This window comes from Aotus nancymaae, unplaced genomic scaffold (genome assembly GCF_030222135.1).
Source record: "Aotus nancymaae isolate 86718 unplaced genomic scaffold, 86718_ANA_hifiasm-v0.15.2.pri h1tg000008l, whole genome shotgun sequence".
NCBI lineage: Eukaryota > Metazoa > Chordata > Mammalia > Primates > Aotidae > Aotus > Aotus nancymaae.
The window spans coordinates 34,887,883-35,032,061 of record NW_026988419.1 but is presented as its reverse complement, the minus strand read 5'-3'; the positions used below and the strand labels follow the sequence as shown (position 1 = coordinate 35,032,061).

Below are 144,179 nucleotides of genomic sequence, written 5' to 3'. Positions count from 1 at the left end.
ATTGAAGCCCCACTTCACCCCTACCTGGTGTTATTTCATTTCTCTGGACTAAAATAATACAACATAAATCTTGGAAGAATGAGAGGAAGAGATGGGAAGTAGTACCAGAGCCTAGAACACAGATGTCCAGACTCCCAGGCCAGTAATCTCAGATATAGAGAGACCATTTCTTGTCACTGTATCATCTTTCACTTTAGTTTTCTCATTTGTAAAATGAAGCTCAGGACAAAATTACACCCAGGATCACTTTATGCTTCTAAGAACTAAGATGAAAGATAAAATTTTTTGATATGTTTGTAGAAATATAAGGTTTTCCATTTGACATTGACTGAAGTGATTAAACAGTAATTCCTGGAAAAACTGTTATATAATTGTTGTTTAATGAAAATACACAGGCATTGCTTATATAGAGGACTCTCACTTATTGTTTTAATTTCATTCACAAAAAGACTATTTCAGTTAAAGGCAGGTGAACCCCACGTGATTATTTGTTTCAGTTTATTTCCTTCCAGGTATGCTAGTTGCCCACATAGGGAGAATAGACTCTCCCTATCTTTTTAAAAAATTTATTTGGCTGGGTATATGATTGACCTACTGTAGACTATATTTCCTGGCCTTTGCTCCGGCATTGGCTCATCAGTTCTTGTCAATGGAACTAAAGTGATGTGTACAGCTATGATGTCACTTGCTTAAAATGAATTTATTGTACTCTCTTCATTTTTTACTTTCATCCCATCTTTATTCATAAATAAATCCCTATGAATACAGCTTACAAGGGATGTGAAGGATCTCTTGAAGGAGAACTACAAACCACTGCTCAAGGAAATAATACACAAACAAATGGAAAAACATTCCATGCTCATGGATAGGAAGAATCAATATCATGAAAATGGCTATACTTCCTGTAAGGTTTAAACGAAGCACGTGAGGTTTGAATGAGGCAACTGAGGCCAGTTATTGAAATAAAGAAATTTAATCGGCTCCTGAGCAAGGTTCTGTGGTCCGACAGGAGGGGCCAGAGAAGTCGCGCTTGACTCCTCTTGGGCATGGGGTTTTATAGGGAGTGGAGGCGTTTTGATTGGTTGTGGGGAAGCAGGACGTGGGCAGGGGAAAGCTGCCATTGGCAGGTAGGCGGGATTTCCAGTGAGCGGGCCGCCCAGGGGGAGTGGGACCTGGACGGGGTGAAATGCTATTGGGCAGGTTCTGGCGGGGCTTCTTTTAAATTTTGGTGGGGGTTCTTCAATGGTCAGCTAGGTGCTGAGTGCAGAGGCCAGTGCTGAGTGCAGATTTGCGTGCTGAGTGCAGAAGTGGGTGTGGGGGAGTTTAACGGCGGGCTAGGTGCTGAGTGCAGAGCTACAGATTTGTGTGCTGAGTGCAGAAGTGGGCGTGGAATGGTGACGTGGTTTCTAGGTGGGGAGGGGCGTGGGCATGTCCGAGCTCCTGGAGAGGTGACCGGCCTTACACTTCCCAAAGTAATTTGTAGATTCAATGCTATTTCCATCAAACTACCATGACTTTCTTCACAGAATTAGAAAAACCCACTTTAAATTTCATATGGAACCACAAAAGAGCCTGTATAGCCAGGAAAATCCTGAGCAAAAAGAACAAAGCTGGAGGCATCATGCTACCTGACTTCAAACTATGCTACAAGGCTATAGTAACCAAAACAGCATGGTACTGATACCAAAAGAGCATGGTACAGATATATAGACCAATCAAACAGAAATAACACCACACAACTACAACCATCTGATCTTCAACAAACCTGACAAAAACAAGCAATGGGGAAAGGATTCCCTATTTAATAAATGATGCTAAGAATACTGGCTAGCCATATGCAGAAAACTGAAGCTGGACCCTTTCCTTTCATCTTATACAAAAATTGACTCAAGATGGATTAAAGTCTTAAGACCCCAAACCGTAAACACCCAGAAGAAAACCTAGGCAATGCCATTCAGGACACAGACATGGGCAAAGTCTTCGTGATTAAAACACCAAAAGCAATTGCGACAAAAGCCAACATTGAAAATGAGATCTAATTAAACTAAAGAGCTTCTGCACAACAAAAGAAACTAGCTTCAGAGTGAACAGGCAACCTACTCAGTGGGAGAAAATTTTGCAATCTACTCATATGACAAATGTCTAATATCCAGAATTTATAAGGGACTTAAAACAAATTTGCAAGAAATAAGAAAACAACCCCATCAAAAAGTGGGCAAAGAATATGAAGAGATATGTCTCAAAAGAAGACATTTATGCAGCCAACAAACATATGAGAAAAAGCTAATCATCACTGATGATTAGATAAATGCAAATCGAAACCATAATGAGATACCATCTCATGGCAGTAAGAATGGCGATTATTAAAAAGTAAAGAGACAATAAATGCTGACAAGACTGTGGAGAAATAGGAACACTTTTACACTGTTGGTGGAGATGTAAATTAGTTCGACCATTGTGGAAGATAGTGTGGCGGTTCCTCAAGTATCTACCACCAGAAATGCCATTTGACTCAGCCATCCCATTACTGGGTATATACCCAAAGGAATATAAGTCATTCTTCTATAAAGATACATGCACTTGTATGTTGACTGAAGCACTATTTACAATAGCAAAGACATGGAACCAATCCAAATGCTCACCACTAATAGACTGGATAAAGAAAATGGGGCACATGCAACCATAAAAAAGAAAATGAGATCATGTCCTTTGCAGGGACACAGATGAAGCTGGAAGCCATCATCCTCAGCATACTAACACAGGCACAGAAAACCAAACACTGCATGTTCTCACTCATAAGTGGTAGTTGAACAGTGAGAACATAAGGAAGGACACAGAAAGGGAAACAACACACACTGGGGCCTGTCAAGGGTTGGGGAACAAGGGAAGGGAGATCATTAGGAGAAATATCTAATGCATGTGGGCTTAAAACCTAGATGACAGGTTGATAGGTGCAGCAAACCACCATAGCACATGTATACCTATGTAACAAACCTGCACACTTTGTACATGTATCCCAGAACTTAAAGTAAAATAAAATAAATAAAATAAGCCCTTATGCATGAGCTCAGGAGTTTGAGTCCAGCTGGGCAACATAGTGAGACCCCATTTGTTAAAAAAAGAAAAAAAAATAAGCCCTAAATTTAGATAAACAGACATAATAGGGCAGTCAGACTGTATGGAATTAATTAGAGCAATAAGAATTATGAAAAAATATAAATGGAGCATTAGAGATGCCTTAGTCATACTGGTTGAGGGTTATCATCTATTTCTTGGTGAGAAGAAACTGAAGAAGCTGAAGACTCTCTGAATATCTTTCATAGTTCATTGGATATATTAACTATATGTATTTTGATTACTGATTGGATTTACTCATTCGTAATACATTTAAAAAAATTATTTTTACATGTGAAGAACATGCAACATTGTTGCATAGGCACATACATAGCAATGTGGTTTGCTGCCTTTCTCCCCATCACCTGTATCTGACATTTCTCCCCATGTTATCCCCCTCAACTCCCCATGTCCCGATGTCCTGCCCCTAGTTCCCCCCACAGATCCCAGTGTGTGATGCTCCCCTCCCTGTGTCCATGTGTTCTCATTGTTCAACATCTGCCTATGAGTGAGAACATGTGGTGTTTGATTTTCTGTTCTTGTGTCAGTTTGCTGAGAATGATGGTTTCCAGGTTCATCCATGTCCCTATAAAGGACATGAACTCATCGTTTTTTATGGCTGCATAGTATTCCATGGTGTATATGATTCATAAATATACATTTACATTCGTAAATACATTGTAAAAATTATCATAATTCTATTCTTTAAAGAACTCATATCATAGTTACAATAAGTAGATACCTTTTCAAATAGACTCCATCCAGTGTGGGGAGTTTATATCCTAACATCCAGAATAGTGAAACTAAGTAATCAACATGGTTTATTTTTTTTTTCCATGAGTACTAAGTTCACATTTTATGAGATATACTAACCCCACACTCACTTTGATGGCAGAATAAAATCAGTGTTCATTATTTTTTTTTCATACAAAGAATCTTTCTACTGAATGCCTCACATTTATCCTCCAGACAGTGTTATAGATACTGAGAATTCCGGGCAAAGTTACAATCCTTACAGTTATGGAAGGTGCTGGTAGCATTCTCTGATTTCACTCTAATAACTGCCCTAATATATCTATGCTTATTCCTCCTAGTTATTATTATTATTTTACCTTTTATTCTATTCACTTCAGCAGTATGCTTTCTAAGTACTTAAGTATTAGGTCAAACACAATAATTATTCTTGACTGTCCAAATTTTCCTATTTTTTGTATTTACAATATATTTATATAGCAGTATTGAACTGATATACATCAGTATACATGTTATAATTTTATCAATTATATATTGAAATTACAAACATTTGTTGTATTTATGTTGATATTAAGGATTTAAGTAGGATCCTCAATTGTATTTCCATACATTAGCAGCTGATTGTAAAGCAGTGGGCATTTGGGAAAATATTTTCATTTTCTGAAAATTTATTCCAAATTTTGAAGTTGAAATGTATATACATGTCATATTTTAATTATTAAATAAGTAATTCAAGGGTAACTACATACACTTAGATTGTCTTTTTGATGTCCCAAGTTCATACGCACATTCCCGTTTCTCTATTGCATAGTGAAAGCAAATTAGGGGTATAAGTATACTTGTTATTTGACCGTGTGCTATGACTAGTTGGTAATTTGGGGAAAACAGGTTGTTTCTCAAGCTAGGTTTTCCTTATATGCATGCTCTGGGCATCCCAATAGTTAATATCTAAAAACTTATATTGGCTGAATTCTTTCTTCGCTTTGATAGCTCAACTGAAGCTTGATGTTTATGGTGGAAATTGTCTTGATTCCTTTAGATGAGATGAGCATCCAAGGAGTTTGAAAATGTGTTTTAATTAAGATTCTGCTAAATTTTACCAGACACCTACTTGGAAAACAAAGCAACTGAATAATTAACTCTGATGAGAGCAGATGCTGGTCTAATGACAACCTGTTACTGCTCAAGTGCATCATTAGTTGTTTTACTGTGCTCCTTTAATATGTCCAGAGCTCTTCTCTGTTAATGAATATATTGGTAGCCGTGTACTTAAAATAGTTCCTCATTCTGGACTGTTGTAAAAGATATTTCTAGCATCTGCAAAATTCTTCATTTAAATAATTTGATTCCCATTCATCAAACCCCTCCCTCCCTCTATTTGGCATGTGCTTGGAACCAAGCACTTTTTTAGTTTTCCTTGTGGGATTATTTTAGCCATACATCAAGTGAAGCTTACAAATTGATGAGAATCTAATGATGCATTTATTTACAGATGTGCATTTCATTTCCCTGTTATGTTGTTGAGGGGTAGGAAGAGTCGGAAGACTCCCCCTCCCTACTTCATCCCTGCCGGTGTTCTGGGAATAGCCATGCATTTGACAAAATAAGAAATAGAAATAGCTGCATATTTGATTTTATGTATAGTTGTCAAACATGAATTGGTACACATTCTCTTTAAGTGTGTGGTTGATCTCTCAGAATAGCAATGTACAAAATTATTTCTCTTTAATAATGCAATAACCCTATGCTGTAGTTTTTTTTTACTATAGTATGCATTCTTTTTATATTAAAATCATAGGTTTACAGTTTAAACCTTAGGCACAGCACAAAACAACCTGACCAACAACATAGATCTTAAAACTGATGCAAAATAAGGGAATGTAGAATCCAATTTAGATTCCATGTTCAGAGTCTCAACACACATATTGCATCTTGAAAAGTTTAAATATTTTAAGGAAATTCATTAACAAATGAAAGAAAAATATGAAAAGTATATTTTAGATTACTTTAAATAATATTCTAATCAAACCAAAGGCAATGGGTACAGAAATATCCATGAAAAGGAAAGACAATGATTTTTATGTGCTATGCTTCATAACATTCTGTGTACTATACATACTTTAAGTCTGTAAGGCAATTCCTCTGGACTTGGTCACATACTTTGCAGGTCAATCAAGAGTACAGAACAGGACCTTTGGACTTTCTGCTCCTCCTCATTTCCACTTCCACCACCCAACTACCTTCATACAATAGAATTTCATTTTAGTGTTCTTAAAATATTTTCTAACAAGAAAAAAGCTACACCCAAGTGGTTAAAATACTGTACTTTATTAAGTCATACATAAAATATGGTTATCTTACTGTGGTAACTAAGTTTTCAAAATATTTCTTTCCTTTTTTACTGTGGAGGGCAGAGGGAAATGGAACATGTTAGGAATTCATTTTATGAAATGTCTTTCAGAATGGCTTTACCAATTCATGATACACAACTCCCTTTTACTCAGTAAAAATTCTGATTGATAGCCAAAAACATCTTAATGTAGATTGCATAGAGAAAGCCTGTTTCTGTTTCTGCCTTCAATCTACCTCAAAGTTATGTTCAGAGTCTGACATTAAATTCCTAGACATTTTATTCTTTTTGTGGCTATTATGAATGGGATTGTGTTGATTTCAATCTCAGCTTGGATATTGGTATATAAAAATGCTACTAATTTTTGTATGCTGACTTTGTATACTAAAACTTTGCTGAAGTTGTTTATCTGATCTAGAATATTTCAAGTAGACTATGGAGTTTTCTAGGTATAGAATCATATAGTCTGCAGACAGAGATAGTTTGACTTCTCTTCTTATATGGATGCTTTTTTCTTTCTAATGACTGATTTATCTGGCTGGGACTTTCAGTACTATGTAAAATAGGAGTGGTAAGAGTGTACATTCCCGTCTCATTCTGGTTCTCAAGGGAAATGATTCCAGCTTTTGCCTGTTTACTATGATGCTGGCTGTGGGTTTGTCATAGATGGCTCTTATTATTTTGAAGTATGTTCCTTCAATGCCTAGTTTGTTGGAAGTTTTTATCATGAAGGGATATTAAATTTTGTTGAAAGCTTTCTCTACATCTATCGAGATGATCATGTGTTTTTTGTAGGTAAAAAAATCTCTACAATGAGAAGTGCAAAACACATTTCAAAGAAATTAGAGATGACACAAACAAATGGAAAAACATACTATGTTCATGGTTAGGAAGAGTCAATATTAATGACCATGCTACTCAAAGCAATTTACAGACTCAATGCTTTCCTATCAAACCACTAATGATGCTCTTCACAGAATTAGAAAGAAACATTTTAAAATTCATATGGAACCAAAAAACAGCATGAATAGCCAAGTCAATCCTTAGTAAAAAATAAAGCTGAAGGCATCATGTTACCCACCTTCAAACTATGGTACAGGGCTACAGCAACCAAAACAGCATTGTACTAGTACAAAAACAGACATATAGACCAATGGAACACAATAGAGAACCCAGAAACAAAGCCACAGACCTATAACCATCCGATCTTCAACGAAGATAACAAAACAAGCAATGGGAAAATAATTTTCTATTTAATAAGTGGTGCTAAGATAACTGACTAGCCCACATGCAGAAGTTTAAAACTGGACCCCTTCCTTGTACCAGATACAAAAATCAATTCAAGATGTATTAAAACTTACGTGTAAAATCTAAAACAATAAAAACTCTACATGATAACTTAGGAAATAGCATTCTGAATCTAGTCCCTGGCAAAGATTCCATGATCAAGACACCAAAAGCAATTGAAATTAAAAACAAAAATTGACAAACGGGGCCTAATTAAACTTAAGAGCTTCTTCACAGCAAAAGAAACTACCAAAAAGTAAACAGACGACCTACAGAATAAGAGAAAATATTTGCAAACTATGCATCTAACAAAGGTCTAATATTCAGTCTGTAAGGAACTTAAACAAATTAACAAGCAAGAAACAAATAACCTCATCAGAAAGTCAGCAAAGAACATCAACAGACAATTTTCAAAAGAAGGCACACATGCGGACAACAAGCATATGAAAAAATCCTCATTATAACTAATTATTAAAAAAATTCAAATCAAAACCACAGTAAGATATCATCTCATACCAGTCAGAATGGCTACTATTAAAAGGTAAAATAATCACAGATACTGGCAAGGTTGCAGAGAAAATGAAACACTTATACACTGCTGTTGGGAAGGTAAATTAGTTTACTGTGTAAAGCATTATGGGAATTTCTCAGAGAACTCAAAATATAACTACTGTTAATATTTGACCCAGCAATTAATTATTGGGTATACACCTAAAGGAATACAAATTGTTTTATCATAAAGGCATATGCATGTGTATGTTCATTGCAGCACTATACACAACAGCAAAGACATGGAATTCATCTTAAATGCTCGATAGACTGAATAAAGAAAATGTGATACATATACAGTATGGAATACTACATTCCTTCAAAAGAGATTGTGTCCTTTGCAGCAACATGGATGGAACTGGAGACTGTTATCCTATGGGAATTCATGCAGAAACAGAAAACCAAATATCATATGCTCTTACTAATAAGTGGGAGCTAAACCTTGGGAACAAATGGACACAAGGAAGGTAACAGCAGACAGTGGGCCTAGTTGAAGTGGAGGGTGGGGGAAGGGAGAGATGGGAGATTATCAGGTATTACGCTTATTACCTGGCTGATGAAATAATCTGCACAGCAAACCCCCTTGGCACACAACTTACCCATATAACAAACCTGCACATCTATTCCTGAACCTAAAATAAAATATCAAAAATCTGATATGAAAGTGGTCTTGAAGCAGCTGTGCTCCCTTCCTGTGAAAAGATACCCACTTCACTTCTAGAGCTAAAAACAGTATGGAAAAGAGGCATGCTATTCCCTTATTCTTCCAGCAGAGAGGAAATATGATATACTGCACATTCCAATTTCATCCTTTCATACCTAGCGTTCTACTGTCAACTTTTTTTCTAATAAGATTTTCTAACAGACACATAGACTATGCATAATATTTATAGCTGTATACAAGTAATAAGGGATTCCTAGAATACTGTGGAACTGGTAATAATTCCTGAGCCTCAAAGAAAGGATGTGACAGAGAGGAAAAACATAAGACATGAAAGGAATTATTTTGTGGATTTAAAAGAAGCATAGCACAGAATGTTGTGACACACAACACACGAGTCGTTGTCCTTCCTGTTCACACGTATTTCTCTGCCTCTTGCCCTTGGTTTAATTAGAACATTATTTAGGGTAATCTAGGATACCCTTCTCATATTCACCTTTCATTCATTCATGAATGAGTCAATGTGAGTTTCTGTATTTGTCTTTGAATTCAGTATTCAACTCCACTGTTCTTTTGGAACTGTATTCCTTTTCCTCCCACCCTCACCCTCTACACACTGGGGAACTGATGTTCTCAGCGACAGACTGCAGTTGTAGCTCATGAAAGCGGCAGCTTACTCACTGTCTGGATTCTAACAGACTGAATAATCTGATGAGGTTTCCCTGCTCTGCTCAGAGCTTTCTTTGCACAATGTCCTCTGCAGAGAGAACTCAAGAAATATACTCCCCTGAACTTAAAGCAGAATGCAGAGGAGTTTGGGATTTGGAGTCACAAAGAATTGTGTTTGAATCTTAAACCTGTAATCTTCCCCACACTATGTAATCTCTCTGAGCTTCATTCTCCCTATCTATACATTAAAGCATTAATCCTACCTGATACTGGGAGCATAATTGACCGTGTACAGATGTTCTGACTTTACTCTGGCAGAGGTCGTCACACGAAGACACTTAGGCATTCTTTTAATTTACCAACTTTTCCAAAAATGAGTATTGTATCCACTGTCACAGATACATGACTTATGTTCTATGGCTTAGTTTATGCTCTATCCTGTTTCAGAAAGTTTTCACTCTTCTCATGGTTGGGACATGGGGAGATCATATACAAAATTGAAGCAAAAACCTTTCAGGATTCAGACAATTCTACATATTTTGGAGGTATTGAAGAGACACATGAAAAGCACCAAGCACAAAGCAGGTGCCAATGATCATACTTTACCCACCAGCTCTGCCGCTTGGTGCTATGGGAACCTCTGATCTTAGGAAATGTACATGGTCAAGAGGAGCAGCTACCCAGCATGGGGAAGCCAGGGGTCTACAGCTAGCTTAGACATTCACTCTCTTGTAATTTGGGGCAAATTATCTGACCCTTGGAATGATTTTTATCATCATTTATAAGATAAAAGCATTATGGTTTATTCCAATCAGCTCACAGAATTATATGTAAATAGCTTTATTTAACACACTTTATACATATGATGTATCATCATCATATGTCACAGAAACAGAAAAAAGAAAATTAGGTTTCCTACAATTGCACAGTAGAAACAGTAAGAAACAGAACAAAATATCTGTTTAAGTTCTGAGAAAGAAAAAAAGTGAGCTAAAATATGATTAACCAATTTATTATGGCTTATGGTGGTGAACATGGTGTTAAAAAACTGCAATTAAAATATGCTTTACATATTATAGAAGTTCTAATATTTGAATGTAATTTTTCAGGAGAAGGTGAACATTCTAAGGCATAAAAATATAATTGTATATATTTGATGACTAAAGGTATTTTTATAAGAATCTGGCATTTCTCATACTGCGTGGTTGTCTTAGGGAAGAGACTCCTTTTGGATAAATTTTATTAGGAAAATAACCAAGTTGGCATTTCTGGGGAGCAACTGTCTCACCCTTGTGAGTTATCTCAGTGGGGAAGCTGCAAGGAAGGTTTAGAGGATGGCTGAAGAGAGAGCAGTGATGGACAGTGTGATGGTTAATACTGAATGTCAACTTGAATGAATTGAAAGATGCAAAGTACTTTTCCTGGGTGTGTCTGTGAGGGTGTTGCCAAATGAAATTAACATTTGAGTCAGTGGACTCAGAGAGGCTGATGCACCCTCAATGTGGGTGAGTATCATCTAGTCAGCTGCCAGTGTGGCTAGGATAAAAGCAGGCAGAGGAAGGTGGAAGGACTTGACTGGCTAGGTCTTCTGGCCTCCGTCTTTCTCCCATGCTGGATGCTTCCTGCCCACCCTCGAACATCAGACTCCAAGATCTTCAGCTTTTGGACTCTTGGACCAACATCAGTGGTTTGCCAGAGGCTCTTGGGCCTTTGAGCACAGACTGAAGGCTGCACTGTTGGCTTCTCTACTTTTGAGGTTTTGGGACTCAGACTAGCTTCCTTGCTCCTCAGCTTGCAGAAGGCCTACTGTGGAACTTCACCTTCTGTGAATCAGTACTCCTTAATAAACTACCCTTCATACACACATCTATCCTATTAGTCCTGTCTGTCTAGAGAATCCTTGCTAATACAGACAGAATAGCACAGTTTAGTCATGCTGCCCCACAGAATTCATGGAATAGTATGTTTAATGCAAATTAAGTCAACTTCCTCCTTTGGTTTAGTACTTGCAACTTCACTTATTCTCATGCAGCCTGATAGATACTATTATTATTATTATTGAAACAAGGTTTTGTTCTGTTGCCCAAGCTAGAGTGTGATCATAACTCGCTGTAGCCTCAAACATCTGGCCTCAAGCAATACTTCCACCTCAGCCTTCTAAGCAGCTGGGACTACAAGTGTGCTCTACCACAGCCAGCTGATTTGTAAGATTTTTTTTTTATATAGAAATGGGGTATCACTATGTTGTCCAGGCTTGTCTCAAAATCCTGGCCTCAGGCAATCCTCCTGCCTCAGCCTCCCAAAGTGCTGAGATTATAGATGTGAACCACCTCACCCAGCCTGTGGATAGTCTTGAACAACCATTTAGCAAGGCTGGCTCACTGGTGTGTGACCAGTGTAGTAGTACAGAACCTTTGCTCATAAGGGTTCACCACTTGGGGTTTAATGTTCTCTAGTGGCCCTCTTGAAATTCTTAATTTTTTTCTTGGAATTTGTATTTTGCAAGTGAAGTTTAATGGGACAATGGAGCCTGTGCTGGGGGGCGGGGGGAGCCCCGGTGCAAATGTGGTCTAGTTCTCACTCCTCCGTACACCTTCCTTCCCTCATTCCCAACAGATTCTCAGCTGCCCATGGGGCAGGAGACCTTGTCAGGTCTCCCTCCATACCTCTGCTATCCTCCAGAAGTGATGGCTACAGGTCCTGAGAGGTGGGACTAGGATGGAGGAACCCACATTCTGCCTTCACTCTCTGCACTGAGGGTTCCTGGGAACTGGAGAGGGTGGGGTGCCTCATGATATCCTAACTGTCCATCTGGCTGTTAGTGGGCTGTACCACAGTGATTTGGCAGGATACCTGTTGGGGGCTGTTGCCCACCCTGAACTAGGTGCCAAATGTGTCCTAGCACAGAAATAGTAATCCCTCAGGGATATTCTCATCCCTTATGGATGAGGACAGTGACCTATGCTAAGGGGAGACTGATTTCCCAGATGACTATTTTACATTTGGTTCAGGTAAATTATGTAGCTGGCCCTGCTTTTTAATAGTTTGTGAGACAAGATCTAAACTCAAAAGCAGGCACTTAATGACATAGTCATGCTCTAAATTAATTGCCAACTAAGTGTATAAGGACTCTAAGTGTATAAGGACAACTAAGTGTATAATGGCTGTTATACATTCAAGAGATGTTGTGATCAGATAGGTCACAGAATAATTTTTTATCTGCCCCTCCTCTTTTCTGGTAAGTGCTACTTGGTCTGCATTTAACAGTTGTTCTAACTTCAAATGCACAAGGAGACTTGATAGTGTGAAAGTGCAGAAGTACTTTTCCTGGTGGAAGAATCAAACCATCAGCCACAACAATAACAACAAGAAGAACATGTGAAATGCCCGAAACAATCCATTTTGTCCCCATGGAGTTGTGAGGGTAAAGAAAGGATCAGAAGGTACTTAGCAGCATGCTCATCACATGCTAAATACATAATACAACAATAATTATTATTGAAATTGTACCACTGCCATCCTCATCATCCATTTCTATTTACAGAAGAGAAAGTCATCAAGAGAAAGAAAACATATCAGCTCAGACTTTGTCTACTTTTTAAATGATATGGATTTTAGATATTCCTCCTCTATGTGCTAAGGAAATAAACGTAATTTTTAGCAATTTACTAGAATATTGATACATACTGTAGATGTATATAGTATGTTCAGGTTATAGAGAAAGAGAAAGATTGGGGGGATGCTCATGCCTATCACACAGCCCCTTACGGCAGACAGGGACTAAAAATACCAGGTTACAAATGTGATTCCTCCTCTACTCAGTGTACAATGTGTATTTAGGACCTGAAGCATAAGTAAGCTGTTTTAAATTCTTATCGTGGACCAGGCTCAGGGGCTCAGGCCTGTAATCCCAACACGTTGGGAGGCTGAGGTGGGTGGATCATCTGAGGTCAGAAGTTCAAGACCAGTCTGACTAACATGGTGAAACCCCGTCTCTACTAAAAGATACAAAAATTAGCTGGGCATGGTGGCAGGCACCTGTAATCCCAGCTACTCGGGAGGCTGAGGCAGAGAATCACTGGAATCCAGGAGACAGAGGTTGCAGTGAGCCAAGATCGCACCATTGCACTCCAGCCTGGGTGACAGAGCAATGCTCCATCTCAAAAAAAAAAAATTCTTATCATGACTTACAGCTGTTGCATTTTTACCTTATCATAGCTTATTTTGCCACAGCTATGATTTAACTGATGCAATCCTTGGTTAAGAATGCAAAACTCTTGTCATTGTACCTTTCCTCTGCAAAAAATAATTTGCTTTATAATACCTGTTTCATGAGTTTCCAGAAATCCCTTATAAGCAAAAGTGAGGACAGTTTGTATCATCAAAATCTCTGATAAAGTTGCTATCATTTCTGCAATTAGTCATTTTTCCTGCACTCATATGAGGGTACTAATATCCCTGCCTTCAGGTCTGATACTGTGCCTTAGGGTGGCCCACACGGAACAATGTGTGGTTAATGCAACATGACTCAAATCATTTTAGCTTTCATTTGGCCAGGCTATCCATCAAGGATCTGAAATCAGTAGCCTGATTCTCATTTTGCTCCTTCCCCTTGCAGATCTCCTCTTGGTCCAGGGCTGCTATTTACTTCAAAGGGAGTGCTCCACATAGAGGAGGGATCAGGGAAGGAAGAAAAATGAGAATCCGGCTCATTATTTTAAAGATGGTTAAAATAAACAAGTCAGCAATGCATGTTTTCCTTTAGACTACTCAATTGGAATCTTTTTTTGTCAAAGCAGAGCAGTTCATAAAACTTCTATTATCTGATCCCCATGTGAAGGGGATCAAATATATTTTTCATTTGATGCAGTTGTGTAGAAGTTGGACCGAAGTGAATTACACTGATTGCTATTCCCCGTAATTTCCAACACACTCTTAAAATACATTAACCTATTACACCCCATCATTTTCTACAGATACTAGCTGCAGAAGAAAAAAGACTTGTACAGATACAGAAACTCAAAAAAGCAAGCCAGTCTCTTGTTTTTATACAGAAACCAGCATACTGACATTTTAATGATGCTGGGCTACTGCCACAGTGTGAAATTTTGTATTCAGAACATTTAAAAATGGAGTGGAGAAAGATAAGTAGGCACTCAATGGAATGTGTCGGATGAAGTTTTGTACAAGACAGGTACCATGTAATGATATGACTCTATGGGTCACCTTTCCTCCTTAATATATAGAGGAGGCCTTTAAATTTATGGGATGCACAGCTGTATGTCGTGCCTTTTATGGAGACCTCTTTGGGTCTGATTAATTAGTAATTGGGGCGAGAGCTATGCACTTCAGTGACTCTTGTTGCCTTGATTGTAAATCGCAATCTGGTGCTAAATCTCAGCAGGTCACATTGCTGTTTTTGCTGTACCCTAGTGACACAACTGATTAAATCTGTGTAAACAGTAGCATTATGAAAATATTTTTGTTATAGGCATGAGAAATTAACACGTTTGTATTTTGGATGGAAATTAAAATTATTTGTGAGAGCTTGGTATGTTTTCATCAATTGTCAGTCATCCCAATAGAGCATGTAGTGAAGTAACGGTTTTAATTTTCACAAAGGAAGAAAAAAAACTCTCAGAGGGCTTTTAAAACTGAGAATTATGATAATTATGTCATTCATAATACAGATAGCAACGTTACAGACAAGTGTTATGTCACTTAATAGTTAGTTAAACATGTAAACAGAAATATGGCAGTTAGCCCACATATTCCCCTTACAATGGAGAACTTTTGAAAGAGTAGATATGTTTTAATAGATGCCAGTGTGTGCGCGCACACACACACGCACAGACACACTCCCAAATATTCCCCTCTGTTTATAGGCTACATATTTCCTAAGTTAACTTTAACAGAACTTAAATTGAGTTCGTTGCCCCTGGATAGGAGTAAGAGGTGGTGCCGAGGTGTAGCTACAGAATGCATTGGCACAGAATGATGACTTAGGGCTCCCTTGGACCAGGTGGGGTTTCAGCTGCGGGATAAAGGCGAGCCATTAGATAGCCTTGAGCAGTTTGTGTAACATTGTTTATGCTTGATTCTGAAGCAAACAAATTCGATTTCTACACTAGAGCCACTTGGCTGTCTGACCATTGACACCTTTGAAAAAATGTCTTTTGCAGGCATGGTAAAGTTAAGCAAATGTGTAATTTGCAGGATTGTAAACTCCGTAAGTTATAACATTTCTTTTCTTTTTTTTTTTCCTGAATGACTACTATCTAATTCTAAGCAAGCATTAAAATTGTATTTGATAATCCCCAATGACTCCTGATTTCACCTCAATGTGCTGAGGCTGGTAGGTCAGCCCAAACAGACGGATGCTCTCCTATTTGCTTCATTTCATAGAGCACCTATTGGAAAAGGCTTAAATGAACTTTAATCAAATATGCCTATTATGTTACTGAGACATGAATTACTGATCATCTATTTGTTAGCAGCTAAAGCTTAGATACAAGAAAAGTGACTTTACTTTTTTTCTGTGAGCTTACCAAAATCGTATCTATCAAGGCAAAAAAGAGAGAGCTAACAAGTCAAACTAATTTGCAATGTGCCAACTTCCAGATTTAAACAAAGAATCGGCTGTATACATTTCAAATGACTGCCTTCATACTATCTAGGCTGAAAACACAAACAAACAAAAAACCCAAAACTGCCTTAGAAGAGAAGAGGAAGCATTTACTCTAGCCTTTAATGCTATACAGATGTTCCACATCCTCTTGACAAGGTGGGAGGAGTTATGTATGGAAAGGACTGGCTTCAGGGTATTGACCATCAGTAGAATAGTCAGAATGATGGAATTTCATGCTATTATTTGGGGCACTAATGCTTGCCTGATAAGTAAGTTTGTTTAGGGTTCCTAAGGACTGTTTGACATAGATCAGTCTAGAGATATATTATATTTGCTTAAGGACTTTTCATTTTTATTATTATATACCACTCATCACTGCAATATTTGGTTTAACTGGGGACCCTGAGAATTAGTTGATTAGATCATTTTACAAATGCTTTTTTGATATATCAGATATTACACTTATCTTTCTAAATACCAAAGGATAAAGATGTTTAAAAAGATCAAAATAAAGGGGAAGGGGTGGCAAAGAAAAAAGTTTATTGTTTACTTTTTTGACTATTCACCAAACTAATGGAAAGCATAAAGCCAAAAGCTAGAAAGAAGAGATTCAGAAAAACTAAAGTGTAAGCAAGTTGTTAAAATAGGAATGAAGGCTAGGAAAATGTAAGGATAATTTATTATTGAATATAAACAAATTCAGAGTGATTACATTTTCTTATCAAGTAATTTGTTGCTAATTCCAACACTCTATGTTGTACATAATATAACTTAAGTGATGTTAATAAACTTTAACTCATTAAAGTCTTTTGGAAATAATGTTTTAAGAAGTGTAAAAGGCAACTTTTGAGCAGCATGATATGCAATGTAATTTTCACTGGCCTATTAATAAACTCAGGTATTATGTTGATTTAGAAAAACAAATAGGATCATCACCCTTTTCTGGTAAACATTTGCAAGGTAGTTTTTAGAATGCAATATACAAAGAGGTCAGAACACACAGAAACACACACAGTTAAATGCAGAGACTCCATACACTTGCATATCTTCTTCTCCAGAAAAACAGCCCTTGGGGCATGGGATGTGAAAAATTAATTCACCATATTTCTATCAAAAAGTAAGATTTTCTGTCATAAAGGTGATATGTGCTTATTAAACAAGTATCAGAAAAGGTAGTAAAGTATAAAATAATAAATCACTCATGGCTCCAACTCCATCAACTCCTTAAAACACATACTAACTTCTGTTTTCTATGCATTCTTATAGTTGGTCACTCTCTATATGAAATCTTGAGACTTCTGTGCAGAATTCTTTAGTAACACAAGTTCCTTTCATTATAGGCAAATGAACTTCTTTTGACATTCCCAGGTAATCCTTTATGTTTCCTTGTTTCACAAAAGACAATGTACACAGGCAGAAGTATGATGTTATTACAATGAAAGTTTATTAATACAAGATCTTGGAATGAAATCTTCTAAAAAGTGTTTCACACTTACAAACTACAAAACTGTTGTTTAAACCAGAAGTCATATGTAGGAATGAGATTGCTGTAGAGGAACAAAAAAGAATCGTCTTATTTATGTCATTATGTTGCTACTTCTCTCATTATTCACACTCGTGCCCACTTTTATCCTGACTAAAGACAATTCAGTAAGGGATTCTGAGGATCTAATAAACACAAAGTAAGTTCAAAATCTCATAAAATCAATTAACCACTTTGTATTTGTGGAGACTTACAGAAATATAGATATTTGCATATAACAAAATTTAGAGGTGAATAACCGATCAGTGATTTGGGGCTAAGGCCAGGAAAGGGTGGAAGTGGCATGGGTATGGCTATAAAAGAATAACATGAGAGATCCTTGTGGTGATGGAAGTTTCTGTATCTTGTCTACATATATTAATAAATATTCCGGTTGTGATATGTACTATAGTTTTGCAAGATGTTGCTCTGGATAAAATTAAGTAAAAGGTGTATGAAATCTCTTTGTTATTTCTTACAACTGCAGGTGAATCTATAATTATCTCAGAATAAATGGCTTAATAAAAACATAGGTTAATTCTGTTTTTGCAGATACCCTGACACTATAGATATAGACATATCTACATGTGTATATACAGATGACTTGCCTAAATTCCTTTGGGACTATACTATTTTGATTTCAGACATGAATTCAGCTTGCTTCTGTAGATGTTGTTTATGTTGAGTATTATTTATTTTGATTTGAAATGTCATTTATTTAATAATTATGCATTATTTTGAAAAATGTAGTGATAAAAATGGTTATTTCTGAAAGCATGATAGAATGCAGTGGTTAATACATGGTCATGGGGGTCAGATTGCCCAATTTGAATCCTTTATGTACAGTGTGAATTTAGATAAGTTATTTATTCACTCTGTGCCTTAATTTGTTCATCTCTTAAAATGAAGATAACAACTATCTCATAGTGTTGTTGCAAAGATTAGAGGAGTTAATATATAAAAAAGAAACTTAGAATAGAGCCTAACATATAGCAAGAACTATGTACCTATTAGCTGTTCTGTGACAATAATGATGAAGATGCCTTATAAGAATCAGCTCATATACAACTCATGCCAATCCTAGCTGTAGCCATGATTATTAACCTTGTTATAGATAGCTAAGAGGGTTAAGTGCCTTGTGACATTACAGGGTTACAAAACTTGTAATGTTTTAAGAGACTCTACGTTAATCACTCTACTACGTGAATGTTAGTGAGAAAGTCTAGAATTTTGTTATAATAAAATAACATTTTTAGTCACGTAAATATCTGATTTTCTATTTAAACAACAGTGATTTAGAAATGACACTAGAATTAAAAACAAAAAAAAACAGCAGCTTTCTACTTAAATTTTCACTATTTCTTGACTCTACTGGGACTCAAAGGGCATCTCTCTGCTATTTTGGTCATTCCATTTTTCATCCTGGATAAACCCAAAGAGTAGAGAGATGTATAAAAACAAAAGTGATGAAGCCAACCCAGAATTCATTCTCAAAGCTTCAGAAGTGTTGAGGTTTTGGGTTCAGTCCAATAAAGGGTGAAGATTCAGGTCAAATCTTATTTTATATAAAATGACTACCTTTGTTTCCAAACAATCTAGTATTTAGAAATGTGGCAAGTTCCACTTTTAGCTAGCCTTTGAGGGAAAATGCTGAAATTAATCTTTTGAATGAAGAAGGGACTCAACGATTTACCACAGCTACTAAAACAGGGGCTTCCTGGAAAAGAATGACTATTTATTAAACAGATTGTAGCATCAAGTAAAGAGTTCTTTGGGGTTGTGTTGTATATGGGTGGGAGTAGGCATGTGTGTTTGTATGTTTGCCAAATATACGTGTAAACAAAAACTCATTGCCAAATTAAAACAATTGACATCATGTATCAAATAAGAGATAGTATATCCTGGTTATTGAGAGCATAGGTTTTGGGGCCAGATTACTTCAGTTCAAACTTGGGTTTTGCCTCTTAACCCATTTCCCATTTGCCCCAAGAAATTAGTGCAAGAAGCGAGCTGCACTTTTTTTTTTTCCTAAACAGGACATGGGTTAGGGATGTATGATCTTGCACCTTAGTTTCCTCATCTGTGAGAATGGGAATATAAAAATAGTAGCTTCCTTATACAGTGGTTTTGGAGAATAAACAATGAATATATGTAAAACACCTAGAAGACTTATAGTACACAGAAAGTACTTAAAACATTTTAGCTGTGCTAATTAATTGCATGATTAAATGGTAATCATGTGCTACATTCTGACTTAAGACATTTCCAGATGCAAAATAAATATAAGAAAATTTCCTGAATATCAGTGATTTCAAGTTTAATATATGCAATACAGTTAAATATATGCAAAGAAATGGAAGCATAATTATAAAGCAACACAGCAGGGGATATAAATCTAATGTATCAGTTAGGAATGCATTTGCCTGCAAATAACAAAACAGCCCAACTTTAATTCTTTCTTTATTTTTAAATAGGAACATATATTATAGAGGCTGTTTGGTGCTGGGATGTTGTTAGTGTTAGAATATTGACTAGTGCCAATGTTTCTGCAGCTCTCTCAACACTTTCCTAATAGTTTCAAATCATCACATTCTTCTTTAAGTCAGAAAGAAATTAGGGAAGGCAGTGAATCTCTTTAGAAAGTTAAAGCTTTCCCCCAAATTATATTGTCTAGCAGACTTTTCCAAAGACCTTTCAAAATCCATGCAAATCCAAATACTACATTTTTTTTTTTTTTTTTTTTGTCTGAGTCACACGGACACACTTACCTGAATTGTAATCTGGAATAGTGGATCCTAGGATTGCCATAATTGGCCTATCCCAATCACAATCCATTGCTTTGAGGCTACACATATATTTGTCATAAACAAAAGCAGAGTTCTGTCAGCAGTTGTGGGAAAACCACTATGGAGTAGGCAATTAATGACATTTGCCATCCGTAGCGTCAGCAAAAGAGAGAGTATGGGTTAGTTAGGTGAGGATGCCAAGAGGTAAAAGGTTAAAAGGAAGATTGTTTTAAATGAAGTGCTGATTGTGGATTACCAGAGACTTCAAAGACAAGAGAGTAAAGAAACAGCAAAAGAAAAACCAGGCAGGGAAAGGTAAAGTGTATTAAGGAAGTCAGGAGAGGTTAGATCTGCCTAAAAAGAAGCAGCCATATGGACTGAGATTGGATAAATTTGGAGAGATATGGAGGAGCCAGTTGATGGAGAGAACAGCTTAGTAGTTTCCTTGCTTCACCCTACCACCAAATAGACCAACCAATAAACTGCCAAGACTTTGGTATTCCCCAAATTTGGGAATATATACTCTTTTCAAGTACCCACAGAATATTTTTAAAAATGAAAAACCTCAATAAATTCCAACATTAGGCCATATGGTCTAATCATAATAAAATAAAACTAGAAATTAATATAATTTCTAAACACATATAAAAATAAAATTTATAAACACATACAAAAATATTCTGACTTCAATATTAAATATATATACATATATGCATATATTTATATATAAGAAATATAAATACATGTATACATATATTAATGTTGTACGTGATAACACTTGAGTTAAAAAACAATCAGACCTATAATTATAGACTATTTAGAAAATAAAAAATAATTTAGAATTCCATGTATCAAAGCACATAAGATGTAGCCAAAAACTATTCTTAGAGAAAGATTATTTACCTCAAGGGCTGTCATTGTTAAACAAGAAACCAAATGGAAAGAATGAGATTAACTGAGCCTACTTGGAAAGTTGGAAAAAAAACAGCAAATAAAAAAGCAGAAAAAAGGAAAATAAAAATATTCCAAATTCAACCTGAAAAGTTTATGTAATTACAGATAAAGAAGAAATAAAATTGATTTTAAGAGCATGTTTGACAAAATTTGTTAATATTAAAGAATTTAACCAGCATAAATATATAGAAGACCAAATATTACAAATTAGAGTAAAACCTGAATAGATTATTGTCTATAGAAAATCCTAAAAAATTATCAAAGAAGCTTCCCTTTTAAAAACTGCTAGGCACATAGAAATTGTTGGAGAATGTCATTCAAAAAAAAACCCATAAGAAACAGAAATTCTTAAGCCCTCTAACATCTTGTATAGAATAAAAGAGGAAAAAAAATTCCAATTATAATAAAAATCTGGAAATTCTGATTTCAGAAACTCTATTTTCAGGAGAAAAGGATGAATAAAAGATATACAAAAAAAGAGAGAGAAAAATAAGGGAACTATGAGTTAAACTCACAAATATAATACAAATAGTTTTAGTAAATGATTGAAGATGGACAGAATTCAGCTATTCACTCAAAGATAGTTCAATATTAGGAAAGTTATTAATATAAACTGCCATACTTCTAGGACAAAAAGAAAAAGAAGAGCACGAGCATCCCCTTCATTGCTTTAAATCTATTTAATAAGTTTGAAGAACATTTATATTTTAGTTTAAAATGGTTTTATTATACTGGGAATATATTTCCAAACAAGATAAACTTTATAGCAACCCAACAATCAGTATCATGTATATTGGTGTAACACTAGAAGAATTGCATTTAAATCAACTTAAAATCAGGAAAAAGACAAACTAGCTTGCTATCTATTACCAATTTTATATTACAATGCTAAGAAAGAGCTAGCCAGTAAAGTCAATTAAAACATTAAAGATCAGTATGAATATTGAAATAAAAAATTTCATTATTTGATCATCCACTAGAAATATCAAGAATAAAAATAAAACAGTTGCAATAGACATATAGTATAGAATATTACTAATTCTTAGTATTAGGAATGTTACTATTATTACTATGAAATGAAGTATATCATCAAATAAATATGCAAATGATCATAGCTATCCTGTATGCCAGCAATTGACTTTAAAATGATATGAAAACAGATAACATTAACGACTATGGCAAAAAGAATTAAATGTCTAATATCAAATTTATTAAGAAGTATCCAAGTTTTATAAAAAAAATTACTTTCCTAAAGGGATTTTTAAAAAATACATAGTTAAAGCAAAATACACCTGTACTTACTGTAAAATTTTAATATTAAGAATATATTAAAACTCCCTGAATTCAACTACAAATTTAATTCAACTCTGATTAAAGTATGGATTGAATTTGTTTAAAAACATAAAAATATACCTGACGTTTATAGAATATATCCAGTCAAAGAAATTCTGGAAGAAAACATTAATCGGAAGGAATGAAGCCTCTCTGATGCCCTAAAGTTAACAATGTATTCCTTCACAGTTACCTGTACCTTCCTTTTCCAGGACTTCTCATACTTTGTAGGAATAGATATACTTGTGAAATTATTTTATTATTATCCATCTTCTACATTAAACTGTAAGCCACATAATGGCAACAGCTGTGCATTTTTTGCTCATTGTGTCAGCTATAATGTCTTACAAAAAACAGATCTGCAATAAATATTTGTTGAACAGGTAATTAGATAAATGTTTTCAGAATTACAATGATAAAAACTGTCTGATGTCACCATCATAATAGATGGTAAATGTATGGACCAGAACAAAAAACACGGAAGCTCACATAAATATATGCTTAAAAAAATGTTTAAGGTTTTACTGACATCATTGTGGATAAGATATTCAGTAAATGATGTTGGGACACATGACTAACCATCAGGAAACTAGTTAGATTTTCACATATTACAGCAAAATAAATTCTAGGGGACTTAATTTCATAAATGTAAAAATAGCTTAAAACTTTTAAGTACTGTAAAAAAATAGGAATAGAAGTCTTTTTAAATCTTCTTTTGCCTTATATTGACATTGCTGAGAAGCATTTATTTGTTTAACTACATATGCCGCTAGTTCAACTTACTTTCTTAAGATAAGTTTCTGGAGGTGGGATTGCCAGTTGAAAGGATCTGCACATGGTTAGAGCCTTGCAAATTTTCCTCTTGAAAGCCTGTAACAATTTGCACACCCGCTGGAGGGCATGAGAGTGCTCACATCACTGGTTTAAAGTAGTTAAACTTAAGATGTTTCTCTCTCTTTAGATTGGTTTCTCTCTGATAGTTCTACAAATCCAATACTTTTAAAAATCTCAATTTTTAGTGAGATAAGACAATTTCTTTTTCAATGACAAACAATTAAGTGGTCAACAGTATAGGACTCATTTGTTTAGTGAAGGTATATCTATACAATTGAGTCCTATACAATCATCAAAAATGGTGTCCCTGTATATTAAGTGATATGAAATACCATTTACAATACATTGAACTATAATGTCAGTGATTTGATTCTCAATTTACGTGAAATATGTATTTATATGAATAAATTTGCATGGGAAAAGTATAAGCAGTTATACAGCAAAATAGTAATAAAGACTGTCTTAATGGCTTTCAAGTGATTTTAATATTTATTTCTTTATTTTTATTTCCATTTTTAAATTTGTTCTTCCAATGATTACATATTACTTATGTAATATAAAATTTCCTTAACAAGGCCAAAGCAGCACAAAATGTATTCCCAACATTTTGATTTATTTATTGAGCTAAATTTTATTTCAATTGTCATTACCAATACCAGATGGTTTTGTTATGTCACATAATAGGCATCCAATAAATATTTATGTATTACTTCAACCAGAACCATAAATATTGAGGGCCATGTCTGTATTGATAAGTCACATGTACCATACTCTTAAAAATTTTATATACCTTCTACTAAAATCTCATTTATAAGAGTTAATAATATCTGAAAGAATGAAAATTTATTAGTAGATTGAAGTATATTTGGGGGGAATCGATATCTGATGACCAACTATTAAGTATCAATTCCTGACTAGCTTCTTCAGCTATATTTCTATAATGACAGGCAAATCATGGTAGAAAAAGGTGGAAAACAGTTTTACCAATTTTATTAACTTTAAGCATAAATCATATTATATTAGGACAGAAAATGTAATTATGAGATCCCTGGATGCCACAATAAAACAATGTAGTTATTGACTAAATATTAAAAAGAAGCACACAAATATGTTGTTTCTTCAGGGGTGAATTTTTATACCATACATATCTAAGAAAAATTCTTACCTGGTATCTTAAATAGAGATAATTTAATGGGTGATGGCTCTCATAGCAGCTTCCTTGGCAATACAACAGGTTTTTCAGACAGGTATGTTTTTTTATTGACTATGAATTAAAACAAAATTAAGCTAAAATATTTTAATAGAAAGCTAATTTTCCTAGGCTTTTTAGCATGAGTCAGAGACTAGCACTTAGAACCCCTTAGAACCCCTTGGGGAATGGGTGAGTACAAATTTTGTTTCTCAAACGTATTTTTACAACCAAATGTGGGCAGGAATTGAATGGTCTCTCAGTTTAAGTGTGAGCTTTCTAATACCCAGGACACTGGAATTCTGTTATTGCTTAAAACGAGACACAAAAACTGAATGCCAGATTTTTCAGGTCCCAAGATTGATATTCTGTTATGACAATTAAATATTTTAATTTATATTCTTTTTTTCAGTTTTTTTTGTAGAGACAGTCTCGCTATGTTACCCTGGCTGGTCTTGAATTCCTGGCCTCAAGTGATCCTCTTGTCACTGCCTCCCAAAGCTCTGGGATTACGGGCACAAGCCACCACATCCAGCCTTAACTTGCATTCATTTCCCACAAAACAAACAGTCCCATCTCCACATGGAGGGGCCATTTTCTCAAGGTTTTCATGTGATCAGGGACCAGTTGAGACTAAATAGTAGAACACATATTTTTTAATTGGGTATAATCACATAGTAATAATCTCTAGGTATTAACAATGACCAACAATTTTTGCACAAGCATGTCAGGAGCCATGCTAAGTGCTTTACATGTATTGTCTCATTTAATCCTCATATCTATCAGTGAAAATAGGATACATTTTTCTTTATTTCACAGATTGGAAAGTAAGACAAGTGCTTGAATCTCATAGTTAGCAAGGGTTGGCGCTGAGATGGAACCCAGGTTGTCTGTCGACAGCACTCAGGGCCTGACAATTCTGCTATCCCGCCTCTTATAACCATTTATCTCCAATCTCCTGCCACCACCTTAGTTCAAGTCCTCATCACCTCTTGCCAGAGTTCTGAGCCAGAGACACCCTTCATAGGTGTACTGCCAAAATTTGAAATGCAAATCAGTTTCGCAAACATTATATTTAGTTAGAAGATATCATTTTTTTATTTTTGGGTCCACAGAATGTTCTTTCAAATTTATCAGAGTTTCACATTTAAAAATGTCATGGTTTTTATGTTTTTGTTTAACTATAAGAAAAAGGCCAGAAAGAAGAAAATTAACATTTATTGAGCCCTTAATATGTGCCAGGCAATAGTGCTTTGATGATGAATCTTCAAAACATCCCTGCAAAAAAAGATCGAGACTTATACCTATTGATTGTCTCTTCTGGGACTCAAGCTGTGCTTGGTGCTTTGTGCATATGCTAATTTATTCAGGAAAGCAGTATGGCATATCAATTAAGACCCGTTAGAGTTTAGGCCATGAGGTCAGTGAAAGATGGTATTGGTTACTATTCCCAGCTTTCTGAGATTGAGGAAATAAAACATTAGAGATCTTCAGGTTTCAGCCCCACTGATTTTTAAATCTATTGGTTGTTTCTGAATATTCACTATAATGAATCCAAGCAATGACTGAAGTAGTGAGAAAATACATTTTAATTGAAGGGTCAAAACTGGATACTTTTTTTCTGGATAAAAACTTATTTACTTTGGCCATATTTTGTCAAAATTGGGTTTGCTTGTCTTTGAAGTTCTGCTGTCCTTCTCCTTTTCTTTCACATTCTCTATAGCACTTATGCACTGGTAAGCATAGCGTGGTGCCTGATGAGGATCTGAGGTTTGCTTCGGGGAGTTCTTAAATAATCTTCGGGTTTCAGAATTCACAGAACAATCCAGAGTAAATAATTCCATCTTCCAACCAGATCTCATTATTACAACAGTGACTTTCTTGTCCATAAATAGCTGCTTATCTATTCTTGCCATGACCTCTTCCTCTGAAACTGCCAAATGGGGCAACAAGGTTAAGGATGGGTGAAGGATATGTAGTAAACACAAATGTCTGATGCAGGCATTTCAGAGAATGTCAGTGATTAATTTAAATATTGTGAATTTAGGATCCATTTTGGTACTAGCTCTGGAAAGCGGCTATCCATTTATCCCAGGATTAAATTTTAAGCATGTTGTTTTATTTTCATTGGTTTCTACTGAGTAAGACATGTGCAATTGGGAAAGAAATGAATCACCTGTGACTTGTTCAAGTGTATTTGTCTCTTGGTGGCACTCATCTCCAATATCGTATTTAGAAATACTAGGAGAAAGTTCTAAGCAAAAAGTCTCCAACTGTGGAAACTTCTACCATTTGCTGAATTACAGGATGACATTCAATGTCATTTCACTGTCCTACGTTTTCAACAGAGCTTCTTGAAAGCGGTCTCTCTGACTCATGTAGAATCTAAAACTGATCTCACAGAAGTTGGGAGTAGAATTGTGGTTAACAGGTGCTGAGAGGAGAGAAGGTTAGGGAGGTGTTGGTCAAAGGATATTTACAGTTAGACAGGAGGAATAAGTTCAAGAGATCTGTTGTATAGCATGTTGACTTTAGTTAATGAAATATATTGTATTCTTGAAAAACGCTAAGAGAGTGGGATGTTAAGTGTTCTTACCAGAAAAATGATAACTATGTGAGGTCATGCATTTGTTAATTAGCTCAATTTAACGATTTCACAAATATATGTCTATTTCAAAACATCATGTGGTTCGTAATAAATACATACAGTTTTATATGTCAATTAAAAAATAACTTTTTAAAAAGTTGTCTCTCTCTCTCCACACTCAAACACAGGGAGTGTATTTTTCTTTTGGTGCTGTGACATTTTTTTCCACTACATAGGATGCTCGTGGTTCCACATAAGGCTACTGCCAGGCAATACAGAATGAGGGCCAGGAATTGGTTGAAAGTGAGGGGCCATGGGGTGATGGATGTCAAACTAATTATTGATCAATTTACTATGTCTATTTAGTAAGTCAGTCAGTCTCCAGATACTTTTGTAGTCTTTAAGGAAGACAAATGTTCACAGTTTAAATATCCCTAAATATATAACAGATGAACAAGCATGCTTTGGTGTGTAAATGCTGCATAGATTCAGAACCATCAAAAAGCCCCTCAAAAAATGCTTTTCCATCTGCTGCTTCTAACTACATATCGCACATCCTGGCAGCGCACTTCACAGTGGTGTGAAAGATAGGTTCAAAGCCAACCTGGCAAAATCTATTTATCTTTTTTTTCTCCCCAAAATGTGTTTCTTTGTGCAGCTAAACTAGCAAACATATATAGGAACAAGGTGCCAGGGCTAAGAGGAGGCACTTGTCAGGCCTTTATCATTCAGGAGAAAACCTGCTTTGTATTTTGCTCTGAAATACTGACATTAAATTGCATCTTCTTAGAAAGTATGAATTGGAGAAGGCTTTGATTCTGTGTTCTCAGTAAAACTTACCTTCGAGTGATGCCTCAGAGTCCAGGAGATCTTTGTAAGTTACCCAAAGAACCCCATAGATGGAGAGTCCAGAAGAGCATCCCGCAGGAAGTATGTGATAGCTTTCCTCCCCAGTTTTCAAAGAGGTAATTATGTGCAACTCAGAAAGTGGATTCATGAGAGTAATGCTTTGTTTTTAATGCAATACCACTCTCAAGTATAATTTTTCTCAGAAGTGGTGACTTTTATAAGTAGTGTGATGGTTCATGCTAATGGAGTAGTGGGAGTTAGTGGCCTACTAATTAAGACTTCTTATTTGAAATGGTACCAGTTAATTTGTTTAAATAGTGAATATTCTTGTTTTATGGGGTAAAAGGTGTCCAGAAAGGTAATATTTACAACTGCCTTTCAAATTATGATATATTGTCAGGTATGTTAACATATCATATAGATGACCTATTTCTCTTTCCTGACACATTTTACTGCTGCTCTACTCTAGTATAGTGTAGGAGTATTACTAGAGGGTATTAGAATCTTACTGTAGTCATAGTTTTCATAAAGGTATAAGTGTGCATACAGATGTTCTAATACTATTATAAGGGTGTTTTTCAAATTTAATTTTAGCCATAGTATCATGTATTTAAATAATAGTTGTTTGCAGATATTAATATATAAACAGATTATGGGGGTTGAGGGGAGTTGTTTACAGATATTAATATATAAACAGAAAGTGAGGGATGGCCGGGCACGGTGGCTCAAGCCTGTAATCCCAGCACTTTGGGAGGCCGAGGCGGATGGATCACGAGGTCAAGAGATGGAGACCATCTTGGTCAACAAGGTGAAACCCCGTCTCTACTAAAAATACAAAAATTAGCCGGGCATGGTGGCACGCGCCTGTAGTCCCAGCTACTCGGGAGGCTGAGGCAGGAGAATTGCTTGAACCCAGGAAGCAGAGGTTGCGGTGAGCCGAGATGGCGCCCTTGCACTCCAGCCTGGGTAACAAGAAAAAAAAAAAAAAAAAAGAAAAGTGAGGGATGGCAGAGTCTTAGCCACAGTGTCCCTAGTCATTACATTGCCAGCTGCAGAAGCTTCTCTCAGAATTTCAGGAAGAATGAGTGAAAAAGGTTTGCAAGCTAAAACACTTATAGGGGCCAGCTAAGTAAGTCAGGGAAGGCCATTAGGTGTTTTACATTGAATATATGGACATGATTTTCATTTTCGTAAAGAAATATCTAAGCTCATGGAAATATATATATATATATTATATATTTATGTATGCACACACATACACATATAATATAGAATATCAGGTCTCATAGAAAACATAGCCCTCCTACTGTATTTTTCTTTCTTTCTTTCTTTCTTTTTGAGAGGGAGTCTTACTCTGTTACTAGGCTGGAGTGTAGTGGCGCAATCTCGGCTCACTGCAACCTCCGCCTCCTGGGTTCAAGCGATTCTTCCGTCTCAGCCTTCCGAGTAGCTGGGACCACAGGCGTGTGCCACCACGCCTGGCTAATTTTTTTGTATTTTTAGTAGAGACGGGGTTTCACCGTGTTGGCCAGGATGGTCTCGATCTCTTGACCTCGTGATCCGCCCACCTCGGCCTCCCAAAGTTCTGGGATTACAGGAGTGAGCCACCGTGCCCGGCCTGTATTTTTCTTTTGATAACTTTTTGTGGTGATATGGCAACAGAGACAACAGTGTAATTGTGACTTTTAAAGGCAACCTACAGCCTCAGTTTAGGGGAGGCATCAGGAAAGTTTGGGAATTGTGGCAAACTGAGCATAGACCCCACCTAATGAGGGCAGCTAATTTTTGACTCCAGCCAAGTGTTGACCTGTGAGAATGTGAGCACAGTGTTGGTTGCTAGAGCCTTCTGAAGGTTTAAAAGGAGTTTTAAATGTAAACTATTTTTCTATGAAATTTTCTGATTTTAAAGAATTGGTTCAATATTTGAAAATATTTTGCTACCTGAATCAAATTATTTGGCAAATTTTGCTCAATATCTAGGCTACTAGTTTGTGAATGTGCTTTGAAAGAATCTAGATTTGCCAGTACATAAGAATGCCACCTACAGCACCCTTTATTTATTTGAGTTGAAGTTTTTACTATAAACTATACATAATTCTGGGTAATAGTTTTGAATTATAAACCATGTAATGTAAACCATATAAAAAAACCAAGGTTGGCTAATTTAGAAATATGAGTTCAATACCTGGGTCTATCACCTAGGCCTGAAGCAGCAGTTCAAACGGGTTAAGCCACTGTCAAACATTCCCTGTGAGAAATACAAAGCATCATTAGAGACCATTATGAAAAACAACATGCCAACAAATGGGAAAACCTAGAGGGAATGGATAAATTCCTGGACAAATACAACCTACTAAGATTGAACTAAAAAGGAATAGACAACCTCAACAGACTAATAATAAGTAAAAAGGTTAAATCAGTAATACAAAGTCTCCCAACAAAGAAAAGCTCGGCACTGGGTGGCTTTACTACTAAATTCTACCGAAGTCTTAAAGAAGAATGAACAATTCTCAAACTATTTTAAAATATTGAAGAAGAGGGAATGCTTCCTAATTTATTCTATGAGGTCAGCATTGTCTTGATATTAAAATCAGAGAAGCACACAATGAAATAAAAATACAGGCCAATATTTCTGTTGAACATATATGCAAAAATCCTCAACAAAATACTAACAAACCAAATCCAACATCACATGAAGAAGATAATACATCATGATCAAATGAATTTATTCCAAAGATTCAAGGCTAGTTCAACATATGCAAATCAATGAATGTAATACATTATACGAACAGAACAAATGACAAAATAGATCATCCCAAGACACAGAGAAAGCATTTGACAAAATTCAACATCCTTTCATGATAAGACTCTCAAGATATTATAGAAGAAACACCTCAGTACAATAAAGGCCATATATAACAGCTAACATCATAGAAATAATTTCCTGTAAGAACTGGAAGAAGACAGAATGCCCACTTTCACCACTTTTACTCAACATAATACTGGAAGTCCTAGTCAGAGCAATTAGGCAAGAGAAATAAATAAAGGACCATCTGGTTGGAAAAAGTAAACTCAAATTGTCTCTCTTTGCAGATGAGATGATCTTGTATACAGAAAAATCTAGATTCTAGTAAAAACTCTTAGAATGTATAAACAAATTCAGTAAAGTTGCAGGATATAAAATCAACATACAAAAACTCAGTAGTGAGTCTATACATTAATAAATGGGCTGAAAAAAGATCAAGAAAGCAATCCCATTTATAATGACTACAAAATACTTAGAAATAAATTTAACCAAAAAATTGTAACATATCTACAGTGAAAACTATTAAACAGTGATGAAATAAATTGAAGAGGACACAACAAAATGGAAAGCTATTCAATGCTCATGAACTGGAAGAATTAGTTATGTTAACAATGACATAGTACTTGAAGCAATCTACAGATTCAACGTAATCCTTATTAAAATGCCAGACATTTTTACATAAATAGAAAAAATCCTAAAATTTGTATGGAAACACAGAAGTACCTGAATAGACAAAGCAATACTTAGCAAAAAGAACAAACTGGAGGCATCATACTACCTGACTTCAAAATATACTGCAAAGCTATAGTAACAAAAACAGCCTGGTATCTGTATAAAAACAGACATATATACCAATGGAATAGAATAGAGAACCCAGAAGTAAATCCATATAAAGGCATATCTCATTTTATTGTTTTATTCTGTTGCATTTTGCAGATATTGAATTAAAACATGGAATATTTCTGATATTGAACAAGTCTATTGATGCCATTTTTTCAAAAGCATGTCCTTGCTTTGTGTTTCTGTGACATATTTTAGGATGTGTCAAGATTTCAAACTTTTTTATTATTATATCTGTTATAGTAATCTGTGATCATTGATGTTACTATTGTAATTGTTTCAGAGTGCCAAAAACTGCACTCATATAAGATGGTGAGCTTAATTGATAAATGTGTGTGTTTTGACTGCTCCACCAACCAGCCATCTCTCTCACTCTTATTGGCCCTCTCTATTCTCTGAGATACAAAAATACTGAAATGCAGCCAATGAATAACCCTGTAATTGCCTCTAAGTTTTCAAGTGAAAGGAAGAATCACACATGTATCACTTTATTTATTTATTATTATTTTTTGACTCTTATTTTAGATTCAATAGTATATGTGAAGGTTTGTTATATAAATTGTGTGTCACAGGGGTTTGGTGTGCAGATTATTTTGAAATCCAGGTGCTAAGCATAGTACTCCATAGGTAGTTTTTTGATCCTCACCCATTTTCCACCCTCCATCCTCAAATAGGCCCCAGTGTCTATTGTTTTCTTCTTTGTATCCCATTTGTAAGTGAGATGTGAAATTTCATTAGCTCCCACTTGTAAGTGAGAACAGGTGGTATTTTATTTTCTATTCCTGCATTCGTTCATTTAGGATAATAACCTCCAGCTCCATCCATGTTGCTGTAAAGAATATAATCTCATTTTTATGGCTGTATAGTATTCCATGGTGTATATGTACTACATTTTCTTTATCCAGTCTACTGTTGATTAACATTTGTTATTCCATGCCTTTGTTATTGTGAATAGTGCTACCATTAATATACATATGGATATGTCTTTATGGTAGAACGATTTATATTCCTTTGGGTATAATCCCAATAATGGGATTACTGGGTTGAATGGTAGTTCTATTTTAAGTTCCCTGAGAAATCACCAAACTTCTTTCCACAGTGGCTGAACTTGTTTATATTTCCACCAGTAGCATATAAGGATTCCTTTTTTTTTTTTTTTTTTTTTTGGTGATTTTTGACTTGCATTTCTCTAATGATTAATAATGTTGAGCAGTTTTTATATGCTTGTATGACATGTATGTCTTCTTCTGAAAAGGAAGTCTTCTTCTGAAAAGGACACTGTTTGTGTCCTTTGCCCACTTTCTAAGGGGTTGTTTTTTGCTTGTTATTTTGTTTAAGTTTCTTATAGATTCTGGATATTAGACCTTTGTTGGATGCAGAGTTTGCAAATATTTTCTCCTATTCTGTAGAGATAAATTCTCTTGATCTCTATTTTGCTGTGCAGAGCCTCTTCAGTTTAATTAGGTCTCATTTGTCAGTTTTTGTTTTGTTGCAATTCCTTTTGGTATCTCCATCATGAAATCTTTGCCAGAGTCTATGTCCAGAATAGTATTTCCTAGGTTTTCTTCTAGGGTTTTATAGTTTTAGGTTTTATGTTTAAGTCTTTAATCTATATTGAGTTAATTTTTATATATGGTGAAAGGAAGAGGTACAGTTTTAATCTTCTGCATGTGGCTAGCTAGTTATCTCGACACCATTTGCTGAATAAGGGATCATTTCTGCATTGCTTGTTTTGGTTGAATTTGACAAAGATCAGATAGCTGTGGGTGTGGGGCCTTATTTTTGGGCTCTCTATTGTGTTCCATTGTCCTAGATGTCTGTTTTTGTATGAGTACCATGCTGTTTTGGTTATTTTAGCCTTGTAGTATAGTTTGAAGTAGGGTAATGTGATGCATCCAGCTTTGTTCTTTTTGCTTAAATTGCTTTGACAATTTGGGTTCTTTTTTGTTTCCAAATGAATTTTGGGATAGTTCTTCTAATTCTGTGCACAGTGTCACTGGTAGTTTGATAGGAATACCATTGAATCTGTAAATTGCTTCGGGTAGTGTGGCCATTTTAACGATACTGATTTTTTATATCCATATGCATGGAATGTTTTTCCATATGTTTGTGTCCTCTTTAAGTTTTTTCAGCAGTGTTCTGTAATTCCCATTGCAGAGATCTTCAACTTCCTGGTTAGCTTTATTCCTGGGTATCTTATTCTTTTCTGTGTCTATTGTGAATGGGATTGTGTTTTTGATTTGGCTCTCAGCTTGGACATTGCTGGTGTATAGAAATGCTACTGATTTTAGGGGAGGGACAGTGGGGGATGGGGAGTTAGGGGGAGATAGCATGGGGAGAAATGCCAGATATAGGTGAAGGGGAGGAAGGCAGCAAATCACATTGCCACGTGTGTACCTATGTAACAATCTTGCATGTTCTTCACATGTACCCCAAAACCTAAAATGCAATAAAAAAAAAAATAGAAATGCTACTGATTTTTGTATGTTGATTTTGTATCCTGAAACTTTGTTAAAGTTGTTAGTCACATATAGGAGCTTTTGGACAGAGCTATGAAGTTTTCTAGATAAAAATTATATTGTATGCAAACAGATAATTTGATTTCTTCTCTTTCTATTTGGCTGCTTTTTATTTCTTTCTACTGACTGATTGCTCTGGCTAGGACTGTCAGTACTATGTTGAATAGGAGTGGTGTGTGTAAACATCCTTGTCTTGTTCTGGTTCTCAAGTAAAATGCTTCCAGCTTTGGCCTGTTCAGTATGATGTTGGCTGTGGGTTTGTCATAGTTGGCTCTTATTATTTTGGGGTATGTTCCTTCAATGGCTAGTTTGTTGAAGGTTTTTAACATGAAGGGATGATGAATTTTGTTGAAAGCTTTCTGTAGCTATTGAGATGATCATGTGATTTTTTTTTATAGTTCTGTTTGTGTGATGAATCACATTTATTGATTTATGTACATTAATCCAACCTCGCATCCCAGGGATAAAGCCTACTCAATCACGGTGGATTAGCTTTTTGATGTGTTGTTGGATTTGGTTTGCTAGTAGTTTGTTGAGGATTTTTGCATCTCTGTTCATGAAGGATATTGGCCTGAAGTTTTCTCTTTTTGTTGTGTCTCTGCCAGATTTTGGTATCAGGATATGATTGATGGTTAAAATTAGGTGTCAACTTGATTGGATTGACAGATAACTAGATGGATGATAAAGTATGTTTCTGGGTGTGTTTGTGAGGGTGCTGCCAGAGGAGATTGACATTTGAATCTGTGGACTGGGAGAGGAAGATTCACTCTCAATGTAGGTGGGCACTATCCAATCACTGCCAGAGCAGTGAGAACAAAGCAGGCTGAAGAAGATGGGGGAAGGTGGGATACATTTGCTTGCTGAGTCTTCTGGCTCTCTTTTTTTTTCTTCTAAAGTGGGATGCTTGCTTCCACTCCTCTTGCCCTTGGACTTTGGTCTCTGGGATTAACACGAGCAGATCCTGGGAGCTCTTGTGCCTTTGGTAGCAGACTGAAGGCTTCCTTGGTTTTGAGGCTTTCAGACTTGGACTGAGCCACTGGCAGCTTGAACCCTGTACCTGGAAAAGCCACAAGTACTCCATAATCTGTGATTGCGGCCTCAGTGGCTGGTCCCTGCAAAGCCACAAGGGCAGAGCTGCCCAAGGCCGTGGCAGCCCATCCCCTGCACTAGTGTGCCTTAGCTGTGGAATGTGGAATCAAAGGAGATTATTTTGGAGCTTTGAGGTGTAACGACTGCCCTGCTGGGTTTCAAACCTGCATAGGGCCTGTAGCCCCTTTCTTTTGGTTGATCCCTTCCTTTTGGAATGAGAATGTTTACCCAATGCTTGAACCCTCATTGTATTGTGGAAGTAAATAACTTGTTTGGATTTTACAGGCTGATAGGTGGAAAGAGATGTGTCTCAGATGCAACTTTGGACTTGAACTTGGGACTTTGGAGTGAATACTGGAATGAGTTGACTTTGGGGGACCATTGGGAAGGCATGATCGTATTTTGAAGTGCAAGAAACACATGAGATTTGGGAGGGATTAGGGGTAGAATCATAGTTTGAATATTTTTCCCCTCCCGAATTGTAATCCTCAGTATTAAAGTTGGGGCCCAGTGGGAGGTGATTGAATCATGGGATGGTTTCTCATGAATGGTTTAGCACCGTCCCCTTGGTGCTATCCTCATCATTGTGAGTTTTCAAGAAATGTGTCTGTTTACTGTTTAAAAGTGTGTGGCATGCCCATCACCTGTTCATGCTCCCATTACTGTCATGTGTCTGCTCTCTCTTTGCCTTCTGTTCTGCCATGATTGAAAGCTTCCGGAGGCCTCCCCAGAAGCAGATGCTGCTATGCTTTCTGTGCAGTTCTCAGAACCATAAGTCAATTCAATCTCTTCTTATAAATTACCTAGTCTCATATTTCTTAATAGCAGTGCAAGATTGGCTTAATACACAGGATAATGTTGGCCTCACAGAATCAGTTAGGGAGGAATCCCTCCTCCTTAATTTTTTCAAATAGTTTCAGTAAGAATGGTACCAGCTCTTCTTTATATGTCTGGTAGAATTAAGCTGTGAATCTTTCTGTTCCAGGGCTTTTCCTGCTTGGTAGACTTTTATTGTTGATTCAATTTCAGAATATTTTATTGGTCTGTTCAAGGTTTCAATTTCTTCCTGGTTCAATCTTGGGAGATTGTATGTTTCCAGGAATTTATCCACTTCTTCTAGATTTTCTAGTTTGTGTGCATAGAGGTGTTTGTAATCTCTCACTTTAAGTAAAAAGCTAGAAACAATTAAGCTTAGTGAGGAAGGCTTGTTGAAAGCTGAGATAGGCCAAAAACTAGGCCGTTAGTGCCAAACAGTTAAGCAAGTTGTGAATGCAAAGGAAAAGTTCTTGAAGGAAATTAAAAATGCTACTCTAGTGAACACATGAATGATAAGAAAGCCAAACAATCTTATTGCTGATATGGAGAAAGTTTTAGCAGTCTGGATAGAAGATCAAACCAGCCACAACATTTCCTAAAGCCAAAGCCTAATCCAGAGCAAGGTCCTAACTGTATTCAATTCTGTGAAGGCTGAGAGAGATAAGGAAGATGCAGAACAAATGATTAAAGCTAGTGGAGGTTGGTACATGAGGTTTAAGGAAAGAAGTCATGTTTGTGACATAAAAGTGCAAGATGAAGTAAAAAGTTCTGATGTAGAAGCCACAGCAAGTTATCCAGATGTAGCTAAGATAACTGATGAAGGGTGCTGCACTAAACAGTAGGTTTTCAAGGTGGATGAAACAGCCTTCTATTGGACAAAGATGCCATCTAGGACTTTCACGGCTAGAGGAGAAGGCAATGTCTGGCTTCAATACTTCAAGAGATAGGCTGACTATCTTGTTAGGGGCTAATGTAGCTGGTGACTTTAAGTGGAAGTCAATGCTCATTAACCATTTCTCAAATCATAATGTCCTTAAGAATTAGGCTAAATTGGATGGGTGTGGTGGCTTACGCCTGTAATCCCAGCACTTTGGGAGGCCGAGGAGGGTGAATCACTTGGGGTCAGGCATTCAAGACTAGCCTGGCCAATATGGTGAAACCCCATCTCTACTAAAAAATACAAAAATTAGCCAGACATGGTGGTACATGCCTGTAGTTTCAGCTACTTGGGAGCCTGAGGCAGGAGAATCGCTTGAATTCAGGCAGCAAAAGTTGCAGTGAGCCAAGATCATGCAACTGCACTGCAGTCTAGGTTACAGAGCGAGACTCCATCTCAAAAAAAAAAAAAAAAAAAAAAAAGCTAAATTACTCTACCTATGCTCTATAAATGAAAGAAAATAGCCTGTATAACAACACATCAGTTCATAGCATGATTTACCGAATATTTTAAGCCCACTTTTGAGAACAACTGCTCAGAAAAAAAGATTCCTTTTAAAATACTACTGCTTATCAACAATGCAGCTTGTCACTCATGAACCCTGATGAAGATGTACAAGGATATTAATGTTGTTTTTGTGCTTACTAAACACAATATCCATTCTGTATCCCATGGGTCCAGGAAAAATTTCACCTTTCAAATCTTATGATTTAAGGAAAACATCTTGTAAGACTACAGCTGCCATAAACAGTGCTTCCTCTGATGGATCTGAACAAAATAAATTGAAAACTTCTGGAAAGGATTCACTATTCTAGATACCCTTAAAAACATTCGTGGTTCAAGGAAGGAGGTCAAAACATCAACATTAATAGGAATCTGGAAGAAGTTGATTCCAATCCTAATGGATGACTTTGAGTGGTTCAAGACTTCAGTAGAGGAAGTAACTAGATGTGATGTGAATCATGAGAGAACCAGAATCAGAAAAATGTATTCAATCTCATGATAAGATTTGAATGGATGAGGAGTTGCTTCTTTTGAATGGGCAAAGAAAGTGGTTTCTTGAGATGAAATCTACTCCTGATGAAGCTGCTGTGAACATTGTTGAAATGACAATAAAAAATTTGGAATAGTTTATAAATTTAGTTGATAAAGCAGTGGCAGAGTTTGAGAGGATAGACTCTAATTTTGAAATATGTTCTACTGTGGGTAAAATGACATCAAACAACATCACATGCTACAGAGAAATCTTTCATGAAAGGAAGAGTCCATCAACATGGCACATGTAATTGTTGTCTCATTTTGAGAAACTGCCGCAGCCACCCCAGCCTTCAGCAGCCACCACCCTGCTCAGTCAGCAGCCATCAAATCAAGGCAAGTGCCTCCACCAGCAAAAATATTATAAAACTTATTGAAGGTTCAAATAACTGTTAACATTTTTTTTTTTACCAATAAAGTATTTTTATTTATTTGTTTTTGTATTGAGACAGAGTCTTGCTCTGGAGTGCAGTGACATAATCCTGGCTCACTGCAACCTCCACCTCCCAGTTCAAGCAATTATCATGCCTCAGCCTACCTGGGATTATAGGCACCTGCACCATGCTTGCCTCATTTTTTTGTATTTTTAGTAGAGTTGGGGTTTCACCATGTTGGCCAGGCTAGTCTTGAACTCATGGCCTCAAGTGATCTGATCACCTGTGCTTTCCAAAGTGCTAGGATTACAGGCATGAGCCACCATGCCTGGTCAATAAGATATTTTTTAATTAAGGCATATACATTATTTTTTTAGACATAATGCTATTGCACACTTAACAGACTACAGTATTACATAAATATAACTTTTATATACATTAGGAAACCAAAATTTTTGACTTTATTGTGATATTTGCTTTATTGCAGTAGTCTGGCACTGAATCCATATCTCTGAGGTTTGCTCTTATTTACAGCCAACTGATTGTTGACAAAGGCACCAATAACATACATTGGGGAATGAGAACCCTCTTCAATAAAGTGTTCTGGGAAAACTGAATATTCACATGCAGAAGAATCAAACTAGACCCCTACCCTTCACCATATACAAAAATCAACTCAACAGTAAATTAAAGACTTAAATGTAAGACCCAAAACTATAAAACTCCTAGAAGAAAATAGGAAAAATGCTTCAGGACTTTGATCTATGCAAAGATTTTTTGGGTAACACTTCAAAAACAGGCAACAAAAACCAAAGTAGAGAAAAGAGACTCTATCAAACTAAAAAGCTTCTGCACAGCAAAGTAAACAATCAACAGAGTGAAGATACTGCCTATAGAATTGGAGAAAATATTTGCAAACTATACATGCAATGAGGGACTAAGACCCAGAATATACAACCAACTCAACTCAGCAGCAAATAATAATAATAATCCCATTAAATATGGGCAAAATATCTCAATAGACATTTCCCAAAAAAGACCTAGAAATGGCCAAGTATATGAACAAATGCTCAGCATCACTCATCATCAGGAAAATGCAAAACAAAGCCACAATGATATATGATCTCATCGAAGAATGGCTATTATCAAAAAGACAAAAAATAACAAATGCTAATGAGAAAGTGGAGAAAAGGAACTCATACACTGCTGTTGGCAATGTAAATTAGTATAGCCATTATGGAAAACAGTATGGAGGTTTTTCACTAAAAATTGAACTATCACGTGATCCAGCAATCTCATTACTGATTATCTAAAGGGAAAGAAGTCAGTATATTAAAGAGGTATCTGCACGCCCATGTTTATTATAGTACTATTCATGTTGGCCAAGATATGAAATCAAACTAAATGTGTATTAACAGATGAATGACTAAAGAAAATAAGGTATATATTCACAATGGAATACTATTCAGCCACAGAAAAGATAAAATCCTGTAATTTGTGGCAACGTGATTGAGCCTAGAGAAGTAGTCCCAACCTTTTTGGCACCAGGGACTGGTTTTGTGGAAGACAATTTTTCCACTGGGGTTTGAGAGTGGGTGGGGGATGGTTTGAGGATGAAACTGTCCCACCTCAGATCATCAGGTATTAGATTCTCATAAGGAGTGCACAACCTAGATCCCTTGCATGCGTAGTTCACAATAGGGTGCACACTCCTATGAGAATCTGAGGCCACTGTTGATCTGACAGGAGTTGGACCTCAGGAGGTAATGCTCCCTTGCCTGCTGCTCACCTCCTGCCAGGGAGGCTCCCAGTCCAAGGCCCAGGGGTTGGAGACCCTGTCCCTTAGAGAACATTATGTTAAATGAAATAAATCAGGCACAGAATGATAAATACTGCATGTCTCATTCGTGTGTCAGAGCTAAAAATGTCAAGGCAAAGAAGTAGAGAGTAGAATTGTGATTATTACAGGCTGGAAAGTGTAGTGGGGAGGGAAGAACATAAAGAGGGTTGTTAATGGATAAAACAATTATAGGGGAGAGCAGGATTAAGTTCTGGTGTTCAATGGGACTGTGGGGTGAATATAATTAATAATAATTATTGTATACTTTCAAAAGGTTGAAGGGAGGATTTTGAATCTTCCTAGCACAAAGAAATTATGTGTTTGAAGTGCTAGATATACTAATTAATTTGATGATTATACATTGTATATATGTAACAAATATCATTCTGTACTCCATAAATATGTATGATTATTGTGTGTCAACTAAAATAAAAGGAAAAAGAAAGATTCTCTGTGAAAACAGGGAGTTTAATATCTTTTTTATTTTGGAAAGAATACTGATTTGGGTAGTTAAACATGAGCCTGAGTCTTAGAACTTCTATGTGAATTTGAGCAAATTATTTATGATTTCTTTGCCTTATTCTCCTAAACTATAACCACAATGATACTAATATCCTTCTAATGACTGAATAAAGATTAAAATAGGTAATAAGTGTTAATGCATGACATTTAATAAATGCCCAATAAAGGGTAGATACATAATTATTACAGATTATATCTTTATATGCATTGCTTTCTCACAACCTAATATGTTGGCACAGTCTTGTAAGGATGGTTAAATTATGTAATCTATATATGTTGAATACAATGCCTACTAAACAATCAATTTTGGGTATTATTATGATGTGTTATGAGAGTTACATGTTACCCAGTGGTGTGGAGTCACAGTTCTGATGAACCTTTACAATGCTCAGTGTCCGTATTCTTAAGGTTTGGAGAGCCAGTCATCATGAATTTTTTCTAAAATCACAGCTGATTTTATTATTTGCTTGTTTCATTTTTTGTTCAGTATAGTTTTCAGGGTATCTTGCACAGCAAAGATGGATTTGCTAAAAGATTTTAGGAGACTCTTATTTCAGAGGAATATTCCCTGTATCAAGAGCTATTTTAGAAACATTCAAAATGCTCCACAAACAATGGAAAACAATCCTTTTAGAAGTTTCCACCACAGAATGACCAGATCTATTATTTTGTCACTCATTTTACAACCACTACAAGACATACTGAAAAGGTTCTTTTCCATTCTGTCTAGACACCTTTTCCTAGACAACATCCTGAAACATAAGAATAAGCACAAAAATGAACATATTACATCAAACGTACCACTGAGAAGAATAAGTTTAACAGTTTCCCATGTGGGAGGCATATGGATGGTAATTATCTCTCCTCCCACTTCACTTAGCTTTATGAACTCCTCTGTCGTGGCTGGGAGGGTCTGGTCATGCCTCACCACATATCTGAAGCATGTTTTAATTGGCTGGAGGAATAGTGTGGCTTGTGGACAGAGGGAGTTAAAGGGAATTGGTGTTTTCTTGGGTGGGTAAGCTCTATGTTGCTCATTAATAGTACTCATGGGAAATTTATTCTCACAAGGTCCAAGTAAGTTATCAGCATGTTTCAAATAATGTTATCAATTAGCAAGATGTTTTCAATAACATGAAGTTTCTTCAAGGACATGTAACTCTCTATGGGAAGTTCTTTATTCCTCATTTCAGTTTTTTTTTTTTTTTTTTTTTTAATTTTTCTGGACACAGGTTACAATTTTAAGTTAGCAGAACACCAGCTCACACAGAAACACTCTTCTCTGTGAATTCTTTCTTTGGCTGACAGACATGAGATGTTAGCTGTCTAAGAGGACCTTCACACCAACATCTTCTTAGAAGATATTGTAAGAGAACAATCTTTGAGTGGAACCTGAAATCTTTCTAAACGCTGCATATAGGAAAACAAGAGGCAGTTCACATAACCACTTAACACCTCTTCTTAAAAGCAAATCCTTGAAGGAGTGGTGTTCAAATATTTAAGTAGCTTAGATACTTTATACACACAACATCCAAAATGGTCAGTAGTCCTAATACATTTCATAATCTCCCAAATTTTAATTGTTGATGTGCAATCAAATTAATTTCCGGGAACATGTACCCAGTAGCCTTAGGAGAAAGAACACAACTATTACTTTAAATTAAAAATTTTTTTTCATGTCCCTGAGAGAAAAATTAGAGTAACTTAAAAAATTAACTCAGACACTCCATTTATTTTTAGGAAGACATATAAGTCTCACAAGGACACTTTTACATGTTGTAATAATGTTCACAAACAGGTTTCTCTTTAAATTAACACTATTCTAAGCCTCATTTTCTCCATTTTGTTTCATATATATATATTTATGCATCTGGATGCATATATAGGCATATATATATTTAGCAGGTATAATGTATTGCACATAAATCTAAATGTCTATCATATACAGCATATTAGAACCTAGCATGATACTAGCCATATATTAGAGAATCAATGAAATTGATGGCTATTTATATATAATGTATTAATAAAAACCCTGAAAACTGTCTATATGTGTCTTTATTTTATTAAAATAATGATTAAAAAATGTAACCAGGCTGGGTGCCACAGGTGTCATTCATAACATTCACTGACATCATATGGTAAGGTTTTCCATGCATGCTATTTTCTGCTACTTCCTCACTGCCTTTAGGAGTTGAAATACAACATTAAATTGCTTACTGCAGATACCACAACACCTCATGATTATGGTTCTATGGAAATAATTTTCTCTAAATAAACCTAGAAACATATTTTTAGGGTTGCATTTTCTTTTTAGACTGGCAAATGCTCCAGCTTATCTCATTGCTCTATTTTACCCAGTGGAATTTTGCCGCCAGTGGATCTGATTGCACTCACTGACTGAATCAGGTTCTTATGAAGCATTTCATCTTCGCTGAAAATGCAAAATGCATAAACTAAGTTGAAAGTTACTGATGGACAGCCTTAGTGAATTGTGTTTCCCATCAGCTGTCTTGAATCCGATTCCATCATAGGGAGAATCACATCTGCTGATTCTACACCTGGAATCTGATTCTAGAGCAGATTCCTCAGCTTTTCCCAAAGAAATACAATACTACACTTGAAAAGATGGCATTTCCTTAGGAAATTGTATTTGTATTACTCTATATCTGATCATCTTAAAATTAGATTAAAAAAACATTTTACTTTCTAATTTTTTTTCCCTAGGCAGGTAAAATCTAGGTCACGTTTTTTGAGTCATCAATGTCTCTCATATACATAACACAATTGTTGATTTGCTTGCCAAACAAAGTATAAAAGAATTAACAGTAGTCTTGCAATTAAGTAGTAATTAAGCCTCAGCTTTAATGTTTCAATTAAAACTTAATAAGCATGCATGAGATGTATTTACAGTGTATGTTGAGTAGTGATAAAAAACACTTGTTTTGCCCACTTTTGCAAACTGGTAGATAGAACATATTTGTTTACTTGTAACATGATAATTCCTCGAGGTGTGAACACTGGGGTATGGAAGAGGTGAAGAGACAAACATTATAACAGGTATTCTGCAGAAGTGTCAAGAGATGCAGAATGTTGCAACACAAACAAAAGATGGTGAATTGAAAATGATCTGTCCAGGGGTTGAACTAAAATTCTAAGAATGGCAAATAATAACATTATGTTGCTTGATTCATGCATCTTTAGAAAAATTCAAGATAGCCTCAAGATGGTATGTTAAATTGTAATTTTTAAACGTATTAATTCATTATTAATGACTAGTATATATTAGGAGAAAACAAGAAAGAATATATTTGTTGTATTATATAAGGTAAAAATAATAATTATATTCCATTTCCTTAATTTAAAACGTCATTTTTTTTACACAATAGGTATTTTTTTTTTGAGGTGGAGACTCATTCTGTCGCCCAGGCTGGAATGCAGTGGCACAATCTCAGCTCACTGCAACCTCTGCCTCCTGGGTTCAAACGATTCTCCTGCCTCAGCCTCCTGTGTGGCTGAAACTGTAGGCATCTACCATCACACCTGGCTAATTCTTATATTTTTAGTAGAGACAGGGTTTCACTGTGTTGACCAGGCTGGTCTTAAACTCCTGACCTCAAGTGATCTGCCCATCTAGGCATCCCAAAGTTCTGGGATCACAGGTGTGAGCCTCTGAGCCTGGACCACAGTAGGTAAAATTATTACCTGCTTAACTGAAGGCACCAATACAGACTTCTATATTATACTATTAAAAAGTTAAATAGGCCAGGGCAGTGGCTCATGCCTGTAGTCCCAGCACTTTGGGAGGCCGAGGTGGGCCAATCACGAGGTCAGGAGTTCGAGACCAGCCTGGCCAATATGATGAAACCCTGTCTCTACTAAAAATGAAAAAATTAGCTGGGCTTGGTGGCACATGTTTGTAGTCTCAGCTACTCGGGAGGGTGAGGCAGAAGAATCACTTGAATCCAGGAGGCAGAGGTTGTAGTGAACCGTGATTGCGCCACTGCACTCCAGCCTGGGTGACAGAGTGAGACTCCATCTCAAAAAAAAAAAAAAAAAAAAAAAAAGTTAAATAACAATTGAGTATAAATACTATTTGTAAGATATCAAATGGAATGTTTTTATCTTTGATTTCCAATATTTAAAAATGAAACATTTCATTTATTTTAAGTAAATTAATTCTTATAAACTGCATTTTTTCATTTTGAAGTGTTATTGCCAACTCAGCTTTTCTTAACCTATTTAATAAAATGGTGGAATTTTGACACATCGCCTGATGTTACTCAAACCCTTCTCTTCTTTGGTTCTTTCAGGATCCTTGTCAATTTTACTTTTTAAGGCCTAGTAATCTTTGATAAGTTATTATTTCCTCAATAATTGCTCAAATTCTATTTAACTTTCCTCTCATCTTTTGATGTACATAACACATTTAATTTTGGAGAGAACATATGCTTAAGAAAAAGGACACAATCTTACTATGAAATAAGTATGTTTCAAAGAGAAAAATGATGGTTCAATATGTCAGCGAAGTATCTGATTTAGAAAGAAAATGCCATTATTTTCTTCTACTAATTCAGTCTTTAACTAACATTTTTAAAAAGTCTAATTCTTCAAATTAAGAAAAATCCATACAATTGAGTTAAGAAAACTCTTAATCTCTTCAATCTACAATGTGTATATTTTTCTTCCTAATGCCAAAACATTTCCGTGAAACAGTGAAACTAGCAACATGTAGCCAAAGCAACCAGGCAAGTTAATGATTTTTTTCTCTCTACCAGGTTGATTTGGCACTTTGTAGACACTGCTAAGCCAGCTCATGTTAGTGCTTGAAGTAAAGTGTTTTAGAATTTTGCTTAGTTGTTTTTTCTCATTTTGATATAACTTTTGTATTCTGGAAATCTTCAAGACATTTGTTATCCAACACTAGTAAAACAACCTGTTGCATTTAAAAAGAAATTAAATATCATAACAAAAAAGAATAAATCAAATGTAAAAACAGCTAAGTTTTTTAGAACATTTCAATCTTTCACTGCAACATAACATTCATTGCTATGACAATGACCATGAAAACAGAAAAAGATTTGTAAATTCTGACATAAGAAAGAATTGGCTCTACAGATTAAGACGTAACTTTATGTCAAATCAAAGATTTTTTGCTGTGGTAATAAAGGTATAAAATGTTACTATTAAAATCCTTAATTTATAATCAATTATAAAGAAAAAATTACTTTAAACTATTTTTAAATAGGCTGTAAACAAATGATACTTAAGGATATGTCCATCATGCTTAAGTAGTGACAAATGTCATTGACCTGGATATGCCATTGATTTTCACAATGAAGTTGGGGCACCTTGACAACAACCTGCAATTGAATTTCTTTTCTGATCAGTGCCACAGTCAAATTGATCTGGCTCTGCTAATGATTACCAACATTTTCAACATATCTTCCAGATTTTCGTGTACTCTTTGGCAGAAAAAGAGCTTGAAGATTTTCCCTTTAAACCATTGAAATTTTGGAATTTCTATTCAATATCTTGTCAGTTCACTCTCATCTCTGACACCACCAATCTCTTTCCAGCTCAGGATATTTCTCCAAATATCTAGCTCTTACTTCTAAGCCAGAATTACAACAGAAATCCTCATGTTTCCTTAAGCCAACAATAAAGAATATGGATTATTAGGTATTAATTAATTTTATTATAATGGTAAATATATTTGAAATTTTGAACTAATTTTTAAATTATAATGTGAGCTTATTTAAGTCCTAAAAATTAATCTCCTTGCATTATATTATCTCTGTGATAGTTAAGAGTCAGAGTGGCTTTGGGGTATTTTTTTCTATCCTCATCATCATGTCCCCTTTTAAACCAGTTCCAGATTTCCACTTTACTTACCTCTTCTACTGAAAGTGCTGTCTAGAGTTACCTACACATGCAATTTAAGACAAGGCACTATCATCCTCCTTCCTTGATGTTTGAAATCTTTGGAAACATGAGATTGAATGCTAGTTTTCCCTCTAGTTTCAATTTCCTACATAATAAATAATATATCCATCAAGAAAAAAGTTTTAAAATATTGCAAATGTACTCTGGGTGAGATACTGATCTAGACTCAAGGCAAGTAATTTCTGTAGTCTAATGGAGGTGGAGTGGGGTGGTGGTGTATTTCTTCATCATGGTGGTATTACAGAATTATCCAAGGTGCTGATTTAAACTGACCCATGGAAGTGCACACACTCTGGGTTGGAGTCAGAAAATCTGTATTTGTAACTTCCTCCACTGGTGCTTATATACCCAATGACATTTAAGAACCATTGCATGTTTACCTCATGTGTAAGGGCATGAGTTCTGGATTCAATTCAGTGTGAGTGGTTCCTACTGGGTAGGTGGTTTTCCTTACTTCAGGGATATATGGATTCATGTTCCTCCCATTTGTGATCTCTGTATCCCTGGAGGCTCTAGACTCCCCTGCCTTCAGATGGTGGATAGGGAGAAGGATAATGATGAATGCAGACCTACTTGTTAAAAACCTTGGCCTGGAAGTAAGACTCTTCACTTCTGCTCACAGTCTATTGGCAAGATGTAATCTCATGGCCATTCTTGATGGCATAAGAGCCTGGAAGATGCAGTCTTTGTCTAGACAGCCTTTTTTTTTTTTTTTTTTTTTTTTGTAGCAACAACTATACTCTCTGGAAGGTAAAACCCAACTATTTTGTGTATTTTTTATCTCCAACACAGTAGTCATTTTAATGGCCTCGACTTGGCAGCAATTTCTTAGATATAACATGTATAAGCAGCAACAGAAAAAATAGATTCATGAGATAGACAATAAATTCCCTTGTAATAATTAATTTTAGGGATCATCTTGACTGGGTTAAGGGCTATGCAGATAGCTAGTACAGAATTTTTTCTGTGTATGTCTGTGAGCACGTTTACAGAAGAGATTGATATTTGAACCAGTGGACTAAGTAAAGAAGATCTCTGCCCTCACCCAGTGTGAGGGGCTGATCCAATTGGTCGAAGTACCAGATAGAACAAAAAAGGCAAAGAAAAGCAAATTCATTCTCTCTTCTGGAGCTGGGAAATCCACTTTGTTCCTGCTCTTGGAAATCAGAGCTCCAGATTCTTGGGCCTTTGGACTTCAGAACATACACCAGCATCTCCCCACCCGCCTGATTCTCAGGCTTTCAGCCTCAGACTGAGCTACACCACTGGCTTCCTGGTGCTCCAGCTTAAGGATGGCACATCAGGGGACTTATAAGGATGTGAGAAAGCTTCCATAATTAATCACTCTTTGATACCTATATTTATATCTCTCTGTATCTATATACTCCTGCTGCTGGTTCTATCTCTCTGGAGAGCTCTGTTTTTCTGGTTCTATTTTTCTGAAGAACCCTAACTAGTATCACTCTGAATGACTGCTGTATGATCAAGTGATACAGCACAAGAAACTAATATTCATGTCACCAGACAGTAGCACAATATTGTTTCGATGTTAAAGTAGCTTCTATTAATATATTTATTTAACAGTTTTTTAGGTATTAATATAACTAACCAGCTATTAGTACATTTCTAATTCCAAAAGTAGTGCAAGTACCTTTCCAGGAATATTTTTCCATAGCATAATATGATAGTACATAGATTCTTTATCCATAGTACTTATTTTCGAAAAGAAGATGAACACAAAGTCTCAAAGGCTTGAATCTTGTCACAGTGAAAGCAAAACAAACGATCTATCATAGAATTTACGAAAGGAATTTTGCACAAGGAAATAGACTCATTTTTGACCTTGAGAAACCCATAGGCTGCTCAAGACACAGAAATAATTGTTGTACTTTCCTAAAGATAATTAATAGGATTAAACCTTTTTGTTTTCATTATCTTATTGGAAACAAAAGAGCCAAATATATTCCACTTAATGAGAATTTTTCTTCCAGGCATGGAACACCTGGTCTGAACTATGGGAAGATATGCTATTCAGAGATGTTAGAAACCATCCTCATCTGAGATACATTAAAAAAAATATATCAGGGAATAATAAGACATGCAAATTGACTAACATCAGAGTGTACTTTTTTATTTAGTGGATGATCAGAACCATTAAGTTAAACTAAATTTACCTTAGAATGTTATATATATGGAGGCAGAATGAACCCTCAACCTCAAAGTCTTCACAAAAGGCCTGTTAAAACAAGAAAAATACATTAAAGCAAAAGTAAAGTTTTAAACATTCAATACAAAAACACTCATTGGGCTGTCATGTTACCACAGCCAACCCTAGGAATTTTGGTTAGTAGGTATCCATTAAAATAACAACAGTGACAATCACAAGACAAATGGCATTAATTGAGTGCTTTGTTTCTTATTTTCTAGATATTATTCTATGTGAAACTCTTATGTTTTCTTCTAAGAACTTTACAATTTTATTTCTAATGTTAGGTCTTTGGTCTACATTATGGTTAGTTTTCGTATATCACGTAAGGTAAGATTTCATTCTTTTGCATGTGGAACACAAAGTCTCATTTATCCAAGCAGGAGTCGTACAAGGGAGTTATTTATCTTGGACCAGTTTCTCCAGAGGAGAACCTGAGGTGAGGATTTGTGTTAAAGCATTTCATTAAGGTACTGCCCTGAGAGAAGCCAGGAAGGGCATGGGGAAAGTAGAACAGGGAAGGGAAAAGGGCAAGCAGGATAGTTTCTCGTGATGTTCTAGCCCTGGCCTCATTCTTCGGGAGAACTTTGGAGGGCAAATTACAACTTGGATCATGCCCCCATAAGGTAGAGGCTTCCATATCCCTATGGGGTAATGTAACTCCCAGACACTTTCAGCTTTCTGCTCAGGCAGGAAAAATGGTTCTAGCGACTCAAGGGAAGTCTTCCAAAGGGAGATTCAGATGCAGGCTGTTTGAAGAAAATGCCATAGGAGCTGGGGAAAAGAGAACCCATGAAAAAAATCTGAGGGAATATGGACCGAGCCCCAGTGTGTTCACGTCTGTTTCACTCACTTTAGTTAACAGATTAAAAAAAAATAGAAGCTAGAAGAGTGGAATAACTTTCCCGAGTTGACATGATTAATAAATAGGAAAGTCAATAATGAGTCTAGATCTAGACTCCAAATCTTGTGCTTTGGAGAGTTATTGGACATGTGGGAAGAATATGGTAGGTGGACTGTGGCAGAGATGAGCAGTTCAAATGGGATAAGCACATACTCATCATTGGGACATCATTAAGAGTCCTTCCTCCCACACCCTCCAAAAGCCTGCTGTGGGATGATAAAGACATGAATTGGAAGAGGCATGAGAATAAAGGGAGTGGTAATATTTTAAATGTCTATGTTCTTTCAAAATGGTGCTGAGACAATGGATACCCACATGACAATAGCGACTCAAGGGAAGTCTTCCAAAGGGAGATTCAAACAACAATAACAAAAAGAAGTTGGATCCATGACTTCACACTATGTATAAAAATGAACTCAAAATGGTCAAAGACTTAAATGTAAGCACTGAAACTATAAAATCCTTAGAAAAACGCATAGGGGTAAAATATTTGTAGCCTTGAATTTGGTAATGGTTTCTTAGATATGACATGTACAAGCAGCAAAAGAAAACACAGATTCATTAGATTTCATCAAATTAAACCTCTTATGCTTCAAAGGATACTACCAAGAAATAAAAAAGACATCTCAACAAATGAGAGAAAATAACTTGCATCTAGAATATACATTTATATATGAATATAAATACAAAATAATTACAATTCATTAATGAAAACACAACAAATTGCAAATAAAAACTACCTTTAAAAAAAGTGTCTGTGATATGGTTTGGCTGTGTCCCCACCAAAATCTCATCTTGAATTATAATCCCCATAATCTCCGTGTGTCAAGGGTGGGATGAGGTGGAGGTAATTGGATCATGGGGTCAGTTTCCTCCATGCTGCTTTTGTGATAATGAGTGAGTCTCATGAGATATGACGGTTTTATAAGTGTCTGGCATTTCCCCTGCTTACACTGACTGTCCTGCCACCCTGTGAATAAATTGTTTCTATCTCCTTTGCCTTCTGCCATGATTGTAAGTTTCTTGAGGCCTCCCCAGCAATGAGGAACTGTGAGTCAATTAAACCTCTTTTCTTTATATAAATTACCCAATCTCAGGTATTTCTACATAGCAATGTGAGAATGGATTAATACAGTCTGAATGAACATTTCTTCAAAGATGATAAAAAAATGACCCATGCACATATAAAAATATGCTCAAGATCATTAAGTATCAGAGAAATGTAAGTCAAAGCCATGAGATACCACTTCATATTCTCTAGAATGGCTTTAATAGAAAATACGTATAGATAATAACAAGAGTTAGAAAGGATGTGGAAATATCAGACTCCTCAACCACTGCTGGTAGCAATGTAAAATGGTGCAGCTACTGTCTGTTTGTTTTGACCCAGCCATTCTACTTCCAAGTATATATTCAAGGGAAATTGAAGACAGATGACCAAACAAAAACCTGTACACAAATGTTCATAGAAGCAATACTGGGGACAGGCATGGTGACTCAAGCCTGTAATCCCAGCACTTTGGGAGGCCGAGGTGGGCGGATCACGAGGCCAAGAGATCGAGACCGTCCTGGCCAACATGGTGAAACCCCGTCTCTACTAAAAAATACAAAAATTAGCTGGATGTGGTGGCGTGCGCCTGTAGTCCCAGCTACTCGGGAGGCTGAGGCAGGAGAACTGCTTGAACCTGGGAGGCAGAGGTTGCAGTGAGCCGAGATCGCGCCACTGCACTCCAGCCTGGCGCCTGGTGACAAAGCAAGACTCTGTCTCAAAAAAAAAAAAAAAAAAAAAAAGCTGTGTTAATAACCAAGTGTCACTGACGGATGAAAAGATAAAACTGAGAATGTCCATAAATTGAATATTATTAAGCTACAAAAATGAAGTCCTGACACATGCTACAACATGGATGGACCTTGTAAACATGCTCAGTGAAAGAAGCCAGTTGTAAAGATCACATATAATAGGATTCCATTTATATGAAATATATGGAATAGGTGAATCTACAGAGGAAGTAAATTGGTGCTTGCTTTGGACTGGGGGAAGGGGAAGAGTGGCCAATGGCAACCAAAGAGCAATATGTTTCTTTGGAGGGTGATAAAACACATTCTAAAACTGATTGTGGTGATTGCTGTACAATGCTGTGAATGCTAAAAACCTTAAATTATACACTCTAAATGAGTGAGTTGTATGTTACATGGATTATATATCGATAAAATTGCAAAATAAAAAACCCTTCTATGCCCTAATACTAATTGAAATAATACTGTTGGGTAAACGTTCAGCCTGAAATTTGCAAAGCAAAGGAAATTTATACAGGGCCATGCTGGCAGGGGTTTTTATGGTCATCTCTGCTACTTCACAGTTTCAAGTGTGAACTTTCTAAACAAAGCTGGTATTGCGTTATAGAAATGCTCATTGAGAACAGTTACCGAACAACAGCAGTTTCAGTGCAGACCCTCCTTCATCCATGATAATTTCATGTGCTGCCCACTTTGTGGGACAAAGTGAATCCTAGAAGCTGATTATTTGAGAGTTTGTTGGCCCTCTCTGTTTCTGCAACCAATGGATGGATTGGAAGCAATCAGGGGGCCTTGTCTGAGTTGCTCTTAGAGTTGTGTGAGACCCAGTGTGCGTAGCTCCCGCAGTGGCCTCCAGATTGAAGGCGATTTCTTGCAAAATCAGCAGGGTGGGCAGCTGAAGAGTGTGCGAATATTGTGCATTTGTAAATATTTGAGCACATCTGCTTAGCTCCCTCCCAAAAAAACCACTGGGAAAACCCGCTTTGCATTGTGCCATGCAATGCTGTTACCCTGATCTAATTGTCAAATCTGTTGAGTGTTTTCCTCCTGCACACAAAAATTAAACATTGCTCTCCTCATTCATGATTAATTTAGCTGCAGTGCTGCACTGTGTCACACTGCATTTTTAAAAATAATTGTTAAATTCTACCTCATAATCAGAGCAGTTTTAATTAACTTTTTGTCAGTTAATCTTTTTACTTCATACATTTTCCATGTCTAGTGTGTATACGGTGCGTCTCTGCCCAGGGATTTGCAGCCCCTCGGTATGAATGTTTAAGCTCTGTCAGTGCTGATGGGTGTGCCATGTGCCTGTGCAGAGAGGAGGCCTCCTAGGCTCATTCTGCTCAGCTTTCTTAAGGCTAGTTGGTCATGTCATTTACATTAACAAGCTCCTCCACAGTGAACTTATTTACAGGCTTCAAAGTTCAGGCTTTCTTTTCTCTTTCTCCTAGAATGTGTGTCCTGTGTCTAGGAGAGAGATGACACACAACAGAAGTAAAAAAGGTGGACATACAGGGCAAGGGGAATGAGATCCAACTGGAATGTAGAACAATCCTCAACTCTTGCCTGCAGAGCTAGCCTGTACTCAGCATACTTCCTTCAGCATTTCTGACCTTGGCAAGATTACCGAAGTCACATTTTCACATATTTGAACTTTTTCTTTTTTTGCATAGTTCATCCACCAACTCAATGCACTCTATCTACTTACAGCTTTACTCATTCACATCTTTTACTTCTCAAATAATGTTTCTCATGTGTATGTAACAAAGGAAATCCAATGCCATATTAAATTGTACACGTCCGTGTTCTTTTCTTTCTCACAAGTTGCCTGTGTTTAAAAGCAATAATGTGTAGCTTCTCTAAAAGTTTTAAAATGGTCACATCTGTCTAATAGTGCCACTACTCCTGCTACTTCTAGCAAAAGCAGCCACTTTTGGGTATTTATAGGACATATTTTTCAGGATATCACATCAGTTTTCCAGTGTTAAAAAGCATAAGATTGAGGAAGTAGGAACTGATAATTCCCTATTTTAGAATCTGATGCTAAAATGCTGAGAGATTAAATAAACACACCAGATGCTCAAATTACCAGTTAAGTTATTTAAACACAGTGTGGCCCAAACCCTAGAAAAGGGAATACATTCACTCCATGAACACTTGTGCTGAGGTGTTGCCATATTACATTTGTTAATTAACCTGTTCTATCTAGAATTTATCTTAAGGATTAAATTCTATCCAAATAAAAATTGTGCCAAAGAGGTTCCTACTAAAGAATTATGTTAGAAAATACCTCTAAAATAAACTGCTTTTTTAAATAAAATGTTTTGACTTCTGAAAGATTAACAGTGTGTGGGCTTCAGAGTCTGTATTAGAATCTTAAATATGTCATTTACAAAGTAAGTGGACAGGCAAGTAGCTTTACCCACCTGAGTTCTCTTTTCCTCATCTGTAAAATGGCAATAATACTATTTCCTGTCATCATACAGCTTTTCTAATGATAGAAAGACATGATTCTAATATACTTAGCAGAGTGTATGTTCTCAATGAACTGGTGATGATGTGATGGCTTGCCCTTTTCTCTGTGCCTGATAGCAGTGCATCTATATCACTTTGTATACAGAGCACAGTGGGCCCAAGTACCTGTCATAGCATTCTTCATGGTCTACCCCGTCACCTCTCCCAGGAGGAAGCTCCACCCTGTGAGCTTGAGCTCCTGGAGAGTTTCACATCATGTTTAACTTGTGTCTCCTCTAGTCCTAACACAACATCTGTATTACATGAGTCTTCAAAAGATCATTCCTAAATCTCAATTGAATCCTCTTTTTTGTTCTTTTACTCAGTCAACAATATTTAGAACACTCTACTGCTGAAAGATTAATAAGGCTTGCTTTCTGTCCTCAAATCCTTCAGAATTGAGTGAGGAGAGAACTGTATGGAAACAGGTAATTAAAGAACTTCATGGAATACGATTGTTTGGCTTCCTGGAGCTAGGAAAGGCTTTACTGAAAAAAGACATGTATCTGGGCCTTGAACAAGCAAAGGTTTTACCCGGATTGAGTCTGAGGGTAGATCATTTAAGACAATCTGAGTAGAGTATGTATGCTAAGGGGCAGAATCATGAAACAAAGAATGTTCAGGAAATTGTGGGCATGGTGTGTGATTAGATCCTAGTACACAGGAAGATCAACACCAAAAGTTCATAGCAAATATCACACTCTCATGCTATGAGCCCATTCCTATCATCTATAAATGCTAAAAGTCTACAGAATCCTTGGACTTGGGTGAACTGTCAACTGTGGTGATTGCACAAGACAGGGAGGTGAGAAGAATACAAACTATGTGCAAAAGTTCTTGGTGAATGCCTTATAGGTAGTTAGAATAAGAAGTAGTAAGAACAGAAATGGAGTGAATTTAAAGAGTTAGCAGTGACCAAGACTGGCTATGGAACAGCCCAGATATAACTCTGTCATTTGTTATACATTTAAAAATCTCATTTGTATTTCCCTTACTTAATCCTTGTGTTGTGTGTATGTGGTTGGAAATGAACTTTAATTCTGTGCTGTATTTTGTGCCTTTTAAGAATTCTTATTTCTTCTTTGTATTCAAGTACAAATTAGAATGGTTCTAATCCAGTTCTGATTTGTCAAGTATGATGGGAGCATAGATGTCAGAGCAATGTGTCCAAATTTACTTTATTTTTGAAATTCCATAAGTATGTTTAGAATTATTCCCCAATGGTATTATTTTTCTACCTAGGACTGTTGTATAATTCCACTCACAATTTGTGGGTCTTCATGTAAATTGTGCTGAGGTAGTGACCTTATTAATACAAAATTCTTGAATCGATATATTTTTATTTATAATAATTTCTAAATTTATAATTTAAAGTATATATTAAAATAGGCTAAAATAAAACTATCACACCCATTAAATCAATACTCAGGAACACATGAATTTCCAGAAATTTTTCCTGGTGATAAGAGCATTTATTTCCTGTTGTTAGAGACAGTAAAAAACATGTTAAAGACTTACTTTTCAAATTCAATTTCAAATAAGTATAACTACGCTATGAAATATCAAATAATTTTGAAATTATATTTGTAACAAAAATACAAGACCAGTAAATTTTAGACTGTTAAATTTGTACAGTATTTTGGCATGAACATTCTTCAGATTTCAGGTAATATAAAGACAAACACAGATAAAGTAGAGTTCACTGATATTTATTGTTTATTGTATGCAAGCATTCATACAGAGCCCCTTTAAAATCTATTTTTCAATGTTAGAACTCTATAACCTAACTTAGTTTAAATTTTCTAAGCTTACCAAAAAAATCATTTCATTATAATTAAAAAATGAATAAAATTTTGCTAGGTTTGTGGAAGACTTTGGATCATGGACATATGTGATTTGCCTACAAACTCAATAAAATTATTAATTACTAAGAAGGGCTCCCTGAGGACAACCTTTTAGGACTGAAAGCCCATGATGTTAAAATGTATTTTGTAATTGGGTATTTCCAAACTAATATCAAATAGCAAATCTTTAATTAGTGTGCATAAAATTAAAATTTACTTAGAGAGAATTAAACTGGAATTTGAAGTTCTCATAGTAAACCAATATGAAGTGAAGAAATTCAATTTCACAGCCTCTTTTCTTTCATAACATATATTAACTTTTATTTTTCATTGTTATTTCGCATAGCACATTGTTTTAAAGCAAACTTTGTAAAGAATCGTAAATATGTGTAACTATCTTTTTCATAAAGTGCTTCAGAGTGAAGAGATCTCAGTTTAGAATCTGAGTCTTATACATTCAAAATGGCTGAGTTTGGGGCAGTAAATGACACTTTTAATATGTCCTAAACTTCAGAATGTAACCCCCCTTTACACTGCAAATATGGATAGCAATGAAAAAATGCCAGATTTCCAAAACAAAGAACAAAAAATCCACTTCTTTTAGTATTGACTAAAAGCGTGTGAGCCATTACTATCTAAAAGTGTCAGCTGAGATTAGAACAGTCAACAAAAATAAAGCAGCTATTGTAAGGATATAAATGAATTTTGGAATCAACAGTAAATAAATAAATACATAAAATCTTGTGCTGCCTTAGCTTGTGCTTCACTGAAGATACAGTCTGCAGAATTTTTATTGGCACTCTGCCATACTTATTTTCATTTATCTGCCTCAAAGCACCATTTCAAAAAGTGCAAAAGCATGTTGTTGATAAAGTAGATTGTTTATAGCTGAATTGAAAATTTCAGAGCAACACGTATTGTATAAAGTGGGGGAGGAAGGTCCGGGAAGACTGCAGCTGCTGCTTTTTGAAACCTATGACAACATCACTGTTAGAAATGGGAAGATGTGTTATTTTGCCCTACAAAATTTAATAAGGAAATTTTTATAAACTGTATTAAGTGACAAGTATTACCAACAGCCATAAAGTCTGCTGAGTTTTTATTTACTGAAATGCTTTCCTAGCACATTGTTCCCATATTGCAGTCTCCTTTATAGTGTTGTGTTTTGTAATGTACTCAGCTACTCAGGGGTGATTTCAGTGATAGTAAATCCTGGGCCTGTGAGTCCCCATGTGTACCATAGTAATTTTAATACTTCTACAGTTAAGTACTGTCGGGTATAAATTTCAGCACCAACTTTAGTTGCTTCAGTGTGTTTTTTTCCTTTGACTGTTTTTGCAAAAGCACATTCAATAAATATGAAGAAAAGCGCTTAAACAAATGACATAAAGAAGTGAGGTGGTACCTTTTCTTTATTTATATGGCTAAATACCATAGCTGATACAGTTTATGTATTCCATTCAATGTGTAACTATTTTTACATATTGAATGTTATTATGTTATGTTAACTATTTTTTAAATGAAAACACTAATTTTTCTAAACCGAGTTCCTCAGACCACTGGGAAATGTTACTAGTATTTCTGGAAAAAAAATTTTTTTCTGTGATATAGAAATGTTACTTAGTATTTCTGGAAAAAGAATTTTGTGTGGTCAGTTGTGTTTAATAAGAAGTACTGAGTTAAACAAAGTTGGATTTCTTTTTTGATTTTTTAGTATTTTATATGCAACATGTAATGTTAATCTCTAAGAAGATGTATTATCTCCCAACATAAGCATCCTTTTTTTTTCTTTTAACAAACTTATTTAGCAGTTGTTGAACACTGGTGTTCTATATCACATTGCAAGACATGCTGGTTTAGAAGGATGTAATACATTTAGTACACTGAGATTGAAGCAAAGCTCTTGCATCTAAACTTTCAGTGTTTAGGGAGATCAATGCCGAGCATAGAACACTTTGTAAAACCTTACTATTTGTGGAATAAATTAATAAATTCTAGAATGAAGGCTATCTGCTAATAAATGAATACCTGACAAGCCAGCTGGTACACACTCTGCTGCTGAAGCCAGTGGCTTTGTATTAATCTTGAGGATTCTGTTGAATTATCCTCTCATCCAAATTGTTTGCTGGAAAACTGATTGTTTTGCATTTGTGATCTACCTTTTTCTCCTTCCATTCTAGGATCGCTTAGAATTGCTTTTAACATTTTTCTTAGAATTTACTCTTAGAATTAGATCTTAGCTCTTAGAAGCTCTTTGTCTTTGATGTTCTTCAATTTTACTATCATATGTCTAATCTATGACCCTTTGAATCCTGAAGTCCTTCTTTTCTGTTTTATTATGTGATTTTTTCATCATAATTTATTCAAATATTTTAAATCTTTTTTCTACTATTTTCTTCTGAGTCCTTTATTATTTGTTTGTGGATAATGTTACATCTAGTCTCCTTATCGTTTAGTTTTTAAATTGCTCCTCTTTTTTTTCCCCAGTGTTTTCTAATTCAACCTTACTTTTTCAGTAAATGAATTTTTCTTTTCACTGTGTCCACTCTGATTAGAGTTTCTAGATAAAATACTGAGCATCCAGTTAAATTTGAATTTTGGATATGAAAAAATTTTAGTATAAGTATGTCCTGCTTTGCCTCTTATATCATCTTGGACATATTTATACTGAAAAGGATGTAGTTATCTAAAACTCAAATTTTACTGGGAAGTCTCTATTTTTATTTGCTAACTGTTTCCTCTGTTTCTACATACTAAACTCCAGGGCATTTTTTTGTTTTTGTTTTTATTTTTTCTTTCATGATCAGTAAAATTATCTCGAAAAATACTGGTTTTTTGTTTGTTTGTTTTTTGGTGGCAATAGTATTCTCCTGTCCTAGGAATGAACAGATATAAATAATTAATATCAACTTTTAAGGAAAACTTTAATAGATATCCCTAATGTGTTGAAAATAGAATGAAGAGTACCTTGGATCGACTAAGCATTAGTCTATTCAAAAATACAGCAAATTGATTTTAAAACTTTTCAGGACTACTGTCTGTATGATATAGGATATTGTCAACTGCTATAATAATGGATTCCCAAATGCATAATGCCTCAAAAACTAGGATTTTTAGCAGCCATACTGTTGGTTTCTTCCACACCTTTGTTTTATGTTCACCCTGGTTACCCCCATCCTGGTCAGCCAGAAAAGGAGCCAACCATGGAAGAACATGCATAGAAGTGTTCTAGTGCATGCAACCTGAGAGTGATACCCCTCAAGTCTACTTACATCCTGTTTGTTGGAATTCAGTCACACAGCCATGCCTAACTGCAAGGAAGCCTGCAAAATGTAGCCAGCTCTTACCAGGAAGAAAAAGAGAAGACAGACTTTAGTGTGTAGTTAGAATTTGCTGTCACACAGTCATGCTCACATGCTCAAATGGTTATGCTAAAGAAGTATGAAAGCAACTTCGTGGATAATGGTTACAGCATATTTTACCTTCCTGGAATTTATAATTGGAATTTTTTTCATTTATAATTATTTGTTGATGTGATTGAATAACACAGGTGCCTCTAGGAGAAAATAAAATAAAATAAAATATTTTGACATTAAATTGACATTTCTCTATTCTAGGAATGAACAGACTACTCTACTCTAATATTTAACAGATTAGTTATTGAGATAGATATTTAAGGTGGTTTGGGAAAGACAAGGTGGTTATATGTAGAATATGGGTAAACCATTCAACAAAGCAGAGTGAGGAAGCCTGCCAAGGTATGCGAGTACCTCTTTAGCAGATGAATCGGAAATTTCTGTTTGCAGAGCTGTCAACATAGCCCTTCTCCTAAATACTAATTGCTTAACAAACAAGATATTAAGATCTTTAAAATAAGTGTTTCTTTGTCCTATATGTGTATTTATAAACATAGAACGGAAATCTCTACATGCAAAATATTTAGAGTTAGATGGTGTTGTAGGTAATTAGTGAGAAAGGCTGTATGTTTTCTCATCCACCTGCTGGTAGAAGCAGATGGTAGTTTATTTCTGCCCATGTGACCTACAGATTCTTCAGGTTTACCACAATACTATGACTATGGCAATATCATTGTTTCTTTCCCAGGTATGGTTAAATCTCTGGTGTCTATAAATAATTTGCTTTCCTTCTTTGCTTCACTAACCTTCTGAGAAGAAATGCAATGATATAGACCTTGCCATGTGAAAAAAAATTAAGTAATGCTTTTAGAAACATATTTTCCCCCAACAGTTGTAATTTTTGATAGAAAAAAAATGCTACGATTTTCAATATTACAATGAGAAGGAACCCCTTGGGGTATACATCCTGTTTGATTTTAGCAAAACACAAAACAAAACAAACATAATAAAATGCAGTGCTGTGAACAGTCAACCCACAGCCTTCTCTAAGCATGAACACCCTTCTCTAAGCATTGCATCATGCCTAGATACTTAGCTCTTCATTCTTTTACAACAAAAGAATGCATACTTTATAATTTTATTAGCTTCTTAAAGAAAACTAGATACATTGTGTTCATTCAGCACATTTCATTTGAGTATAGTAAGTCCAAATAGAGTTAATTTTTACTTCTTTCCTTTAATTACCCTTACCTAGTTCTAAAAATGTACATTAAAAGATAAAATGAAAAAGTCCAAAGGACATTTTATGCAACATCTGCTTAATTTTAATACTCAAAGGTGTTAATGAAACTAATAAGACAAAAAATAATTCATAAAAAAATGCTAGATTATGGTTGTAAAATCAGTACCTGATAGTCTTTTCTCCTTGGAAAAAAACCCATTACAGTAGGAGATACAAACATTTGAAGCCTGCTACATCTCAGATAATTGTCTAGTTGTTATTAGAGTGACTTGTCTTTTCTTAAAAGCCTATTCTAGGTGATTTTTCTTGTTAACCCTCAGCATCATTTACTGTTAGTTTGTTTTAAGCTTTGCCAAGGCTCTCGAGTGAAGTCTTCTGAAGAGTTTATTTACATGTGGTGGGCAGGACTTGAAATGTTTTTTCACTAAGCTCTTCCTGATGCCTACAAATGTGGTTATTTTCAAATCACTCTTTTTGGACATTTTAAATGAGCTTATATATATGTATTTTTAAATAATGCATTGATGGTCAAGGCTTTTGGTTTCCTTCCTTTCATTGCATTAAAAGCAGTGCAATTAGCTGAAAAGGTAAATAAATTAAAAAATTTTAGTCTTCAATACTGGGTGTATTGAAGACCCCATGAATGACTCTCACAGGGCCATGACTCCCCTCTATTCAAGACCATGGACATATCCACTCATTGTAACAAGTCTGTGCTTCTTCTTGGGATGGCAATATCTTGTCTCTTTTTCCCCAAGGGCTATTTGTAAGCTTAAAAAGAGTGACGTAGAAATATTATAGAAAAATTACTGTGAACAAAAGCAAAACGTTATTATTAAAATTAAGTGGCAGGTTAGTTAAGTGTACACTAAATGCTTTGAAGAGTTGAAGCTTCTCTATCAAAATGTGCTCCTGGGATTAGCAACACAGGCATCACCTGGGAGCTTGCTAAACACTCAGGATCCTACCCCAGATTTACAGAATTGGATTTGCATTTTAGCAGGTGTTTAATATGCACATTAAATTTTAAAAAAGCAACTGTTACACTAAAAAGCAGACTTGAGAATTCTGTATGGTGATCTCAGTTCTGCAGATAAGGAATCTGAGGCTCAGAGAGGCTAACTTGTGCTACTTGAGAATTTAAGCTCAGGTCTGTTTGAAGCTCATATTCGCACATTTCTACCACACTTCACTGCTTTCAGTGTACTGTAGTCCGTTTCTAAAGACAAGTGCAAAATTGTCACTATTTTTTTCCACCATTTTCACTAGGTTTTGACTATGCTGACAACATTCTCCAAAAGGACTAACACAAATTCTGATGACAGTGAAGTCATGCATTGCTGAGGAAGACCAAGTTTGGTGGGAAGATCAATAGCATGGATTTTTGTGGCTTTGCACAGTTCTATTTTTGAGTGCTTGGAGGATCTTATTTATTAGAGCGTGTTTGCAGAAACTGTCAGTAAACATCTTTTCTTTGTTAATATTTAACCCACCAACTCTTTCAAGCTTCCATCTTTTCCAGCCTTACAGTCCCACATGCTTTTTAATCCACTAATAGCACCAAACTGTCTCCATGGTGCAATAAAAGTCTTCTGTTTTATGACTTCCTTGAATTACTACCCTAACTTATAATTTGCCAGATTTGTTTTTGCCTTCAAATCCCTTACTTCATTGTAGCCACATGAAAAATGTTACACCCTGTACATTTTTCTCCCCAAAGTCTAATGCTTATTTTTAATATACTAATAGTTCTTGCCCAGAATAATTTAGTCTTGCTGTCATCCAGAATGTTTTATTCACCATTCAAAAAAACTCTTAGAAAGTTTCTCTATAAAATATTGGAAAATATTTGAAGTAACTCCGATGACTATTGAAATTGAGTATACTTTAATTAGCTAACATAATTGACAAAAATTCACGAAGAGTTTAGGGAAATAAGAAAAAATCAGATTGACCATTTAGATGCTTTCTAGACTTACTTTTTAATGCTAACATGTTTCCAGGGGATTTGTGGGCTGAGTTTCTGGAAGCCAAGGACATTTCTTTTTTGAGCGGCAACCATAAATACCTTGATTTTTATCTGAAACAAGTGAAAAGTGTGATTTCAGTTGGAGATAATTTTATTTTCATTGTATTTATTTAAGTGCCAGAAGGTGGGGACGGGTTTAGTTTATAGCTTCCTGTCCTAAGAAAGGGGAGATAAACTTGTAAAAACAAAAAGTATGCAAGCATCAGTCTTCTCTCTTTTATCACAGCTCCACGGGTTGACACCAGTCTTTTGTGTGTGTGTGTGTGTGTGTGTGTGTGTGTGTGTGTGTAGTAAAGGACTAAGCAGAAGGAAAGGACAGTGCAGACTTGACAGTGATGGGCACTTCTCCCACTCACCATAGACTGAAATTTATATAATAACTAAAGCACTTCCCAGTGGATCTATGTGTCTAGGACATCTTGGCCTGTGAATCAGAATCTGATTAATACCTTTACATAGTCCTTCTCTTGCATTGGCAACAATGCAGACTCTTCCAAAGTAGAAGAGCTGAGCTGGTAGTGAGTTGTTTTCAAGCATGTATCACTTAGCTTAGAACTTTGTCCAGGATGCTAGGGGACTATGCCAATTTGTACACAATTGAACCAAACACAAATGCTCTCGGGATTTCTAACTAAGAAGGTTCAGAGCATGTAAGGCAGTGAATAGACAGGGCAGGGTTAAGTACTCTTCACCACATGTAGAGCAGCTGAGTTAGGCTATTGAACATAACAATGTACAGATTGAATTGCTGGAGAAAATGGTGTTTTTGGCCTCTTAGCTGGATATACCAATCAGGAAATACTGAGAAAAATTGTCTCTTCTCACATCCATTATATTTCTGAAATAGTAAAGAAGACATAAAATACATTGATTTAGGAACAGAATTCTGTTGACTGGCAACTGATATAATTTCAGTAGAAACCTTTTTATTTTAGTTTATTTTATTAAATACTGATCATGCAACTTGCTTAGTTGCTGGTATGTAGCAAATTCTCAAAAAATATAAGCTATTTTATTATAAACAATAGTGATACAAATTTAGAATTTTTCAACATAAAATTGATCCCAATTATTGAGGAAAATATTGTCACAGACTTTTAAATGATGAATCACAATTATTTGATGGAAAATACAGTGTGGTTTTTAAATGGAAATATAATAATGCTTTAAGAATATTTTGTTTGTATTGTAACATTTGAGATTTGTTAAACATATTCAATTGAGTTAGCATTATAATTTTATTCTTTCCAGGAAAATATAAAAGTATAAAATGAAACCTAGACTTTTGCTTCAAGATGAATTAGATTGTTAGAAGAACACTTCCACTGAATACTCCCAGAAGATCTCTTTAAAGGAGAGGTTATAAAGCATCAAAGACTTGAGTAGACAAGATGACAGAGAGAAGGAAAGAACAGAGAAGTGATCTTAATATTCAGCTTTGCTTTTACGTTGGAGGTGCTTGCTAATTAGCAGGTACGGACAGGTATACCCTCAAAGGGCTATATCCTACTTGTGAGGGAAAAATAAAAGTTTTGCAAAGACCAAAACTGGGATTCAAAGCTGAGCATAATGTCAGGTTGAATTAAAGTGATATTCCTGACAGAAGCAAAAGTAAATCCTCTCTGGAGATAGATCACATTGCCTAGATCCTCAAACAATCTCTATAATTTTTTGTACAAAATATCCTGTAGTCAAGTAAAAATTAAAATGTACTAAGAGACAAGATGAAATGACCAGAAATTAAGAGAAAAATAAACACTCAAAACAATCCACTAGAAGTCTAGATATCGTAGTTACTAGAGGTAAATGTTAAAATAACTATAAAGTATTTAAAAATAGTAAGATAAAAATTGTATTAGATAATTTTTATTATAAAAAGGAATCAAATGAATATACTCTTCCCAAACCACTAAATAACTAAATTTAGAAACCTCATAAATGCTTTTAATAATGGGGCAGATAAGCTTAAGGAAAGATGAATGCATGAGAAGAGAGGTCAGTAAGATATATTGAGAGTGAAGCATGGGGAAAAATATGCTCATTCCGGGAAAGAATGTAAGAAACACTGATGAGATTAAAAAAAAAACAAAACACTCAGGTATGACATATGTGCAATTAGCGTCCTAGAAGGAGAAAAGGAAGAGAAAGAAGTAACACTATTTGAAGAGGTAACAGCTGAAATAAAAGGCATAAAGAAAGAAATTTAATAAATGCTATAAACCCCAACCCGTTTGCATATAATAAAAACCGTATCTACAAAATTATAATAAAACTACTAAAAACCAAACACAAAGAGTAAATCTTAAAAGTAGCTGGATAAAAAGGACAGATGAGAATTTCATGTACTAGAAACCTAAAAGTAAATTTTTATTTTTTTCCCCGTTATCCTCAGCTCTGGACTTGAGGTATCTTTCAACTTAGACGTCAGCTCCAGAGGGAACACCAGGACATTTGCTCTAGTTTTAGCTTGAGGTGCAGAAAAGAAGACTCCTAAACCTTGGAGTATAAATAAATCCCCTGGGAGTTTTTTTTTCTTTATTCTACTCTCTTGTGTAGCTATGATGGTGGCAGTAGTGACAGTGGCAGCAGAGGGGGCCTGCAGCACCTGAAACTCTGATCAGAGAAGGCGTGACCCTAGGAGGATGGGGAGAATGCCTATTGCCTTTTTTTTTCTCCTCCTCCCTTTTCACCACTTAGCTCTGGAAACAGATACAGTCAAGGCAGAGTGGAGTAGCTGTTGCTCCAGCCTTCCTGATGGACAACGGAAAAGGAGAACCTCAGGAAACTGGAAAGTACAGGGAAATTACAGAGAGGGAGGAGTTTAGAAAAATGACTGCACATGAACTCCTGGGCTGATTCCTAAGCTGCCCATTCACAGATCTAACCCTAAGCGAAATATAATGGGTTTTGAGAAAACATTGGCTATACCTCTTAGGTTCCAGGCAATCCAATGGTTAGCACACATCAAAAACTAAACTGACATTTTGTAATTTAAATAATAGGCTAGTAAAAATTTGTGGCCTAAACCCAATTGAGTTGATTGCCTACCAAAGGATAAATATCAACAGTTTCCATAGGACTTTAGAAAGATCCAGATTCCCATAATCACATATTGAAAATAACTTGGATACATTCCAAAATTACACCACATACAAAGAACCAGGAGAATCTCAACTCACATGAGAAGAGGATCAACAGTTATCAATGCAGAGATAAAGAAAAATTGTAAATGTTAGATAAAGACTTTAAAGCAACTATTAATAAAGTGTTCCAAGAAGAGCTAATACTCTTGGAATGAATGAAAATATAGATGGTCTTAGCAAAGAAGATATAAAAAAGAACCATACAGAACTTTTAAAACAGCAACATAATAACATAATAATAATAAAACAAAACCTTACTGAATGAGCCCAAAAGCAGAATGGAAATGGTGGAGAGAGCCAGTGAACATGAAATAGATGATTGTGAACGACAGAGAATAAAGACAAAACAACAAAAGATCTAACATTTTTATCAAAGCAGCCTCAGAGGGAGAGGAAAAGGAGTACAGTACAGAAAACTAATTTGAAGAATACTGCATCCCACAACTACAGAATACAAAATTAAGCAAGTTTAAAATATTAAAATAATGCAAAATATTACTTGCATTATCCTGCAATGGATTTATATTGTTAACCATTGCAGGATTATAACAGGGGAAGCCCTAAATGCTTAAACAATACACTAAAATAAGCAGTGGGTTCACGAGGAAATCTCAAGGACAATTTGAGAATATTTTGAACTGGCATCTACAGCCATACCACCCTGAACGTTCCCAATCTCGTCTAAAAATATTTTGAACTGAATAAAAATGAAAATACAACATATTGAATGTTGTGTATGCAATTAAAACGGTGTGTAGAAGGGAATTTATAGCATTAAATGTTTAGAGCATTACATTTATAGCATTAAATTTGAGAAGAAAATCTCAAATCTATGTTTCCAACCTTAATAAACTAAAAAAAGTAGCAAATATAAACCCAAAGCAAACATAAGACAGGAAATAATACAGATAAAAACAAAAATTCATAAATTAAAATAGAAAAACACTAGAGAAAATCAAAATCAAAAGCTGATTCTTTGAATAAATAAAATTAATAAATCGCTAGTAAAACTGACAAAAAAACAGAGAAGACACAAATTATAATATCAGGAATATTACTACATACACTAGAGATATAAGGATAAAAAAGAATTTTTATGAAAGACTCTATAGACATAAATTCAACAGCTTAGATCAAGTGACTCAACTTCTTGGAAACCACAAACTACATGCCAAATAGTCCTATAACTATAAAGAAATAGGATCTTTAGTTCAAATGCTTTCAAAAGTTATAGAGATTCAAAATTCTTTGTAATCTTGGATACGAAAATTTTCAATGAAGTATTAGCAAATAAAACCCAGTATATATGTGTATGTACACATTCATAGACAAATATCACATAAGAAATGAATGCAAGGGTGATGAATGCAAGACTGGTATATTGGTGGTTACCAGAGGCCAGGAAGAATGATGGGAAGGAGAAATGAGGAGAGGTTGATTAGTGTATAGAAATATACACTTAGACAGAAGAAATAAGACCTGATTCTTGACAGATAAGTTGGGTGGATATAGTTAACATTAATTCATCATACATTTCAAAATAGACAAAAGAGAATAATTTGAATGTTCCTAGTGCAAAGAAAAGATAAATGTTTAAGTGATAAATATTCCAGTTACCCTTATTTGATTTTATGAATCTATCAAATTATCTCATGTACCCTGGACATATGTACCTCTAATATGTATCAATAAAAATAAATAAATATGTAAATATTTAAAATTAATGCAATCCACCATATTAATAGTCTAACAAAGAAAAAAACACATAATTTTATTAGTTGACAGAAAATAAACGACAAAATTCAAAATGTGCACATTGATTTTTAATAAACATACACAGGTAATTTAATGGAGAAAAGATAGCCTTTTAACAAATGTTATTGTAAAATTGGACATTTATATTTATATATATATTTATATGACTTAAACTTCACATTTATGCAAATTAACACAAAGGAGATCAAGAGCTAAAGATAAAATATAAAACTATAAAATTTTAGAAGAAAATATAGAAGAAATTTTTTGTAACTTGGGGTTAGGAAGTGTGTTCTTAGATATGATACCAAAACCATGATACTTTAAAAAAAATTGGTAAATTGAAATTTATCACAATTTTCAAAAATGCTTTGCTAACTAACAGGAGAATGAAAATACTAACAGGAGAATGAAAAGAGAAGCTACAGACTGAGAGGAAATATTTGCAAAGTACATATCCAACAAAGCACTTGCAACCAAAATATTTTAAAAACTCTCGAACTCAACAATAAGGAACAACCCAATTAAAAATCAGCAAAATAGAAACTTTACCAAAAAAGATCTATGAATGACAAATAAATTTTAAAAAGATAAAATAATTTGCAATTAAAACCATTATGAGATACTACTATGAATCTATTAAAATGGCTAAAATTAAAAATCTATTTACACTAAATGCTCACACGAATGTGGAGCAAGTGAAATTTTCATGCACTGCTGACAGAGATACAAAATGGGGCAGCTACTCTAAAAAAATTTTTTTAATGTTAAACATATTTTTATCTATATGAACCAAAATCGTACTTTTAGTAATTACCCAACTTACAGCCACAAAAAAATTTGTTCACAAATATTTATATGGCTATATTCATAATCACCCAAAACTGGAAATAATCCAAACGTAGTTCAATGGGTGAATAAAACAAAAACTAAAGTACATCCATACAATAAATATTATTTAGCAATACAAAGGAATGGATTATTGATATGCCCAACAACTTGGATTGCTCTCAAAGACATGATCCAGAGTAAAAAGAACCAGTCTCAAGAAGGTACATACTGTATAATTCCATTTAAATAACATTCCCCAAAGGTAAAACTACAGGGTTAGAGAACAAATCAGTGGTAAGAATGTGGAAAAACTAGAAATCTCATATACTACTGATTGAAGTATACAAATCTGAAAAACCCTTTAATAAATACTAGAGCTAGTCCTTTGATACAACAATTGTACTCTTAAATACATACCTACAGAAATGTACACATACATACAGCAAAAAAGGGATGTGTGTGTGTGTGTGTGTGTGTGTGTGTGTCTAGAAGCACAGTTCATAAGAGCCAAACTCTAGAAAAAAATAAAATGCCAATTAATAGTGATATAGATAAATTAGGATGTATTCATGTTAGAGAAAACTGAATGAAAAGAGCCAGATACAATACATACTGCACGAATTCATTTATGTAACGATTAAAAAGTCAAAAATAATCTGTAGTATGAGATGTCAGGACAGTAGTTTCCCTTGGGGAGGAGTGGAAAAAGTGTTGACTTGGAAGTGGTACAAGTCTAGTTGGCTCCTAGTTATATTTTATTTTATTTTTATAAAATTTTATTTATTTTTTTTTGGCTTTCTTTTTCTTTTTTTTTTTTTATTGTATTTTAGGTTTTGGGGTACATGTGAAGAATATGCAAAATTGTTGCATAGGTATACATGTGGCAGTGTGATTTGCTGCCTTCCTCCCCTTCACCTATATCTGGCATTTCTCCCCATGGTATCTTTCCCCACCTCCCCACCCCACGCTGTCCCTCCCCTATTTCCCCCCAACAGACCCCAGTGTGTAGCTCTCCCCTGCCTGTGTCCATGTGTTCTCTTTGTTCAACACCCGCCTATGAGTGAGAACATGCAGTGTTTGATTTTCTGTTCTTGTGTCAGTTTGCTGAGAATGATGGTTTCCAGGTTCATCCATGTCCCTACAAAGGACACAAACTCATTGTTTTTGATAGCTGCATAATATTCCATGGTGTATATGTGCCACATTTTCCCTGTCCAGTCTATCATTGATGGGCATTTGGGTTGGTTCTAGGTCTTTGCTATTGTAAACTGTGCTGCAATGAACATTCGTGTGCATGTGTCCTTATAGTAGAATGATTTATAATCCTTTGGATATATACCCAGTAATGGGATTGCTGGGTCAAATGGAATTTCTATTTCTAGGTCCTTGAGGAATCGCCACACTGTCTTCCACAATGGTTGAACTAGTTTACACTTCCACCAACAGTGTAAAAGTGTTCCTGTTTCTCCACATCCTCTCCAGCATCTGTTGTCTCCAGATTTTTTAATGATCGCCATTCTAACTGGCATGAGATGGCATCTCAATGTTGTTTTGATTTGCATTTCTCTAATGACCAGTGATGATGAGCATTTTTTCATATGTTTGTTGGTCTCATGTATGTCTTCTTTTGTAAAGTATCTGTTCATATCTTTTGCCCATTTTTGAATGGGCTTGTTTGTTTTTTTCTTGTAAATCTGTTTTAGTTCATTGTAAATTCTGGATATCAGCCCATTGTCAGATGGGTAAACTGCAAAAATTTTTTCCCATTCTGTTGGTTGCCGATTCACTCTAATGACTGTTTCTTTTGCTGTGCAGAAGCTGTGGAGTTTGATTAGGTCCCATTTGTCTATTTTGGCTTTTGTTGCCAATGCTTTTGGGGTTTTGGTCATGAAGTCCTTGTCTACACCTATGTCCTGAATGGTTTTGCCCAAATTTTCTTCTAGGGTTTTTATGGTGTTAGGTCTTATGTTTAAGTCTTTAATCCATCTGGAGTTAATTTTAGTGTAAGGTGTCAGGAAGGGGTCCAGTTTCTGCTTTCTGCATATGGCTAGCCAGTTTTCTCAACACCATTTATTAAACAGGGAATCCTTTCCCCATTGCTTGTTTTTGTCAGGTTTGTCAAAGATCAGATGGTTGTAGATAAGTTGTGCTGCCTCCGAGGCCTCTATTCTGTTCCATTGGTCTATATCTCTGTTTTGGTACCAGTACCATGCTGTTTTGATTACTGTAGCCTTGTAGTATAGTTTGAAGTCCGGTAGTGTGATGCCTCCCACTTTGTTCTTTTTGCTTAGAATTGACTTGGCTATGTGGGCTCTCTTTTGGTTCCATATGAAGTTTAAGGTGGTTTTTTCCAGTTCTGTGAAGAAGGTCATTGGTAGCTTGATGGGGATAGCATTGAATCTGTAAATTACTTTGGGCAGTATGGCCATTTTCATGATACTGATTCTTCCTAACCATGAACATGGAATGTTTCTCCATCTGTTTGTGTCCTCTCTTATTTCATTGAGCAGTGGTTTGTAGTTCTCCTTGAAGAGGTCCTTGACGTTCCTTGTCAGTTGTATTCCTAGGTATTTTATTCTCTTTGTAGCAATTGTGAACGGCAGTTCGTTTTTGATTTGGCTTTCTTTAAGTCTGTTATTGGTGTATAGGAATGCTTGTGATTTTTGCACATTGATTTTGTATCCTGAGACTTTGCTGAAGTTGCTTATCAGTTTCAGATTTTGGGCTGAGATGATGGCATCTTCTAGATATACAATCATGTCATCTGCAAATAGAGACAATTTGACTTCCTCCTTTCCTATTTGAATACCCTTTATTTCTTTTTCTTGCCTGATTGCTCTGGCTAGAACTTCCAGTACTATATTGAATAGGAGTGGTGAGCAGCATTCTTGTCTAGTGCCAGATTTCAAAGGGAATGCTTCCAGTTTTTGCCCATTCAGTATGATATTGGCTGATGGTTTGTCGTAAATAGCTTTTATTATTTTGAGATACATTCCGTCAATACCTAGTTTATTGAGGGTTTTTAGCATAAAGGGCTGTTGAATTTTGTCAAAGGCCTTCTCTGCATCAATTGAGATAATCATATGGTTTTTGTCTTTGGTTCTGTTTATGTGGTGAATTACATTTATAGACTTGCATATGGTGAACCAACCTTGCATCCCCGGGATGAATCCTACTTGATCGTGGTGGATAAGCTTTTTGATGTGCTGTTGCAATCGGCTTGCCAGTATTTTATTGAAGATTTTTGCATCTATGTTCATCATGGATATTGGCCTGAAGTTTTCTTTTCCTGTTGAGTCTCTGCTGGGTTTTGGTATCAGGTTGATGTTGGTCTCATAAAATGATTTGGGAAGGATTCCCTCTTTTTGGATTATTTGGAATAGTTTCAGAAGGAATGGTACCAGCTCCTCTTTGTATGTCTGGTAGAATTCGGTTGTGAACCCATCTGGACCTGGGCTTTTTTTGGGTGGTAGGCTCTTAATTGCTGCCTCGACTTCAGACCTTGTTATTGGTCTATTCAGGGTTTCAACTTCTTCCTGGTTTAGGCTTGGGAGGAGGCTACTGTCCAGGAATTTATCCATTTCTTCCAGGTTTCCTAGTTTATGTGTATAGAGTTGTTTGTAATAATCTCTGATGATGGTTTGAATTTCTGTGTAATCTGTGGTGATATCCCCTTTATCATTTTTTATTCCATCTATTTGGTTATTCTCTCTTTTCTTTTTTATTAATCTGGCTAGTGGTCTGTCTATTTTGTTGATCTTTTCGAAAAACCAGCTCCTGGATTTATTGATTTTTTGAAGGGTTTTGTGTGTCTCTATCTCCTTCAGTTCTGCTCTAATCTTAGTTATTTATATTTTATTTATTAATCACAACAATGGTTATAGGAGTGTGTTCATGGAAATTTTATTGAGTAGAAAATACATGGTCTATGAAATTTTACATATACATATTTTTAACTGTTTAGAGAAAACACAATCCTTTCTTAGTAAAGTCTGCTAAATGAAACCATGAGTTAGAACTTCTCACACGGTCAGACGACATAGCTATTTATGTCCAAAAGAGGAAACATGCGAGACACAAATATTTCAGAGGCACAGTAGAAGAGACAGATGCTGACAGTCAGCAAATGATAGGTCTCCAAAAAGCTGTAGATGTCTTCACAGTGTGAATTAAAATAATTTTGGAGGATGCAGCAGCGTAATAGGGAAAGCAGAAAAGAACAAACCTTTATTGAAAACCTACTATGTATCAGCACTATGCTAGATAATCTGTACTGTCAAAGACAAAATTCACAAAACAATACAGGAGATTATTTTATTTAGCCTATTGCAATAGAGAGAACATTTATTAATGAGAAACATATCAAAGAAAAGGAAGGGGACTTGGGATTTTATAGAGGTAGACAGACAAGGGAATTATCTCTGAGTCATGGGAGTCATGGGAGTCATGAGAAAGGAGAGTAAGGGATCTTAGCCAAGTCACTGAAGAAAGGTGAAAGTGGAGCTAACCTCAGAACATACAAGAGCACCACACTCCTTTAAGATTAGCCATTTCCTGGAACCCAAAAGAGTGGTGGTGGGATATTTTTTAAACCCTTCTTTGTTTTTGGGGAGCGAAGGACTCAGGTAAAATGCAACATTGCTAGTATATAACATTTAGTTTGATCTTCATATAGACCATAACCATGGAACATCATATTACCCTTATTTTATAGGTAAAATGGAAGCTTAGAGGAAAAAGAAGTGAGTCAACATTTTGAAAAACATAAAAATTCTGAAGAATTAAATTAAATAATCCTTAGTCACTGCATTTTAAAGCATGCAGATGGATGACTTTCAGGGTCTAAATCTGGAATTGGAATTTCATATACAAACTGATCAAGAAAATCTGATGCAATCTTACACAGAAGCATGTGGAGTTCATGAGGGGCTGTCTTTCAGCAACTGAAGTAGCTCAGGAGAGGCTTCCTACTAAAACATCAGGAATCTTGTTTTTTAAATCTAAAAGCTATTGTGAAATAGACTCTGTGAAAAAGTCTTGAGGAACTGAATATACATAGGCAGTTAAAATTCAAACCCTAGTTGCTTTGAAGCTGCCCTTAACTATTGCCTGAGCCCAGATAATGGCTCCAAAACCTCATATAGATTGTCTTGATTTAAAGATGGCCTACTCAAAGAGCATCACAGGCTTCCCTGTGGGGCATTGCCCCTCTCTGCAGGAGGGGCAATGAGTTCATCAAATACTTTGTGAGCCTGGGCTATATGTGAGATGTTTTATTAGATTTATGAAATCAAAGCTTTAAAAATTATGATCCTGACCTTGAAGATCTCCCAGTCTAGTGGTAACAAAAATAATAATATAGTGGGACTAACACAATAGTAGAAGTGTGGATACTTTGCACTTACATACCTGTGGCAGACTAGAAATACCTCCAAGTAAACATTTGGAGACCTCAGTACCAAGGTGTCTAGTCAGCTGTTTTTACATGCTTACAACAGTATTTTTAAAACTGTACCATACTCGTCAAGCCTCCTCCCTCATTGAGACTATATTGCCTTAATAGCAAAATAGTATTAATAAATGCTTTAGCAATCTGCAAAGTAAAGAATAGTAGAAAGTTCTGTAGAAACAACTGTGTCACTAAAGTCTGAGAACTGAATTTTTCTTGATGTGACGAAGACAAAAGAGGAAGAAAGACATGATATATATTACAATTCCAATAAGGCATTTGACAGAACATTTATCAAAACTTGAATACATTAAGATGAATTCTTGGTTAATAAGTCAGCCTTGTAAATTTAAAACTCCATCTTTTCCAAAATAATAATAATAATAAATACATGGTGAGGCAAATCAAGAAGGAATTTTCAAATTTCCACTGGACTTGGCATTCAGTTCTATTTTGTTTTGCATTGATTTTAAAACTTAAAATTGCTAGATAAAATCCAAAAAACTGTATAAACACATTATTCAAATTAATAAGCTAATTCAGAAAGACACTTGCAAATTACTTATAAAATTAATTTCATTCTTTTATAACAAAAGCCAAAGTTAGGAAATGCCCATTTGACTACATGTGTAATATTAAAATAGAATTTTGAAAACTACAAGAGCTTAGAAATAAATCTAGCAAATTGAGTATCACTTTTAGGAGGCAAATTGAATAATTTTTTTTTAAATACTTTAATAAGCAAAAAAAGAGAGCTAAATGATAAAGACGTTAATTCTCTCATTAATCCATAAATTTAGTGCAATTTTAAATTCTAATTCTAAACTTTATATGAAAAACCAAGCAAGAAATGCTAAAATATTATTAGAGGAGCAAGCTAACAACTCATAAGATATCAAGACTTCTAAAACCACAGTTTTATAGAGAGTATGGTATTTGCACACATATGGACAAATAGAATAAAGATCCCAGAAACATACACCCACACGTGGTAACTTGATATAAGGCAAAGATGGCATTGCAGATCAGTAGAAAAATGTGAACTATTTGCTAAATGGTTCTGAAACAATTAACTATTCATGTGGAAAAATATATAATGAATCCCTGCACCACACCATACAGAAAAAATAAATTCCAGCTGAATTAAAGACCTAAATGTGAAAAGCAAACTCTGAAATGTAGAAAGAATATCTTTGTATACACAGAATACTATTTCTTAAGTAACCCACAAAAAACCTCAAATTATAAATAAGAAGACAGATAATTTAAATGCATGAAAATTTAAAAAAATTGTGCTCCTAAAGGTAATATAACAAAGTGAAAAAACTGAGCTACAAACAGGGAAAATATATTGTATAATATATATCATTGTAAAGGATAAGGGACTGATGAAATATGCCTAGAAATAAAGAAAAAAGGAAGGAAGGAAGGAAGAAATGAAATAGAGGCCAAGCCAAGCGAATATAAAATGATCATAAGAAATAAATTTTTCACAAAAAGGAAACTATAGTGGCCAATAAATATATGAAAATACTTTGATCTCATTAGAATCAAAGAAACATAATTAATCCCACAAGAAGAAACTCTTGCCTAGCTATCATAATTCATCCATATTAAAATACATAACCATACCAGATATGAGTAAGAGTGAGGAGTGACAGAATCTTACATTCTGTTCACATTGTGGGAAGTAAAAACTCACTTTGGAGAGAAATTTGGCAATAGCTTGTGAAGATGCATATATCCTAAACCAAACAATTCCACTGTTAGAATAAAACCTAGTAAAACGTCCCCTTATGCAAAAGGAGAAATGTACAGTTATGTACAAATCAGCAGTGTTTATAACAGAAAATAATTGGCAACAATTTAAACGTCAGTCAACAAAAGAAAAGATCAATGAATTTGGATAGTGTGCAGAGGACTATAGAGTAGTATAAAGTGAATCATCTGGATCTATCCCTATCTACCTGGATGAATCTTGAAAATAATAACTCTCACAAATAATCTCAGAAAGTAATGTTGAGGAATAAAAGCAAGTTACAGAATACATTATGATGTCATCTATTTATGTTTAAAAGCATACAAAACAAAATTACATATTGCTTAAGGATTGAGGCAAATATATAAATCATTAATAAACCCATGGACCAAAAAGCAACAAATAATGGCTGCTACCAAGGGGAAGGGTCAGGAGTGAGATCTGAGAGGGTACATGGGGATTTACTTACATTGATATCGTTTTATTTATTAGGCTGGACACTCAGTACATGCATAGGTAGATATTCACTGCACCGAAAGTTACTGTACATAGATATAGTTTCAAACTAAGGAAGGTGATGATACAAAAGTCAACTGTTTGAAAATATGTACCCTATATGTAACATATATATATATGTGAATGTGTATGTTTACATGTAAACATATGTCTACTTATGAATGCTTATGTATATATACACACATAGAAATACACACATGCACACACAGAACATTTGAAAAACGTTGGTGACAATGTCAGAAGGGCAAATAAACAGGAAAGAATTTTGGATTTCACAGAACACTTTTCCCTTACCAAATGCCATGACTGTGTTTCCAGGGAAATTTGGTGAACTTAGACCCATCTCTCTTGTAGATCAATTGTCTGATGTTTACTGACATTCCCAGGGAAAATCATGTGATAGCTCAAGCATAACTTCTATGAGTGGATACAATGGCTAACTTGTTTAGCTCTGTTTCCTTAGGTTTGGCAATTAGCTTCCAATGAAAACATGCTAACTAATAAGCTTTTGTTTCCATACTACAATGTAGTCTCAAAGCGCCTCCCAATTATACCACCTCTCTCTCTGTAATGTCACATCTCATAATAAAATGTTAAACTTACTGGAGGGGAATGGGGATTTCTTCTTTTCAAGGATACTTCTAAAACTCTTCTCAAGGTCTGATTTTGGCCTCTCAATTGAACTTACTGCTAATTGGCATTCCAAATGTTCTAAATCAGTGGTCTCCAATGTTAGGGAGCATCAGAATTCTGTAGATGACTAGGTAAAACACATGTTACTGAGCCCAGAATTATTTCTCCTTTAGTAAGACTAGAGTGAGAAATGAGAAATTTGTATTTCTAGCAAGTTCCCGGGAGATGCTGCTATTGCTGCTTCTAGAACCATGCTTTGAGAGTCTGGATGGTCTAGTACTTCATACACTTTTCATAAGAAACGGTATACAAGATTATTTTTTTAAACCCTGTACCTTTATTTTTTTTAACTCTGTAAGTAATTCTAACGACCTTTCATACCAAAGGAGATGCTTTCCTGAGTGTTTCTTCTAATTTAACAGAGAATAAAGGAGAGAAATACTAACCCAATTAGGTGTGGCGACAGATCCCGCCCTTAGAGGAGGGATGGGTAGAAGTGGAGTCAACCAGTTCTACATAAACCCTCTGTGCAGTATTGGACACTGTCGATGGATTCTTTCATCTTAAATGTCCTCACACTTTACACCCTCCAGTTTCTGAACATCATACTTTCCAGGTTTCCTCAATTTCTTTCATGAGCTTCTTTGACCATCCCATAAAAATGATATCATCTATGTTTCTATCTTTAGGTACTTTCTCATAATTTCATTGCAAGGTGATCTTCTCTACTGTTACGTTTTCATTTACCATTAACTTGGAAATAACTTTTAACTGTCTTTGTAACCTAGCCTTCTTTGTATACCTACATTTTCAAACACCTACATGGCTCAAACGGAATGAAATTAAAATTAAACTCATTATTTCTCAAATATTCCTACTACCCTATCTACTCCCTATCCTCCCACCTAAACTCTAATTTATTTTCTTGCATCTCTCATCCGCCGTATGCTGGGAGACAGTAAGTATAGTGTTTACATGCATAGACATTGGAGAGAAGCTGTTGCTTGATGTTAGGCAAATTACTTAATATCTCTTAAATGTTGATTTTCTCTTCTATAACATGGAGCTAATAATAAATCTTGCTTCATAGGTTTTTAAATCATGTATCAGCAGCATCAGGGGACTTATTATAAATGCAAATTCTAGGGCCCTATTCCAGACCTACTGTATCAGCAACTCGGGTAGGGTCTTGCAATCTGTGTTTTGACAAGCCCCCAGGTGATTCTGATGCATGCTAGAGTATGAGTACCATTGATCTAAGGGAATGATCTATCCAGGCACTTAAGCCAGAAATCTGGAAAATCTTCTTTTCTTTCCCACATGTAGCCAAATTATGTTGGTCATCAAGTCTCCCCAAACTCATCTAAATTTCTCATTGCATCTACTCTCCATTTCCATGTTCACTGTTGCCATAAATGCTCAAGTCGATGGTTGTGATTGCTTTCTGAAATCACTGCCACCAGCTTTGCTATCATCTCATTACTTCATTACAAGGCCATGAGAGTAGGGATTTAAAGAAAAATCTAATTGTATATTTTCTTTTTTTTAACAATTTTTTCCTACTCCTCTATCCATTACTGGAAAGAGCCCAGACTCCTTAGCATAAAGTAAGCAGTCCTTCATGACTAGCTGGAGAATAAAATTACAGACATCTTCCTCCACTCCTGCCAAGTTCCTTCTCAGCTATTCTTTCTCCCGTCCAGACTTTCCTTGTTACAGAGCTGGTGTCTGTGAGGCTTGGTATAAAGCAGCAATTCTTGCAGAACCCTGACTCTCATATAGGCATGTGTTATTAGTGTGGAAAGAGTGTAGGTTTTTAAATCTGGCACATCCGAATTCACCTCTCAGTTTTCTCTTTTAATCTTTATGTGATTATTTAATCTTCCTGTGCTTCTGTTTTCTTATGTCTAAAATGGACAAATCAATATAACTCACTTAATTGTGTAGTCTTGAATCAGATGAGTGAATGCGTGTACTACATCTACCATAATGTTTTCTCTGGAGCAAGTGATCAATACATAAAACTTCTCTTTTCTCTCCAATCCTCATCTCTCTAGGGTCTCATGGCCCATAGTGGCTGTGTAGGTACTGCCATCAATATTGGTTTCTTCCTCTGATAATTGAGGTATAGCATGTTGGATGATAAGTAATTTATTTTGGTCTTGGACACTGTTTGGCATTTGGTTGCCAGCATCCTATCCTCTTCCTTATGGCACTCTAAATGCTCAGCAAATTATCTGTCACCCATTAAGTATAGTTTTGCTGAGAAGGTAATTCTGGCTTCTGGCATCCCATTAAGAAAGCCAAGGGAGCCAGGTCCTTTTTCTTCCCACCCCCTGATAGGGAGGGCCTAGGTCCAGGGCAGAAGGCTAGTGAAATTCAGCCACTCTGAAGCCTCTCCAAAGACTCTTATAGAATGTAGGCAAGAACTGGGTGCCCTTAGTCCTTCATTCCAGCAGAGGTATCCTGACTAGGATGTTTTCAACTCCAGGATGTTTGCTGTGTTACCATCTTTTGGGGCGTGTAGAATTTCCTTGCCTAATGAATTTTCCAAGTAGGTCCCTCTAGGTTCCTGTCAATGCTGACTCCCCAGAGAGTCCGCCTGTAAAACTATAGCTTGTTTCTGCTGATCAATTCTAAGAGGACTGCTATGATATCCTTTTCTTTGATTTCTTCTTTTATCTTATTGAACTTAAAGCCCAAAAACGTTTTGTGGTGAGAGAAAAGGTCATAACTTGAGAAGAGTTCATGTAAGCTCTTGTGAAAATGCCAGTGCTTTCAGCATTAGAATTGTATACATGATTTGTAGGCAGTACATGACCTCGATTCTCTTTCTAGCTCCTGTTGATTAAAAATTGTATTTTTTTTAAATAAAACAGATTTTCATTGCAAATGAAGAGGGAAGCATCATAACTATATTTATCACTAACAGTCCTCACTTGCCAGCGATTATCAATTAGTAAAAACAGATTTTAGGGATTAAAACAATAACATACAGTATTTATCCTCCAAGCCATACTTCTCATTAAAAAGTCTTTCCAATTGGCCTGTAAAGGGCAATGTTGTCTTTTCTCTATGTAGAAAGAGAAGGCTTTCAATTTTGCACCATATTTGTGTCTCTCTTCATAATTACCCATGTGTAAAATGTTTCATTTCACACTCATTTTTTTTGTAGTATTCAATAACTGAAAAGAAACATCATTTACACTCCTAATCTACAAATCTAATACTTGGTTATCAAATCTTGTTATTTTACCCCATGATGGTTCCTGGTATAGACAACTTGTGACTTGTTTTGTAAAAGGCATTTTAGTATGGGCTTTAAAAAAAAATTTCTTTTGTAATGGTGTATAGTTCTTAAATGAACTCTTTTCTCTGCAGTCAGAGTGTCCCATTACCACTTAAAGAAACAAAGAGATATAATCACTCTAATAACAAAACTACAACTGATTTTAATGATTCAAAGAAGTACACATAATAAAACATTTTAATTATGCTCAGTTTGTTCAAACTCATACTGTCCAATTCCATTCAGAGCCCTGGTCTCCAAAAATGTCAGCATAAATTTGCTTCTATTAATTTATTCAATAAATATATGTTGTATTCCTATTGTGTACCAAGCTCTGGGTTAGGTCACAGGAATCAAGACAATGGTTCCTGGGATATGCCTTAGTTTAGAATAATGGGGGACAATTTAACTCCTTGAAGAGGTTTTATGTATTCTCTGCTGTAGACAGCAGAGATGTGGCGATGCACTGAACCTGGTCGTCAGCACTCCTGTTCCTAAGACATGTCTGGGATAGGATCTCAGGTGTACCTCCTCCCCTCCCACTTCGTGTGTGTGTGTGTGTGTGTGTGTAACAAATTTTGCTGTTAACATCGTCCAGAAATTCAAAGTGACAGAACCGGAGGTACTGCAATGTGGAATTCTTAACTTTTGTAAATTGGTAAGAATAGTGGAATGGCCAAGGTCTCTAGTTAACGACTTCTCCATCTTCTCTTATAGACTCCTCTGCTCTGCCATTCAGGAATAGGATATGTGTTAGACAACTAACATCTGGTCTGAATATCCATTAGGAACATATGCTTTCTTCTGCTATATTCTCATCCTAGAATAGATTAAGGGAAATCCAAACCAAATGGGGATTTGGGGAAATTTTCAAGGGTCACTTAATAAAGTAATTTTGGTTTTCCCTTTGGAAAGAACATAGCACACTCTAGAGACAACATAGAGACCTAGCAAAAGTCTTATGGCAGAAATAACCTGAATAAATAATCATCGTAGTCATCCTCACCTTCCTCACAATTTTCAAATGGGAAATAGAAAACTGTTCATTGTCAGTTACAAATGGATATACCCTGCTGGGATTTTAGTTGAAAAATGACATTTCTTATCATCTAAATGAAAACCAGTGGCTTTGGCTTTAGCTTTGCTTTCCCAAATACTCCTTGTTAATAACATTCATAGTTGCTCTGGGGACTGGCTTTGTTCTTCTCCTATACAAATTTCTTGATTTATGGTTATAAGACCTTCATGACCAAATGACAAAGGGCTAATGTTTGTTTGCACAAAAGCAAATACTAACTAGTGTTCTCCACAACCAGGTATTGGGAGAGTAAAGTTCAGTTCATTTGGTATCGATTTGACAATTTGAGCTTAAGATATTTGGCTTTCAGAATGTGTTTTCACATCAAAATTCTATCAATGAAATAGATATTATCTGTGATTTTAAGACTGGCTCTCTCTACTCTTTCAAGAAATTAGGTCCACACAGAATTAATAGCTAAAGCAGCAAAGATGAGTTATGATAGTAACCAGAAGTACAAACTTTAATTAATATTTTATTTTCAGCATTCTTATCTAATCAGGAATAATTTAAAATTTTATTCCTGAATTTAAAATGGATTAGGAACATGTTTTATTAAAATAATTATATATGAAGTTTAACTAGATCATAGATATTTGGTAGGGGTTGTGTCTAAAGACATGGTCTATAATTAATTATTTTTTGAGTTCACACCTATGTATTGAGATTTTTGACACAGTGCAAACATCACCACAGGGGCAGGTGAAAGAATATTTGATTCCATCTCAAACCAAAGTTTACTGGTTAAAATTAGGTTGTCTATAGCAACCAAAATGCTACTTCTGACTTTCCATCATAGGGACAAAGCTATGACCCATCTGACTTTGCATCATAGGGACAGAGCTAGCTTTGAACCCATTTCCATTTGAAGACTTACATTTGTTTAATAAAGGCTTTTCCACTTTCCTTGGTATGAGCCAGGACCCTGCTAATGAGCAGCCAGTAAATAATTTCTTTAACCAGCTCTCCAACCATTTTCTCCAATTTTAAGTTAAATAAAAGCTACTGGCAATATTTGCTTGTTCTTTTATTCTCTCTTCTTCCTCAGACCTTCTCCTTCTCCTGCCTTCCCATTTCCATTAAATAAAACTGTTCTTACAGAAATTAATTAATTTTTAGAAATTTGGGTTCAAGAGAAAATAGAAGAAATTTATCTGGGAGATTTTTGTTGTTAATAACTAACATGTTACTTTTAAAAAATGATAGTAGCATTGCCTTTACAAATAAAGGATGCATAACTTCCAATTGAAAAAAATATATATTTCATCAATAGAGAAAAATCTCAAATTAAAGCACTTTGATAAATTATTTTTAAAACATCAAATGAGGTCTTTGTAAATATATTAAGTACAGGAGAATAGGAAAGTTCAATCATCTAGGACCACTGCTGCAAGTGGAAGTCATGGGCTTCAGGTCAGGATCTGATTTCTAAACTTTTTCATACATGTAAAAAAATCTCAAACATAAACATTTTTTAAAAATCTGTATAAAGATAATCGAGATGTTATTATTAATAATGGAGACAAGGAGGCTACATTTTTGAAATCATTTTTTTCTATTTGCTTTAATATATAATTATGTAAAATATGTCTATATCCTAGAGAAGTATATAAATTTTTATTTATAGGATTATGTTTTTCTTATTAGTTAGCAAACAAATGCAGTGGCTCACTCAATCAATGTAATATTTCAAAGATTAAAAGTAAAGCTTGAGTCTATAGTTCAACCATTATGGAAGACAGTGTGGTGATTCCTCAAAGACCTAGAGGCAGAAATACCATTTGATCTAGCAATCCCATTACTGGGTATATACCCAAAGGAATATAATTTTTTCTAATATAAAGATACATGCAGATATATGTTCACAGCAGCGCTATTCACAATAGCAAAGACATGAAATCAACCTAAATGTCCATCAATTATAGACTGGATTAAAAAAATGTGGTAGATATACGCCATGGAATACTATGCAGCCATAAAAAAGAATGCAATCATATCCTCTGCAGGGACATGGATGAAGCTAGAAGCCATTATCCTCAGGAAGCTAAGGCAGGAACAGAAAACTGAATACTACATGTTCTAACTTAAAAGTAGGAACTGAATGATGAGAACACATGGACACATATGGGGGAACAACACACACTGGGGCCTGTCAGTGGTGGGGTGGGGGAGGAGGGAGACCATCAGGAAGAATAGCTAATGGATGCTGGGCTTAATACCTAGGAAACTGAATGATCTGTGCAGTAAACCACCATGACACACATTTACTTATGTAACCAACCTGCATGTCCTGCACATGTACACCTGTACTTAAAAGTTGGAAATCAAAAAAGTTAATAGAAAGAATCAAGATGTTTCAACCATATCTTTAATGGTACAATGAGTTTCATTTATCTAAATTTAGAAAATGACACAGATATTCTTGCCCATTAATACAATCTACTCTAAGCTAAAAGTTGAATCTGTTTCTATTTTCCAGCTAAAATCAAATAAGTCATAGTAGATAAGATATTCTACATTTGGTAATTAACAGAGCTAAACTTTTCATGATACTAAGTATTAAAAACCTACATAACTTTTCACTTGCTGCATGTACTGACTTTTTTTTTTCTGTAATATATCAATGAGAGGCACAGTGTTTCAGAAAAAAAGAAAAAGAAAAATGTCTACTGGATGTTTTGTTTCAAATTAAATGCAATGTCAAAATTATAAAAATACTTAACTTTTGTAGCCTTTGTAAAAATTTGCTTTACATACATATATGTGTGTGTGTGTGGTGGGAGTGTAAATTAGTTCACAAACATAAAACCTGCTTGATGTTAAACCAACTATATATGTGAGCCTGTGTCATGTGTACAAAAAAATTCAATAATTCAAAAATTTTTCTTTGCTGAGTGGTTAAGGATTGTAGATATGAAGGGCTTTCCTGTAATCTTAAATTACACTTAATTTTAACCTCAATTAGGTTGAATTAAATGGTCTAGTGAATAGCATGTGATCCTCAAAATTTTTGTTATACTCCTGTGATATGTGATAAATGACTCAAATTGAAATTATAACACATGTTGCTTCTATATCTACTACACTGAGCACAGTCTTTCTTGTGCCATAGAGTTTTAATTGTTTAAATAAAGACTGTCCTAGAAATCTTACTACATGTAAAATATGAGTCAGATTTCACTTTGGGAAAACACTGGAAGTGAAATGGAAAACATTCAAGTTATTTTTATAAAATAAAAAATAGTGTACTTTCACTTAAAATGTGATGTCTGAAAATAAATGTATAGCTTTTAGCTTTATTATTAGTTTTGAGCTAGTTACATTCTAAATTATGTACCTGAAACTCATGAAAAGTAACATTTAGACATATATAATTGATGTAAATAGCAGAACAGGTTGACAAATAACCTGTGTTCTTCAAGGTCATGCAGTTACTACACAAAACAGTCATTCTTAACCTTGCCTTTGCAAACTGTGACTAAAATAATCTATTAAAATACAAATTGGTTTGGACTTTTAGGAAAGAACAGCATCTTGTGAACTCTGTCTAGGGTGTATCCCAAAAATATTGGAATACCTACTTACAAAGATGAAACCACATAGCAAATAGGTAAAATTCTCCTTGACTGTAATGAAAATAAAATTTGGCATAAATATAGAGAAATATGGAGAGGATAAGAATTTTTAGAGAAATCTACATACTGTCATGCTATTTAATCATATATTCTCATGTATCCATTCTCTTGTTTTTATTAAGGGGGTCAGTGCTTTCCCAGGTTAAAAGTACAGGCTCTTGAGTTACAATGATTGGGGTGCAACCTTAGCTTTTCCACTATTAAACTATATCAGTTGTGACACTTTTACCTTTCTTATCCTTATTTTCCTCATCTGCACTATAAGGATAATATAAGATTTACCACAAAGGGCTATTTTAGGAATTTAATGAGATAATCTCTACAAAGTATTGCAAAGATTTAGCATAGTTTCTGGCTCATACCAATATTGATGCTGGCTAAATATCCCTTATCTTAAATGCTTGGGACCAGAAGTATTTCATGTTTTCAGATTTTGAGATATTTATATATATATAATGATGTATCTCAGGAATAGGACCCAAGTATAAACATGACACTCATTTATGTTTTATGTACACCTCTTAGACACAGCCTGAAGGTAATTTTGTATACTATCTAAAATAATTTCGTGCATGAGACAAAGTTTTGAATAGGTTTGTCACAAGAGGTCAGGAGTGGAAGTTTTCACTTGTGGCATCATGTGCATAATCCAAAAAGTTTTGGATTTTGAATCATTTTGGATTTTGAATTTTTGGATTAAGGTTGCTCAACTTATATATGTTTTATGATTAAATAGTGGTAAGTATTGATTGTGGAAATGAAGATATACATAAAGATGAAAATAAAAGTGTGCACACACTCATAATTCAAATATTCTGGAATAACAACGCTGCATTTCCTTCTAGTATTATATATATATATATATATATATATATATATGTTATACACCTCTGTATAGGTGAATTTCCATGTTTAATTTTATATAGAGAGGGAAATGAATAGAATATATGATTTTATGAGCAGCTTTTTGGTACTGTCTTGTTTTCACACAGATTTTAAAGGGGACTCTTTATGCTAGCAGGCAATGAAGAATGCTTTTCAGACTTAAAAAATTGGCCAGTTCTGTCTGTCATATGTGTATCGATGGGTCCTTATTACTGGACAGGATCCTGAAGCACAGGGAATGCCTACTAACTCCATGAAAGATAATAGCATATCTTGAAATTATCTCAATCAGATAAAAATTATAATGTCTTACATGATTATACAATAGTGCATGTGTGTGTGTGCATGCAGACACACACACACAGACACACACACACACACACACACACACAGAGTTTCTGACCTCATCTCATGAGGTATAAATATTGATTTCTATTTTTGGCATATGGATCAACAGAGTTTCTAATACCACACTTCTGCCACTATTTTGTATTTGTTCTATTCTGCATTTTTAAACTTAGTTTAATCCAATGACTTTCTTTCATTTTAATCTACTTTATATGTATTTAATCTTTCTATAGGCCATTCTAAAGCACCAATTCACTCAAATGATCTCTCCACTCCCTCTCTCTCACTTTCTTTCTCTATTCTCCTTGACATTATCTATTCTTCTATCACCATTGGAGTATCTTCCTCGTTTGTTTTTATACTTATATAAGACAACTTTCCTACGAAAACCAGATCAATTCCTGGATCTTCTGTGAAGTCTCCCTATCTCTCTCACCCTTAATGATTGTCTTCTTCATTAAACTCCAATATAAGCTACTATATACACCACTCACCCTGGGTGACAGAGCGAGACCCTGTCTCGAAGAAGAAGAAGGAGGAGGAAGAGGAGAAAGAGGAGGAAGAGGAGGAAGGGGAGGAGGAAGAGGAGGAAAAGGAGGAGGAGGAGGAGGAGAACTCACAAATAGATGATTTCCAAATTAAAGGCAAAATTACAAGCTACTTTCTTCTATCTCTCTTATAATGTTCGTATTAGTCCATTTCCATGCCGCTGATAAAGACATACTTGAGACTGGGCAATTTACAAAAGAAAGAGGTTTCATTGGACTTACAGTTCCACATGGCTGGGGATGCCTCACAATCATGGTGGAAGGCGGGGAGGAGCAAGTCACATCTTACATGAATGGCAGCAGGTAAAAGAGAACTTGTGCAGGCGAATTCCCGTTTTTAAAACCATCAGATCTCCTGATACTCATTTACTATCACAAGAATAGCGCAGGAAAGACTCACCCCATAATTCAATCATCTCCCACTGAGTTCCTCCCACAACACATGGGAATCGGAGGAGTTACAATTCAAGATGAGATTTGGGTGGGGTGAGGACACAGCCGAGCCATATCAATGTTCTTCATGTATATGGAAGAACATGGATTCACGAAAGGGATGAAATAATAGAATCATTCTATCTTCCATGAATCTACCAGAGTTAGTCTTTGTTTATTTGTAAATTACAGGATGCCAAAGGGCCAGAGCCTTTGAAAAGGGGATTCTAATACTAGCAGTTAGTATTGTTATTATTTTTTTCTTACATTTCCTGTCTCCCATACTACTTTATACACTTTTTTTTGTTGTTAATAAACTATTTAAATAAAACCAGGAAAGACCTTTTCCCCGTTACACACCAGTACATGCAAGCTCACACACCCACACCCTCCCTCCCTTGCTGCTCTCTGCCCAAGGCCACCTCAAACCCTGAGGTTCTCATTGTGACCAACCACCCTCAACCTGTAGACACCTGTACAGGGTGACCCACTCATCCCCATCGCTGGCAGAACACGGGCATCGACAAGAGCTCTCCACTCTCCTGGGGATGAAAGGAAGGACCCATCCTCCCAGGTACCCAGACCTGGTGTGGTTTCCCTACAGTCTGGGAGCACTGCCAGGCAGCTGGAGCTGCTCCCTGCAGAGGGCAGGACTTTTCACTCCAGGCCAACCCCTCCTGTAACAAAGGAAGTAAGAGGACTGGGAGACAAGCTTGAGCATGCCCCAAGGGATCCTGCAGTAGGTATTGTTTAGTTTGGGGAAGAGCAAGGGAGAGCAATTGAGCACCAAATTCCCTAACCCCACCCTGCAGGAGGGTGCTGAGAGTCAGTTCAGCATCTTCTACCCAGAAAAAGTAAACACAGCTGTGCAGCAAGAGTGTGATGGTGGAAATGACAGGGACCTACATCTTCAGAACCTCATCATGACTTCACTCCAATACCAGTGCAGAAAGAGTGTGAGGGTGGGAATGACAGGGACCTGCAGCCATAAAAAATGATGAGTTCGTGTCCTTTGTGGGGACATTGATGAATCTGGAAACCATCATTTATGGGGTATATGAGAGGTATTTTGATATAGGCATGCAATGTGAAATAAGCACATCATGGAGAATGGGGTATGCATCCCCTCAAACATTTACCCTTTAAGTTACAAATTTAAAATTTACAATTAAGTTATTATTGACTGTAGTCACCCTATTGTGCTATCAAATAGGTCTTATTCATTCTTTAACTATTTGTTTTATTTTGCTTTGGACCCATTAACCATCCCCACCTACCCCCAAGCCCCTAGTTTATAACAATATTGATATAATAGTGCCTAATTTGACATGAACATTTTGGCACAGTTTGGAGAACCAATATTAAATACTCCTGATATTTAATGGAAAAATGAGTATGGCCACAATGTGGGCACATATTAACGCTCCAGTGATAATGACCCTGATAAAACATTTCAAGCTATATATAAAATTACATTTATATGCTTAGAACAGTTTCTCAACTGGGGGCAATTTTGCCCCTATGAGAGTATTCAGCAATGTCTCCAGACATTTTTGGCTATCACAGCTAGGGAAATTCTATTGGCATCTAGTGGGTAGGAACAAAGGGATGCTGCTGAACATCTAGATGCACAGGAAAACCCCCACAGCAAAGAATTATCTGGCCCAGATGCGAAAGGTGCTGAGGTTGAGACACAATGGCTTAGCGTTTCTAATGGAAGTGTAATTTTTTTGGTGGGTTCTTCAGAATTGGAGAATAGACCTCTCTAGTTTTGGGAATAGAGCTTACTCAATGTCCTTCAGGGTGAGACACGGAATAAAAACTGCTCCAGGAACTAGAAAATATCATATTTCTATAGAAGGTTACAAAACACTCTCACCAACCTGTTGGATACGCGATAGGAGAGATGCCACTCTCTCCATAAATATTCATCGCTATGGAAACCTTCCCACATCCATGCACTCCTATAACCTTAAATGGCAAACACATACTTTATGAGGATGGTGAAGAAAAAAGCAAATTAAGTCCTCTATTGGCATCCTATTGAATGTTTGATTGAAATTCTAGACCAAGGTTCTTCAGTTCAGGTTGTTCATTAAGACTGCTTGAAGAAACTTAAAAATTCTGATGCTCAGGCCCTTGTATCCCAAAACAACTGAGAAATTGTGATGATGGGCTCCAGGCATCACCAATTTGTAAAAGCTCCCAGGTAATTCTCAGGTGTGATAAAGACTGAGAACCATTGTTCTAGCCTTTATCAATAATGTTGCACCTAGGGGAAAAAAATAGACTGACTGGAAACATTTATATATCATGCTAAATAAGTTATGTAAATCATTTAATGAGTTAAATGCCCTAAAATTCAAGACAGAGATTAGATGTCACTTTGTTAGTATCAAGGTGAGCACTGAGTGACTCTAAGGATTATGTACACAGTTCTTTAAAAGTTGGCAATTAGCTGGGAGGTGGTAGCTAGTTACTCTAATTTCTGCTGATCTTCATATATTCAAAGAAATGAAAGCAGAATAGCTTTTTTTTACTGTATTTCAAGGGCAAAACAAGGTTTTGATGAGGATGGAATTATAAGACACATAATGCGACAAGAAGTAAAATTTGAATTCATCCCTAAAAATTTCTGCAAGAAGGGGAAATGGTGTAAACAAGCCATCTGTGTTGTGATGTGAAACACATTCCCTTGTGGTGGCCCTTGTGGGGTGCCTTTATTATCATCAGAAAAAAAGAGAGAGGAACTTGCTGCAGGACCAAAGGCAGCAGGAATTCTGATCAACTTGTTTTCTAAATATGCACAAAATCATTCCTGCAAGGAGATGAGACAGTCAAAAGTCAGGAAATGGATGAATTAGTATAAATTTAAGAATTAAATAAAATACAGTATTGGCAAAGCAGAGCTTTGATGCTGCTCTACATAAACACAAAAATGAACCGTTAAATTTAGAAGTGAACAGATTCAAATGCAGTTTGTCCTTTTTCTATCTATAGTATGAATCCTTCTGATCACGTACTGTACACTTGATGGAAGCATGTGGCTGTGGCAAATGTCCCCCAGGAACAGATCCAAATCAGAAGTTCAATTTGCTTCAAGATCTTTAAAATGTTCCAGGGGTGCAAAGTGGGTTGAGTTCACTCACATTCTTATATTATCTTTTAAAACAGCGAAATATACAACAGGGGGTAGTGAAGACATGAAACTTCAAAAAGCACAAATTTGTTTTAAAGAAAACAAACATTTTATCCTCATTTTCCATGAGAGACAAATTAATAGAATTTTTAAAAAAATTCATTATCTGCCCTATTTTCTAGACCTGCAATAATTCCTTCTTCTATTATTAATATTTTTTACTTTTTCAGTCTCTGAAGTATATGCTATGCTTGGGGTTTAAGGCATGAACCTTAGCTCCAATTCCCATTAGCCAGGGTTTCAGGAAGTTAAGTAACCTCCTGGATCCTCAATTATGTCTTCTGTAAAGTGCAGATAATAATATCTCCCTTAGTAGTTAGTTATGAGGACTAATTTTTAGGATGATGAAATTGTGGCATACCCATTAAGGGAATACTATTCAGCAATAAAAATGATATATTCAAAACAAGAATAAACCTGAAAAGTATTATGCTAAGTGAAGGAAGCCAGGATCAAAAGGCAGTATACGATATGATATGATTCCATTTATATTACACTTTGTAAATGGCAAAGCTGTAAGGACAGAAAAGATCAGTGAATGTCAGGGGTGTAGGGTGTAGATGGGAACTTACTGCAAAGAAAAGGCAGAGAGCTTTTTGGGATGATGAAAATAGTCTGTATCTTGATTGTCGTGGTGTTTACATGACTATATTTTTGTTGATTCATAGAATAGTGTAACTGTTCCATGAATGGGTGAATTTTGCTTTGTAAATTATACACCAGTAAATTTACTACCCTACTCCAAAGAGTAATGAATGAAAAGATTAAAAGCAAAAATAAATGTTAAAAAAATTAATGGCACATGGAAGTGTCTAGCATGTTACGTATAAACATGTTTTTGTCATCTCTTCTCCTTTGTTTCACAGCTGAATATTTTTAATGCAGAGTCTCCCTTGAATACAATTTTTTATCATCTGTTTTCTCCTTTACCTCCCATAAACTGGTTTCTGCCCTTTCACAAAACCCCAGTAACTCTTTATTGTCTTATTATTATTAAAGTTCTAGGATACATGTGTAGAACATGCAGGCTTGTTACATAGGTATACATGTGCCATGGTGGTTTACTGCACCCATCAACCTGTCATCTACATTAGGTATTTCTCCAAATGCTCTCCCTCCCCTAACCCCCAACCCCTGACAGGCCCTGGTGTGTGATGTTCCCCTCCCTGTGTCCATGTGTTTTCATTATTCAACTTCCACTTATGAATGAAAACATGTGGTGTTTGGTTTTCTGTTCCTGTTTTAGTTTGCTGAGAATTATGGCTTCTAGCTTCATCCATGTCCCTGCAAAGGACATGAACTCATCCTTTTTTATGGCTGCGTAGTATTTCATGGTGTATATGTGCCACATTTTCTCAAATACAGTATGTTCTTCAATCTCTCTGATGATTCAAATTTTGTTAAAGTGCCATTTTCTTGATATACCTTTTGCTTTCTGGACTTTGAGGACCCAGGGTCTCTACACAGGCTCCTTTTCTTTTTCTGCCCATAAATATAGTAATTCCTCAAAGTTATATATCCAGTTTATTTTTTTCTCATTCTTTCTATTCATATGGGCCCTCCTATAATTTCAACCATGAATGACTTTCAGAAATTGTACTTTTAGATGTCTCCCCAAAGACCAAAATCATATTCATATTTCCATTTGCCTGTTGGGTAGCTCTGATTCCAAAAATAATAAGTTCTTTCCCAAATAAAAAAATGTCCTGGAAGTATTTGTTAATGCAGTACATTCTTAATGAATTTATGTGCCACAATTATCATTTGTTTGTCATGATATACTGGTACTGTAAATGTGTTTAAATATCTTGTTTCTAGAGTTCCCATTCTGTTCCAACGATATGCCATCTTCTGAGCAAATAGTTCAGTGTTCCTCACTATGGTGATATTTTAATATATTTTTATTTCTGATCATGCAAGTTTCAACAATTACTTGTTCTTCATTTCTTCTTCTGACTAATTTTGCCAATGTTTTCTTCCAGATAAAAATTAAGAGTTTTGTGAGATTTATCATGAACATTTATGATTTCTACTTTTATAAATCAATTTTAGAGTAATTAACATCTTTGTAATAATTGCCTTTCTTTCAAGTAAACTATTTTGTGTCTACATTTGTTTAAGTCTTATTTTATGTTTTTTAATAAAGTTGTATACTTTTCTTCTTGTAAGTCCTGTTCATTTTTTGGCTAAATATCCTAACATTTTATATTTTGTTGCTATTATAAATAGAATAGATACCCACTATATATTGACCTAATTATAGCTGCTATATAAGAAAAATTTCAATAATGTTTTAACTGACTCTTCTAGTTATTCTAATTATACAATCACACATTTTTATGAGACCAAGAATTTTCTCTGTTTTCAATAAATCAGCCTCATTTCTTTTTTCTAGTCTTTTTGAATTGATCAGAACTTCCAAAACAATGTTAAATAATAGTGGTTCTAGAATTGACTTTGTCTTAGTCTGAGATATTAATGATAGTGCCTCTATTAATTACACATTAATCCATTATATGTTTGAGATGTTTAATCTTAAGGAATTATCTATCAAATTCTAGTTTATATGATTTTTTTCTAATGAGGTATTTTTTTCTTTATACCAGGTTTTGTAACTTTGGAGACACACATCCTTCTTTTTTTCCACCTTTCGCATGGTAAATAAAATATATATTTACAAGTGTATAAGGGAGGAAGTAGAAAAAAATGCATGAAAATATTTTTTTATTATTAAAGTCTCTAGAGCTCATAATATTACATAAGGGTGCAAAATTCATCAGAGTACAAAAACATTCAATAGCAAACTGAACACTTTTAAACTTTCAATCCAAGAGTAATGCATATCATAACAACTAAAACAATATTCTAATCACTAGTATTCTAAGGAATGTTATCCTAAGGAAAAAAGATATGTATGATATCTTCATAAAAAATCACTAGAATTATGACCTGGTATTTAATAGTAATTCTTTGATACCTATAATTTTTCATGATTATTACATTTTTAATAATCTCTTCCTCATAAAGATATCACATTATACTATTATTCATTCATTCCAGTCAGTAAGCCTCAGATAATGCAAATCAATTGTAAACTGAAATAGCAAATGTAAATATATATGATTTCATGAAATTAAGAAAAATAATGTTGGAAAATGCTAGGATCATACTCAAATTCATTGATACAACATCTTATAAAGAAAGATTTAAGCCAATCAGTACTTGAAGAAGAAAACATCAAAAAGTTTATGACATTAAATGCATTTAATGCTTTGACTTTCAGTGGACCTTGAGAATGCTTTGATTTTCAGGTGAAAGTGTAATCTTATAACTTTATCAGAGAATTATTTTTAAAAGATTTATTGTTTGATTCATCTTTATTATAGAATTGGTTGATAGTTTCAATTCCAAGTTACATATTGTTAGATGAAAACAAATACAATTCACAAATTCATTTTTATTTTAAGGCTCATTGTCAATAAAATGTTTTTGTTTCTAAAAACTACTAACTATGAGAGTATAGTTCCAGTTTTAAGTGAATTTATTTCTGAAGATCAGTTCCTATAGCACTGAGACAATAAAAACCTCCTGGACACTAATTAATTTTCTAATATCAAGCAATCCATATATGACTGGAATGAGCCCTCCTTGTTCTTGGTATATTATTCTCTTAACATTCCTTGGGATACTAGTGGTTAGAATTTTTAAAAATTATTTTAGTTTTTATGATATACATTACTCTTGGATTGAAAAAAAGCATTAAAATTTTTAAAAAGATCTAGTATTTTATATAGAATATATTTTATTTACTTATAAATGGAACTGGCCTATAGTTTATATTTATGTGGTGTCTTTGGCAGGTTTTGGTATAAATATTGTACTGTCTTTGTTAATTGAGAAACAGTAAACATTAGGAATATTTAAACAGTAAAAACATTATCATTTATATACAAATTTCAAATAACATCTTAATAAAAATCTCAAGACTTTTGACCTGGTATTTAATAGTAATTCTTTGATACCTACAATTTTTTATGGTTATTACATTTTTTAAATGCCTGCTTTCCTCAAGTTAATTTTGATTCCTATTAAAATTTTGTTTCATACAGTATTCTATTGAATTTCCAAAAATACGTATCAGTAGTCAACTCCCTTATCACAAATTTTGTGTAATTGCACTTTCTAAAATTTTTTATTGCTAGACATACCAATATTTTGTTTCTTTGTGCTCATGTAAGCTGCTGAATATATTAGACATACGGTTTATATATTTCCTACTTTATGCAAAAACTTTACATAGACTTCCTTTCAAAAATACTTTAGTATTCCTACTTAGATTTGTGTTAAATTCGCAATTATTTTTGTTTATGTCTCTGCTTAATTAACTTTAGCATTCACAAAATCCTCTAATACTATATTACTATTGAGCTTCTAATTTTCCTTTACTTCTCAGTCTATCGAAATGAATCTTCAAATTTGTGTTTCAATTAGAAGATACGAGTGTTAAACTTCTTAAGACTTTAAATTATCTTAGATTATTTTGCTTTCACAGATTAAATACATATTTATAATATGGATTAAATCTAGATGTATAATATAATTCCCTTTGGTTACTTCCCCCCCAAAAACAAACCTGTTTTCTTTCATTTAGTGTTACAGAGGATTCTGAAAATAATCTGATTTCATTTCTCTAGTAGGCAAACACTTTTTGTTTTGTTTTGTTTTTGTCTTCTTCCTGGATGCTTATATCTCTTTTTGAATTCAGTTTTTATAAAAACACCACCACCACAACAGTATCATGATCTATCCTGCAGTACAGGGTGAGGTATCTATTTAAACTTATCTTGTTCAAAAGTGAAGCCTGTTATTGAAATATAATGTACAAGCAAGGACACCTTTTTTTAACCTATTAAAACACATATTCTCCCTTCCATTTGTTCTTTACTCTGCACATTGGCTTGTATCAATCATCATATCTATTGTACCTTTTCTTCACTTAGTCCTTTCCATTATATTCCCTCTGGTTCTATACCATGGCTACTGAGATCTCTGGCTGGGAGAAGAGGGAGTGCTCTTTCCACCCTGTAGTCTGGAATTGCTACAAATTCCCTAGGCTCCAAATGCACCTGCCTAACAATCTGTTTTCTGGCCAGCTTTGTCCCTTACTTCCCTTGATGTACTTGCCCAGAGAGGAACTTGCCTCCTAGGTCCCACAGGCAATACAAACCATCCAATCAAATTTCTGACTTAAATAGGGCAACCTGACTTACATTTGTCTTCATCCTTGCTTCTTTCCCTCTTTACAGAGGAGGAATTCTCCATCCCCCTGGATGCAAAGGCTCCTTTGATCTCGTCTCATTCCACAATCTCTTCCTTCCTGATCTCCAGCAGCACAGCACCTTCATTTATGGTCTGTGTATTGGAGATTATGAATCCAAAATCTTAAGCTGTCTCTCCAAAGAGTCAGACTCACATCTCCAGATACCTATTAGACAATTTCACTCTAACATTTCAGAGAAAATTCATATTTGCATGTCATAATTTTAACTCATCATTCCCCCACTTCTCATCTGGTCTATATTTGTTTCCTCCCAGAGTGGATGGCATCGCCACCACTAAATCACCCTAGCCAGGAAAACCAAAGCCGTTCTTGATTCATACATCTTCATCTTCCTGTATTTTATACAATTACCAAATATCTATCCCTGTACCTCTTAATGGTGAATAAATTCCATCTACCTTCTCCATTCCTGTACTTTCTTTAGGCATCAGCTCAGGCCATTGTCTTTCCTGATTATGACTATTCCTTTTTATGTGGTCACTTTGTATTTATCTTACCTACCTCAAAATAATTCACACTGCAGCAGAATGGTGCCTCTAATGTCCCCAAATCATTAAAATTATGTTAAATAAGCTCCCCTAAACAAGCATTTGTGGTTGTATATTGCCCTCAGAATAAAGTCTTCACTCCAATTGAGTCTCACAGGCTCCTGTCCCCTGTTTCCTTCACTACCCCACCCCTTTCCATGCCCAGTCACTTCCTCCAGCCAATGTTGCCTGCTCATTCACTCCATGTATACTGTGGTGCAGCCAGACTGAACTGCTGGAGCTGCATGCTTCCCTACCTCCAATCATTGTCTTCTTAGACATTTATCCTCTTTTGCCATCTACCAAACTAACCCCAACTTTCAACTAGATGCCACTTTATCCAGGACCTCATCTCTGACCAAACCATCAAACTCACCAAACTGAATTAAGTGGTCCTTCTGCGTTTCTGAAACACTCTATAATCCCTTTTTGTAAAATTTACTACCAGATATTACAAATTCCTGTTTATTCGGCCATATTTCTACCTAGACTGAATCTTTATAAAGCCAGAAGTTAGGTATGTCTTATTTTAAAAAATTATAGATCCCAGTGACCATGAGTGCCTGGACGTGCCAGGCACATAATAAATATTTGTTGAATCAGTTAAGTGACTCTAAACTATTTTACTATTTTCCAAACATTCACTTATTCCCCTAGTCTTCAGAATGAGGTTTTCTTTCTCCTGTTCTGCAGTATGTTTTTCATACATTGCATTCTTTTCTCTTTATGAATCTCCAAATGAGGTGGGTCATACATAGCCAGATGAATCTTAATATAGAACATGTAGCTGTCTCTTGCTCAACCCACTGTCTACTAGGATGACCAGCTCTATATCTGAAGAGAAGGCTGCTATAATCTGACCCTGGCACAACTCTAGGCATCTGTTTGGGATTCTTGCATGATTCTGATTACCTGAGGAGATGGGATCCTCTTTCACTCTCCCTGCCTTGTTATCTGAGACCTGGAACCAGTGGAATACATAAAAAACCGAAACTCCCCAAAAGTGTGACATCCAGGACTCTTCACTCTGATTACAGAACCTTACTTGTAGTGACTGCAACTCCCATGAGACAGCCTGTCACTGTGCTCTGCCCACTCTTACCTTTTGTTACCTTGTTTCCTGGTGGTTATTATCTGTTGAATAACACAGAAGAAAAATGGGAGAGTTGAAAGGACAATACATGTGGGCTGAGAACCTCGATTTTCACATGTTTGACAGAAAGCATTTCTGTAGAATACTTTAAAATTTAATAAGAATAGAGCCCTCTGAATGAAAAAGGCAGACTATATTGGTGATGGTGTTTGTTGGGGGTGATAAGATCTCCGTCTCTTTCTTCAGATAAATTTTGTTTCTAAAGCAAAGCTAAATATGTTATAAAACTAAATATGGACAATTTATTCCCCCTCAATCCAAATGCTTTAGGGTTGTATTTTGTGAAATTCATGCCTGATTCTGGCATTCAGTTGCCTGCCAGCGTTCCTTTTCAGTACTATGGGAATTTTATCTTTTCACTCTGGCCCTTATTATTTAATTTTGAAATTGGCAGCTCCTAGAAAGAATTTTGTTTTAAGCTAAAAGACTACTTTTTATTACTATATATCAAAACAGCATATTTCCATATTTCCTTAGAATATTGGAAGGTAAAAACCTTAGTTAATAACCCAAATTTGTTAATATGGACAGCATGAATACTTCTGCTATGCCAAGTTCTTCAAGTCCAGTGAATTATCAATACTCAAGGCAGTGTTGCTCTGCTTTCATACTCCAGCTTCCAAAATCAGGCCTTTACTGGGCATTCCTTGCCTAACTGAGCTGAGCATCATTTCAAAGCTATACTTCTCAGCAGCATATTGTTTTTCCCTTTGGTATCGGAATAAGAGCAAAAATAGTAGTAGTAATTAACTCAGCTTCTAAGGATGAGACAGCTACTGGATAACTTAGTTACTATTTTCTTATGGAAATAGACACTTAGAAGTCAGTTTTGTTTTTCTTGCCCACTATATTTGTCTCAACCCACCATCCATAGATTTACTGTTTTAAGCACATAAGGTATCTTACACAAGAATTGTTCTGACAAAGAAACTTGTTTTCCAATATAAAATTAAGGTGATTAACCAACGTCCATGAGATTTACTGCAATTACGTGCCCTATCTTCCAAAACAGGTGACGTTACAGGTTAGTAAAATGGCCATTCAAGACTCCATTAAGGTGTCAGATGAACACTTACTCTGCCAAGTTAAAACACTAGCCTGTGAGATTCTGTATATCCTCTGAACCGATGTATAATCAGAACTCATAGAAGTTGCTGGTTCTCCCCAAACTCCAAAGAAATGGCGGTGAGGTAGCACCTCTCATAATTAAAACGAGTTACCCATTGGCAAATGTTTGCTTCTTCACTCTGTAATTCTAAACTCTGCTGTCTAGATATTTCATTATCTAAAGTAATAATGCTTACAATAGGAGGCATAAAAATGGTTCTATTTAATTGGAAATGAATTAGTCTTTTTGGAATCCTCGTGTCGGGAAAAATATGGAAGAGGCATACACTAAATACAAACAAACAAACCAACAAAACAGGTAATCTCATATGATGCTTCTTTGGTCCAATAGTTAAATTTAATAGAATGCTTATAAATAGAAACATTAAGCTATAGATTTCTCAAGAATGAAGCTTTGGGTTATTCCATTGAATAAAGAACCCCAACTGAGAGGCAAGTTGAAAATAAAAGAAACATGGAATAGTTAATAGCAGAAAGTCATAAATATGGTAGGTATTGCAGTGACCACCTATTGAATCAAATACTGTAACTTTTGTCTTTTTTTTCCATCTTGCTGTGTTACGTATGTATTTTAACTATTTTTATTTCTCTATCTCCCACTACTATTTGTTAAGGGAATTAGTAGCAAAGAATTCTACAATTTAAAACCATGAGTGTCAGAATAAAGCCAGACCTCCATATTTGTAGGTTCTGCATTGGCAGATTCAGCTAACAGTGGATAAAAAATATCTGATTAAAAAGCAATACAAAAGAACAATAAACAATTGCATGCAGGTTTTTAAAATGCAGTATAAACAACTGTTTACATAGCATTTACATTGTATTAGATATTGTAAGTAATATAGAGATTTTTTTGAAGTATATGGGAGGATGTCTGTAGATTATATGCAAACACTATGCCATTTTATATGAGACATGCACCTATAGATTTTGTCATCTGAGGAAGTCCTGGAATCAATGCTTAATGGATGCCAAGGGATGTGTGTATATGCTAAGGATTGAATGGACATTATCCTAAAGTCCCATGCTTCAGTGAGAGAAATTATCCGATGAAATTTTGGTTAGTCTCCCGTAAACAATAAGTGGTTATTTTAAATTATATGAAAGAGCAGTTGCATTATATTTTTTGAATTGTAAGCATGTCAAGAAGGGTGCATATAAATATAACGGAGCCAGAGAGGTGGGGCTTAGTGAAATTTGTCCAACTTTGGCAATTAAGAAATTAAATATATTTCCTTTTTGATAAAATTTCAGAATCAGGGCCGGGCGCGGTGGCTCAAGCCTGTAATCCCAGCACTTTGGGAGGCCGAGGCGGGTGGATCACGAGGTCAAGAGATCGAGACCATCCTGGTCAACATGGTGAAACCCCGTCTCTACTAATACAAAAAATTAGCTGGGCATGGTGGCGCGTGCCTGTAATCCCAGCTACTCAGGAGGCTGAGGCAGGAGAATTGCCTGAACCCAGGAGGCGGAGGTTGCGGTGAGCCGAGATCGCGCCATTGCACTCCAGCCTGGGTATCAAGAGCGAAACTCCGTCTCAAAAAAAAAAAAAAAAAAAAAAAAAAAATTTCAGAATCAGTGGGAGAAAGAGCTCCACATTCCATCGTAAAACTGGAGTAAAGCATTTGTTCTCCTTTCTTTTAGTGAGGTAGGGCATAGATATTTGATTTAAGCTTGTCCAATCAGTACTTTGAAACTATAAGAATGAGAAAAATCCAAAACAAACAAACAAAAAAACGTGGCTCTAATGGCAATAAAGTGAAGGGACCGGTGGCACAACAGATACCTACTTAACCGCACCGGTGGTCACTGGTGGTTGGTACAGTAGTTGTATTTCCTGTTGCATCATCTTAACTAGGAAGTTTCTATGGCTATTCTTGCTGTCTACCTCTCTTAGTTCTCCAGTTTTTGGGGGGTTTTGTTTGTTTGCTTTTTGTTTCTGTTTTTGTTTTAGTCTGGTTCTCCAATGTTCTTATTGATTCAGAAAGCTACCTTTCCAATTAATTCTTTATTCTGCATAAATATGGCAGAACTGATGATCTCTTTTGTTTGCAACAGAAAACGCAAATTGGTACAAGTTCTCAGCACAGTGCCTAGAGAGGAATAGAAAAGGGCTCCAGTTCCAGCAAGCTGGCTGACAGTGGCCAGCTGGAACAGGGGATCTGTTTGTGGCCATAGTGCCTGAAATAAAAATGCCTGTTACTTGAAGAAAAAAACCCTCTGGTATTCCTCCATTTATTATTATTATTTTTTTACCTTACTGAAAAAGGAACGTTTTAATTCTCTCCACTGTGAACTCTTTCCAAAGGTTTTGCTTTCTTTAACTTTTGTAAAAATTAACACTCGTGGGAGGCCAAGGTGGGTGGATCACAAGGTCAGGAGTTTGAGACCAGCCTGACCACTGGGTAAAACCCTGTTTCTACTAAAAATACAAAAATTAGCTGAGCATGGTGGTGCGCACGTGTAGCCCCAGCTTCTCGGGAGACTGAAGCAGGAGAATAACTTGAACCTGGGAGGCAGAGGTTCCAGTGAGCTGAGATTGCACCATTGCACTCCAGCCTGGTCTATAGAGTGAGACTCCGTCGCCCCTCAAAAATAAAATTTTTTTTTTTTTTAAATTGACACTCTTTTCACCTTGGTGAAGAAATTGAATATAAGCCTTAATTGCAAAATAAGATCCATTTTTGCAAAAGGACTTATGAGATGGTTATAACCTTGATTTTCAAAAAGAGCAGGCTTGACTCATTGTTTCTGTAAAAATGTAAACTGGTAAATAAATTCACAAACAGGCAATTCATCTCCCATATCTGTTAGACCTGAACAAAGCAGGTGATGTGGTATTTCAGAAATAGTTCGAATTTTTGTCTAAAGAAAATCATAACCTGTTGATCCTGAAAATATATAGCAAACTTCCAAAAGAAGGAAATAATGAGAGGAATTTCCTGTTCATATCTTTATTTTCTCTAGAGATAGAAATTTGTGAAAATCTGCAAGCTGAATTTCTATAGCTAATACAGAAAGCTCCTCATGCAATTTTAATAGTTATAATTAGCTACTTAGAAAACTTTCTTTCATATCTCAACTCATTAGAGGCTCAGACTTCAAAATAACAACTAAATTTTTTAAAATCTCTTAGCCTAAAATGTTCAGTTCAACATTTTTTCTAATTGCTAGTGAAATTTCATTTTGTTCCTTTTCACAAAAATACATCATATAATCACATTCTTATATTTGAAGGAATGTTAAAAAAATGACATTTTATAAATATAAATCATCCTGAATATTTTATAATTTTATCTTCCTCTTAATTATTTATAATGCAATATGCAGAATAAGATATGTATGAATGAAGTTTGACTAAATATTCACAGTTTGGGAATATCTGGGTTCAAAAAAGTTTAAGCACAAAAATAAAGAACTGCAATGCTCAGAGGCCCCCACATAAGTCTGCTCTGTGGTGAATAAGCCTGGAGGGCTTATTCATACATAATATTAATACATATTTAACTGCCAGGACAGACCAGGCTAGGGAAGTAGGCACACTAGGAGTTTGGTGGCAAGGAACCATGTTGTCTCAGCATTTTTAAAAGTGAATAATCTTAGACATGTCCAAATAAGTGATTTAAGCCTTAGGAACACACAAGACACAACATTCAGAACAGAAATAGATCCCAGGACTAAGAACTGAAGTGGAGGTCATAAACTTTGGACCCACCAAATGAGTTTGGCTTGGAGGTACATTTTGCATGAACTGCTCAGGGATTAACAATAAGTGATAAATGGTTGCTAATGTAACTTGTGTTATGGGTTGAATTATGTCTTCAAAAATGCATATGTTGAAATCCTACCCTTCAGTGCCTTAGAATGTGACCTTACTTAAAAAAAGGTCCTCATAGATAATGATTTCATATTGGACTAAGGTGAGCCTCTAATCTAATATGATTGGGATCCTTATAAAAAGGGGAAATTTAGATACAGACACCCATAGAAAGAACAATATGTAAAGATGAAGGCAGAGATGAGGGTGTTGCTTCTATAAGCCAGGGAAGTCAAAGTTTGCCAGCAAACCACCAGAAGCTACAGGATTGGTGGTTTGCTGAGTCTACTCAGAGCCGTTAGAGTGAATACACTCTGTTGACATTTTAATCCTGGGTTTATAGCCTCCAAAATTGTATGAAAATTCTGTTGTTGAAATCACTCAGTTAAGTCACTAAGCCATGCAGCCCTAGGAAACTAACGTGGCTTGTGTGTAAAAATTCTGGATCTTCAGCTTCTCTGAAAAGTAGCCAACTTTGGTGTTATCCAGCTGATTAACTGGAACAGAGCATCAGCTGTCCCCTCTCCACAGGAAGTTCTCCCGTTTACCAAAGCCCCAGCCAGGCCATTTTAATCATTTAAGTTGCCTGCTGGATTTTAACCATGTAAAAGTTGCCTGGTATCACCTCAAAGGAAAATGGAACAGGAAGTTTGGAAGAACCTCAATAAATTTGTGATTTATAGAAGTAAAAAAGTGGAAGAATCCAAGTGTGGGGGAAAAAAAAAAGAGAAGACAAAGAAAATAAAAATGACTACCCAAGAAGTTTCCTGATAATCTTAAATTGTAAGGAACTCTTAACAAGGTAAAAGGAAAAAGATAAAATTCAAAACAAATATAGAAAAGCTAAGTGAAACTGTGATCACGATGCCAGAGAGGCTTCTCAGACCACCTGCAATGAACAAGAGGAAGACAGAAGGGGTATCTTACTGCTCGAGGGAGTTTTAAATGCTGAAAGAAGGCTCTGGAAAAGCAGTATAGAAACGGTGGAAAGAGAGGACTGAAGACAGACATACATCTGGCTAAGGGAATGCTTCTCCACTCAAGTTCCACTTCGAACAAGTTCAAGCTATGAAGTTGAGACAAATTACATCTGCAGATTTTTAGAAATGTTGATCACAGAACCACTGCTGATAACCCTTGAGGAATATTGGGGGATGGAGAGGATCCAGAAGACTGGAAATGGGCAACAATCTAACAGTTTTCAAAGAAAGAATCGTGGAAAATTTTTACAAAATGCAGACCCATATGCCTGATATCATTTTTTACTAAAACGTTAAAACAGAACATCACTCAAATTGGGACATGTAGGGAAAACAAATGATTATTAGAACTTGGAATTGGTTTAAAAATAGATGTTAAATAATAATAGGGGCAGCAGGAAGGTGATCCACTCCCTACTATTCTGCACTCCTCTCACTTTTTCAAGCCACACTGGCCTCTTGGTTGTTGCTAGACACACCCAGCATGCCTCTGTTGAACAGGCTCTGTGTTAACTGCTTGCTCATTCTGGAATGCTCCTCCCAAAGGCATCTGCAAGCCTTGTGCCCTGCTTCCTTGAATGTTCTAGTCCAGTGTCAACTTCTCCTTGAGGTCTTCCCTGATGACCCTGTGTAATGTTGCAGCCTCATATTCACCCTCTCTAACCCCTACCTCCACTTTATTTTTCTTCATAGTACTTGTGGCTATTTTTTCTTTATTAAATAAATACTACATGCACTAACTAATGCCAGTCACTTTTATAGGGGCTTCAGTCTCTTCTCCACAGTTCTACTACACTGCCATCATCTAACAGCTTCATATTTGACTGATATTTTTAGGGTATTGTCTTTCTCCACTTCCACCCCCGCCAGAATTTTATGAGAGTAGGATTTTGCTTTTTCTCAATTTTACCTCAGCCCTCAGAACACAGTGTTTTGGCACATTGTAGATATTCAGTAAATATTTTGTTAAATAAGTAAAATATAGGAGGCTGGAAATGCATGTCTCCCCTTCTAAGATAAGACATTTCTGTTGATGAAGATAGGTATTAAAGATTATTAATCTTTGGATTTCAACACTTGGCAGAGTGCTTGGCTTGTGTAGTGAGGGAACATAGGAAAGAGAAGAGCTGGAAAGGAAGCCGGACATAGGAGGTGCTTGGCAGAACATGAGCTAGAATTGCTTAGCATCCCAAAAGCCCAGAGAAGAGAGGTCTGTCAGTAACGAGAGAGTGGTCTATGGTGTTAAAGGCAGTCAGAGATCATGTCATTGAATTTTCCATTCAACTTCTCAGGCTCTGAGACACAAATAAAATTGTCTGTAATTGAATAGAATAAAAAGTTAGTTGCAAAATATGGATCAAGCATTACCCATATTTGAGCTACTTTAGAAAGTGCTATAAAACCTACTAAGAAGCATAAGAAACATCTTGGCTCTGAAAAGACTGGTAATTCAGTGAGAGAGGATGCAGTAGTTAAAGTGGTATCAAGTAGAAAACCAATAACAACAAAAAGAACAGCAATGTAAGCAATGACATCGAGTTCTATGTGACTAATGTCAAAAGGGCAAATGCTTTCAGGAGAGGATTGAGGTCAGAGTAGGCTCACAGAAGACATGTTTGGAGAGTTCTGTCTTTCGGTAGCATAAATATAAGTCTTCATGAGGACAATTAACTTTAGTCAATCAACAAAAGACAGGATTACTAAAATAAATGTGTAAGGAAAATATTAATAACCAAATACCATTAGACATCAAGATAATCCTACCTAATGCTGTTAGCATTTGAAAGAAAAACATTCAGATTCCTAATCTATTGGGGAATATTAACATAATGTGGCTTTGAAAATTTTAAAAAGACCTCATAATTAATTTAATCACCATTTTGCATAGCATTCCCACTTGTAATCTGCATTTTTGCTTTAAAACTCTTACTATATAGCTGTCATTCTGATCTAATGAAATGCCTCTTACTTAGGAAGAGAGGAAATTTTCAAATATTGAGGCTACACAGAAATGAAGAATGAAACATGTGTCTGTTGCTGCAATTTCACCATGGTAGACTAATTGCAGAGGCCTGTGGGTATGGATTGATGTTGCTAAGTAGTCAGCCTTTACTGCCGTCGCTTTCAGGGCAATTTGCATAGCATGGCTCATAGTGTTTTATGATTTTTCTTTTAAAAATAATCCTACTTTGTTAGTCACTAAATCTATTTAACTCTTCCAGCGCTGAGTAGCATCTAGGCCATGTCTGCAGAGTGAGTGCACGTGTTTCTCACTTGGTGAGTGCCGAGAAGAAGGGGAAGGGAGTTTGAAAAGGGCATCCTAGCTGGTGCAGCTTACTCTTTTTATCTCTGAGAAGAATTCAATTTTCTAGAAAGTAGACAGTCATGGTTAATTTTATGTGTTAACTTGACTTAGCTTAGTGATGCCAGATTGCTGGTCAAACATTCTTTCTGGGTGTGTCTGTGAGGGTGTTTCCAGTAGAGATTAGCATTTGAATTGGTAAACTGAGTAAAGTAGGTCACCCCCACCAACTCAGGTAGACATCACCCTATTTGTTGAGAACCTGAGTACAACAAAAAGGTGGGAAATGGGTAAATTTCCTGTTTCTGAACTGGGATATTCATCTCCTCCTGCCCTCAGAGATTACTGCTCCTGGTTCTTCAGCCTTTGGACTTAGCCTGGGACTTCCACTATTGGCTTTCCTCTTTCTCAGGCCTTTGGCTTTGGACGGGAACTCTACCACCAGATTTTCTGAGCTTCCACTTTGCAGTTGGGAGACTGTGCGGCTTCTTAGCTTCCCCAGTTGTGTGAGCCAATCCTGTGTAATAAGTCTCTATCTGCATAACTACATATCCCATTGGTTTTGTTTTTCTAGAGAACCCTGACTAATATATAGATCCTGAGGCAGACATGAGTGTTTAGGAGGTATATTGAGGAATGTTCATGAGATTAATACCTCTGGAAAAGAAGGAAGCAGGATTAGGAAGAAGGAGAAGTTGTGTTACAACACAGTCAGAATGGAAGCGTGAAAGTGGGATGGTGCATCAGAGTCAACTCAAGTTCTGGTCAGAGGGCTGGCTTTTATACCCCTTGCTGGGTGTGGGATGATTTGGCAAGGAGGCATGACCTTGCATGATACAATCAGCTGAAGCAATCCCTGAAAATGGCTGACAGCTGAGGGCTGTTTACCAGAGACACTCCCATCAGCTGGGGAAAGAAGTCTTTCACTCCCTAATGGGGACCTAGGTGGCACAACACAGTTTCCACCATGGGTGTCACATGTCTCTTAATGACAGAGGCTGAGTCAGAGATCAGGTAAGCAGCATGGTACAATCTTCTTGACTTGTGAGAAGGTCCTTCTATGGATTATTCTTCAAGAATCTGTTCCCTACTGCCTAATGATTTATCATTAATCATCTTGATACATTCTATAACTCTAAATAACTTAAATGGAGTCTTTGGCAATTTTAGTAATTTGTATCACACCTGAGAAAGAGAGCGAGAAAGAGAGAGAGAGAAAGAGAGAGACAGGTCTACTGATTATTGCAAGCTTATGTAGAAATATATCGATTTTTCTACTGCAGTCAAGCTTAGGTCCTGAAGCTTAGTGTGTGCATGATCATTTTGTGTTGGAGATAATGTTTTACAAGGGACTTACAAGGTCAGGATTTTCTGGTTATAATGCTTATTTTCTTAGACTTCACTAAAAGAAAGCTTGTACAGCGTGAAATATATTCCCTTCATAATTTTATGAGTTCTTACTTTCTAAGTCAATGAAGTTACTCTTTCAGGAAATTTCTGAGGAAAATAATGGAAGAATAGTTTAGACATGTCACATCAGTCATACAGATATTAAATCTATAGCCTGATGTAGTATAGAAGGTGAATTTGCTCACCTCATGGAATCTTTGCATTTGAGTCGAGGGGAAGCATCTAAAGCTAGCACAATTGAAAGCTTAGAACATGGCTCATGTTTAAACAAACAAAGGATAATCTGGCCTGGCACAGTCTGGCCACTGCGGCAGTGTATCTGAAGGTTATGTTTTATGTTTATTAGCTCTATCCAGATGGCGTTTTATGTCCTTAATAACTTTGTCCCTGACTAAGCCATGAACCTACCATTTGACAAACACAGTAGGAAATGTCTATCAGCAGAAAAGTCATTTTATAATCAGAAACATCACTTGAACCATTCGGACAACATTTTGAAAGAATTTGATTCCTTTATGTCAATGCCTATGGTTATTTGTTGACAAATACAGACAGCTTTTCCCAACTAAACCTAAATTCACTGAGCCCCTGGAATGCCTTTAAAATGAATACATATTTATTCAAATATTTTACATGAGTAATAACTTTCATTATAAAAGAGAAAATTGCTTTGATACACATTTATTCATCTTTATATGTCCATAAAAATTATTGTATAGCAGTAATACTCCAGCATTCCAAACAGAGAGACTGAAGAACAGAAGGTCCAAAGGCATCAGGTGAATTTTCTATAATCCTGGTTTCTCCTGGCTCTCAGCTCAGAACTTTATGTCTAGATTAACCTACATACAGAGTTTATGCTGTGTTTTGGAGTTGTTCATAAGTGGTACTTTTTTGGCAATAGTTGTTTATGCTGCTGACTAAATTCTATTCTATTCTAAATTCAAAATTTCAACCTCCTTGAGGGCAGCTGTATGTTTTGTTTATTGTTGTCTTCTTCAGACTAGTTTTAGGTGGTTGACATACATTTGTGAATTTTACTGAAATAAGTTACTGCTTTTCTGATTAAACTCTGGTCTTCAACTCCCTAGTAAAAAGTGAAGGTACTATTTTTAACTATCAAAAAAAAAAACAAAAAACAAACAAAATAAGTTCTACATGATTATTTTGTCCATTTCTCAGTGGGAGTAGACATTCTTGTCTGGAATTCCTTTAGGAAGAAATCTAGACTAGAAAAGTAGAAAAAGTGTTATTAACATCTACCGTAATAATTTAAAAAACATCTAGGTAATTGATTTCACTTAGTTTTTAATTTTGAATTCCATTTCCTTCTCCTTCCTTCCTTCTTCGTTCTTTTACATTTTTTGATTTTGAAAACATTTACTAAAGCAACTACTATTGTACCAAGAGCCCTGCTAGACCCTGTTCAGGTACATACTCATTTAAGAAAGATATCAGTGTTCAAAGTTTTCTTAAAGCATTTAGCTTTTTTTAAAAAAACACTTATTAGAAATTATAAACACGATATGCCAGGCACTATATTACCCATTTTCCTGCACTGTGCCTCACCTCTTTATTTCAGCCTTAGAAATATGAATATGAAAATTAATTAGCCTCCAAATAGAGGCTAGTTAATAGTTAATTAGCCTCCAAATTAGCCTCCTGCACTGTGCCTCACCTCTTTATTTCAGCCTTAGAAATATGAATATGAAAGTTAATCAGCCTCCAAATAGAATATGAAAGTTTTAAATAGTATAATCGCAAGTCATGGAGGCTAAACTTCCAATTATATTAACATACTATTTTTTTTTTGAGGAGGAGTCTCGCTCTGTCACCAGGCTGGAGGGCAGTGGCACAATCTCAGCTCATTGCAACCTCCGCCTCCCAGGTTCAAGCAATTCTTCTGCCTCAGCCTCCCAAGTAGCTGGGATTATAGGCGCCCACCACCACACCCAGCTATTTTTTGTATTTTCAGTAGAGACGGGGTTTCACCATGTTGGCCAGGCTGGTCTCAAACTCCTAACCTCGTCATCCACCCACCTTGGCCTCCCAAAGTGCTGGAATTACAGGCATGAATCACCATGCCCTGCCTAACACAAGATTTTTAAAATTGTAATTATAAACACTACCATTATGTTTACTCCATATTTTAGAACATTTTGCTTAGATCCTTAGGCACAGAATAAAAAAGGTTTTAAGGGGCAAATCATTCCCCTTAGAACAGAATAGAAAATCATTCACGCATTTGATCAGTCAACACTAACCAGGATACATTTTTAAAGGATTGATGTTCAACTCTTGGGGAAAAACTGACTGTAAGAGAATTTAAAATCATGGCAATACAGGAAGGAGTAAGTTTAACATGTTCTTTATTAGAGATCATCAGAGAAGAAATAAGAGTGTATCTTCCTTGAAATATTCTACAATCTTACTGCCAAAGACTATATGATTTTGCAACTGGATAATGTTTAAGAACTTGTGGATAGTTACTGTTGAACGAAGTTTAAGAAACTAAATACCAATCTTTGGTGAGAGTGATTTTAAATAAATACTACTGTTTTTCTTTCTTTTAACATGGTTTCTGTTAATAACGTGGTTGCTTCACCAAGTCAATAGAATCAAAAGAAAAACTTGATTTACTCATTAAAAACCGGGAGGGCAATATTGTAGAGGCTAAATTTGATTTCACACATACTTCTGGGCTTTAGACAAATTACTTAACCTCTCTGTGCCCCAGCCTCCATATTGATATCATGAGAATAATAATATCTGTAGATTATAAGGTATGGGGAATATTAAAGGAGATAAGATCTGTTCATCATCTGTTCAATGTATGGCACAGAGTGAAAACACAACTGTTAATGTCTTTATTTTCCTTTGTAAAGAGAGTAGCCTTTCTTCACATTATAAAACCTCTATTCAAACTGTGGGAATGACAAAGTTTGGATTACCAGGCCATACCAACTCAAAAATTACACTTGAAGAATGATATGCAAAATGTATCACAGACTATAAGGAGAAGGCAGCAAATAAATTGCTGAACCACATTTGTAAAGGAATAAGACTTGTGTTAACAATAAGAAACATTCAAGGAAACTGTAATAATCATAAGCTTATAGGAACCACAAGGGCCACATAGCCCTGTTCGAAATAGGCCCCTGTCTCATATGCTAATTTTCAACGAAATAGTTTTTCAATTTTGTTTGTGTTAGAGGAAACATTAAAAATAAAGAAATTAACAGAAATTGATGAAATGTGAGCTGAACACAAAGGAGCTGCAGAAAATATTTGTTAGTTTGGGTGCTAGAAATCCAAAGGGGAGGAAGCAACTTGAAGGCAGGCAAAGGCCTTCTGCCAACTCTGGAGGGTTTTTTTTTTCTGCCTGGGGAATATGGAAAGGTTTGGATGCTCAAAGCCCACCATGCCCTCATCCACATCATAAACAACCATGACATGGTAGCTTATTTAATATTCAACTTATTGTATGGTAGTATTTAAATCATAAACTCCATTGGCCTCGGCTTGGAATCTTGCTTGTTTCCTGAATGACGTTTGGGAGATAGATGCAGCTCTTAGAAAGACGGCTGGTCTTTATTAAATAATAACAATAATACTAATAAAAGTAAAAGTGTTCATTTTTCTCCTTCAAAGAAATTGCTCCATAATTCAAGAAAGAAGTAAACAGATTTTAAAAATATGTTAGTAATTAGGCATTAGGGTAGTAATAAGGTATTAGGGTTCAAATCTGTTAAATCTATGCCTGATACGGTACACAAGGTGAATTTGCTCATCTCAGGGAATCTTCGCATTTGAGTCAAGGGGAAATAGGTTAATAGGTTCAAATCTGTTATTTGGTCCAATACATATCACACAGTATCACTATAAAGGAAGAGGTAGCAGAACAACCAAATTATATCCAAGGCATTTGAGGCAATGAGAGAGAAGGATTTCTCCTTCCCATCCACATAGACCAGAATAAGGTAGAAATACTGAAAAGTTGTCTGTGTTCTGCAATGCACATGCCACCCTCGTAGTCCTTCTGGAAGATAAAGCTTGATGAACTTTGGAAATACCTTGTTCCATCAGAAATGAAGATGTAGCCCTTTGCTTCTGACCGCTAAGTTCCCTTTGTTGAACGGGTTAGGGAAAGGAAAGCTTAAGTTTAATTTCTTGATGAAATAACGTCTATTCATTTTCAATTTGTGATTTTAAATATGGAATGATCTGACATGTCATTACTGCCTTGTTATTTAGAAATGCTGTGCTAGCCATGTTCCTTTCATTTTACTATAATACAGATGTTAGGAGAGCTGTTTTTCCTCAGGAACCAATTCTTGACTTGATAGGTTTCCTCTCCCCAACCACCACTAGTTCCCAGCAATTTTATTTTTTAGATAAAATAAAGACCAATGTGTTTTTATTCTATGCCATTTCAGTACATTGCATTAAAAAATTACCATATCTTTGTAATATACTTTTCTGTTAAAACAGGATATGTATAGTCATTGCTCAGATGCTCATTGAATTATAGCTTATCTGGGTTTTATTTCAGATTTATTTTAAATACAAAGATTATGAAGAAAAAGCTGGTTAAAGCATTGCCAAGTGAACTAAACTTAGTGTGCATGGTATCTGACTAAATATATATTTTTTTGGTTTTGTTTTTTAAGTAAGAAGAGGAAACTACTATTGAAACTGCAATTATGTTTCACAATACTGTTTTCTTGAAGGCTACTATACAATAATGTTGTAACATCACTTGGAGACTTTCTACTTATAATGAACACAAATATACAAGAAAACATTCTTACTCTTTTTCGAAGATACTCTCTTTGTTGTACTAAACCACAAAGTACAATTCTGCATAGGATATTCAAAAACTTCTGATGAAACACCCCACTGGGTATATGATGCATACAGTTTGAGTATTTAAATTTAAATATTGCTGTTATTAATTTATTGAGTTCTTGAACACAGCTTAAGTGCTTTTTGATTTTAAGGAAAAAAACTGTGAATATGAAATCAATAGGTTTAAGACTTATATGTGCTATTATTTCATAATTTTATATATTTTATTTATATAATGTAAAATATATGTATAGCATAATATAAAATATATGAGTATAATGCATATAATATAATGAATAATATATAATAAAATATAATGTATGCTATAATGTGTACTCTTTGGTATATTGTATTTTTGGGTATAATTTATCATCTAATTAATATGTAAATCATATTGCATTTGGAATATTTATAAAGTGTGTTAATAACAATAAAACATGACAATAGCTATCGCTGTAGTAATTATATATAAAGTTATCATGCATTGCTTAATTCTCAAGTGGAAAATGTTGTTTAAATTACATCCTTCATTAAATGAGTAAGAAAAGTACACCAACTGATTTTAGGAGCCCTTAGCATTTTGGAGTGCCAGGAGCTCTTGGCTCTGTGAGAACCATCTACGGTGACAGAAAGGAAATAGCCCTGAATGGTATTTACCCTTTTGTGTTTTATGTAAAAAGTAAATGGCCTAAAATTATTGAACTTTTCAGGATCATTTCTCACTTTGCTGTGGTTAGAAGGGTATGAGATCTAAAGTCAGATCCTCTCCCTATGAATATTTCTCTTCGCTTTCAGAAATAATACAAATTAAAAGTGATAGAAGTACTGGCATTTAGAGTATCTGCCATTTAATGCTGAAACAACACTTTGACTCCATTTTGATGTCGTTGTTTCCTGGGAGTGCAGGGTTTATCCCATACCAGGATGCATCATACCACAAAGTCGAAGAGAACTGGGTATGAGTTAGCTACACAATTTCAGTGTACCCAAACCTTTTTGTTCTGATTTACAGAATAGCTGACATGAGTTGAAAAATGTACACCTTCATGAGTAGATCAAGTACAGTATACCCAAAAGATGGTTTGTGACATAAAGTAACCATAAAGTTCATCTGCATCTCAGCCCTGCAGAGCTTGCGATGTGGCATGTCACAGAGTTGCTTTCAGCTGATGCGATTGCTCGCTCCACATGCTGCCATTTACAGTACACGGTATACAGTAAATCTATTTTTTGTCAAGATGGGCTGGGTTTTCACAGCTCTGCACATGACATCCAGTCACTCTTCTTGGCTCTTAATGCTTAACATGGTGTAGTCTTGATTTTTGGCTGATTGCCTCCAATATGTTCAATTTTGGATGGTTTTTAAAGTAGGTTTGTGAAATGATGCCCTAGAAATGTGAAAAATGTATAGGTTTCCTTAAAGGGCTTGCAAGAATCATTCTGCTTGCATGAGCGTCATTTTGAAACTACAATATTATCTCAAGCATTTGTGACGTGACCTCAGTGGGCACTGGGAACATTCAGAAGGTAGATAAAAGGACACTGAAGGAAACATTAGTGGTTGTCTCTTGGGGGTGGAGTTAGGGGTCGAAGTGAACAGACAGTTACTTTTCATTATGCAGTTTATTTGCTGGCACACTGTCTTTTGTTTGTTTACCTGGCACAAGTCTCATTTTTACAATTAAAAAGTTTAATTAAGCAAAAGTAATGTTTCCAATACAATTGTCATTTTAAAAATTGCCTCCTCTCTATCACTCACATTGTCATAACACTATTAAGTTTCATAAACACAAATTCTAGCCTATTACAACGTGTTTCCTTCCTGTGTCTTAATTTAGCCAATCTCATTTTTAAACCTTTATATGCCTGGATACTGTATTTTTCATTCCCACTGTTCATGCTCATGGCCTCCTTCAATCACAGGACTATTTCTGTTTCTATGTAAAATTTGTTATCTGTGTGCTATTGATGCAACTTCAGGTTATCTAAATTGCCCAGGATAAGGTTCCAGGATGCATCCCCAATTACTTGCCTTACAGAACTTAACAGTTTACATCAGTTGGTTATGAATCATCAGTAGCCATATTACTAAAATAAAGTAACCAGTATTTTAGTAAAAGATGAAGAATGAGGAGGAAGCCTGATTTATAGCAAATTTGATGTTTTCATGTTTTTCTTAATATTTGAAACTATCACATGTAAAAATGGAAAGACACCAGAGAAAGACATGTAGGAAATTAAACATTTAGCATTGGATTTGTTTTCTACTTAATTTTAACATTTTTGTCTAATTGGTATTTGAATATTTGAGGGGCAATTTTATATACAAATTTAGTTTCTTTTTTCTTTTCCCTGAATTAGAGGATATTAACAGAAGACAGTGGTATAAACACAAGTAATGAGAGGATGACACTTGTCATGTGGCAAAAATTACATAAATCAGGTACTACTAATTAAAACATTGTAATAGGTCTAAAGAAAACAAATCCTTAAATAAAAAAAATACTGGCAAATGATATTGCAATTTTTAGGGAGTTGTATGCCTCCCTAAAGATAGGGGAAATGAAACGGAAGCCAAGTGGAAAGGGAACTCTAAGAAACCTTGTAGGTTCAAACACTACCCTTAACTTCCAAGGGCAACTCTCTATTGTCTCGAACTAAGTAATCTTAATGTCCTTTCTAACTCTAAATTTTATAAGAAAGTCAGTTTTGTATCTGAGGGCTTCCTGGACAGTGTCTAAACCAAGTGCCTGACACGGTGGCACTTAATAAATGTGCATTCGACGAGTAAACAAGAACAAGGTAACAAGAGGATGAGCATTGACCATAAGCTTTCAACTTTAAATAATAGATTCACAGGTTACAAAAACCCCATAAGCAGATTAAACATAATCCCTCTATGCCAAACTCTCAGGCACAATCACATTAGCAACACACAAACCCACACACCCACACTCTTTGTGGTTGATTCATCAGGGGCTTTACCCTCTACAAAAATCTATGGAGAAAGTTACAGGCAGAAGTACAAGCTGACTTGGAGATTTCATTAAAATCTGTGAAACTCATGAAACTCTTTAGACCAATACATTTGTCAATCACCCAGTAATTGAGAAGTAGGAACTGTGGTTATGGAGTTATTATATATGCAGTCATTCAATTAGCTGAGTTTCCCAAGTCTAAGAAAAACTGAGAATAAGACAAACTAAAAAGCTCCTTCTTGGATCATCTGGATAATTAATCTAGGCTTCTAATTTGCAGAGCTATTCTAGTCATCAGAGCAATAAACATTTTATCTGTGTTTACCAAATATGTGCCAGGCACCATGTTAATTATTCTACATGCGTTTTTACCTAGATGGTATACACTGATTTCAGTCCATTCTATGGATGAATAAACAGAGGCTTCACATTTACTCATTCGCCAGATCTTTATTGAATAACTACTATGTGCAAGACCTGTGCTGAACACTAAATTGATGGCAACGAATCAAATAGGCACAGAGAGATCTTGATTAGGACAGCCTTGTTCAATCCTTCCTGAGTCAAGTCATGAGGCAGATAAATCAGTGCAGAGACACCTGGACTGCTCAGTATTGAGTCATTGTAGCATCCCGACACATGTGAAAGCCAATGGTTGTTAGTTGACTTGAAAATAATGTAACACATAGTGAATCACACAGGAAATACAAAGGTTAGAGTCAAACATGTAAGATTTAGGCAAACACATGAGGCAGTTTTGACAGTGTTTCAGAGTTATATGACAGGGAGCACAGGAGTTTGATTAATGTATTTATACCAGGTGGCAGCATCTATCTCATTCAGTTTAATTATCACAGCCACCAGGGTGTGTCTCAGGAAGAAACTAAGATTTGAGAATCATACTCACTCAACTCATGTTCTCGGCTGTCCTTGTATCTTTCAAGCTTGCTGCTGTGAAGTGTAATTTTCACCAAGTCTGTGTGTCTGAGAGCTCTTCCTTCTCAATTCTCAAATCCAGTTGCCTGTTGACTAATCCAATGCCTAATCTCAGGGAGCTTACAGTCTTGTTGAAGAGATCGTTTTGAAAAAGTGACCATTATTGAAATCCTAGAAAAGACAAAACTGAAGTGATAGAAAGCAGAGGAAGGGAATTGACTATACATGAGTACCAGGAAACTATGTGGGTGATGGAAATGCTACATATCCTGATGTGGGAGTCATGAGACTAAATACATTTGTCAAAAGTTATAAAAGGGTACACTTAAAATTATTGAATTGTATTCATATGTAGTGTATATCAATAAAGCTGGCAGAATGTTGCCATAAACTTTGGAATTTTAACACTATTTTAAATTTTTAAAAGACATTACTAATTGTCTATATATAGACATTATATATAATATATAATATAGATACATGTATGTAATTTTAAACAAATATAACAGAAAAAATGTGTATATATACATGCATATACATTTTAAGACATTTCTAATTATTAAAAATTATATATGTGCATATATATGTAATATATGTATTATGTATACATATGTATATCACATTTGGAAAAGATGAAACATAAAACTAGAATTTAAGAGGGTTTGAAGAAAGGTCTTCCATTGTATTTAATGTAAACAGTAAATGCAACATAATCAAAAGAAAAGAATCAAAAGTTACTAACACTTTTCTGCACTGAGCACTAAAACAGTTTAAAACAGTTTTTTCAGACTGATTTCTAAAACTGATGGGGATCAGCTGACATAGTATATTACTTATTAAAATATTTACATATCGTTAAGAAAAAAGCAAACGAACAAAGGAGATCATAATTTAAATTTTGATAAATGATTTGTAAGGGAAAGACCAGAGTTCAATGAGAGAGTTAGACAAATTATATTTTTTTAAATGTGAAAGTATTTTTTGTTATTAATGTCAATGTACTTAGCAAAAAATAATATTGAAAAGGAAAAAGCAACATTATAAGGCAAGAATTTAGAAATAATCGGCTTAGTTTACCTATGGAAATTTTAAGAGCCTTGGGCATTCTAAACTTGCTTAAAGTTGGTTTCCCATAAAGATCCTGAGCTTGGATTTTTTCCCCCTAAACTAGCTTTTTAATTTTCTAGATGCCTTTAATTGGTATCACCACACTACCATCAACTGAGCACTAATGCTGATATTGATATACCATGAACGTTTCTCACTAGTATCTTCGTTTCTTTTTATTAAAGCAATCACATAAAGTATTAAACGTATTTTAAAAGAGTTTCCATGTTCTGTGTAATGTGCTAATAACTATCACCCACTTGCCTGAACAAATGCTAATGACATGAAGACTCTGGCTTTATCAGACAGTGACTATTACTGCAGAGGGACGCAAATGCCAATGTCTCATAAAAGGGTTACGATGTACTATGACACAGAACAAGGTAATACTTACTGATTTTACATAGAGAAACATAATAGGGTGAAAACATTGACATGTTCAGTTAAAAATAATCCTTCAAAAGGCCAAAGTTAACAGTTAAAACAATTTTTTATCTAGAAATTGGCAAAAGATTTATCTAAAATGTTTATATTTTTGCCACCCCATAAATCAAAATTAGTTTTCCATTAAAAAAATTGGATCAGAGATGATAATCTTCTTGCCAATTTTTTAGCTAAATGCAAATGGAAACATCTGAGATTTTAAACTGAAAACTGAAGTTTATAGATATATAGTAAAACTACTGCCTGTGAGTGTTACATTGTGAGATCTGAATAGCATATGAGGTTATGAATTAACAGTAATTTCAGAAACATAAAGTCTTTAATTTCCTTTTATTAAACCTATAAACACAAAACAAAAGCCTAGCTTTATTAATCTGTCTGCTTTATTATTTCTACCTTTCAGTGTTGATAGAATGATAATGTAACTTCTGTTTATTCTTCAAATCTCAATCAATTGCTTTTTCAGGATCCCCAGACAAGCCCAGGTTCTTATGATCTGCCCTCATAGAACCACGTTATCTTCCCTTTGTAACACTGGAGTCTATTTTTAATTTAAAAATAATTAACTGGTAAATAAAGGCTGAATATATTCAAGCTATACAACATGACTTAATATGTGCATACATTGTGTAGTAATGACAATCAAATGAATTCATACATCCCTCACCATTCATGCTATATGTTAGAAAGTTAGAACTTGCTCATCTTATGACTACAAGTCTGTACACTGCAATTGTTACCATTTTATTAATACCTGCATGAATACCTTATTCACACATTTGTTAGCTGCACTAGCATCTACATGGGTTTTTATTCACCATTTAATCCATAGGACCCAGTATAATGTCCAGTACACAGCTGACATTTAACAAACATAGATTAAGTGAATTAAATCTGATTATCACAGAGTAATTTCTATGATTTTTCAAGAGTATGATCAATTATTTATTAAATGTTCTACTAATAGTAGGTTTCCTTTCTGTATTTTCTAGCTTTCAGCTGTCTTAAATGTCCCAAACTGGAAAATTATACTGTTTCTCAGCGTCATTGCTTTGTTTCTGCCTTCTCCTCTGCTTTCCATCTTCCTTCCCCAGACTAGGAATGTTACCCGTGGATCCATGGGCCAGAAAGTGGGCAGCACATTTGCAGTTCCTCCTCTATTATATTGCATGGTATTATTATGACCTTGACTCTACTATCAGAACTTTTCCCCTATCTCTAGGAAGGTGTCAGCGTTTCTGGAAGAGGAAACACAGCCCAAAAGAGTTTTGAGATTTTAGGATCCTATGAAATGCCAGGAACACATTGTGTAAAAATGTGTCTGTTTCTTGAGAACATTATACTTTTAAAGTGAAATACCTTCAGATCATCCTGTTTAGCATTCACTAATGGCTATGAATGCTACAGATTACTTTCAGAATGGCCTTATAGCTTTAAAGAGCTTGTCTCAAAATTCTACTGACATCCTTTCAGTTAAAACCATTAAGTCAGCGGATGCAGCATGTATTTACATGACAGGGCGTAACCAAACTGAGGATGTATAAAATAGATCAGCAGGTACTAGTGTCTTAATGCAAACCATATTTTATGAGGTGGAAAGTCAATGAACATAGAAGAGATGATTGGCAACAGTGTAATAACAATGAGATTCTGCTCTCTTTACCCAGGGGACAGAAACAGAAAACTAACATGGAAACCAAAATACAACTTTACCTTGGGCCATAAAGACAAAGCCAGCAATAGAAAAGATTCATTCTTGATGATCAATTTCATTTGCCCCATGTAGGTTCATTGTGATAAAAAGGACGATTTTTACCAAAAGACACACTTTGAACAAATGTGCTCATTTCCATCATGTTTACAAGGTCTTAAGTCATGATATATGCTAACGTATGTATCCCAAAGCTTCATTACAAAATCATTAAGCTGATTCCCTCACCAAAATATATTTTTTTCTCTTTAAATTTTGAGGGAGAAGACAGGTGGTTAAAGACTAATACATTTTAAAAGAACTGATGGTATCTAGCCAGCTCCCCCCTTGTCACACGACTCTTTGAATGATTAGGGGTACTGACTGCCAAATGTGTTTAAAAACTCATTTGAAATGAAGAAAAGACTCAGAAATAAACAAAAAGGGGAGGGAAGAAGAGGACATTTTATTTTTACATTTTTTCTTGCTTTATTTTTAAGATGAGAAGTAAAACTGTTCTTTTATTAAATAAATGACAAAAGTTGTATTCATGCAGGCTTAAAACACATTTCAACTCCAAAGTCTGAAGGAATTTTATCGTTAACTACTGATCCACAGACTTGAAGTTAGCAGGATAATTATTATGTGATTTTAACATTTGTAATACTATAGACCTGCTGTCTTGGAGATTCAGATTTTTACCTAGATGTTTGCAAAAGCTATAGCTGCGCAAATAAAGTATGTACAATAGCACTGAGGTATCAAGAAAGCAATGCTTGTACATATTTAAGTCTATAAATTACATGCATCAAATATATGTCTGTGTTGAAATGCACAATATGAATATGCCAGTGCAAAGGTACATTAACATAACTATAAAACATTCTTTTAAAAACAGCAGCACTATAGGTGTGTCCTAAAATGCATAAAATTTGTTTGAAAATGAGTTATAAAATGTTTTTAAATGGACAGAATCCTGAGTTTTCCAATAAGGCAGAAAGTACCACAGAACATACTTGAGTATCTGCCATTGCTCTAAGTGTAGAGAGACAAATGCCCATGGATTGGGGTCAAAATGGTATTAATGCCACGGTGTGCAGGACCAAAATCTGTCATGGGTGATTTGGACGTGGCACCTCTTCAGAAAAAAATGAAGAACATGCTTTGCAATTACCAATCTGCCTGGGCATGTACATAGAGGGAGCTGACAAATGATAAAGGAAATTGGAAAGGTTGAGAGGATGAAGTCAATAATAGATTTATCTCCAGACATTTAGCACTTGAAGTGCATCTGTTATACAATATGTAGACATATTTTACAGCAAATTTGGAGATACTGTGAGCCCACTGGGCAGGGACAATATCTAATTTTATATTCTATGTAATTCTGAGCATAACTTTGGTGCTTAATCAGTTAGAGGAGGAGGTACCCCCCTGTGCTTACAAAAGGGGAAATGCATGAAAAGGACATAGGAACGTAACCCCGGGTTTTGTGTGCAGCAGCAGTGTGGAGGAACAGTGCAAGAAAAAGCAAAGCCAAATATGAAATAAGAGAACTATTTCATGTACAACATGAGGAGACCGTACTAGGAAAGTTCTTTCGACCTTTAAAAGTCAAAATTTCTATTTTTTCCTCAAACTCAAGGAAAGTTATTTGCAACTTTTTGTTTTAAAAGAGTGCAAAAGTTCTGTAATAAATTGAAAAACAATAATATGAATAGATCTCATTAGATAGCATTTTAGGAAACAATTTCTTGCCAGCTTAAACAGTATTTTCCCCAAAATAATTTATCTTATTCTTCAAAAAATTCTTTTACTTCTCAAAGACTAAAGACTGCTAATCATAGCTATCATAAAGTATTTGCTTTTATAATACTAGTATTAAGATAACATAGCCTCATTTATAACACGCATACAAAAAGAAAAAATTATGCCTATTTATTTATAAAAATGTGATATGTATGTATAACTGAGAAATTTCTATTCTACCATTTGTGTTTCCTTTCTCTCCACCTATCTGTTTTCTTTTTTCAACCACACATGTATGAAAAAACATATATCTTAAGGCTTTAATTTTGCCTTTTCTTGTGTAAATTTATCTGATATACTTACAAATCACATGAAAATACTAAAAAAGAAACAATAAGGCTCTAAAATATTCTTGCATCATAGCTTATTTCTCTAGGAATGGGAAAATAAATGCTTTATCCCTATTGTTACTTGTTCTTATTGTACATGACGCTAAAGCAATCGGTCAATTCAGCTAAAAAATGCTTACCCAAAGGAGTTACGTATGCTCCTTTAACTGAAACAAGCAGTTGGCTGACTTTTGCCCTATCATCTCCACACACACTTAATTTTGTAGTCACTGTGTGAATTTTTAAAGTCTCTGTTTTAGTTGTCAATTAAAATGAATTATTTCCTTCAGTTGTTGGTGAAAGTTTTTTGATCAGTATGAAAAAGACTGAGTACACAGTCTGACTTGTAGGAGGGTTTTATGCTTTTACTGTGGACCCAATTGCATAGCATTAGGTGGTGTGATATCACTGTTTCTCCCAAACCACAGGATTCTGTTCTGTCTTTTGAGTTTACAGGTCTACAGTTTTTAAAAACGCATTTCACATTAGAATGATCTGTCTTAGGTAGCAAGTAACCCCAAGTTGGAGTGTGGATACACATAGCTTACTATCTTTTCACTTACCATACTGCCACATATAAAAAGACAATCTCACCAAAATTTAATGCATATATTTAAAAGATTTACCAAGCTTGTTTTTACTTATACTTTAGTGTATTTTACAGTTATATCAAATCATTTGCTTCCTTACACTTCCTTCTCTGGAAAACCAAATATACGAATATCATTTATTGCATTAGCAGCAATGAAAAAGCTCGAGAATAATTTAATATTTACATTCACTTTGAAAAACTCTAAGTTTTTCTGATGTTAATATCTAAAGCAGATATCATGACCTATAACTTAGTTAAAATATATAGCCTCTTATAAGAGATTTAAAAAAAAAAAAAAAGGAAAGCCAGATCCTGGCATTATCTCAGCAAAGCTTAATCTAACATCCAGGAAAGAATACAGAAAACAGGAAGAGCTGCTGTCTCTCTCTCTCTCTCTTTTTTTTTTTTTTTTTTAAAAAAGACATACTTCAGCATCTCTTTTGGAACTTTTATGCTAATAAATTCCAGCTACATTACTGTACAGTGTCTGAAAGAGATGGACAACATTGTTTTAATGGAATAGTTTTCTACTGGACTCAAGGGCATTCTCTCCTGCATAAAGAAAGTACTCAAGACAATGGTTCTACCATACTTTAAGTGTATTTTATTTTAGCTTTGAATAGTCATGTGAATTAAAGTAACCTTCACACTACAGTGAGAATTTGAACTACACTCTGATCAAGTTCCTTCTAATAAAGAAAATTAATAATTTCTAAAAATCCCTAGTAAGATAATTTTTTTAAAAAATAGCATGAAAAGGAATAATATTATAGTCAAATGTATACAAAGAAAATACAATAACCAATAGAAGCTTCTTTGACATCTTTTTAAAACGTACAGATCTCTAATGTTGTGTTTAAAGAAATGTACATGACTTAAGACACTCAGTACCAAGAACACAGCAGTGAACTAAGGAAGATATAACATTTAATTGTGTACTGGATACTAACTATCCATTGCAGTTGTATATTATTATTTTAAAATAAAACCTGAAGGGAAGTAGCCAAATATTGATTTCTAAAATAAGTAAACAGAGAACAAAATAAACATTCAATAAGTTGAGATTTTAGTGTGTTTGACACAAAATATAAGTGTACAACTGTGATTTGGAGAATGGATAGGCAAAAGATTATTATGTCCTCCTGTATATTCAGAAAACTGTGTCCAGATTCATTTGATGTTATAGGCCCCTAAAGTCCTGTGTGTGCCTTCTCATGTGAACATAAAGAATTCTGAACTATACACTGTGATGCACCAAGATGAAATGCCTTTGAAATTATTTTATAAACAAAATTTCAGACAGAAAAAGAAGCAACGTGAATTTTTGTCTTGGAATTGTACAAGTAGATAAGGAAGAATGAGCCAAAATAGTCACTTCCAGCCTTTTACATTGATCAATTTATGGTTGCAAAATAAAAATCTTTCTTTAGATTTTCAAAATGAAAAAAATATGGATATATGTGCATATATATTTTTCTGCATGTTTCCAATATTAGCAATTACAAACTTGTTTCAACCATCGCTTCTTCTAACGTGGACGCTACTCCTTCCATGAGTAAATATGGTTTATAGGAATTTTCTCTGACCTTTATAAAATGCTATGGCAGATTATATTACAGCATTTTATTCTTCAATATACAATGTGAAGGTCACTTATGTTCTATAATGAGCGAAAGCTCTATTTTACTAATGTTTTCCATATCACATTTCCAACTTGATCTCTAGCTTTATCCTTGTAGTCTGGAAGTCATTGGGCAGACCAATTTATTGCCTAAGGTTAAGTAAAAACAATTTTAAGAAAAAGTTGTAGATATTCTAAAATACTCTGTAGTGGCTTTTTCTATGTTCACAACTTTTTCACTTCTTCCATAAAATCCTAACCAGTACTTCTTCTACTCTGTGCATTTCCTTCGCTCATTCTACTTTCTGTCTTTGATCCATCTTCCCTCACTTAGAAACTTTCTTTGATTCTTTAGACTCTAAATTAATCAAAGAGGACCTCCATGGATGCATAGGACATGTCCCAAGCTCAGGAATGCTAAGTGATATGGCTTAAGCTTCTCAGCAGAAAATATCCTGTTCTTTCACCTACACTAGTGAATCACTTGCAGGAAAAAAAAAAAAAAAATCAAAATAGGAACTGTTTTTGAATATTCCACATGCTAAATATGAAATCACGTAAAAGAAGTTTATTATTGATGGTGTGGCAAATTATTTTAATGTGCATTTATTTCACACGTTCAGTGAGAAGACAATGAAATAGAAATCTGATTATTGGTACCATCATAATCTTTTCCAAGTATAGCAGACCGTTTGCAGTTTAGGATGAAGAAAATCAGGTATCCTTTGGAAAATATGAGATTATGTGTTTAAAAATTCTTTTAAGATTTTGATTTTAGTGACAGGAGTCTTTCAAAATTCAGGAAAAAACTTTCTATTTTTTTTTTTTTTTAATTTTGGCCACTCTTTTTCTAACCAGAAACCAAGGATACCAAAAGCATAAGATCAAACTCTGAGCATAAGATCAAACACGAACCTATAGATAAATCACCTCCATATACAAATATATATGAAATGGTATTCAGTGGTATAGACACCACACAACGTACAATTTTTACAGCAAAAGGAGAAGGCTTGTGAAATTTTTAAAGGTACTGTAGAAAAAAATTTGGCCTAGGGTGTCGAAGGCAGTTGCCACCAGAGGGCGATTATTGAAGGAGAGCTTCATTCTGCACAATTGTTTTGTGCATGTGTGTTTTTTTGACCAGTTAATCAAAAAATGTAAAATACTCACAGTGGAACCTTAAACTTCATGCAGGAAAACTGGTTGCAATTTCTTTTTCCACTTCAAACAAAAAGCAAATATCATTGGTGTTAGTAAAAGGAAGTAAAAGAGAAATGGAATTTCATAACTTATTGATGAGCTAGTAGATAGTTCTATGATGAATTAAATGAAGAAAGTAGTGTCTTAGTAGATGCTTTAAAACCCAATGTTCTTCCCCCAAAATATATTTATTTACTCTGTTTTATTCCTTTGTGTTCCCTGGGAGTCACGGAGCAAATTGATGCCTATTGCCAGAGGTTTCTGAAGTCATTAATCTTTAAAAGACTTTTTTCTTCTCCTTTCCATTTATTAGTAAGATATTTTGGATTTGGTCCTAAACATCCTTTGTAATTTCATATACATTTTATTTTGGTCTGAACATCAGACCACATAAGGGACAGAGTGATACATTTAAAAGCATGAAATGTAACATAATGCAAGCTTTAATATCTGGAACAGAGTAAAACAGTAGCTTTGAGTTATATTACCCACCATAAACTTTTTTAACCTGTGGCTCATTTTCAAAATAATAAACGTAACTATTCCATAAAAATATCTCAACACAGAAGAGCCAGAAAAGTGAAGGACATGAACAGATGGCACATCAATCTTCTGCATTTATACAATTTGTTTTTTAATGCAAATAGTGTGGGTTGCCTGCTCATGCCTTGGATATTTGTTCCAAAGATGAGCACATTTTCTTATCTTTCTGTATCAATGTGACATTTGCAGTTATCATAAAGAGGGAGCCCATTTAATGATGTTAATGCTTCCTTAATGTAAAAATAAAATCACCTTCTTTATAAAAGCAAACAGATTAAAAGTCCCAAAGAGACCATTGAAATCTGTGACATTTGCAGTTACTGGTAACTAGATGGCTTGATTATACACAGGTAAAAAAAAAATCTTAAAAGCATTGTTTATGCTCATTAATCAGAACATTAAATATGAATTCTAGATTCTCCTATGAGCAAGAGAGTAAGAATATATTTGTATAATGAAACCAGGAAGCCAAAGTCTTTCTTAAAGTTATTGTAGTTAAATGTTAAATTAACAAGCATCTCTAAATTTTCAAAGAGCTTGAAGATTTTTAGTCTTTGTGGATCCTTAAACAATACTATTTCTAAGATGCACTGTTTTGCTAAAATAGAAAATGTGATAAAAAATAGCAGAACTGCTTAAAAAGGTGTGTCACTAATATTTTTTTACCTTAATTCATAGAATTGTTCCAATGTGTACCTGTGTCTTTTCTCCATGTATTTCAACTCTCATGAAGAAGAGCTATTTATAGAGAAGAAGAGTGATGTTTCTACGGTTCATTCAGTTCAATTGGTAGAGCCCATTTGGCTACTTCATGGGGAGCCAGCTCTGGGGATTTATTTCTTTTTCTTATGTATTGTTGTATCTGTTTTCGATGTTTCATACACATGCCCAGAGGCCTTTTGGCAGAAGATACACTTTTCAAAGCCAATTTGAAAAAGCAAATCATTTTCCTTCCTACTCAGACAGCTGGCTATTGCATACAGCCTTTTCGACTAGAAACGAGTTATGGTCACTAACTAATTCCAGAGGGTCCAAAAAGTTGGCATTTGATGAGAGAAAACTTTGTTTGCTATCAAATTGGCATCAACTCTCACAATAGGATAACTCATGAAATACAGGGCAAAAGGGTGTTACATAAGTAACCTAAGCTACTCTGTGTAGCTTCTCCACAGAGCTTGTGTAGATAAAACAAGAAGACAGCAACACCTCAGGAATGTTCACTAAAACAGGTGGAGATATGTCTTAGGTATTTGTGACTTTTTATAGATCTCTTTTTATGTGGAATTGTAATCCACCCTTTTCTGGTAGGTGAGGCTATGTTGGCAGATGTTATCTATATACTTGCTATAGGATACGCACACCCAATTTAATAAATAAAGCTGATGAAGTGAGGCAAATTCAAATTTGAGAAACAGGACCTTTATTGCAACAATAAAATATATTTCAGGCTCAGGCCTATGTGCCTAGGGTTAAAATGAAATCATGACAACATGAAATAATTGAATCATACTTTGAAAAGAAAATAAACATGCTAGCTGGGACTTCAGTCTCTAGGGAAAGTTTTCCACCCATTAACTCATTCAGTCATCCATTTACCAACAAATATTTATTTAATATACCTATTATGACAGCCAGGCACACTTGATGGTAGGCATGAAAGATGCAGTAATAAATAAAATAGGCACAGCCTCTATCTTTACCGAACTTGTAGTCCATTGAGGGAAACACATTAGACCAATTAAAGCCTGTAGTTCATTGAGGAAAACATATTAGACCTTATTATTATTATTACAAATAATAATAAACATAATGAGAGAGACTATATATGGTGTTATAAAAATACAGAGCGTGGGGTGGTGATTTTGCCTAGAAGTCAGGGAAAAGAGGAGGGGGAAAAGTGTTTCCAGTAGGGAATATAAGTTTTCCTCTGGGAATTAAGTTTCCCTCTGGGAATATAAGAATTCCTCTGGGAATTCCAGAGGGAATATAAGTATAAGGGCTCAGTGATGAGAGCGTGGGTGGTGTACTGGAGGAACAGGTAGTAGTTCAGGAAAACGTAAATAGCTAACGTGGCAAAGAGGATGGAGAGACATGGAGGATCCCATTTGTAGGCATAAGAGGCTATTAAAGTGCTTATGATATGACAATCAGAACAGAAAACTAATGGAATGGAAAACCAATCACCAGGAGTTTCTGGAAGTATTTGGGATTGTTGTTCTGATAAAGGAAAGTCCAGAAGTATTTGGCATGTCTACAGAAGCAGCCTAGACACTAAGTCTTTATTTTCAGTAGCTAAAGAAGAATGTTACGATCCTCTTATTTTCCTACAGAACTGGTTAAAGTCAGATCCACCATCACATACTCATATATGCATTCCCAATTTCCACCTAGTAACTTGCAAATGGCTGCTCAATAAAACGTGAAATAGACCCCAGAGGAAGAATGAATACTTATATTAGTTTCCTGTGATGGCTGTAACAAAGTACCACAAATTGGGTGACTTAAGAGAAATGTATTCTCACAGTTCTAGAGGCCAGACAACTTTCATCAGTATCACTAGGCCACAGTCAAAGTGTGGGCAGCACAGTGCTCACTCCAGAGCCTTTGGGGGATAATTCACTCCTTGCTTCTACCACCTTCTGGGGGCTGCTGACATATCACACCACCCTCTGTTTCTGTCTTCACATCACCATCTCCTCTATGTGTCTATCTAGTCTCCCTCTGTCTCTCTCTTATAAAGACACTTGTGAAAGCACTTAGGGCCCACCCTGATTATCCAGGCTCATCTTCCTATCTCAAGGTCTTTAATCATATTTCCTAAGACATTGCCTTATAAGGTAATATTTAAAGTTTCCAGGGATGAGGACCTGATATTTTTGGTGAGGGGCTAGGGTCAGGGGTGCATTTTCAGGTGACCATAGTACTCATTCACAATTCTTAAAATCTTCACTATTGAGAGAAGAAGAGGAATAGAATTGCATGCAACTATTCTAGGATGTAAGCATTAAACTCCAACATGGAAGAAACCATTCAACCTTGATCTAGCTATCACTCTAGAGAACTGGCAATTCTGTGATATAGGGTGCATGTAGGTGTCAGAGAGGTTCTTAGGAACAAATTATCATCAAGAAGCTTTGAGTAATTTAGTGTTAAGTGAATTGTAAGAAACTTGAGGGCAAAACCAATGCCATTTTTTGATTCCCACAGGGATTAAATCCAAAACAGATATCTCCATAGTCTCCAGAAGGTCCTAACATAAAGCAGGTCCTTTCAGAGTTTTGTTGAGATGGGTTAAAACTTCGAAAGGAGGATCTTCATTTGAACCATACATCCAATGCTGGATTTTTTCCATTTATATAAAAATGGAAACACACACATGTATATATATACACATATATATACACATGTATATATATACACACATATATATACACATGTATATATATACACACATATATACACACATGTATATATACACACATACACACACAAACATATATACACACATATGTATGTATATACCTTCCATTTACATACAAATATATATGTATATGCCTTTTTCCGTTTATATATAAATGTGTATATATGTATATACATTCCATTCATATATAAATGAAAAAATCATGCATCATATATTCTATATGATGCATACAAAATACCCTTTATGTACCAGGCAGTAAATGAAATAAAATAAGTTCTAGGTATTTTTCAGTCCAGCACTGTATCCTATGCAAATTACATTAGTGATATTGGAATTAGTCCTAGTCCAGAACATAGTAGAAGGGAAATTCAAAAGTGTTCTAGGCACTTTACAAGTGCCAAAATCCTCAATTCTCACCAAGATTCTGTAAGATAATATTATTATCACCATTTAAGAAATAATCATGACTCAAAAATTTTAATAAATTCATGAAGTCATACAGCTAATCTGGAGTAATATGTGATTAGAATTCAGGTCTGCCTGATTCCAATGTTCCTAATTTTTTCATCACACCAATCTTATTGCTCAGAAGCAGAACTGGAGTTTGGATGTCCTTGGATCCAGTTTTGAGTTTTGCCATAATGCTACACACCACAAGATAAGTCCTTGAAAGAGGCCGTTTTGGATAAATAGGAGAACATATCATTTTCCCACTACATTTGAAGAGTTCATTTCCTTCAGACAGAGTATAGATCAATAAAATGAGTTAGTTCAAGTAAGTTTAGCTAAATCAATGGATCACAGGGTCATAAACATGAAGAAAATGATCTTCGTGGAATACTGCTCACTTTTTGAGGCTGCTGCCACTGAGAATGGTTGTGACCTTACACAAAATATTCTGGGGGACATTGATAGAGACAACAGTCTTTTTCATTTCTTTTGTTTCAGATGAGAGATGAGAAATTTATACTTTTTTTGTCTAAGTTTAAAGATATGGCTTGCTAATATTAGCAGGACTCTGAGAACATATTTTTCTGATTTCTATCGCTTTTACATGAGCCAGAAGTACAACTACAAATAGTAAAATGTTCTTATTAAGTCATGGTAGAATAAGGTTCTGGGCACGCCAGGGCCGTGGCTTCTGCCTTCTCTTCTCCAACAATCCTTGGCATCCTAAGGATGTCACACAATTTCTTGCTACAGTGAAGGACAGATTCATGCTGTTACTTTTTTTTTTTTTTTTGAGAAATCTTGGTTGAAAGCACCAACAGTGATACAACTTGGTTCATTTTGTCATTTTTTACTCCCTTGAATTACTACATAAATATTAATAGCTAAACACATTGCAAACAGGTGGAGCTCATTCTGTCTCTGGAGTGCTGCCACCGTTATGTGATATCTCAGATGGGTGACGAGATTTTCCATGTGGGGAGGGCGGTCTGTCATTCCATGCCAACCCCATTGGACACACCCTTGGCTTGGAGTCCTTTATTTCCTGTGATATCTCTATGACAGCCTTCTTGGTCTTTTAACAGTTCATTCAGTAGAGTGGGAAGGAGTAACACATTCCATTTAAGAACCACATTCACTCCACTGTGTATCTGGTTACTTTATTTCAGACAGTGGCTGCTACTGATAAAAACATGGAAGAGAGTTCCCAATATTTAAAGGTGCACATCAGTTATGCATGAAATATATGTTTGCAACACATTTAAATTTATGTATGCTTGATGAACTTTGCAAATTAAGAAAGTCACAGAGCTATTACGGTAGATAACATTACGATAAAGTCCCTCTTTTGTCTCCTGATTGGCAAATTCAAAGCTCAAACTATAGATCCAGTCAAAGTAATAATTTATTCTTACCAGTCCATCAGTGTATAAGTGGCATAATTCTTTTCAAAGGCCTTAGATAATATTTGTTTACCTTTTATGCTGAATGATTTTTTATATCTATTTACCTTCAATGCACCAAACATATTTCAAAATAAAATTCAGAAATCCAGCTGACTTCCATTTTGCTAGGCATAATGGGTGGTGTGTTTTTCCTGTATCAGTAAATGATTCATATATATTTGTTTCATAGGAAGCAAGTATGTTTAGAATTGTCCTGACCTATGTTGAATGTATGTGACTGCATGTGATTTTTTTAAGACTAGAAAATGCATGAGGCTTAGTGTACTTGAATTTCTCAACTGTTTCTATTTTATTATAGAATTTAAAAATTTGACCCATAAGCCCAAATAACCCATCTTCCAAATCTTATGCATTAGATAAGTTTCTGATTTGCCTGTGTAATTTGACAAAATTTAGATTTTTTGATTTTATGGAAGAGGTTTAATTTGGTCCAAACCGTGAGGCAAAATTGTAATTTCACTGTCATCTTATTAGTTATCATATGTTAATGAAAATAAAAATACTGAGGTAAAACCACGTTTTTAAATTGAGGTAACACTGTTAGCACTCATTTAGTAATCTGCGTTTAAATGGATTCATTTTCCGGTAAATTTTAAATGGTTTGGTCAGTTTTTATGATTTTCTTTCTACTTTGAGCTTAAATTCGGTGCCTCCCTCATTTTCTCTCTCTGTCTTGCATTATCTTGAGTATAGGGTCCTCTTCAGGGTGGTCTTCTTACATGCTTTATTTAGAGACAGAGAGCCCATAACTGCCATCATTTCATAGAGGACTCTGTGGCAATCTACTACAGGAACTCATATACTTAGATGATTCAAACCAAGATAGATAGTGTCCAGAGAGATGAAAAATAAGTTATGGGAGGAGAGAGACATTGCTTCCATTTTCATCAGACTTAATGTATGCAGATCGTTTTATTGTAGACAGTGTACACAGAAGGACACCAATGTGACTTATGATTCACAACCCTAAACACAGGTTTTGCTAGGATTGTTACATAGACATGTGACTATATCGCAGATATGCCGAATCCTAGGTTTTCTTCCTATTTACTGATATCTTTTGAACATTTTTATGTTGAAATTCAAGGACTTGAGTTGAAACAATTATATATGAACTAATAACTGTGGGATAATAGACTGTTTTTCCTGATTGGAGAAAATAAAAACCAGTGGAGAAGGATAGGGTGGCTTCCTACTATGATAATCTGAAATTCTACTCCAAGGCTTCCCTGTTCATCTATTCAAATGTGAGATACAGAGATACAATTTACTTAACTCAGAAGAATAAACTGTTCATCCCATTTGAAGAAACAATTATTTGTTTTGTTGAAGCACGTTTTCAGTTCTACTCATCGGTTTCCCCTTATTTGCCTATGAGTTCATAGGATATTAGGGGTGGTGTACTATTTTTCTTTGAAACTCCAGTTTAGTACAAATAATGAATTAAGAGGTGGCAATTGCCAAATATTTACTGAATGCTGAATGAATAAATTGCCTGCACTCATCAAAGTATGATAAGTGTGTGTGTGGTGGGGGGGGGGGGAGAAGGGGATGTGATATTTTAGACAGTTATAACAAAGTATTTCTTTGAAAGTTTGTGAATTTTATTTTTTAATTAACAGACAGGGTTGGTAACATAATGGGAGAGGGTATGCCAACTGTTAAACATTAAGAGGACATAAATCAGGTGTAGTTGTTGACATCCGTTTAGCTCCCAAGACAGATAGTTAAAGAATCAATGACTTTGATGTTGGAAGAGATTTTAAAGTACTTACAGTATGAACGTGGATATTCTAATTGGGAACATGGCATAGTTTAAATTGGTTTGAAACAATAATTGGTTTGAAACAATGACTAATCATTGACTCTCTCACCTTCTAAAAGTGACCCATTCACCCTTTAGAACACTAAGGAGACAGTAACCCAATTAAAAACAAATCTCAAATCCCACAAGACAATGGAGCAACTGAGGAGCTAGGAAAGCACCCCTGTCTTTACACTCACCCCTGAAGAAGACAGGCTGAAGCCCCAGTGCAGTAGAATCAGAATCCAGATCTGGTGCCACTTTTAGATTTCTCCAGAAAATAAAACCGAGTGTGTATGTCAGGGGGTTGAGAGTAAAGGGTATGGCTGTGTTTACAGGTGTCTTCATAAGTTCATTCACTCATTCTCAAGGTTTTGACCCCTCCCCAACACATACACACACACAGACACACACACACACACACACACACAGACACACAGACTTCATGATACCATTCTTCTTTGCAAATTACACAATGTTATACATTAATATTCTCATCTTTACTTACTTATTTGGCAAAAACAAGTCCACATGCCAATATTTAGGCTCACCTATGTGATGCTTTTACTGGAAAGTTATAGAATGTTTTATTGTATTTTTCTGTGAAGAAATTTTGGGAAGAGCAGCCTTGTCTTTTTTTCATAGCAATATCCACTGACAAGCATGTATCATTCAACAAACATTCATTGGATGTTTACTGTAAGCCTGGCACTCCTCTAGGTCTGGGAAGGTTTTAGATACTAACAATAAAGAGGTGAGAAAAAGAGAAGGAGGACATAAAGAGGAAGAGATGCCATCTTGATAAATCATAAGATGCCTTTCCCAAACTGGCAGCTCCTGCTTTTCTCCCTGCCCTCTCTGCCACCAAACAAAGAAACAACAAACAAACAAGATGTGGGGTCCTAGAAAATGTCCTTGTTGCTGCTGGAAATATTTGTAATCCTGTTGGCTAGGTTTAGTGGCTCACACTTGTAATCCTAGTGCTTTGGACGGCCAAGGCAGGCAGACTACTTGAGTCCAGGATTTTGAGACCAGCCCAGGCTGGTGGTGCATGCCTGTAGTCCCAGTTACACAGGAAGTTGAAGCAGGAGAATTTCTTGAGCCCAGGAGGTCGAGGCTGTAGTGAGCTATGACTACGCCACTGCACTCCAGCCTAGACGACAGAGTGAGACCCTGTTTCAGAAAAGTAAAAAGAAATATTCGTAATCTCTTCTATGCCTTGACAGACAGATTTGAAGATTATGAAGTCCAAGCCCAGCACTTTGGGAGGCCGAGGCGGGTGGATCACTTGAGGTCAGGAGTTCAAGACCAGCCTGGCCAATATGGTGAAACCGTCTCTACTAAAAATACAAAAAGTAGCCAGGCATGTAAATAAAGGTTTTGTTTCATTTGGTCCTATCTTGATGTGATTGCTCTTCTCTCTTTGGCATGGCATGCATGGTGCTTTTTATCTTCCTTCCCAGGTTAATTTTTTGAACCCCTTGATGCAATCTGTCTTCTACTGTTGAATAGTATGAACTTCATTGAATGCACATCATCTTTTTCTTTTTACTCTGAGCTTTTACCTTTGCTGTTTCCATTTCCTAAATACTGTTCTCTGTATTTATCTGGTAAACTTTGTACTTCCTTAATTATTCAAGTACAATGTACTGTTCTAATTAATGCTCTTTAATCACCCAATTGATTAGGGTAGTAAAGTGTCTAGAACATAATACTTAATAAATATTAAAATTTAAATATATCATATATTAATATATGCTTTTTTATTATGCTGTTGAAGATAGGATGTACACTCTAGGTGACAAGTTGTACTAACAAAATAGTAGGTTTCTTCCAATTTTGAGATTCTATAGATCTATGATTTATTCTAAACTAAATATTAGCTCACTGGCAATTCAACGAAATTCTTTGGCCATAGTTTCTCATTGTTGTGTCCAGGATAAGCCACATTTTATAAGACTTAAACATAAAATCATATTTTATTACTCCCTCACCTACTCCTATAACGTAGTTTTAAGTTTAAACAAGTCCCCGTCACTAAAGTCTCCACCTTACCTTAGGGACAAAAATGTCTGGAAGAGAAAATCCCTAATTTTCTCAGCAAAATGAATCTTTAAATCTCTCCCTATCCTACCATAGTGCTCCGTGTTTCTACTTTCCTTCTCTCAGTTTTTCTTCTCCCTACCTGCTGACATTAGCATTAAAATATGCTACCCTAACTAAGCAGTCTGTTAACTGATAAGCTATCAAAAATCATTAAATCATTTGTTTGTTTGTTTTTGGTTTTTTTTTGATGGAGTTTTGCTCTGTTAGCAAGCTAGAGTGCAGTGGCACAATCTTGGCTAACTGCAACCTCTGCCTCCTGGGTTCAAGTGATTCTCCTGCCTCAGCCTCTCAAGTAGCTGGGACTATAGGCATGCACCACCACACCCAGCTAATTTTTGTATTTTTAGTAGAGACTAAGTTTCACCATGTTGACTAGGATGGTCTTGATCTCCTGACTTCATGATCCACCCACCTCAGCATCCCAAAGTGCTGGTATTACAGGTATGAGCGACCATGCCCGGCCAATCATCTGTTATTTCTATAGCTCAAAGGCAGATGCCATTTCAAGAACTAGAGTTGAATGGGTAGGATTCGTTAGTGCTTTTCAGATTTACCATTGTAAACTCGAGGTCTTTTAAAATGGGATGATTGGAAACTTGAAGTATTATTCCATGAACAATCAAACTTTAGAATTTGTCTGCCCTTAAATTTTTGACTGCATAAAATAATTGTGTATTGTATTTTATCATAAAGAATCTTGATTGGCTAATGCTTATACTGAAAATATCTGCAATATTTAATTCATACCAATGGAATCATCAAACGAAACTCAGATCAGAACATCCCCTTCTAGTCTGGCAGGGGCCCCCTTTGCTGTAAGATATTTTTCAAAGCATCCCTGAAGCAGCACACATGTACTTTGTAAGCAGTTATTTTCTAAGTTTGTATTTCTTTTTTATTTATATATTTATTTATTTAACATTAATTTCTGGGGTACATGTGCAGATTGTGCACGTTTGTTACATAGGTATATACGTGCCATGGTAGTGGTTTGCTGCATCCATCACCCCATCATCTACATTAAGTATTTCTCCTAATGCTATCCTTCCCCAATACCCCCCTTCCCAGTTATTCCTCCCCTAGCCCCCCACCCTCCAGTCCCCATTGTGTGCTAAGTTTGTATTTTTAAATCACTTTAGGCATAATGAGTTAGCACTTGTTGGAAGTGGGTTTGCTTCAGGTCCCAGGCCTTACGGCACCTGGGATTGCTGGTAGAGGCTTGGATTCTAAATCAATCTGAATAAAAGAATCATTTAAAAACCAAGGGACTCGGGTTGCCAAGATTTTTCAGTGATAAACTATTTTTGTATTATAGGATCTAGTCACTAATTTAAAGATTACAGAAAAGTAAAACTACAAATGGTGGAAAGGAATATGAACTATTTAATAACATATATATGAAGGCAGTCAACATGACCTTGGATCAAGATGTATAGGTTATTATACTCCAATATATGTTATATTATATAATTGTCCAATAGTGGCCCAACAGGTTGAAATTTTAATTTGATTGATTCCATGGTCGATAAACTATTTGAAGTATATGATCTCATTTGTTCTTAAATTCTAGCCCTTGTTGACATGATCAATACATAATTTTTCACAAATAACCAGCAACATTATACACAGAATAAATAAACTGAATAAACGTAACACATATTTGTGTGTATAATAAATGATTATTTTTAAATTAAATTATTATTTTTAGTTATACAAGTATTCAATGAATAATTCTTTAGGATATAATGTTGCTGTGTTAATAAAATGAATAATTCTTGTTGTAAAACTCCAAACAATACTGAAAAATATTGAGTAAAAAGACACTCTCCACTTATCCTAAAGCCAATACTCTTAATACTTTAATGTATATCCTTTGAGGTCTTTTACCATGCATTTATAGTGTGTTGCATGTGTGTGTATACATATATACATATGTATATGTGTAGAGTTTTAGACATTTACAATTTTTATTGTCTTTGTTTTTAGGGAGGCCTCATCTCATATTCACACAAAACTCAGGAGTCAGATGGCCTGGATTTAAAATCTTCAACCTTCTCCAAGTCACTAGACCTCTCTGTGCTTCAGCTTCCTCTTATTTAAAATATGGATAATAACAGTATAAACCTCAAAGAATTTTGTGAGAATTGTTGCATGTGTATGTGTTCCACAATTCTGAATACTTCATATAGATGAAATACTTAGAACCATCACTAGCACATAGTAAACATTATATAAGTATTGTTGTTTTATTATTTTATACTCTATAACCTCCTTTTACTTAATAATATATCTTGTGATTTCTCTGGATCACTCCATAAAGATTTACCATATTTGTTTTAAATGTTGCATAGTATTGCAGAATTTGGAACTAATTTATTCTCCTGTGGATAGACCTTTAATTTTTTTTCTATTTTTCAAAATTAGCATATATTGCAATGAGCATCGTGTGTCTGTGTGTGTGTGTATGTGTGTGTGTATGTATGTCTGTGTTTACATGAGTACACCTGTAACTTTGGTTCCTAAAATTAAATTTTTGGATCAAATGGTATAGAAACTATCTTTTTAGAAACCCCCAAGTCATCCTCTAAAATGCATTAGAAATTTGCATTTGCACCACCAACAAATACAGGTATCTTCACAACCGCCCCTGCACTCCAGTAATTCTATACAACTCTTTTAAAGTTACAGTTCTCTCAGTGGTGAAACTGGGCATTACTATCCAAATAGAATACTATTACTTTTAAATTTCATGTAATCTAATGAATAAAAATAATGAATCCTCTTTTAAAAATAATTTTGCATTTGTCTAATTAATGATAAAGTAGGACATCACATGGATCATGTATTTTTTTGTCTATGTGTTTTGGGTTTTATCTTTAAATTGATGATTTTCAAGATCTAATATATTATGGATATTAAACATTTGAATCATAAATGTCAAATATTTTTCATATTCTTTTGCATGCTTTTAAATTTTGTTGATGTCTTTTATTACTATAAAATCTCTACATTTCATTGTAGTAAAAATATGACATGACTTCTATATTTTGTATTCTGTATAATACATATAAGACTTTTCTATTTTTAGTAGTTTTTAAATATGTACACCTTGAATCCACCTGAAATTTACATTTTTGTAAAATAAAGTGTAAAAAAATCTGTCTTACTTTCCCCATATTAATAGCCATAGCCAACACCATTTAGTAAGTAGTCTGTCTTTCCCTTAATTATTTGAAATGCCTATCACACACTAAATTCCCATATATAATGAATCTTAGACTCATTATGTTCTCTACTGATTGACTTATATTCTCTATTCTGTTCCATTAATAAGTTTGTCTATTCATTTACCAGTACTGCATAGTTTTAATTAAAATAGCTTTATAGTATGTTTTAATATTAGTAGGGCAATATCATTATTACTGTTTTTTTTTTCAGTTTTTAACAGCTATCTTTATTCATGTTATCTTCCAAACTAATAATCTATTTTTCAATTTCTGTAAAACCAAATTGGATTTTCAGCAGAATTTAATTAAATTTATAGATCAATTAAGTTTAACTATTTTAAATTATGTTATTCAGAATCATAATTTTTATTTGTACTGTGTTCAGCAGAAGGAAGTAAAATGGATTTTTATCTTAATTTGCATTTCAATTTGAGTTTATCTATTCTGAACATGACATTTATTTCTGCTTTCATCTATTACCTGGTATGTCCTTCATTACCATTTTGTAATTTTCTTCATGCACTAGTAACGATAATAATGATAAACTAAACCTACCATAGAATTTACTCTGTGCCAGGCACTTTTCTAACTAATTTACACAAATTCTCTTTCTTTAATCCTCACAAAAACCCTATGAAATAGTTATTATATTTTGCATTTTTAACACAATAATTGAGATACACTAAAAAATTTCTTAGCATTATACAGTTAGTAAGCAGTAGAGCTGCAGTTCACATTTAGGTAGTCTGGGTCCAGCATCTATGTCCCTAGGAATTAGTTAGGTATATTATAACTATATGTACTTTCTGTCAAGATACTTTTTAATTTTTACTTCAACTGAGACTGTGATCTTTTACTAAATTTTCTAATTGCCTATTGACAATATATAAAGAAAATGTTTTTGTAAGTCTTGGTATTATAAGCATAACTATTAGAGACAGTTTTGAATATCAAATGTAGTGCTGCTTGAGTCCAAAACTAGGCAAAGTCTCAATCAGTGGATGTTTAGTTTTCATTCCAACTTTCCAATGGAGTGACTGCATTATACCTAGGAGTTGGTATCTCTTAGAGTACATAAATAAAATGAGAAGAAAAGCTTTCTTCTTAGTCTTTCTTCTAAAGAACAATGGACCCTGTTACTCATTTATCAAATATTTATTAGGCACAAAAGACAGCTATGCTCATTGTACCACATGAACAATATGTAGGTAAAATATAGTTCCACATTGGTAGTTTTGTGACTAATAAACCTTTAAAAAATTCAGTGTTGAAAATCATTATGATAATTATATAGATATTTGTTGATCCTATATTTTAAAAAATCAATTTTTCAAGAAAGAAACACCCATTCAAAAGTGGATGAAGGATATGAACAGACACTTTTCAAAAGAAGACATATATGAGACCAATAAACATATGAAAACATGCTCATCACTGGTCATTAGAGAAATGCAAATCAAAATCACACTGATATATCATCTCATGACAGTTAGAATGGCAATCATTAAAAAATCTGGAGACAACAGATGCTGAAGAGGATTTGGAGAAATAGGAACACTTTTACACTGTTGGTGGGAGTGTAAATTAGTTCAACCATTGTGGAAGACAGTGTGGCAATTCCTCAATGATCTAGAAATAGAAATTCCATTTGATCCAGCAATCCCATTACTGGGCATATACCCAATGGACTATAAATATTCTACTATAAAGACACATGCACATGTATATTCATTTCAGCCCTGTGTACAATAGCAAAGACCTGGAACCAACCCAAATGCCCATCAATGATAGACTGGACAAAGAAATAGGAAGACCTAGACTTTCTTTTCCCCATGAAAATACTAATTTAATGGTAACACAGAAATAGAGCTATATAAGGTACCTGACAAAGAATTCAAAATAACCATTAAAAAGATGCTCAACAATTTCAAGAATATATGCATGAACAAAATGACAATAGTAACAAAGAGATAAAATATATTTTAAAAACAAATAGAATTTTTCAGCTAAAGAATAGAATAAATGAAAAAATTCACTGGAGAAACTCAACAGCTGACTTAATCATCCAGAAGAAAGAATGAGTGATATAAAAAACAGATCATCTAAAATTATCCAGTCAAAAGAGAAAAAAAAAGACTAAAAATTATTTTAGAAAATCAAGAGACTATAGGACACCATCAAACAGACTAATGTATACATTGTGAGGGTGTCAGATGGTATAGAGAGAAATAAAGGGAAGAAAATTTATTTGAAGGAAAAATTACCTAAAACTTCCCAAACTGGAAGAAGGAAATGGGCATCCAGATTTAAGAAGCCAATAGATTTCTAAGTAGAATGAACCAAAAAAGTCCACACCAAGATAAACTGTAATCAATTTCTCAAAAGTCTAAGAAAAAGAAAATACAAAAGCAGAAAAAGTGATTTATCATGTAAAAGTAAGCTCTCATGAAACTATCAGCAGATTTCTCAGCAGGAACATTACAGGCAGAGAGAGTTTGAGATGATATACTCAAAGTGATGAAAATAAACAAAATGCAGCAAAACAACTCTGTCAACCAAGAATACTTTGTCTAGCAAAACTGTCCTTAGAAAATGAAGGAGAAGTATTTTCCCAAATAAATACAAGCTGAGAGAGTTTTTCACCACTAAGGACCTGTCTTACAGGAAATGTTAAAGGGAGTTCTTAAATTGAAACAAAAAGACAGCACATAGCACACATGAAAACATATGAAAGTATAAAGCTCACTGGTAAAGGTAAATATGTGGATAAAGACAGAAAACTGCAATAATGTAGTGCAATGGTGGTTTGTACAATACTTTTACTTCTGGAAAAGAAGCTAAATGAGACAAGCATTAAAAATAATTATAACTATAAAACATGCTAATAAAAATACGATATAAAAAGATAAAATTTGGCACCAAAATATAAAGTTGTATAGGGTAGATATAACAAATATTTATACAATGCAATAGAGTTTATTGACATTTATTATTTTTTGTTCCATAAGACTTTTAGGTTTTCAATTATTTATTGTTACATCTTCCAGGTGAATTGACATTTATTATTTTTTAATGTACTTCTTTGTCTTTGTTATAGTTTTTAATTCTACCTTATATCACTTTATATTTTTGTGTCAAATTTTATCCTTTTATATGGTATTTTGAGACTATTATTCTAAATGAAGTAACTCAGGAATGGAAAACCGAACATCATATGTTCTCACTCATAAGTGGGACCTAAGCTATGAGGATGCAAAGGCATAAGAACAACACAATAGACTTTGGGGACTGAAGGGGAACGGGTGGGAAGGGAGTGAAAAAGACTATAAATTGAGTGCAGTGTATACTACTTGGGTGATGGGCACAGCAAAATCCTACAAATCACCCCTAAAGAATGTACTCATGTAATCAAATACTACCTGCTCCCAATAACCTATGGAAATAAAAAAATTAAATATATATATACACATATATATATATACATATATACACACACACACACACACACATATATGAATTCAACACCATAGCACCCAAATATATAATGCAAATGCTGACAGAACTAAAGAGAGAACTAGGCAGCAACACAATAATAGAAGGTTATTTCAATATCTAACTTTCAATAATGGATAGAATATTTGGAAAGAAGACCAATAAGGAACCAAAGGATTTGAACAACATTACAGATGAAAATGGTCCTAAAAGACATAAAAAATAGTCCACCCAACAGTAGCAGATTATGCTTTCTTCTCAACTGCACATGCAACATTCTCCAGGATAGATCACATTAAGTTACAAAAGAGCCCTTAACAAATGTAAGAAAATTGAAATAACAAGTATCTTTCTGACCAGAAAGGAATGGAAGCAGAAATTAATAGCAGAAAGAAAACTAGAAATTCACAAATAAGAGAAAATTAAACACATTCTTGAGAAACCAAGGGATAAAAGAAGAAATCAAAACGAAAATTAGAAAATATTTTGAGACAAACAAAAACATCTTATACCAAAACTTATAGGATGTAGCAAAAGCAGTATTAAGAGGAAAGTTTATAGTGGTAAATGTCAATATTAAAAAAATAAGAAAGATCTTAAATAAACAATTTAAATTTTATCTAAAAAAAAACTAGAGAAAGAAGAACAAACTAACAGCAAAGTTAGCAGAGGGAAGTAAATAATAATAATAATGGAAGATAAACAAAATAGACATTAGAAAAATAATATTTTTTAAAAAATCAACAAAACTGAGTTTTTTTTTAAAAGGCCAAAAGAATGACTTTTAGCTAGACTAAGCAAAAGAGAAAAGATACAAATCCTAAAAATAAGAAACAAAGGGGAATATATCACAAACAATGACACAGAAATAGAAAGGTTTGTAAAAATGCTATGAACAATAATATGCCAACAAATTGAGTAATCTAGAAGAAATACGTAAGTTCCTAGAAGCATAAACCCACTAAGACTGAATCATGAAGAAATAGGAAATCTCAACAGACATATCTAGTGAGGAGGTTAACTCAGTAATAGTAATTTAAAAAAAACTTCTAGAGAATTCTACAAACTTTTAAAGAAAAATTAAGGCCATTTCGTCTCAAAATCTTCAAAAATATAGAGTAGGAGAAGACTCTTTCAGATTCTTTTTATGAGGTTATCATTACACTGATACCAAATCCAGATAAAGACATATTCTAAGAATAAAAACCCCTGGCATCAATATCTCTGATAAATACAGATGCAGAAATCTTCAACAAAGTATTGTTAAGTGAAATTCAACAGCACATGAGAAGAATCATACACAATGACCAAGTGGGATTTGTTCCTGGGATGCTTCAGGACAAAAAAACAAACAAACAAAAAATAAAAACAAAACAAAACAATGTGATACAGCACATTAACAGAATTAAAGATGAAAAGCACATGATCATCTTAACAGATTTTTTAAAAAGCACTGACAAATGACCATCTTAATAGATCTTTTAAAAAGCACTGACAGATTTAAATAAAATTTTATGTTTAACACATTCAACAAACTAGGAATTAAATGAAATTATCTCAAAATAATAACGTTCATACATGGAAAGCCACAGGTAACAACATACACAATAAAGAAGAACTAAAAGGTTTTCCTCGAAGGTTAGGAGAAAGACAAGGATGGCCACTGTCACCACTTCTATTCAACATAGTACTAGATGTCCTAGCTAGAGCAGCTAGTTGATATAAATATATATATATATATATATATATATAAATAAATCTCAATCAGAAAGAAAAATTATCTCTGTTTACAGATAATTTCTCTGTCTCTCTGTCTCTCTCTCTCTCTCACACACACACACACACACACACAGACACACACATACACACAAACCTGTTACAACTAAAAGCTAAGTTCAGCAAAGTTTCAGGGCATAAAATCAGTTGTTTCTATACACGAAGAGTGAACAATCTGAAGAGGGAATTAAGAAAGCAATCCCATTTACAATAACATCAAAAAGAATAAAATACTTAAGAATAAATTTAACCAAGAAAGTGAATGATCAGTATACTAAAAACTATGAAACACTTGTTAAGAGAAAGTAAGTAACATACAAATAAGAATGACATATCATGTACACAGATGGAAATACTATTGTTAAAATACCTATAATACCCAAAGCAATCTAAAAATTCAAGGCAATTCCTATCAAACTCTGAATGACATTTGTTTGTGGAAATAAATAAAACAACCCTAAAATCCACATGGAATCACAAAGAACCCCAAATTTTCAAAACAATCTTGAGAAAGAACAAAGCTAGAGACTCTGAAACATATTACAAAGCAATTGTAATGATAACAGTGTGGTACTGGCATAAACATAGACATACAGACCAAGGGGACAGAAATAAACCCATCCCTCTACAGTCAAATGGTCAAATGATGTTTGACAAAAGTGCGAACACTACACACAATGGAGAAAGGATTCAACTTAACCCAGTGGGAAAACTAGATGTCTTCATGCAGAAGAATGAAATTGAACCCTTGTGTTACATTATACATAAAAATCAATTCAAAATGAATTAGACATAAATGTAAGATCTTAATCTACAAAACTCCTGGAAGAAAACATAGGAGAAAAGTTTTGTAATATCAGTCTTAGCAATTTTTTTTTGATATAACACCAAAAGCATAGGCAATAAAAGAAAAACAAAGTCAAGTGGGAGTGCATCAAACTATAAAGCATCTCCCCAGCAAAGGTAATAATCAACAGAGTGAAAAAGCAATCTAAAGAATAAAAGAAAACATGTACAAACAATATATCTGATATGGAGTTACTATCCAAAATATGTAAGTAACTTCTATAACTCAATGGCAAAAACAAACAAAAAACTTGGTTAAAAAATGTGCAAAGAATGTGAATCGGCATTTCTCCAAGGAAGACATACAAATGGTCAATAGGTACATAAAAAGATGTTCAACATCACGAGTCATCAGGAAAATGCAAATCAAAACTACAATTAGACATCTAACTACAATTAAATATCATATTGCAGTGGTTAAAATGGCCATTATATGTGTATTCATTATACATAAATACACAGTGTTAGAAGGATGTGGTAAAACTGGAACCCTTGTAAACCATTGGTAGGAATGAAAAATGCAACTGCTGCTGAAAACAAGACAGAGGGTCCTCAAAATCTAAGAATAGATCTACTATATGATTCAAGTATCTTATTTTTGGGTATTTATCTCAAAGAACTGAAAACAGGATCTTGGATATTTCCACTC

The 144,179-nt window shown here is 35.0% G+C and overlaps 1 long non-coding RNA gene across 1 annotated transcript; it reads right to left on the bottom strand.

Annotated features, from left to right (window-relative positions):
- Positions 1-30,249: 30,249 nt before the first annotated feature.
- On the bottom strand, positions 30,250-95,706 carry LOC105731479 (uncharacterized). Its single transcript, XR_001110745.1, has 3 exons — positions 95,455-95,706; positions 48,963-49,024; positions 30,250-30,312 (listed from the first exon to the last, which is right to left on the bottom strand). It is a non-coding gene; the product is annotated as an uncharacterized LOC105731479 (long non-coding RNA).
- Between the last annotated feature and the right edge of the window lie 48,473 nt (positions 95,707-144,179).